This window comes from Dipodomys merriami, unplaced genomic scaffold, assembly GCF_024711535.1.
Source record: "Dipodomys merriami isolate MVZ:Mamm:240054 unplaced genomic scaffold, mDipMer1.0.p SCAF_2, whole genome shotgun sequence".
In the NCBI taxonomy this organism is placed as follows: domain Eukaryota; kingdom Metazoa; phylum Chordata; class Mammalia; order Rodentia; family Heteromyidae; genus Dipodomys; species Dipodomys merriami.
In genome coordinates this window covers 82,866,267-82,988,162 of record NW_027203381.1, presented here as the reverse complement: position 1 = coordinate 82,988,162, position 121,896 = coordinate 82,866,267, and the positions used below count along the sequence as shown (strand labels likewise).

Sequence of the window (121,896 nt, the reverse complement as noted above, 5' to 3'; positions counted from 1 at the left end):
CTCTCTTCTTACTAATAGCAATTACAATTTATTAATCTTTAGGATTACTGTATTGTGGGGGAGGGAAGGGGAAATCAAAGGAGGAGACAAAAATGCTTGATAAGAAATGTCCTCATTACCTTGCTCATGTGATTGTAACCCCTCTGTACAGTATTTTTACAATAAAAAAAAGCTTATTAAAAAAAGATTTTAAAAGATCTAAGTAACACAATTAAAAATAATTGAACTATAGTTATGTGCCTGATGTAATGTTTTGGCCAATGATACTCCACATTTACAATGATGCCTGCATAAGATAATACTGACTGGTAAACTGCAGCTGCTTAGTTTGTGTAAGGATGTTTTAAGAGGTTTAAAAAAATGACAAAATTGCTTAAGGATGCATTAATCAAAATTTAACCTTGTCATCAAGTGATGATTATAGTTACAAGTGGGAATAAATCAGACACACACGAAAGGGAATATTAGAGAGACAATAATGGTTTCTAAAGAGTAATATCCTAATGTATAAGCTAAGGAAAGCTTTAAGCAATAAAGGCCAAAGACCGAAAGTAAAACTTAAAAAGCTCTATATTCAAAAGAAAAAAATAAGACATACACCAAATTAGGATCTTTACTAAATTAGATAATAATTCCGACTATTTTGGAGCCACAAAAATCACCTCCCTTTACCATCTTCTCCACCACATAAATTATTATTATTTAAATATTACAAAAATGTTATTACATTACAAATTCCAAAGTGCCATAATGTCTATATACTCAGATTCACAGTTTCTGGACTTATTTTTCCACCACTTAAACTGTGGATCATCGCTATCATGTGAGAGTGTTTGTTCAACTCTTCTTGCTGGGCTTTCATCAAAGATTCTTTCTCTTCCAAACGACCTTCTAATTGGGCCTTCTGTACCTCTAGGGAGGAAGCCTAAGGAATTAAGAAATCAGAGATTAAAAATTTAGGAGAAAGAGAATAGTATATGTATTTTTATAGATACATAAATGTGTATAGAAAGCTAAATTAATTATATGATAAATTTAAGTAATAAATAATAGACATTGGCAATGCTTTAAAAATCAATGCTAACAGCTATGAACTTGAAGAAAACAATATATAATACTATTCAGAATTACTAAAAAGGTAACATATTAATGTAGGCTCTCTGAAACTATTTATGTGTCATTAAGTTTTATGCCTCTTCTGTTACTAATGTTCTATAAAATTTCAACTTTTAATCCTAGTCTGTTCTCATCTCTGGTTGTAAATGGGCCAGAAAGCAGATCATAGCTATGACCCAAGCAATAATAATAACAACATAGAAAGAGCATTGGACTCAAGATACCAGACACATGTTTATTACTGAAACTGTTAACCATAATCTCAGACTCAATCTCTTCATTTGTAAATTAGAGCATTCATATATAGGGATTAGTATCTGGAGGGATTAGTATCTGGTAATGTAAGGAGAATTTAAATAGTTAATATTTCAGAGAGTTCTTTGCAAATTATAAATATCTAAACAAATATGAAAAATTATTATCACCCTTATAAGCAGAAATATATCTATATATTTTCACTAAAGAAACAACATTAATCTATCCAAGTTGACCCTTTCACAGACTTTTAAATTTTAATGCAAACTGAAACTAAAGTCTTACCTTAATGCTCAACTCTTTTTTTATCTGTTCCGTTCTGCTTAATTCTTTTCTAAGAATGTCAATGGCTTCATTCTTATCGTTATTTTCTTTTTCTAAGACTTTAATATTTTCTTCTTGTACCTTTGCTTTTTGATACAAATCTTAAAACAAAAAATCGTCATTAGTCATACTGATAGTACTCTGAAAAGGTTAGATAGCTACTGCAAAATCAAAGACAATAAGAATGAAGAAATAACTATCTGGATGTAAGTTTTTCAAAATTTGCTAAACAAAAGTCACCATGAAACTCTTCTCCTATGACATCAGTGTATAGAAAACAACAAATCTTGATACCTTTCTCTACTTCCTGTTTAAAATGTAATATACCATAAAGAAAGGAAGGGCAATCTGTAGAAGTTATAAGGATTACAAGAGGAGAGCCAAAAACATAAAAAAAATTATAAATGTGCTGCAATGCAAATGAATTGTAACTAAAAGTGTTTTGTGGATCACTTCACAGACACCATATGAAGAAACTAGTAAATACACTAGGTGCTAGTGATTCACCCCTTTAATCCTAGCTATTAAGGATGAGTTTTGAGGACTGACATTTGGAGACAGTCAGGGCAAAGACTCTTATCTTCAGTTAAGCAGCAAAAATAGAACTAGAAGTGTAACTCAAGTGGCAGAGTTTAAGACCTTAAGTTCAAGGCCCAGTATTGATGTGTACATGTGTGTGCGCGTGTGCTCACGCGCGCGCGCGCGCGCGCGCACACACACACACACACACACACACAAACACGTATGCAAAACTAGTAACTAAAAGTTACTTAGCATTGCCACCTACTGTTATGTTCCTTAAGTATTTTTTATTTTATATTAACACCCAGATTTCAAAGAAAAGAGGATTTCTTTTTCAGTCAAATTTTTTCAAATTGTACTTATGAAATGTTATAGCATGAAAAAGGAAGTAATTTAAAGTTAAAAATAATAAAAACTAAAATAAATCATGTTTTGATTTTATTCTAAAATAATATATGCTAAAAATAGACAATATCAAACAAAGGCTACTTACTTGTTAATTTACATTCTCTGTCTACTAATTGATTCTGGACTTCTTTTCTCTGTTCTTCTTTCTCTCTCAACTGAGCAATAGTTCTGAAGTACAGAAGAAAAAAATATCACCAAATCATATCATTTCTGACTTTTTGTCCTTAACAATTTTTTTTTTTTAAGGTAGGTTGTGGGGCCTGAACTCTGGGCCTGGGCACTGTCCCTAAGCTCTTCAGCTCAAGGGTAGGGTTCTACCACTTGAGCCACAGCGCCACTTCCGGCTTTTTCTGCTTATGTGGTGCTGAGGAATTGATCCCAGGGCCTCATGCATGCAAGGCAAGCACTCTACACTGAGCCATCTTCCCAGACCCCTAACAAATTTTTTTTACCATAGGGGCTGGGAAGGTGGCTCAGTGGTAGAGTGCTTGCCTTGAGCTGAAGAGCTCAGGGACAGTGCCCAGGCCCAGAGTTCAGGCGCCACGACCGGACCAAAAAAACCCCCAAAAAACAAAAAAACAAATTTTTTTTTACCATAAAATAATAACAATAACTACCTGTAAAACCTATCAAATAAATATTTTTCTCTAACATAAATGATAATTTATAAATTTTATCAATAAGAACAATATTCTGTGTAGAAAACTGTTTTTAAACTCCAAATAATTAGAATAAAGAATTAAGAGATATTACTTTTCATTTTGTTGCTTGAGTGATTCATTCAACTTCTTCACTGTCTCAATTTGTTTATTCAGAGAATCACAGGTAATCTCTAAGTCTTCCTTTTTCTTCTCAGCAGTTTCATTTCTAAAAGGACAAAGAAATGAGCTGGTATTATTTAATGGACGAAAATGCAGAGAAAAGAAAATTAGTGTTCTTTAAGAAGAATAAAGTCCAAGTTTTGGCTGGCTGCTGGGATTAAAAAGTATTATCAGGTAGAAATGTTTGCTATCAGTCTCATTGACAGGCATATAGCATTATTTTACAAATTATAATGCACCACACAATGCTGCATACACAACTGTTCTTAAAGAAATGTATAATTCTAAATTTCTCTGCTTCTTTATTTTATTTTGCCTATATGGTTAAATAGTGGAACAATTACTTCAAAAGTGATCATCTCATAAGCACAATGTGTCTTTTCATGTTTCTAGAAGAATTTCAAACAAACAAAATAAAGTCATAATGATAAATTATATCTCGTAACATTGAGAGGATTTGAATACTAATACCAAATATCTGTGCTTTTAGACTTGATGTTAAGAAGTTTGACTTAAGATGACCAATTTAACGTAAGACTAATTGTGACAAATTCATTCAACAATAATTAACAGAGTTAATGCATCATATTATTTATCATTTATAAAAATTTATAAAAATAGGGATTTGTAGGCTGGGAGCTAGGGGCTCATGCCCGTAATTCTAGTCAGGAGGCTTAAATCTGAAGATGAAGGTTCGAAGCCAACCTGGCCAGGAAAGACTGTGTGAGGAGACTCTTATCTCCAATTAACCACCAAAAAAGCAGAGTGGAGCTCTGGCTCAAGTGATAGAGCACTAATCTTCAGCAAAGGAGATTCATACAGTGCCTTGACCCCGATTTCAAGCCACAGGACTAGCATAAATAAAAGGATCTGTAAGTTTCCACAACAAAGAAAAAGATCCTTCCTTGAAGAGTTTACATACCAGGTCACAGTTGATTATAAATAACTTTATTTACCTCTGAAGAAGTTCCATGTATGATTTTGTCAGTATTTCATGTTCTTCAGCCACAGACTCTAATTTTCTATTATGTTGAAAGAGATGTTCAATATCACTCTGTGCTCTTTCTGATTCAAGCTGTTGTGATTTCAGTAATACACTAAGTTCTTCATTTTTTCTCTCAACATCTCTAAGCATACCAGCAAGTGTTCGTGCCTTAAAAGAAAACAGCACGTGGGCTTTCCCAATATTACTTATATACAGCTATGCACCATATAACAGTATTTTGTAAACAACTGATTGCATACCTGATGGTGGTCTCTTAAGATTATTATTAGTTATATTAAAAGTAATTACTTTGTAGAATCTATGATGCCTGCAGAATGATAAAACTATCTAGAATATAGCATTAGAATATAGAATATTCAGAATGTTATAATATATTCCACAATTTAAAACATTTAGCAAATGTTCAACAATTCAGTATTACTGAGTTAAAGAAGTAGTTCTATACAATACTTCTAACAATGTTGTGAATAAAAATAAGTTTAATAATGTAGAGCTTTCTACTTGTGGTGTCATGTTAGAGCTCAAAAAGTTTTAGATGTTGAAGCATTTTCAATTAGGGATGTTAAACTCTACAATTGTAATTTAATAGATTGTTAACCTAAGGATGGCCAGATTAGTGGAAATGAAAAAAACTGCAAAATAAAGTAGTCCTATTTAACTAAAAGGGTACAGTCTTTGGTGGTGGTCATTAATACTAAACTAATAAGTTTGCATACCCAAGTCTTCTACTTTCAGGTAAGAATGACGAATAAGAGTCTCTCGTAAACGTTTAACACTTAAAAATCAAGCTAGCATAATCAGGAAATATAATCTAGAATTAGTGACAAGAAATGTCAGACAAAAACCTAATCTCACTCTTTTTATAGCATGGATTACACAAAAATCTATTACTGTTATTGTTGAGAAAATTTTTCTGCAACATGTAAAACCATTATATTCTCCAATTAAAATGTATATCATGTCCAATGCATAGAACAGAACATTACAGTGTATTCTGAGGAGAGAAGAAAACAAGTAATTCAAAAATCTAACTTTCTTGTAATTTATGGTGCAATAGATTAAAAAAAATGAGTCATGTTAAACAATAAAAGAAAAAAATATGGGGGGCTGGGAAGGTGGCTCAGTGGTAGAGCGCTTGCCTTGCATGCCTGAGGCCCTGGGTTCGATTCCTCAGCACCACATAAGCAAAAAGAAAAAAGCCGGAAGAGGCGCTGTGGCTTAAGTAGTAGAGCGCTAGCCTTGAGCTGAAGGGCTGAGGGACAGCGCCCAGGCCCAGAGTTCAGGCCCCACGACCGGACCCCACCCCCCAAAAAAAGAAAAAATATGGTTGTATATCTTAACATTATTTAAATATCTTTACTTTGTAAAGATTTTAAAGATATTTTATTATTGCTTTCAAAGCCTTTCAAAAGCCAGACAACTTTATTATAATAAGTTATAAATGAAATCATGTTGGGTAGATTGTATGCTGGGAATTCAAATTATTGAAGTAATATCTTACCCATAAAGTGCACATCATGTATATACAAGTTCTCAGCACAATGTGAGACTTACCGAGCACATATCATATGCCATCATATGCCAAGCACCTACCATGTATTCGTGGAGGTACACAAACATCTCTGGCATCACAACTAGGTATTAAAAATGCTATGATTTTCACACGGTTTAAGAAAGATTACTAAAGTATAGCCAAACTCATTTGTAGGTAAGAGAAGACCACAGTAGGTTTTGGGAAATGGTAGTATTGAAACTAAAATCTGAAGACTATGAGGAATTAGGAAAAGAAAGAGAAGAAAACATGTTCTGGACATGACATAGAATGTTCTAAGACAAGGAGAAAGGAGAATATGGCAAATTTCAGAAAATACAAATATGATTGAACATGGTTGAATGTGATGAATAAGCAAAAATGGTAGGTATGGACTGTGAAGTAGTTAGAATCCTTATATGTCAAAGAAAATGTACTCATTACTTGAGTACTACTGTAACCCCTCTGTACACCACCTTTACAATAACCATTTTTAAAAAAATCAATGACATCTGAGAGCAAAGGCAGCTACTACTACAGTATGATTAGTGCCTCAGAGACACCTGGGTGTTGGAGTGAGGAAGAGTAGAACTAAATTACCTTTGGCAGAAATGTGTAAAGTAGTTGAGAACACTAGACTAAAAGTAAGAAGACTAATTAAGAGATTCTATCAAGATTGATACAAAGAAGGAAAAGACTGTAACCTATTAAAAATAATGGTTGAAAGACTACGCACAGACTTCCCCTATGATCCAGCAATCCCACTTTTGGGCATATACCCAAATGAAGACAAACATGGCCATACTAATGCTACCAGCACACCCATGCTTATCACCATAGGCAAGATATGGAACCAACCCAGATGTCCCTCAGAAGATGAGTGGATCAAGGAAATGTGGTACACACACACACACACACACACACACACACACACACACACACACACACACACACACACACACACACACACACACACACACACACACACACACACACACACACACACACACACACACACACACACACACACACACGAATTCTATGCTTCCATCAGAAAGAACGACACTGCCCCATTTGTTAGGAAATGGAAAGACTTGGAAAAAATCATATTAAATGAAGTAAGCCAGGCCCAAAGAAATTTAGGCCTCATGGTTTCCCTTATTTGCAATAATTAATATACATATAGGATAATCTTATCAGATGAGCTGAAAAGCTCAAACATTATGTACATATGACCATATAAGTTGATGCTAAGTAAAATCAACCCCAAGATATGGACACAAGAGGTCTGTCTTTGTTGTTGTTGTTTTAAATGTACCAGATGATTTTGTTTGTTTGTTTCCTTTTTTTTTTTGTTTTATTTGGGTCCGATCATGGGGCCTGAACTCTGGGCCTGGGCGCTGTCCCTCAGCTCTTCAGCTCAAGGCTAGCGCTCTACCACTTGAGCCACAGCACCACTTCCGGCTTTTTTCTTATGTGGTGCTGAGGAATCGAACCCAGGGCCTCATGCGTGCAAGGCAAGCGCTCTACCACTGAGCCACCTTCCCAGCCCTGTTTGTTTCCTTTGTATGTTCTTCTCCCTATGGTTTATCCTCTGTTGTCACTGTACTTGATTTTGGTACCTTGCAGCTTGTACATTTGTCTAATCTGGGGAAGGGAAGGGGAATAACGAAACCGTGAAACAAGGACACAGGATGACCCATTACCACAATGAGACCCACAGGTCAGTATATTGGAAATGAACTTTAACAACTTGGGGTAGGGGTGAGGGTCAGTGAGGAGGAGTGTGGGAGGTGGGAGAGGGAAGGGAGAATGGGACAACAACAAGGGAAATGGTAACAATGATTGACAAGTAATGTACTCATTGCCTTAGTCATGTAACTGTAACCCTTCTGTACAGCATCTTTATAATAGCATAAAAAAGTAATAATGGTTGAAATCACCCATCCTACAAGAACACATGGACAGTCACCTATAAGAAAAGTAGTTTATAGCCAGTCAAGGCTGACAAGGCCACCTCCCCCATGGAAGAGAGAAAAATGGCACCTGTTCCTATTTAGGGGCATCCTTAAAACATCAGGGCTAGAGGCAAGAGGTATTCTGTGTGGGCAGCTAGATCTGGGTGAAGAGTGTGCAGACCTATCCAGGGAGCATTCTCTTTTCTTTGTGAAGGGCAGGATGGAGTTCAGGTCTGGGTGGAGGTCCAGCTGTGGGCTAGAAATGCATGCTACTAACAATGGTAAGGGCAAACTAGAAAGAGGAAACTTTTAGAAGGAAGAATTTATGAAAGGTGGAATTTATTTTATGAACATATATAACAGGTAATTTTTGTTCCAGGTTTCTAATTTGGAAAATCCTAAGAATAGTAAAAAATACTTAGAAAGACATTTTAAAAAGAGGAAGAATGATTAGTTCACTACTGGTTATGCTGAGGTTGAAATATTTTGCAGCTATTATGGAAAGCATTTAGTGTGAGGGAAAAAGATTTGTGCATATAGGGGCTGGGAAGGTGGCTCAGTAGTAGAGCACTTGCCTTGCATGCCAGAGGCCCTGGGTTCGATTCCTCAGCACTACATAAGCAAAAAGAAAAAAGCTGGAAGTGGCGCTGTGGCTCAAGTTGTAGAGCGCTAGCCTTGAGCCGAAGAGCTGAGGGACAGCGCCCAGGCCCCATGACCGGACCCCCCCCCCCAAAAAAAAAATTTGTGCATATAAATATGGGAACATTAGTATTTTAGTAATGGTTGAAATAACAAAATACATAAACAAATAGAATATATATAATAATATAATATATAATCCTGAAGACCATTAACATAGGGTATAAAATATCAAATAGCAAAAAAAAAAACAAAAAACAAAAAACCCAAAGACAATGACATAACAAGAATTAAAGAGGATAATTTAAAAGTAGAAGTAGTTGGGGCTGGGAAGGTGGCTTGGGGCTGGGAAGGTGGCTTAGTGGTAGAGTGCTTGCCTAGCATGCATGAAGTCCTGGGTTTGATTTTTCAGAACTACATAAATAGAAAAAGCCAGAAGGGGTGCTGTGGCTCAAGTGGTAAAGTATTAGCCTTGAGCAAAAGGAGCTCAGGGACATAGTCTAGGCCCTGAGTTCAAGCCCCAAGACTGGCAAAAAAAAAAAAAAAAAAAAAAAAGTAGAAGCAGTTGTATCAAATTGCTGATGACAATTTAGCACAATTAAGAATAATAAATAAATAATATTTTCCATACTTTTGTCATTTATTCAATTTTCTTCTAAACAGACATAAATTTATCATGTACCTACCTCTGTCTCAGCTTGAGTTCTTTGACATCGATACTGAGCAATCAGTCTATCAGCCTGTGCAAGAGCCAGAGCTTTTGCTTCCAAGAGATCTTGCAATCTGCTTTCTTTGGACTATAAGAAAACACACAATTAATTTTCATAATTTTAAGAAAATATTTATTAAAGCTTACTGAACATAATTAAAAGAAGCTTTTACTCACAGCTAATGTGGATAGCTTCATCTCATATACATCCATTATATCACATATTCTCATATCTTTAATCTGATCCCTTACCTAGGTTTTAATAAAATAATCAGAAAATTGTAACAAAACTAAATCATCAAAACATACACAACAACAAAAGGAATACTATATTTGGTAGATAACACCTATTTCCCTAATCTTCCCACTACAGAACAGTATCTGGATAAGATTTGGTATGTAAATAATACACTTAAAAATTTTTCAAAGCTGGAAGGGCAAGAGGAAAGGAAACTAAGAAAGCAATAGTAGCCACGCTAAAAACTGATAGAATGTAATGATTGGCTTATCTTACACTTGCCAAATTTTCCATTCTATTACTATCTTGTAATAGGTAACATTTCAGTTATATTTGCCTTCTAAAGGTGCTAAAATGTTATACAATCTGAGTAGATAATTAACTGTCAGGTGCCAACCATACTCCCATCTGTAACAGCTAGTTACCACTCACCATCACTCCAGACTGAAGTTTCTCTATCAGTTCCTCAATATTAACTCCAGAAACATCTTTCAAAAGGGGAGGTGTTATACACTTTAACGACCCTGCAAAACTGTGATTTACTGATTGCAAAGGCATTCTCCTGGGCATGTGCTCTGTTTCTTGTTGTCTATATGCATTGTTTGCTGCTATACTTTCTCCAAGCCTGAATAGGAAGCAAAAACAAAAAGAAATAACACAAAAACAAAGCGAAAGATAGAGCACTGAAGAATTAGGGAATCTATTATTAAAATTAGGAAATCTTTTAGAATGAGGGCTTTCTTTTTTGCGAGGGGGAGGGGAAGGGTATATAAAGCTTCAAATATTCTTGAAAATGACACATGGTTTGGGTAATATGCTAAATTTTCCAAAGTACTCCCTTTTCTACTTACAGTTCTTTAATAATGACATTTCTATCTTTGGTTTAGAGGCACTGTAGTCTACTTTTATGGATGAAGATTATTTGTACTAAGTACAAAGCTACTAGTATTGTTCAGAGCAGCCTTCTTATCATGAGGTGCCTCACTTTTTCTGTGTCTATGTCCTTCTTTACTCTTTCCATTTTTCACTCAGTAAGTTCTAACCTGACCTCCACTGACTTCCAAGACCAATCTGACTTGTGCCCCTTTAAAGACAGTCTAGCTTCTGCCTCTAGGTTTTGCCTGGGCTATTTCTTTACTACAAGCATCCTTCCAACCAAATTGCTTTTTATCATCAGATTTTCTTTTAAATTCACCTTTCCTAAAAAAGTTCATTACTAAGCCCTGTGTAATGCTAATATTAATCCCCCTTCTCCCATAACACAATATCTTCCTACCTTCCTTCCTCCCCTCTCTCCTTACTTCTCCTCCTCCCTCTTCTTTCCTTCCCTCTTTGTCTCATCTCTGACTATAGGACAAATCTTACCAGAGCAGCATTTAGTATAATTTGCTGCTATAACAAAAAATACCCAGAAGGTAGCCAGCCCAGTATAGCCATACTTATGGCCCCTAAAAATATTTGTTAAATATTCAATTAAAACAAGCAAGCAAATTTATATACATAAAACCTATATATCCACCCATCCACTCAATAAATTCACTTACTAAATTGCTTAAGACAATATCAAGTAAGGACACATAAAAATAAACATAAGTAGACCACAGAGAAAACTGTGGTCTAAAACACATAAAAGGAAGGCTAAGATACCAAGAAAACTGTGGGAAGGCCTTAGCCACAGAGATACTCATGTTCAGAGGGGCTATAGCTTTCCCTTTGAGATTTTCTCTTCCATGCTAAACTAATACAATTGAAGCAAGCAAACCATCACAAAACATAATAGCTTCATTATAAACTATTTCTATGTTGTAACCATTTGTTTTTCATTTTTGTTAACAATATAGAGAATTCTGATTATATGCTCATGAATTTATGAACATCTAAATTTTTAAATTTTAAAAAGTGCAATTTGGTTAACTGTTCATTTGGTTAACTCAACCTGGCTGTTTGAGAAGAAAAGCAGCTACAGACAATATAGATAATATGAAAATGAATGGATATGGATTTATTCTAACAAAACTCTTACAAAAATATGTGCCTGCCCAATGACCTGCTTGCTGATCTCTGGCACAGTAAATGCCTCACCTATTTACCAACTGCTTCAAATTATTCAAACCATGTTTGCAAATTCATCTAAATAAATCATTTAAAGCTTAAAAAGTTTATTAAAATAGACATCTAGTAAACATTTTGCTAACAATTTAGTGTCTTACCTTAAAAAAAGAGGTGTTTTCCAAGTATTATTGTAAGTATTCTTTTATTATCTGAAATTAATGATTATAATAAAAAATTTTGCCTAATCATCTTTTGTTTACTGATTAAAAACACAAATTTTCTTTAGGGACCTTTTTTATTCTTCAAGCACAACTTTTAGCTTATGCAGTTTTCAGAGATGATCCCTTTGGCAAATGACCCAGATCTGGTCAATAACAGTAGTAGTTGATTTTTTACTTAAAACATTCAGGAAGGAAAATGTTCTCTAATAAAGAACTAAATGTAGAAGACAAGTTTAGGTGTCCAAAATCTACTACATTAAAAAGTGGTGGTTAAGAGAAAGATAAAAATAGTGCCTGGATAACACATCTAACTACCTTGATCTATGTAACCCTCGGGTAATAAACACTTGCCTTTTCAGGTACAGGAATCAAAATTCTATTTTATTTCATTTTGCTGATAAAATGAAATCTTCACTTTACCAATTTACTAAGGTATGTTGAGGGTTACTGAAGAAACACAGCCCATTGTCTTAGTACAAGAGATACATTCCAAGTGATTGCAACTCACACTAAAGTAGGAAAATCTGGAAGTGGAGCTGCTTCCAATAATATTGCCAATCCAGACTGTACTTGTTCTCTGTTATCTGATGTCAAAGCAAAAGCCAACGGAGTAATCAAACGTGGATCCTAAGCAAATCAGAAACCAGAAAACAAGAGGCAAAAATAGTATCAAGTCTCTAGGATAAGGCAAATTCTAAAATGTTTCTTGTCTCATGTTTTAATGTATCATTACATTTTACTTTCTTATATACACTGTGATCCAATCACTATCAAGTGCAAGCTTTAGAAATAAATCCAATAAAGGTTTTAAATATTTTCAACTATGCCTATGTTGGTAATCTTAAATATTTTAAAGAACTTATAGGTCCTTCATGCCAATGAAGATTTTACATAGCACTATAAAATCTATATCATCTTCTTTGGAAAAGGTCTATAAATGAACATAAAGGGGCCTTTGGACTCAATTCTTTAACTCAGCACCACAGAACCAGAACATATTTTTGGCAGGACGTTTTCTTTACAACTCCTCTTAGAAAAGAGAATCATTATTTGCAATTTGCAGTGAAACTGAAGTCCAAAAAGAGAAATAACTAGGTAAAACTTATATTCACTGGTCACTGGTACACAAACTTGGAAACGCCATTTTAAATATTACACTATCAAATTGTACATGTGACCCCTGTCTTCTACCTTGTTTATACATTCATTAAAATCATCTGTGCCACATTATTAAATGAATGTATTTCAACAAAAATATTTAATTAAAAAACCTGTTACATCTATTAACAGACATTGCTAAATAAATCCTGAAGTAGGCCCCAGAAGAACAGTTCAAACCCAAATCAAGTTATAACCAATTTGTTTTCCAAAAATAAAAACAGTAGCAGCATAATTTGTCTCCTCTGTTTCAGCCCTATAAAGTAACAAACTGAAATGATCAATAGACTTTTGTTTCATTGCTTTGTTCTTCAGCCTCTTTTCTGTTTATAAAGTCAACCTCCCTCTGCTAATATTCAATTTCCAGATTGTAGAATAGTAAATAAGAGTTGGGGTACAGTTCAGCAGAGGAGCACTTGCCTAGCATGCTCAAGCCACAAGTTCATGCTCTAGGCTCCAGCACCTCAGAGATAATAACAATAATAATAAAAAAGGACAACAATACAAATTAATTATATCTCTAAACCTGTCAAGTTAGTCTTGATAACATCTAAACCTCTTATCCAACAATTATCAATACAATCTGTGAGTTAGCTATGTTTGCAAAGTCCCTCTAATCTTACTGTTGTTCACAATAATGTCCTTTGCCCTGATATTTTCTATATACTTAGTACACTATTTCAACAACCTCGATTAAAAAAAAAAAACACCTCTAAAGCAAACACTACCCTCTTCCCAAAGCCAACAAAAATGAACCTGGAAGTTCAACAGAAGAAAAGGAAAAGCTGAGAAAACAATATTACCATGAACATTCTATAACTTGGAATCAGAAATACTTAACATTCAGTTTTTGTAGCAGTATGTAAAATAACAGTACAATGAAGACTTGTAACTACTGAAGACAGGGTAGCAGCTGTCTTCTGATGAACAAGACTAAGAGAAACATTGTCTAAATATTTAAAATATAAAAGCATAATTTCCTAGAAACCACTTACAAAGGAATACTCATCAATGTATAAAAATTTAAATCTTACTTGAAGGATTTTGTAGAAGCTTACTTCCATACCAGGAACCAACTGTTTAAGTTTGTTCATCAAAACAAGAGTTTTCAAAATTACATCAGCAGCAAGTTTGCTTTAAGAAAAATAATATTTAAATTAAACTCAAAATATTTTTAACTACAATTCTAAAGAAAAAATTAGTTTTAAAATTCAAGAAGACAAAATTATTTCTGCTGAGAATAAAAAATACCAGAATAAAAAAACATTCTGGGAATTCAAGACTAAAGACTAAAAGGGAGGCTGGGCACCCCCACAGCTCACGCCCAGACAGGAAAGCCATTTGACTCTTATCTCCAATTAACCACCAGAAAACTGGAAGTAATGTTGTGGCTCAAGTGGTGGAGGACTCTCTTTGAACTGAAGAGCTGAGGGCAGTGCCCAGGCCCCAAGTTAAAGCCCCTTGACCACCACCACCACCACCACCAACAACAACAACAACAACAAAAACTAAAGAGAACATACTAGCATTAACAGTCTAAGGTTTTGTGTGTGTGTGTGTATGTGCTGTTTCTGAGCCTTGAACTCTCAGCTTGATTAATTTCTTCATGACTGACACTACTGCTTGAGCCACACCTCAAAGTTCTAGTTTTTGAAGTTAATTGGAGATAAGAGTCTCTAGGTTTTGCCCGCCCAGGCTAGTTTCAAACCTTAATCTTCAGATCTCAACTTCCTGAATAGTTAAGGATTACAGGACTGGGCTTCCTGCAACAGTTAACATTTATTTAGTGCTCCTTTTTTTACTCTGAAAACACACAAGTAGGTAAGCGTACTGAAGTGAGTACTAAGTATTAAAGGATCCATTAATACTTAGTTTTAACATTAAAATATTAACACAAAATATCATTAAACAATAAAGAACAAATAACAATTAAGGTATGAATTATGCTATTATACATTATGCTTTGTACCTGAAGCAGAGTATAAAAAGAACCCTTGTTCTTGAGAAACACAATTATTAACAATGACATTCTCTATGGAAATGAGAAGGAATTATGGTATCCAACACTTAGCAGGGTGTCAATGAATATTTATTAGATGAACTTAATTCAAAAAGCATAAAAAATGTCTCATTACTATCATGAAAATCCACCTTTATAATGCCTGACATGCTAAGGAAAAAAAAAAGCCATTACTGTTAAGAAAATTTTGGCAGTTTTTTTCTTTTTTGGGAGGGGGAGGGGGGTCCGGTCATGGGACCTGAACTCCGGTCATGGGCCTGGGCATTGTCCCTCAGCTCTTCAGCTCAAGGCTAGCGCTCTACCACTTGAGCCAGAGCGCCACTTCCGGCTTTCTTCTTTTTGCTTATGTGGTGCTAAGGAATTGAACCCAGGGCCTCAGGCATGCAAGGTAAGCGCTCTACCACTGAGCCACCTTCCCAGTCCCCAGTGATTTTCTTATAATAAAAATGTTCGTTTTTTTTTTCATTTAAAAGTTGAAAGTGAAAGGAACAAAATAATTAAATTACTGAGGTAATGTCAAAAACAAGTTCCAGCTGGATGTTGATGGCTCATATCTATAATCCAAGCTACAAAGGAGGCTGTGATCTTCAAAGTTCGAAGCCAGCCCAGGGAGAAAAGTCCATGAAACTCTTACTTTCAATAAACTACTGAGAAAAAGTCAGAAGTGGTGCTGTGGCTCAAATGATAGAACACTAATCTTGAACACAAAGAGGCTCAGGAACAGTACCCTGCCCCTGAGTTCAAGCCCAAAGAATGGCCAAAAAACGAAACAAAACCAACAAAAAAAGCAAATTCCAGGAAAAAAAATTTAGAGATCAAATCACGCACTCACACACACACTCACACATACACACACACACACACACAGAGTCACACATACAGAGTCACACAAAGAATTCCAAACAATAAAACAGATCAGTTAAAGCCTTTCTTCAGAAGTATACAATCTATACATTGAATAATTTTTAATTTAAAAATTCATTACATATAATGTTTAATTCTTGGCTATATCTTGAGCTGCTAGAACATAACTGAAGAATGGTATCTTAAAAGATGAGAACTACATTTAAACATTTTTACTTCATTTAATAACTTTGTAAGTTAGATTTTGAATACTCACCATAATTCAGAATCTGCTACTTTGGTTCCAAATCCCAGGTCAATCTTGCCGTATGTAAATTGTTGTTCTATCAGAGTGGTACACTTTATAGCAGTCAAAGTTTCTGCAATACGCATTTTCAGAGTATCATCTCCACATAGAGGTAAGCTTTGTTAAGATTTACACTTACAAATAAAAAGATTTTCCAAATAACTTATGTTTGGTAATAGTTTAAACATTCAGGGTAATTTCATACAAGTCAACTCAACATTGTAATTGTAATCCAGTATAATTATATTTATTGAATGGGAGGTTATAACACTGGGAATGGAGGATTATCAGCGATGAATGTCAAGAAATGGTCTCATACCACACACCCAGAAAAGACCACTGGATGTTCCATTTTTGTTAGCACTCATACTTTTCAATAAATATTTGTTGCAATCAGGGAATTCCCTAAAATTTTATTAATTATCTATCATTTGAGTATCTATCGTTAAAAACAGGCCAAGTTAGGCCAGTTACCAGTGGTCCACACCTATAATCTAGGTACTTGGGAGGTTATTTATTGGGGTCAAGGTATGAGGCCAGTCTAGGTAAAGTGGTGGCATGTACCTTTTAGCCTAGCTATTGCAAAATCCAAAACAGGACCTATCTCAAAAATAATAAGCAAAAATTAGGGCTGTAGATGTGCCTCTGTAGTAAGAACAACTGCTTATTAAGAGCAAGGATCTTAATTCAAACCCAGTAATGATGCCATCAATGATTAACGACCTGACTAAGGTCAAGCAGAAAAATCTTATGTCTGGGGGCTGGGAAGGTGGCTCAGTGGTAGAGTGCTCGCCTTGCATGCCTGAGGCCCTGGGTTCAATTCCTCAGCACCACATAAGCAAAAAGTAAAAAGCCGGAAGTGGCGTTGTGGGTCAAGTGGTAGAGTGCTAGCCTTGAGCTGAAGAGCTGAGGGACAGTGTCCAGGCCCAGAGTTCAGGCCCATGACCGGACCACCCCCACCAAAAAAAAAAAGAAAAATCCTATGTCTGTAAAACAATGGTTCTCAACTTTGGCTGCATGTTAGAATTCATCTATGTAGATTAATCATATTCACTCACTCACACACACACATGCTAGAATCATCTGTGTAGATTAATCATATTCATTCATACCCCCCCCCCCACACACACAACCACCACCACAAACACTTCAAGAATATCCTGGTTTTAAATTGCTCCAATCACTTTAGAATTTGTGGAAGATTCTGGTGTCTATCTTGTTTTATTCATTCCCCAGGTGATTCTAATATGAAGCCAGGAAAGAGTGCTGTAAAGGACAATGAGATGGAAAAGAGACACTAAGAAGAGAGTAAAAAAATAGTTTGCCCTCCCTCTTTTTGTTTCTCTGAGATATAAGGAAAGGTGACCAGGTAAATTTAAGAAATCTCAATATGGTATTGCTCCTTGCCCACAATGGGATAGGGATGAAAATTTCTAGAAATATTTAAAAATTGGAACTTAGACATCTCCACAACTTGGAATTAGTAATCTAGAAAAAGTAAATACATGAAAGAACTGAGAATCAATCAGGGTACAGAGGCTGTGAAACTGACTGCATTTGAAGTTTTTTTGTGTTGATATACTCGTCTTTCCTATAATCAACTATGACATTACTTCCTCTCTATTAGACTATTCATGGGGATTTTATTTTTAAAACATGAGGTAGAAAATAGATAAAATCATGACAAATCTAAAAATACTTTTTATTCACTGATTTACTCTACCTAAAACAGGAAGGACAAATCATACAGTGGTTAACTGGCATCAAAAGGAAAAGATTACTAAGGATAATACAAGAGGCATTTTAGATGTCTCTAACTCTCAAACTGACAAAAATGTTGAAATCAAATTTAAAAAGCTTTTCTTGTGTTGGGGGAGATTCTCAGTGGTTTAGTGATTGCTGTGTTAGCCCTGAACTTGCTTCCTGAATCATAAGGACAAAATTAAACAAAACAAAAATAAATAAATTCTTAAAATGTAGCTTAAAGTTTTACACTGAAAACTAGATAACTTTTTGAACTCTTCATTGAGATTTTCAAATTTCAGTTCAATATTTCTGGACATATATGAAATACAAAGAAGTGGCACGATTGGAAATAAAATGCAATACTAAGGAAGAAGTATAGTTTCCATTTTTATGAAAGTAAAGGATATTTAATAAAACTTCAATAGCCTTGATCATCCGTTCACATTTTTTTCTTATTAAGGCCTCATCCAGACTTTGTTCTGTGAACTGAAGCTGATCCAGGACTGCAGGTAGCAGTAGGGTCACAAAATGGTCAGCCAAAGAACAGTTAGCAGTATCTATAACATCCTAGAGAAGGAAACCGCAGAAATGCTTAAAAACTGTGATTTAAACATTATTGTAAATAATTTCAGTGAAATTTAATAATACAATAATTTTAGGGAAGATGTGGGTAGGCTAAACAAGTAAAAAATTGCCCAAATGGCAGAATCCTATAGACTGTGGTCATTTCTCATCCCAGCCTAGCACATTGTCTGTTCCTCCCCATATACTAATTCCAACTTTTCTTTTTGTCAGTCATTGGGCTTGAACTCTGGGCCTGGGTACTGTTCCTCAGCTCTTCGGCTCAAGGCTAGCACCCTACCACTTGAGCCACAGCGTCACTTCCGGCTTTTTCTGTTTATGTGGTGCTGAGGAATGGAACCTAGGGCCTCATGCATGTGAGGCAAGCACTCTACCACTGAGCCAACTTCCTAGCCCTTAATTCCAACATTTTATCGTAACCTATTTAACAGCTAATAAAAAGAAGACAACATTTATTGAGATAGAGATGGAATGTGACTACTGCAAGAATAATCATACAACAATACATATACTGTAAAGATCTTTTTTTTTTTTTTTACTATCCAGAAACCAATATATATAAGCTATACAACAAAATAAGGGAAAATACTAACATATATGATTTTAGTGGTAGCTAAATGACAGTTGAGTTCAACTGTTAATATGAGCAATTTTCCTTTGTATGAAGAATTGGAAATTTATTATGGGTGTTTTTAAAAACATAAAACAAGCTTTTTATGAAAAATGTTAACTAAAGAGTTGTAAAAGTAGAAGAATCAATTTTCTACTATCCTATTACCTCAAATAGTTCCTTGAACAACTCCAGTGTTAAGACAGAACAGTTTTCTGACCCATCCAAGGGTTGGCTTAACCAACGAAGAAGAGCCACAGTAGGTTCTAAGGACTTAGAACGGCTTCCCACAATGCTGTTGCCAGAGGAAGATTGTTCAAACATAATCTGACTTAGAACATGACGCAGCTGAGTTACTGAACAGAAGGCAAGAAGTAACTCTAAAACCTGTACAACATAAAGTTATCATTAAATCCAATTTTACTAGACATTAATATACAAATGATAAATCTAAAACTGTTGTACATTTTAACTATTAATTTTCTTTTGTAGTTAAAAAAACACATTGTTTTTAAAATGAAATAATATCTAAAAAAATTAATTTAGGACTTCAAATACATGCCATATCCTAAAGTGAAAAATTAACATAAAGCATACTATAAAATAAGAAATAAAAGTGGAGTTGGGTAGATTGAGTACAAGTGTAAAAAGTGCTTTCTCACTATGCATGAGGCCCTGCATTGAAAATCAAACAGACATATAGACAAAGACAAGCCAAACCCAACCAAAAACGAACAAAATAAAATTTGCTGAATTTTGATTGACTAAATATTGTAAATCTTCCATATATATATATGCAGATATATAATATCTGCACATACTTAAAGGATTTTCTGGTTCTCTCAATGTTTTATAGTTTCACAATGGAGTCTTTATATATGTTCTGTTGGATTTCTGCCCTAACCACTTGACTTAAAAAAAAAAAATCAGTTAAATGGCATCAATAAAAGAAAAATTCATCTATTTAGTGGTCCTAAAAATATAAATAAAATATAATTATACATACTGATCTTGGTCAGCCAGTTGTTAAATTAACAAGTTTCTACAGATTTTAGATATTCTATACTCACAATGCTCTCTGAATAGTGAGTTTTACATCTTCTTTCCTAATTCTTGTATATTTCACTTTTCTTGTCTTACTAGGTTGGCTGACACCATAAATACAAACACAAATGGCGATCATGTCTATTCTGTCTTATACTTAATCTGAAGATAAGTTCTCCTAATTTGCCAAGAAGAATAAGAATGCAGTAGATTTTTTAGTCGTTATTTGACCAGTGAAAAAAGGGTCTGGTTTTTCCTAGTCAATTTTTACCTTGAATAAATATTAAATTTTATCATGTTAACACACCTTTAAATTTTATCATGTTAAAACACCTTTGTATTCTTGGATTAAATCTATTTAGCAAATGAATGTAATTCTCTTAAATATCACTGGATTTACTAACATATTAGTTTAGGATTTTGATTTTTTATGTAATTAGTAATTACTATTAATTATGTTGATATAATATTTTTTCACACTAATCTTGTCAACCAAGGTTATACTGATATTAAAATCAAACATTTATGTCCACTATTATATAAAAAGTAAATGAGCCAACTACTGGATTATTGCTTCTACTATTCTCTACTTCTATCATAGTAAGATTTTTTTAAATTACTCTTACGTCTTCATTCTCTTTCAGGCTTTCTAACACCTCTGTAAAGTTTCTACTTTGTGTTCTAATCGACCTCCTAATTTTCTGATATAGTTTACTTTCTTTAGATTAATTAGCTTCTGCTATATTTCTTCAATTCCAAGAATCCTTACTTATCATTGAGTATAAATTTACAGTATTCTATCAAACTTAATTTAGATTAGGAATAATTCTCATTTTAATTTTAGGTCCCAGAGTTCAAAATATCCAAGACATATCATCTGAGTACTTCATCTAATGAAAATAATCCAGAAAGAACTCTTGGCAAACAATAAATGAGCAAGAGCAAAGATATAAAAACATACACACAAAAGTGAAGCACTGTCAAGTAATAAACTTTGTACTATTTTAAATCCTCTACAGCAGCCAGACTCACTGTTTCTGATAATTCACAACTATTCTAAAATTTCTAATTTTTTTCCCTTCTGTAAATATTGTCAGATGAAAGTTTAGCCTGAAACAACAGTCCAACTTCATATCAGACATAAACTGAATTCTAGATGGATTATAGTTCTACATAGAAAAGTTACCATAAAACATAGGAGCTCATTTTTTTGGCTTTGGAGTACATCTAGATTTCTTAAATCAGATATAAAAAGGATTAATTAAATCTAGGATCATTCTGACTCAAGTCCCTGAGTCTAAACCTCAATACTACCAAAAATAAAACAATAAAAAAGTATTATTAAAACAGGCATTAAGCTCTATTAAAATCAAGACAAATGAGTAACAAAGGCAACTCAGAAGATAATTGCACAAAATATAATGAACTATGTAACATATATAACTCAAATATTTATATTTAAATATCTATAAAAGTCTATCAAAAATACTCCTAAATATTTCAGATGCAAAACAGTTAATGAATGTGAAAAAGTATGAACCATTAGTTATAGTTAAGGAAATGTAAGCTTTAGCTGTAATGCAATACTAATTTTAAACATTGGAATGACTAAATAATCTGGAAATACCCAATACTGACAAGGATGCACAATAACCAAGCCTTCATATGCAAATACGACCTTTGGTAAGCTGTTTCATAATAGCTAATGAAGAGATGTAGATCGTGTAAGTCAGCAATTGCAATCCTAGCTACACAGGTAAAACAACATATTCATAAGCTTACCAATGCAAGTAGAAAAAAAAAGTATTCATAATAGCAATATTCATAAACAAAAGAACTATCTAAAAGTTATATAAACACAGGTGAATTCACATCCTAATGTTGAAAAAAGTATTTTGTTTTTAAGACACCCAAAAGATTACATATGATTTCACTTACCAAAATTTAGACTTAGAACAAAGCTACATGTTGTTAGAAGTCAGCATAGCATTTATCTTTGTAACAGAAGAGGTCAGAAAAGGGTAGGTGTTGATTAAAAGGAAGCATCAGTAGGGATGTAGAGGATTCTGATCTCAATATAGGTCATACAACTGTGTTTGGTTTGTAATATTCAGAGAGCAGTGCAGTTAAAAAACTTTTCTGCACACTAGTTTTTTAAGATTGTAAAATAAATTATCATGGTTTTACATACCTTTGAAGAAGAATCAGGATCTTTTCCATTAAGAAGACCTAATACTTGATTAAGACATGATGAAAAGTGTTCATATCTAGGTTTAAAATAAAAAAGGTATATCATAAAATGTTAATTACAAAACTGATATAACAAATGGATTTAGTTAATCTACTGATCATCACAATCCATGGCTAGCTGGAAGGTGCTAGCCACGGTCACTGCCCATCAGTGAAAGTACTGTACTATGTATTACTAGCCCAGAAGATCAAAATTCTATTTGAAGCACAGTTACTGATAAATGTGTATGGCATTTGCACCATTTTTTTGTAAAGCTGAAAGTTCATGAAGTTGGGAACTATCTGTATTTAATTCTGGAATGTATTTTACCACCATGTTATATATAAAGTAGCTTATTTACTTACAAAAGCACAATTACTCAGGTGACAATAAATTACATCTTGGAGTTTTTAGTATATCAACTGTCATATGTCTTAACAGACTGTGTTCACTTTTTTAAAAAATTCAAGGGTAACTTTTGTGCATTTACCCAAATGTTTACAAACAAGACCACACTAAAGCTAGCAGCACAACTATGTTTATTGCAGCATTATTTACCATAGCTAAGATATGGAACCAACGCAGATGCCCCTCAGTAGATGAATGGATCAAGAAAATGTGGCATATATACACAATGGAATTCTATGCCTCCATCAGAAAGAATGACATTGCCCCATTTGTTAGGAAATGGAAAAACTTGGAAAAAATTATATTAAGTGAAGTAAGCCAGGCCCAAAGAAACATAGTCCCATGCTTTCCCTTATTTGTAATATCTAGTAGATGTATGAGTCAAGCGGAAAAGGTCAGATAATGTGATGTCAGGAAAATGAACCCTTAGATATCTATGTTAATGTTTTTTTCTTTCATGCATGTGTTTCTAACACATTTATAAGATTATCTCTTTGTTGCTTTGTATGTCCCTCCCCCACAGTATAACCCCTGCTTTCAATATATTTGATGTCAGTATAACTTGTGGAGGAGATGGGGAAAAACCAGTTGTTTAAGGATACAGGTGGACCTGTTGCAACAATGAGAAGTACAAGTTGTCATGTCAAAAACGAGCTTTACAATGTAGGTGGGGGGGGGGGGAGGAGAAGGATTGGGATTGGTGGGGGAGGGGGGAGGCTGGGAAGGGATGTGAAGGGTAAACAAAGGAGGAGGCTGCAATGCTTGGTAAGAAATGTACCCATTATCCTGCCCATGTAATTGTAACTCCTCTGTACAGTATGTTCACAAATAAAATTAAATTAAATTAAAAAAAATTCAAGGGTACAGGAATACATAGTTATTTATTTATATAAAAAACTAAAATTGTCAAGTATTAAAGCAGGGTCTTTAAAAACTGTTTTTAAAATTATCTTGAAGTAGTTGTACAAAGAAAGTGCCTTATAACAAAGCAGTTTATGAATACAATGCATCATGATCTGTGTCACTCCCTCAATGTTCTCAGAAATTAGGCTCTTTAAACATAGAAGCAGCCACAACCATGCTATACAACCCTAAGAGGTGCAATTCATGTTATTTTCTATGTGACTAGTGCATCATAGAATCAGAATGATACCTTGAAACAGAGCTAAGAATTTAATGATGGAAACAGAGAGAAAGAAAGTGATAGCACAATGGAAAGAAAAATAGAAAATTATAAAATGGATTAACATATTGGATGCTATAGAACCAAAGATGATTATCCAACCTACATTTGGCAGAGAAGACCTGATTAGGTGAGGCTTACCAGACTTGAGTCTTATGGGAAGTTGGGAGTTGAGAGGTTGCCAAGATTCTGGTTTGAAATTAAAATTAGGATATTCATTTTTAAAGCAATAAAAAAATACTTTTAAAGTTCAGTTGCATATATTTATAAGTTAAAGGAGAGACAGGCAGGCACCAGTGGCTTACACCTGTAATCCTAGCTACTCAGGGGGCTTAGATCTGAGGTTCAAAGTTCAAAGTCAGCCCAGGCAGGAATAGCTGTGAGACTATTATTTCCAATTAACCACCAGAAAACTGGAAGTGGTGCTTTGCCTCAAGTGGTAGAGCGCTTGCCTTTAGCTGAAAAGCTGAGGGTCAGTGCCCAGGCCTAAAGTTCAAATCCCACAACAAGAAAAAAAAAAAAAAAAGGCTTGTTTCATGCTTTTCTGTATGTTAGAATTACCTGGGTTTGTTAAAAAAAAATTCAGTCTAATTCAAAGCTATTTAGCACTATCTTGGCAGCCAGGATAGACATTCATGGGTAGTATGAAGCTCACAGAAAGATGGAACAGATAAAAGAAGTGAAATGATAGTGTTACTCCTTGATTTTGTAAGATTTTAATTACCCATACCATAGTGATTAATTCTGCCCTTGTCCTTAGCTTTATTTTTTAAGCCTTGATGCTCTTTCTTAACTATTAAGAACTACTTTTACATTCTCATACTGCCAATACTCCATTCTTTCCCAGTAATCTCATGATAGTAGGAGTTCAGTAAATGTTTTTCATTGTGAATAATGAGTCAATTTAACTCTTTGAAACTACTTCAGTAGTTCTATAATTTAGGACTACAATGTAGGTTAGGCAATGGGAAAATTTAACTTGAGATGCAAAAAATCGTAAGTTTTTTGGAAAAAAATTATTAGTTGATCTCAAGATGTCTACATTTTATAGAATGATACAATCCTACTAATCTAAGACTTAAGTGTGCACACACACACACACACACACACACACACACACACACACACACACACACACACACACACACACACACACACTCAAGCACCCTTAAAGTTACATTTTAGTGTTTCAGTTCAGGAAAAGAAAAGAGTGGGGGGGGGGGAGGTTTGGGGAGGTAGGGGGAGGATGGGAAGGGGAAACAAAGGAGGAGGCTACAATGCTTGATAAGAAATGTACTCATTATCTTGCCCATGTAATTGAAACCCCTCTGTACAGTATTTTCACAATAAAATAATAATAATAATAATAAAAGAAAGAATGGGAATAATACCATTACAATATTCCAATTCATAGTTTAGCTTAAAAAAAAAAACAACAAAAGGAACATTTCTAAGTTTGCTGAAGTGAGTCATACCTGGTAAGATAATCGGCAATTTTAGGATTCTTAAGGAGATCCATTAATAGGTCAACTGAATACTTTCGTGTTAGGGTACCATCACCATTTATGAGAATATTAAATATTAACTGAAAAGTTTGATGAATATTTCGAGCATGGAAGAGCTTAAAAGAAAATTTGAAAAAAATGTATTATACATAAAATGTAAATGATACCATCCTATATTAAAAAAACTTCAATAATCTTTAAACTTCAAATTAACTTTATATAGAAAAAAATCATTTACCTTTTCTCCTACCTCTTCATTTAGTGTCAAACTGGACAATATTGAAAGTGCAAACACAACCACAGTTAAGCTACTATGAGCTAGAAATGTAATAAGAGTTCGATAAAAGGATTTCACATTGTTCTGAGGGAAAAAAATTAGAAAAAATTATGTTTTATATTTTGATTTTAAAAGTATGTACTGTATATAATAGATAAGATCATTAACCATCAACTCTTCTAAACAAATGATTGTAGTACCTATATGAAAATGGAAGTAAACAATGCCCAACAAGAATGTGCTCATTACTTTCCTCATGTAACTGTAACCCCTCTGTACAGTATCTTTATAATAAAATAAAATTAAAAAAAAAGAAAATGGAAGTAGGAAGCATTAAGACTGGTAAGGGTTGACTCTGATGCATGCATTATACATATAAACATACATATTAAACTGAAAGATAGTTAAAATTTTAAGGTAGTTCAAATATTGTATAACTATTTTCAATTTTCCATTGAAATAAAAAATATAAAAAGTTTAGAACAGAGGCAAATTAATTCAAAGAGCACTTATTATAGCACCTAGAAAAAGAAAATGGCTATGATAAATGTGTCCAAATAAAAGGTAACTTTTTACTAGGTTGTCTCATTTTGCAATAAATATTTCACAGTTGTCATGGTATCAACATTCAGAATAGAGAAAGAGTGCTTATTTAAACATTGCAGCAAAAGCTTTAACACTTAAGCTGGGTAAGATGGTTTATACCTGTAATTCCAGCTACTTGGGAGGTAGAGATAATAAGAAGGGGATAGCTCAGCCAAAATAAGGTGGGTATGGTGGTATATATCTGTGATCGCAGCTACAAGGATGCATAAGTAGGAGGATCATGGTAAAGGCTAGCCCTAGGAAATCTATAAATCCTACCTGAAAAATAATGAAAGCCAAAAAACAAAAAACAAAAACAAAGCTTCAAAACCCAAAAGGGCTCTAACTAAAAAATAAATAAAAATAAAAAACTGTACAGAGGAACTTTATGGTGAAAGAAGGAAGAAATGGTTAAGTCAATTAGAGTGCCTTGTTCTACACATTTTGAGGCAGAAGCTACTTTTCACAATATGGGCTTAAGACACCAATTAAGAGTGTGTAACACAGCTGCTTTCATATATTACTGACTCTAGTATAGATAGGTAATAATAAACAAATACTTATTCTTTGTTATATTTAAAGTTTTCTAAATAGGCATTTTTTTTTTCAGTAAGAAAAAATACATGTCCATACCCCTTCCCACACACAACTCTCTTCCTTTCTATTAAACCCTTTCAAACACTTCCCTGGCACAAACTAGGATCCATCTGAAAATAAGACAAGGTCAGAAAAATAAGACAAGGTCAGTACAACAAATTAAATAATATTTAGTTTAAATCCTATATACTGCACAGCTGGCTCAGTTAAGCTCATTTGGATGCCCTGACTTGTAAGTACTAGAATTTGAAACTAGATACTTGTTCATGAGTCTTTCTAGAAGAATTGCACCGCTAACTGTGAAAACACAAGGATGACAAAAATGAGACCGCCAATAGCATGCTTACCTTCTCATTAGGTATACAATAGCTTAGCAATTCTCACATGACTATTTGTGATGAATAATGGGATGTTACAGAGAGGGAAAAGTTTTAGAAAACACTGTGTAATAACTCTTACAGTCTTCAATAGGAATGCAAGTTACTTACAGGGCAGTCTCTACATTGCTTTTGATGGGTCAGCTGAAAGGTCATAAGTAAAATGATTTTTAAAGAAAATAATACAAATTTTCTTAATCATAAAATCCACTATAAACCAAAACAAAAGGAAAACCATAAAATAAGTAAACTTCTTACCAAAGTCTTTACGTATGTTTGAACAGAAAGATTATGCCGACAAAGATTTGCCAGTAATCCCAGACAAGGCATTGTTAATTCATCTTCAGAGGACTGACTTATTTTACATTGGTGGTGTATTTAAAGAAAAATAAAAGACAAAAGGTATTAAGTTTATTCTAAATCAATCAAAATGACATAGTAATTTAAATTATATACAAAAGAAGTCCAGCATTTGAAGACAAACATACCCTGAATAATACATATTTCATGTTTGAAACTAAATTATCTTATTCATTTTCATGTCTTTTCTGCCATAATCTTTTTGTTTCATCAATAGTAGTTACAAAATTAAAGTTACTTAGCAAAAGCATATCCTTGAAATCATCTAAAAGGAGTAACTTTTTAATAAATTAAAAAACATTTATGTGGGTGGGGGGAAAGAAAAAAAAAAGAAAAAGAAAAAAAGAAAAAAAAGGAAAAAAAAGGAAAAAAAGAAAAAAAAACATTTATGTATGAATTTATCTATCACATGATCTTAGTTTAGAAATCAATCACTAAATTATCTGATTATAAACTTGATTGCATACTCACATATGATCTATCAGGAATGTAATTAAGTCATCTATATTGGAACCAGAATGGAAAATTTTGACATTATATGTCAACCTCTGCAAGAGTTGAATGCACTGAGAATAAGAAAAGAATTATAAATATATGAAAAAATACTGCTATAATGTATAATATAAATAAACTACTATAAATATTTTCCACATGTTACCATTTTAGAAGGCAAAGTTTAGGGCAAGAACTATGCTACTTCTTGAGTTAGCTTTTGTAATCACATACAAAGCAGTACCAAGAACCTTAGAGTTCCTGTCTGTAGTCACATTTCCACACACTCTATCTCAAACATAGCAGTCATTGCAATGGCTTGAATGTGGCTCAATTGTGTCCAGTCAAGGGTTTACTTTGATTAAGGGCTTAACTCACAGGGTAAGGTTATGTGGAAATGATGGAACCTCTATAAGATCCAGAGACCAAGGGAAGCATGAAATACTTCCCAAGAAGCAAACCTGGTCTGATTTGTTCCTGGTTCAAAATCTGATTATTCTCCTATTAGTGGTATCTGCCATGATGTGACTACATCCAGAGGGGCATTTTCAGAACTGACACCATAGTTAAGAACCTCCAAAATTGTGAGTAAATTCCTCAGGTACTTAGATGTAGCAACACAAAGCTGATTAATACGGTCATCACCCCTGTTCACTTAATGATGTGAAACTTGAATGTTAAAATATAAAACTTAATGTTAAAATATTCTAACATCTCTAAGATTGGATGTTACTGGTAACATTTTTCTTTTTCTTTGTCGGTCATGAAGCTTGAAATCTGGGCTGGGGTGCTGTCCCTCATCTCTTCAGCTCATGGCTAGTGCTCTACCACTCACTTGAGCCACAGTGCCACTTCCAGTTTTCTTAGTGGTTTATTGGAGATTAGAGTCTTTCGGACTTTCCTGCCTAGGGTTGGCTTTGTACAGCAGTTCTCAGATCTCAGCCTCCTCAGTAGCTAGGATTACAGGCGTGAGTTACCAGCGCCCAGCTAACATTTTTCTTCAAAGTGATTACATTTTAGACTCAACTTGACATAAGAGCTTTTAATTTATACTAAACAAAATAGGAAATGGAGATAAACAAACAGGAAATAGAGATGGCTCATGTGGTAGAATGACTATCTTGAGCCAAGGGGCAGTACATAGGCCCTGGGTTCAAGCCTTAGTATTAACACTATAAACATAGCTTTAATATTTGTTCTTCAATGGATTGAGACAAGATGTTAATTATAACTTTGATATGAATAGTTTACAAAATATAGACATATGTGTTTATGAGTTAAAATGGTTAGGAATTTGATCTGTTTTAATCAACAATGGTGCAGTATGGGTGATATTTCCTTTTCCACAAAATTTTAAAGAGTACTCTGTATCCAACCCACATTTAGTGATTAAAAACAGTGCCTATCTCACATCATGGGATACCATATCATATACACTGTAAGTTAGTAGTTTGTGAGTCTGTATACCTGCAAAAATACTGAATCACTGTGGCAAGTGCTGCTCCGACAAACTACTCCTGCTAGCACAATATTCAGATTGTATGTATTCTGAAGACAGTCTCTTGTTTCATTGTCTACAGCTTTAAGAAAAATAAAATGACAGAAATGATACCATTTTTATATATGGCCTTCATAAACAAAAAGGAAATAATTTTAATTCATTTATACTTATTAAGGAAAATAAAGTATTATGAAAATACAAGCATTTTATTACTGCTCTCTATTCATACATTTAAGTGATTTTTCTATGTAGACTAAAAAAGAAAAAAAAAACTTGCTTTAGTTTATTTGTAGAAATTTTGTTTTTAAAAGACTACAGTTGAGCACTGCTGTGCATACTTATAATCCTAGCCCTCAGGAACCTGAGGCAGGACGTAAGCCGAGACGTATAGTAAGATCCTGGCTAAACAAACCAATATTACTACTTTGACTTTTTTATTTTTTAATAAACCTTGATGCTTTTACAACATACAGTCTATTACCTAAATAAAAAAACAAATTAATTTAAAAATAATCTAATTTTTAAACATATTTAAGGCTGGAAGTGACTAATATCCACTCTTGGAAGTTTATTGAAAGAAAAAGTTTGTGGAAAGCAATTTTTAGAAAGAAATATCTATAATGGCTACCAAATTTTAAAATGATCTGCAAGTTTTATGGGGAATTTATCAAACAGAAACATAAAAATGTTCATGGAAAAAAAGGTTCATGGAAAGAACAGTAGGAGAATGGTTGAATAAGTGACATTCCCTACTAGTAAAGATAGTGATATGAGAATAAATCTCTAGTTCTTGGTATCACTTAATTATCTGTACTAAAATCAACCAACCAAAGATAAAAAACTAGTAGTTTTTGAAAAAAGTGTCTGGAAGAATGTGTACCAAACCATTAAATGACATTTTATCTTCCAAATAAAAATGATGAGGAAGGTTGATGGCAATGTAAATAATGGCTCATAATGGCACTTCTGGCATAGGCTTGTAACCCACCTACATGGGAGTCAGATTATGAGTCCAGCTCAGGGTAAAAGTTAGGAAAAGCTCAAATCTAACAATAAGCAAGGGGTAGCCAGTGCCTCTATTCCACTGAAGGCCATAAGGAAGAAGACTGTACTGGTGCTGGTTAAATATCATACTCTTCCTGAAAAATAACAAAAAGCACCACCAACTTGGCTCAAGAAACAGTAAGCCTGTTTAACAACTACCAGCCCAAAGCTAAAACTCCAGTACAGGAAAAAAAAATTAACAGAAAATCCAGGGTCATGTTATTTTGTCCTCTGTATCTGTGCTAGCTAATTTAGTAGCTATGAGTGGCTATTTAAATTTAGATTATTTAATACTAAAGCTTTAGTTTTTTGGTATCTAATACTTGATATGCTTTTTAGCTATATATGACTCTTCTATTGGACAAAACACAGATTTACAAAGTTCCTCTCTCTATTACTGAATTGAGAAATGCTACTCTAGATTAATCCTTCTGGATTATTTTTTTACATTAATTATATTTTAATATTGTAACTACACACATATTTCACTCCTCTTTGCACAGAAATCAAAAGGGAAAATCATAAAGGGGACTAGTGGACATATAAAAACTAATCATGATAAAAACAAAAAACAATCTTTATGTATAACTTCAATGTAGTTTATAACAGAAAGGTAACCTCTTAATTAGTAGTTATGATTTGCTGACTGGAACATGTAATACTGATATTCCATGTACATAGTTTTGTTTTAAAATTCAAAAGTAGCACAGTATTTTCTACAGTACATTCTGTTCTATAGAACATGGAATCTTTGGTATACAATGAATTTGTTGAATAATTTTAATTAACAACGTATATAATACTACCATATCTTAAGAGACTCATGATATGTAGATTTTGAAAATTGAGTAATTCTTAAAAGTTCAGCACTTTAGAAATCTCCTAAAGATGAATAACCAACAGATTCTATAACTAAATCAGAATTTTTAAAAATATTAAATTTAGAATCTTCCAAAATCTGATAAAAAAAAACCTCCAAGAGCCACCAATTACCTTACCTAGTTGAGACAGCAAACTGATAATACTTAAGATGAGTGAAGCACTTATATTTGGATCTTCAAGTAGCTCTACAAGGCAACTCAAGCATTCACTTGGTAAAATCTGATTTGATGTAAACAGTCGTGTGAGCTTTTGTCCAGAAATTACCTGTAAAATGATCATTAAAATGTGTTAAAGTTGGAAATTTACTTCTGTATTGCAAATAAAAAATTCAGTTTTTTCTAAAGTGGTACTGTCAGTTTTAGAAAATTCACCCAATCTTTTTCTAGATTACTTAATTACTCCCTTTCTAATTAAACACTTGGATTTCAGTTTACATTCCTTTCCTCCAGCCAATTAGCCATCAAAAAAAAAAAAAAAAAGCGCCAAAAGTGGAGTTGTGGCTCAAAGTGGTAAAGCACTAAGTCCTGAATTCAAGCCCTACTACTAGTGTAAAAAAGAAAAATTCACTAGAGCCAATGTTTATTTTAAAAATGAATTCTAATGTACTCATTCATTTCACCTTCTTTGAGGAAAAGAACAAGAATCTTAAAAGATAACTATATGACAGCTTCTTCTGAAGGAATGAGTTCAACAACTATGAGATTATGGAGAAAAAATATAAAAGTCATCTAGTTTTTAAAATGTAGCTAGGATAAGCTATAAGTAATATTTTTAAAATTCCAGGTGAGGGGAGAGATGAGAGACAGAAAGAAGAGTAAAGTTAAAAAAGAAAAAACAACAACAACAAAAAAACCAAAGTAAAAACCAGAGCCAGGTATATTGATGCTTGCCTGCAATCCCAGTCTGAAGAAGTAGGAAGATCTCAGTCTGTGGCTGACCCCAGGCAAAAAGTGAGACCCTATATGAAAAATAAATAAAGGCAAAAAGGGTTTGGAGGAATGCCTCACGTGGCAAGTGCAGCCTCTGAGTTCAAACCCCCGTGTCATAAAAAAATTTTTAAAAGGGCAAAAACAGTTGACAATTACTATGAATTTTACAAATGTTTTATACTGAATTATCTTTTTCTACAAAAATGGTAAAGAGTTTATTTTAGAATTACAATAAATCTGCTGTAAATGCATATTTTAAAAGGTCAGGACAAAGCAAACTGTTTTAGCATTCTTCTGCTCTTTCCTTTTCTAGTTCTCTTCTGTTCTCTCATTCTTAATTTTTCTTCTATGAATCTGAAGCATTAGTGTTAAGTACTACGTGTTTTAGTAATATTGTTAAGTGAGAGAGTTTAAGACTAAACATTAACTCAGCAGATGAAATTACAGACACTAATAGATATTTGGGGTAGTAAACCAAAGTGAGCCTCCTGAACATTGCTCTTTTGCCTATTGTACATGTAGCTCACCACATGATTTAAACATTTTCTGTTTTATATATGATTTCTCTACAGGACTATACCTAATAAGGTACATAGTAAACATAATAATTAGTGTTTCATATGTGTTATTATATAATGTGTAGTAATTATAAAAATAGAATATAAAGTTTTAAACTGCTTTACAATTTTTCCTTTTACTTACAATATCTTAATGCAAATATAATTTATCACAATAATTATTTTAATGCAACTTACTGTAGCCTTGAATGAAATACTTTACGTTACTTCCTTTCACCTTCATAGCTCTGTAAAATGAGTACTACTATTTTGTTTATACATGAGTTAATTGAGGCCACAACACAGGAGCACAACTGGGATTGCTATGCAGGCAGTCTTTTTTTCTCAATCTATGTTTTTAATCACTAAATTTTCAATCACTAGTCTCAAGTTTAGTGCAGTCAAACACCATTATCAAGAAACAAATTAGCTCAGCCTAGCTCTACCAAACATAAGGCAGCCAAGGCTACAGACGGAGTTTAGAAGCACAAGTTCAGAAGAATGAAAATATTTCTTTTCACACAATAACCATTTTTGTATCCTCAGAAGTTGTTCTCACCATGAGCAATACAAATAAAACTGTTTTCAAAGAAAGGGAATGTTTCAAAGTGTTAAAGGGTTTAATTCCTAAAACTGAAGGTTCTGCTTATCTCTTGCTTTCTGGAGTTCACATGGTGTATCTATCCTAATAGAGATGCAAAGCCTTAAAAATGCAGCAGCTAACACCTTACGGCTTGAGGGCCTTTAACAAGGTAATAAGTGAAAAGAGGGGGAAAAAATGTTCTTAGGAGATGGGTCCCTAGAGTAGTAAAAGCACCAAAAAGCTTAAGAGAATAAATATAAAAATTTATATTCCTTTCCCTGAAGACTGATGTACAATAAACCAAGTAATCTTTGTAGAACTCTTTTGACTGTTTTTGATATACTAGCTTTTGTCATAGGGTCGATGTAACAAGTAGAATATATTTCAACATCCTGTTTAATACTGAGAGAGGGAAATGAGGGAGAGAATAGATGTAATTTTTCCTGGGCTTTTTTTTTTTTAATGACACCAAAGTTTATGATAGTTTGAATCCCAGAAACACCTGAGAAATGACAGCAAATGATTAACAGCCTAACAGTCTAAATCAAGGGGAAAAAACCACAAGGAATAATTTTTCTCCCTATTTAATTATTTAATTAAAAACTGTCAAGGAAATATTTTGGCAAATCGAAAAGATTACGGTTACTAGCAAGGATGGTTGCTTTTTTTTATTGTAAAGGTGATGCACAGAGGGGTTACAGTTACATAACTCGGGTAATGAGTACATTTTTAAAAAAATAGTATCACCCCTTCCTTTTCTCCCAGTTTTCTTTTCCTACATAGTGACTAATATCGCTGTTGAATTAGTTCGCCTTTTGTCCCACCATTTCTGTGCCTCCTCTTCCGTTCCCCAAATTAGATAAACTTACTTATAAGACAAAGGGTACAGAAATCAAAAACAGCTACAAAAGAGAAAAAAAAAAAAAAAAGAACCGCAAATCGGACATTAAAAAAAAAAACACCTCTTGTTCCCACTTCTTGGAGCTCACTTAGATAAACATCACGTTATAGGTCAGGTGCACAGAGAGCTATTGAGGGTGGTGGCTTCCCTATTCAAAGAAAGCTGGAATGACAACTTCACGTTCGAATTCAACACAGGGAACCCAGTTCACAGGCAACCAGCGCTGAGATTGTTTCTTTAGGGCAAAACCGAGCTCAACTGTACACTGTCAATAAGCAAAACAAGGAGAGGAGGAAGGCGAGTGCGTGCAGCCCACACTTCCCCGTCCTCAGTGTCCCCACCCTCGTCCCGGCCTGGGTGGGCCCTCGGCCACTCGCGACTCCCCGGTCTTCGACAGTTCAAGACAGCTGGGAGCGACCGGCACACGGCCCCGCCTCTCCCGGGCGTGGGGCGTCCAGGGCGGCCCTGGATCTCCGCGGCTTAGGGAGTCCAGGGCGGCCACGTCCCTCCCGGGCCGGGGGCGAGCAGCGCGGCCGCGGCCCTCCCCGGCTTGGGGCGGCCCGGACGGCCCCGGCCCTCCCCCGGCTCTCCCGGGCTGCACCTTCACTCCCCGGCCCTCCCGAGAATCGACGTCGACGAGCCGATGAAGCTAGTCTGGCCGGAACCCGAAATCCCTCACCTCCAAATGTCGCAGAAGCTGCGTGGCATTCGCCTCTGACTTAACGGCTTTGTACTGACTGATGGTCAGAAGCAAAGACTTGAGGCAGGCGGTGGAGTCCATCGGAAAGGGCCGCGGCCGCGGCTGGGGAGTCACCCACCACCTCAGGTCCGCTCAGAGCCCCGGCTTTCACCGCGCTTTTTTGACTTTTAGGCCCCGCCTCCTGCTCCTCCTCCACCCCCCCTAGTTCAAGTGCTTCCGGTTCCGGCCAGGCACCGGAAGTTTTAGGCATCCTAGCGGAGTGGTCTCTAAAACGGGCGGGGGTGGGCCCAGGGTGGGTCGAGGTCTGCAGGTTGGAAGCGGCCCGCTCCTGAACCACCCCCCCAGACCCCCGCGAAGCCGCGAGATTTCAGCCTGAGATCCGTGAGGAGAAATCTCGCGAGATCGGGGCTAGGGCTCAACCTGTGGAGGGGCGGTTAGGCAGGCGCCCGGGGTCCTTGTTCGTCTGTGGGCTCCAGTAGGGTCGTCGGCTTTTATGCCAGAGGCCCGGGCTTTCGTTGGTGCCTCGTTGCTCCACCTGAGAAATGGTCGGTTCCCCTAGTCTAAGAACGGTGAGGATTTCTGGAGAGAATCTTTGGGCTCTGGATGTTGAAGCGGCCTGGGCGGGGCCTCTTTAAACCTCTAGGACACCCGCCCCCTGGTGCCTAGAAACGAGCGTCTCAGCGTAAAGCCCGGGCTCTCTGGGGGTTCGGTAGCTCCTTAAAGTGCCGTGGGTCAGACCTGGTTCGTGAGCGCTTCCTGGGGGTGCGGTGGCCGCAGGCGGGCCGGGCCCCGCAGGGTGTGTGCCCACCCGAGGTGCGGGGTCCGGCCTGGCCTGGTGGATGGATGGTGGACATGGCACATGTTGGCGGGTTTGGATCAGAGATAAAATTCCGCCTGTGTCCTTAACGGAGTGAGTCAGTAACTGATTGGTTGGGGGAGTTTTGTGTCTAAAATAATAATGCAACCAGGAATAAAGCTTTAAAGTCAGGTGGGAGAAGAGACTAAGAAATCGGGTAGCTGGCCTAATAGTTTAATGGGAAGTCGTGGTCGGTAATCGGATGCAAATGTTTGCATCAGTACGTTTTGTAAAACGTTCGGTCAGTTTGAGACGGTCAGGTGAAAATGGGGGATTAGCCTAGATGCATGTCCATGAATTATTCCATGCTGCAGTTAGTGAACGTAGTTGGCATGTGGCTAGGGGTTTGCCAGTCAGGGAAGGAAGATGGGAACTATCCTCCCTAGTGAAGGAACTGTGGGGAAAGGGAAGTAGTCTCAATAGAAACTATTTTATAACCCACATAAATGAGCAGCACCATTTGTGATAGCAGAGTGTATAGCTTGCCTTTCCTAGCTGTGTATCTTTGACCGTTTGCTAGTGCTTCAGTCTTTTCATAAAGGATGACTAGAATCTGTTAACACAGGATTGTTCACTCATTTAGATTCTACAATCTACTAGGTACTAGTGAGGATGACAGTAATTGAACTGTACAGGTGAGATCATGTGATGGTCTTGAAGACCATTGTCGAATTAATCAGAGTAAAGAATCGACTTGACTGACATAATTGGGTTCTCTGTGTTATAGGTGATAGTAAATGGAATGTGAAGAAAGGTAGTGTCACCTACCTATAAATCATCAGCCTCATGTTGAGGATGATGTAAGGGTCATTTAACTTAAACAGTCACTTAATTTTTGCACTTCATTCTGTATATTTTAATTAATATAAAAATGTATGTTTATAGTTGTGAGAAGCACTGGCATCTTTAGTCAATGATACTTCCATATTCTAATCACAGAGCCATACTTTTAGTTCCTCAAAAACTGAAAAGGAAATTGATCCTTGGTCCAAATAACTTAGGTAGCTAAAATCTTGAGCTTGAACTCTTGAGTGCAGTGGTAGATGATCTCTGTTTTTGAACTGGTCTAGTCACTTTGTATTATAGAATATTCTGGTAACTAGATAGGCTGTGATTTTGTGAGGAATAGGGCTTTAAGTAGAAAGAATTATTTAGTAGAGTCTTTACAAAGAATAACTAGGATAATTGAAGTAGAATGACAGTTAAACATTTCAGAACTACTTGTAAGGGTAAGTAGGCAGGACTTCATAACTGGATATGAAGAGGGTAAGAGTGTAGAATGGATTCCAAGTTTCTAGGTTTCTGAGAAGATACAGATACTGCCGAGCTAGTTAATAGTATTCAGGGTACAATTGCTGGTGGATGAAATTATATATACTCTTGTACCATTATCATTAAGTTTATTTCTAAGTACTATAAAACTTTTGTTATTGTGACAAGACTTGGTTTAATTTTTTTTGTTGTTGTTCTTAGCTGGGTACTGGTGGCTGAGGCCTGTAATTCTAGCTACTTAAGAGGCTGAGATCTGAGGATTGAGGTTCAAAGCCAGCCTGGGCAGTAAAGGCCGTGAGACTCTTATCTTCAATAAACCACCAGAAAACCAGAAGTGGCACTGTGGCTCAAGTGGTAGAGCGCCAGCCTTGAGCTGAAGAGCTCAGGAAGAGCGCCCAGACCCAAAGTTCAAGACCCACGACCAAAAACAAAAACAAAGAAAAAAATTGTTCTTATTTCTAACATAAATGTACCAATTATTGGTACATCTTTAAGACAACTATTAAAATCTTTCATTCTATATGATTTTGTTCTCAGTCTTACCTATATATTATTTTTAATAATTTCATCTCCCAATATTTTACAGGTTATGGTATTGTAGTCTGTATAGCATGAGAACTAGTGATAATATTGAGTATCTTTAATAATATAATAAGATTAACCCAGTATTTTAAAACAGTATAATTTGTATTGTTGAATTGTGTTAGATATTTTTATCATGTTTAAGAAAACACTTGCTAACTATTAACAGATGTTCACATTCATGCATTTTGTTTTCCTTCTTAAAAATAATTCAGGACTCATGTTGCTTTTCTGTTCTTAGATAATAATAATAACTATTAATTACAAGCACCGTTATAAGGACTTTCTATAACAGCCCCATACTAAATTAGGATGATCATCATTTTACAGATAAGACAAAGACATAGAATGGTGAAGTAATTTGTCAGGGTCATATAGCCAGTAATAATAAACTATAGATTTGCTATGCTACAGGTTTTAATTTTCTGATGTTTTATATTTATGCTCTTAATGGAGTTTTTAGTGACTTTTTTCCCTAATTTTTCCATTTGTAATATAGGTTATGTGTAACTTTAGAAAAATGACTTCCATAATTTTTAATGATGGAATAATGAGAATTATAATAGTAATTATCTGATCTAGCTTATAAAATTAAGCCTGATAGCAGTTTAGTAGTATGCATTATGATATATTTGAATTTCTATTGTGACTATAGTTCAGATAATGCTTCTACCTTTTAAAAATTTAATTAGAAAATATTTAGCATACTATTTTTGTGGCTAATCTTGTTGCTGTAACATTATATGAAGTATTCCATTAATATTCTTAATATTTTTGTAGGTTTAAATTTTCCTTTTCATTGCAATGTTACCTGTTTTTTCTTTTGTTGGACTTTTAAGAGAATTTTACTCAACTCTCAAAAACCAACTTGCCTTTTGTTATATTCTTATTTTCCTTTTATTTTAGAATTAGTAATTTTACTTTGTCTTTATTCTATCCTATGAAGTCTTAATATATTTACATTTTGCATTTTTTTCCTAGAAAGTACTTGCTTTATGCTGAAGAATCTATTTATTTGTTTAAAAGTACATCAGTTGTACCAATTAGGCCTTCATAGACATGCATACATACACACATTTGTATATATACATATATGTGTGTGTGTGTGTATATATATATATATATATATATATATACATACACACACGTATTCCAACCAACTTCACTCCTACTACTCTCTCTTAACCCCCCCCCACATTTCTTAAAAGAATTTCAACAGTTTTTTTTGTTCTATTTTTCATAAATGAAATGAATCACTTCAGCCATATTCATCCTCCTTCCTTGTTAGCTCAGCCTCTACTTACCAGAGGCAGGTTTACTTTCCTGTTATTCTTTGTGTTTCCTTTTTAGTTTTTTTTTTTTTTATCATGATATGCCAAGGAGTTTTAATAATGGCTCACGGAAGTATATACATTTTTACCCTAAAAAACTTTAGGTGTGTGTACATGTAGTGTATGCATAAAGTATATATAATCATTTTAACCAGACAGGTAAATATATTCATGTATCAATATTTACTGAGCGCCAGTTCTTTGTCAAAGAGGCTAGAGTTTATTAGGAAACCAAAGTAAGTGCTATTAGAAAAAAAAAGTTTTAGGAGCATGTTTATTTTAAGATGAAATATGAAAGACTCGAGTGCCTGCTATAATAGTTCAGTAGCAGTCTTGAAGGAAGGAAGTGGCACTTGGGATCATGCACCACAATCTTATGCACCACAATTTTATGGCTGTTTAATTCCTTTATCTCTTCTAGAAATTCCTAATTCTAGAAATTCTTCAGTACTGAATAATCAAATAAAAAGTATCAATCTGTTGTACCAATGATTTGAGTCATGTTGAATGAGTGAAGACAAGAAATACGATCTTTAAAGAGCTGCAGTTTGTAGAATATTGAATGCTATAATAAGGGATTTATACCAGGGTTGCTAACAGAGAGCTAATTGTTCATTCAGCTACCCTGTACTTAAATAAACATTTGAGTATATGTATTTTTTTTTAATTCTGAGGACACAGCAATGAATTAAATAGATAAAACTTTCTGTCCATGTAAATTTTTATTTTATTGACAGATATAAACAGTACCTAGGGCAAACAGGCAAATATATGCAAGTTAATATGTGGTGGGAGGAAAGGGGAAAAGGAATAGTGACTAAAGATTGAAGTATTACAATTCTTGGTTCTAATTTTAGAGTATTAATTGGATTTTGCTTAGACTTGATGGTTAACACCAGAAGTATTTATTTCTTGCCCATAAAATTGTGGGTTGGCCGAAATAGATTGATCTAGATTTGACATGGTTGGGTACTTCTGTTCAGACATTTTGTGGGGAGGGGAAATATCTGGAGTTCTGGGGAGGGGATTGTTTGTAGCTCTGTGTGTGTATTGTGTATACATGCTTACACATGCATTGATCCTGGGAATTAAACTCAGGGCCTGAGCATTGTACCTGAGCTTTTGTGCTCAAAGTTAGTACTCTAACACTTTGATTGAATCACGGTGCCATTTCTGGCTTTTTGATAGTTAATTGGAGTCTCACAGACACTCCGGCTAGGGCTGCTTTGAACTGTGATCCTCAGATCTCAGCCTCCTAATGCCCAACTAGAGTTCTGTTTTTAATATTGAGGTGTTCATAAAACATCCAGGAGCTTCTAGAAGAGAGAACCAAATTTCTTATTGGTAATTAAAGAAGAAATTGGGGCTGAAGAAAGATATCAAACTCCCTTTATGTGATGTAGAAATAACTATCCTATCACTATCACATCCTTGCCTTGGTAGGATGGCCCTCTCCCACTTGAGCCACCCCTCCAGCCCTGTTTTTTAGTGGTTACTTTTGAGGTAGAGTCTTGCTGTGATTCTCCTCATCCAGGATTCCTGTTGTTGCTGTGATTCTAGTTACTATGCCACTGTATCCAGCTTTAATCCACTGAGATGGAGTCTGGAGGATTTTTCTACCTAGGGTGGCCTGGAACCATAATTCTCCCAATTTTTTCCACATGACATAGGATTATAGAGTTCTGCTACTGTGCCGCTATGAGTTGAAGAGTGTGTGTGTGTGTGTGTGTGTGTGTGTGTGTGTGTGTGCTGGGTGGGGGGGTCTTAAGGACTTTTCTTCATGGGCTAGCCTTAAACCATTATCCTCTTGTGTCATTCTGCCAAATAGGATTGTAAACATGATCCACCATTGCCCAGCCTACTATCTTGGAAGGAACCCAAGAAGGACTCTGTGTTAAGGTCAATCTTAATCAACCCTTGGGCTTCCTCTGTTTCTGCCTTCTGAGGTTTTTGGTATGCAATAGATAGATAGCATTCTTTAAGCCAATAATTCATACTTAAACTATATCAAGTGCTGTTCTAGGCACTGAGGACACAAAAATATTACAAAAATGAGATTTCCTGTCTATGTGTGACTTATGATCTAGTAAGGGCATAAGGCCAAGTATAAAATTAAGAGACTTTTCAGAAAGCATTAATACCAAATACAACAAGTCTTAGTGGCTAGGTTCCAAAAACTCAAGGCAGAGAAATTCAGTGGTAAAAATGGGCAAAGGTCTAAGCATGGAGTCATTTAAATAACTTGGGCCACTATAGAAAACAAACAAAATCAACATTCAGATATTAATATTATACAGAACCAGGAAACAAAATTTGTATAACTTAACAACTCAAAACAAAACAACAACCTGAAAAGCAAACAGACTTTTCTGTTACAATTATAGTTCTGTGCCATTAGCAACCTTTTGGTCAATGATAGATCACAAATGTGAAAGTCTCATAAGATCATAATAGAGTTGCAAAATTCCTATGACTAGTGACATCTGTGTGTAAAGCAATACATTAATACTGTGTTTGTGGTTATGCTTGTATAATAAAACTAACAACATCCTATAAAAATATAGCTATAAAATTATGCATGGTACCTACTTAGTAATGATGAGAATTATATTACTGCATATGTATTTATAAAATATATGTATAGCTGGGCACTGGTGGCTCACACCTGTAATTCTAGCTACTCAGGAAGTGGAGATCTGAGGATCACAGTTCAAAGCCAGCCCGGGCAGTCCATGAGACTTATCTCTAGTTAACAACCAGGAAACCAGAAGTGGCTTTGTGGCTCAAGTGGTAGAGTGCTAGCCTTGAGCTGAAGAGCTGAGGGATAGCACCCAGGCCCAGAGTTCAAGCCCCATGACCTATTTAAAAAAATAAGAAAAAAATGTTTATAATTTTATAGTGTGCTAATACTCATAAAAAGTTTACTTTAAAACAGTATGGCATGCCATACATACAGTCTCATAAACATGTATGTGTCAATCTCTTCTATTGTATCAAGAATCCATGTCTATTGAATGACTTAAGCCATCTAGATTTATGTAAGTATACTCTATTATATTTTTAGAATAAAATTGCTTAAGGAAACATTTTTCAGGTATTCCTGTCGATACATGGTTTCTGCCTATTTTCTTATACCTTTCCCAACTATCAAATATTAAAATTTACTTCTGCTCTAAATGATTTGTTAAAATGTAGCATTTCTTTCTCCAAATAATTTCTAATAATTCTTTGCATATATGTCACAGGATTTATCTCTAGGTTAAAAGTGTAAGTCATGGATAGTTTGGGTAGATGTTTTCTTCTCTTATATATCCCAGAGTCAAAAATCTCATTTTTAAAAAATTTTTTACACAACTTATACACATTTTATGAGTTGTTTTCTAGATAAAGTGACATTTTAAGTTAGAGGACAGTTATTTTTAATTATGAGTACTATTTCTTGAAGACCCACCTACTTTGTACAAAGTAAAGTCCTGTGTATATGTTAAAGCTCATGTTAAAGCTTCTGGTTATTTAAAATATAGATTCTATTTTTTTTTTCCTGTCCTGGGGCATGAACTCAGTGCTTGGACTCTGTCCCTGAGTCTCTATGTGCTCAAGGCTAGTGCTCTACCACTTAAGCTATAGCACTTCTAGCTTTTTCTGTTTATGTGGTACCAAGGAATTGAACCCAGAGCTTCACGCATGCTAGGCAAGCACTCTACCACTAGGTCACATACTACCAGCCCTTCTACTAAATTTTTATATTAGTATCAATTAGTTGTACAAAGATTTTCATTTTGACATGTCCATGTCTGTCACATTCCCTCATCTCCGTCCAGTACCAACAAATTTAATTGTTCTACTTTCATATGTACATAAAGTATTTTGACCATGTTGTTTGAATTTCAGTGTAGAACCATTTTCTAGGACAATCGTTGCCTGGAAAAGCACACATCAGTGATCTTATGAAAGTATATACTGGTTATGGGAACAAATATTAGGACATTTTTTTCTCTCATTCTTTATATTAATACCATCATAAAGTTAATAAGTGAACTGATTTTCATGTTTCAGTGTATTTTCAGTCTTTTGCTCTTTTAGGGTTATGTGACCAAAAAATTTGGACTTCTTAATTAATCATTAGCATGATTAATTATATTTACTGTATTATTTGTTGGCTAATAAATCATGTAAATGGTTTTGTTTGTGATTGTGTTTGTGTATTTACCAACTCCAAAATCACGAAACTAGAAGTAATGGAACATATGGAAAAGAACAATTTGCGTGAGTACCTGCTCTTACTGATTTGTTAACAATGACAGCCCTTAAGTTTTATTATTTTTAAATGGGTTGCAGTTAATGTTGATTATTCAGAGTTGTGTGAAGATTAGATGTTTATCTGGTGGATATGGTAATGTAGCTAAGAGAGCCCAGCAAATAGGAGCTGATAAAATCCTAAGAAATTAGTTGATGCATATAATTGTAGAAAAGAAATTATAACCAAAAGCATAAACTATCTTTTCAACATATTACAAATGTGTGCCTACAGTGAGCAGCTAGTTTTCTTATCTGAGTATAATGAGAAGGAGAAAGATAAGGAGACTATCATTGGTAGTAGGAGGACCAAGTACATACAAGAGTCCATTCCCTGCCTGTCTCATCTTTTCCTTTTGTCATCTTATCTAACTGCAGTGACAATCATTTCTATGTTGCTTCAGGTATTTCTCTTAGAGATGGCTTAGGTGTAGCATATTAGTTATCTCCTTGTGCCTACCCACATTTCTAGAGAGTGGTTTTAACAGACTTTTAAATACTTGAGAACAATGGCTAATTTATTATCTGGAATTTTAAAGTAAATTCTAGGTTAGAATGTTGTAGCATAAGCCAGTAAATCCAACACAAGAAGTCTGAAGAAGAGGGAACATGAGTTTGGGGACAGCCTGAACTACATATTGAGACTATCTCAAAAACCAGAACTCTCACCCTTATGACAAGATGCTAATTTTATTTTAGGCGGACACATGTCCTATATTGATTTGTAAAAAGAGGCAATGGGTATATATTTCAAGCCTCTTCTTACCTTGAGTTGCAAGATAGAGCTAACATTGATGCTTGTAAAGTGACAAAGTTGAGATAGCAGTTGGGTTGGGGAGGGGAGGCAGAAAAATGAAATCAATTTTTCTGATAACTTTTGCAAGATTTTCTACCCATCACTCATTAGTCCTAAAGTTTGCCTGAGCAATCTTTTTATAGGGCAGGTAAGTTTGTTTTGTTACCATGCCATGAAGATAAATACAACTTAATTTGTTCAACTTCTTAGCCCTTGAATTTGACCTGATTACCTTAGCCATTTTGATCTTCCTGAATCTCACAAACATGAACAATAAAGACATTGAATACTGGAGCCAGAGAACACATATGCAATGAGCTAGCCTTATCCTTACCCTTTAAATTCTTATGTTAAACTCCTAACCTCCAATATAGTGGTTTAGGGGATGGGGGTCTTTGAGAGGTAAACTGGGTTATGAGAACAGAGCACTCAAGACTCTGATTGTAAAAGGGACCTTAGAAATCTGTCATTTTCAGAACATGCGATATAACCAGAAATCAGTAATAAGCAACCAGAAAAAGATCCTCCATCAGTACTTGTTAGATACCCAATCTATAGTACTTTGTTATTGTAGCCTCAAACTACTAAAACAACCTTCCACATTTAAAAAAAATGGCCGTTATTATGCAGCAGACATAATCAGATTAAACAATAGTTAAAATTTTGGTTAAATGGAACTCCCATTCCAAAATGGCTTGTATATTTCTAGAAAATACTTAACTGTTTTCAGGTCTTAAAGTGAGCCTAACATCTCACATCTCCAGTTTAAGCCAAAATTTTGGTAAAATCTAGCTGGCAGATTCAGCTTGATAGATGCATAGACTTGTTAGAGTAAATACACTTCAGGAGTGTATTTAATTCAATGTTGTAGTCTTTCTAGACATAATATTTTTAGAAGTCTGGTACTATGTGCAGTTGTAAAACTTTTTTAAAATGTCAAGCCCAGAAACGTGAGCTTTTTATTAGCAGTGGTCTGGTAAGAATGATACATTCATATTATAATAGGCATATATGTGTCTAAACAATGCACACAACTTCCAAATGTATAAAACGTTTTTTATCCCATTACCTTTTTGTTGTTGTTGTTGTTGTTGTTGTTGGTCATGGGGTTTAAATGCTGGACCTGGGTGCTGTTCCTGAGCTTTTCAGCTCAAGACAAGCACTCTACCACTTGAGCCCATAGCACCACTTCTGGTTTTCTAGTGGTTAATTGGAGATGAGTCTCATAGATTTTCCTGCCTGAGCTGTCTTTGAACTTTTTGGCAAATTAGACCCCTAAATGATATAGGCCTCTGAGTACGTTTTTACAAAATGTTCATCTATACAATTTGGGGAGGTTAACAGTATCACATGTAAGTGAATCTTAATGTGAATTAGCACAATTTTATAAATGAAGACAAAACATTTATGAATTAAAACCAAAACTTGCTAGAGCTCAGAGGGAATGATAAGACTAGCATCTTACTATTTGTCAAAGATGGTAATACTTCATTTTTTGCCAATGAGAAATGTCTTGCATATAAAATCAGTTTGGCAGGGCTGGGAATGTGGCTTAATGGTAGAGTGCTTGCCTAGCATGCATGAAGCCCTGGGTTTGGTTCCTCAGTACCACGTAAGTAGAAAAAGCCAGAAGTGGTGGTGTGCCTTAAGCAAAAGAAGCTCAAGGATAAAATACAACACACACACACACACACACACACACACACACACACACACACACACACACACACACACACACACACACACACACACACACACACACACACACACACACACACACACACACTAAATTCCTTGTAAATTTCACAACTTAAACTTCTCATCAGACCAACACACACACACACACACACACACACACACACACACACACACACACACACTAAATTCCTTGTAAATTTCACAACTTAAACTTCTTATCAGATCAACCAACAGGAACCTATATAAGTTTCTGTGGAGAAACAGTCTCTTAGGAAGACAGTAAACTTTGTCTCCCAATGAATGACATGGAAGGGCTAGTGAAATTAATCTATGGAAGAAAGTAGATTCACCCTTTGCTTTAGTGTCCTCTAGTGCCTTTTAAAATACTGAGCTTTTTTTAAGCACAGGAGTAACATTTGGCAAGCTACTTTCTTTTGGTTGCTGGGTACTTGGGCCTTCCTCTGAAAGTCTGTAAAGTGCTACTGCTGTCATTATTGAAGGTAATGTTTGAATATGTCCCTGCTCAATTTCTGGAAATTAGATTTATATTCCTTTCTCCTGGGAAACAGCATATCACAGAGATTCATCCTCAGAGCTGGGCAATTTGGTTCATGCCTACAATCCTGGTAACTCTTGGCTGAGATCTGAGGATTGCAGTTGGAAACCAGCCTGGGCAGAAAATCCTTGAGACTCTTAATCACCTAAAAAGCTGAAAGTTGAGCTGTGGCTCAAGTGGTAGGGTACTAGCCTTGACCAAAAATAAGCTCAGGGATAGTCCTAGGCTTTTGAGTTCAAGTCCAGGACTAGGACCAAACAAACAAAAGTCACCTTTAGGTTATATTAACTGTTAATTCAGGTTCTAAATATCTTCTGATTTATTTATTTTGCACTTAAAAAAAGTTGAACACTGAATAGCTTAGCAGAGGCCTCTATCATTTACCTTGTAATCAGAAGATTATACTCCTTTCTTTTCATCTTAGCTGTGATCTGTACAGTTACTGGCAAAAGATGGATGATCAGAGAGGGAGGTCTCTGTCCTGAGATTTTCTGCATTCTGGAAATTAGGGAATTGTCTAGAAAAGGAATTGTGTAGAAAATGGTGAAAATGCCATTGAGAAGCTGCTTGTACAGCTTTATTAATGAAATAGTGATGATCTGACCTAATGTGAAAGGCACAGTTTATCCAATCAATCTCTTCTCCTTCATTATTTCAGCAATAATTAAACAGCATGTAAATTTCAATATGACGTTGTTTACTGAGTTTTTAAAATAAGACTAAACTGTAAAATAAAGTAATATACAAAAGAAAACTGGGTTCTACATAGGTGAATCATAACACAGCAAAGAAGTGTTCTTATTGAAGACAAGAAATGGTTAGAGAGCTTTTCTAAATGAGAAAATTTAGAAAATATGTGTATATGTATATATCTTTGTACTTTTGTATCTAAAGTATCAATATCAAATTGTTGGAGAATTATTTTATCTGGACTTTGTATTGTTTAGAGAGCTAGTCAAGTATAGAAATTGGAAACATTATATGTGTTGTGAAGACTATTCCACAGGATTACTTCCAGAACTAAGTTATCTCTTTCCCTGTTCTAAGCTCACTAATAAGAAAATACTAAGACCTCAAGCTTGAAAGATTCAGATCCTTCAGATATTTCTTTCATCCTAAAAATGGGGGGGGGGGACTTTTGGTGATAGGAGGGTCTTAACAATAGCTTTACATATGCTAGTTGTAACCCTTCCTGGATTTACAAAGAGATCAGAAAAGAAAGCAAGCCTAGCAAAGGGTACTAAGTGAGAAGCCTAAACACTGACCAGATAAAGAAGATCAAATGGAACTAATTTCAGAATAGTTTTTCTTGGCATACCTCAGTATATTTTTATTTCAGGAATCATCTTTTTAAAAGTCCATAAAGAATTAAACTGAAGAATGTGAAGCAGCTTTTTTTCCCTTTACAAACCATTTCTCTTAAGAAGCTGTATAATAACCATCATTTTAGGGAGAAATTACTTTTATATTAAAAGGAAATAATACAAAGTAATTAGTAATGAAATTGAAGCAGGAACAAATATACCTCTATAAGAAATAAATTAGTATAAACTTTTTTCAGAAACCATTAAGCTCCAGAAAGCTTAAAAAATCTTTTCTTTTTGTTGGTCTTGGGACTTGAACTCAAGGCCTGGGCACTGTGTCTGAGCTTTCTGCACTCACCTAGCACTCTTATCACTTTGAGCCACAATGCCACTACAGTTTTCTGGTGGTTAATTGGATTTCCTTCCTGCACTGATTTCAAACCACAATCCTCAGATCTCAGCCTTCTGAGTAGCTAGGGTTACAGGTGTGAGCCACTCGTGCCTGGCCAAAAAAATAAAAAATAAATCTTTTGACCTAAGAATTCTGAGAATTTATTGTAAGGAAAGAGCATAGATATAGAAAAGTGTTATAGACAAGCTTTTTTTTTTTTCCAGGCTTAGAAAATATTTATTAGTTGAAATACTGAGATTACGTAATAGATATGTGATAATATACACACACATATATATGTCTATATATGCATTTATATATGTATATAGACTTGTATGTATGAAGATACATAGTAGAGAGAAGTAGAGAACAGAGACATGAATAGATGGTTTATAGATGATAGATATGCAATGATAGACAACAGATGGATAGATATGGATTCACAGAGCAATGCAAAATCTGAGTCATTAAAATGCATGCACATGATTGCATTACACAAGTGTGCAGTGATGTCATTTCTGATGTTCTGTGGTAAAATCAGATACATTGGAAGTAACTTTATAAAGTAGGTTCTTTTAGAATTAGCTAGAATAAAAAGGGCAAAAACTGGGCGCCGGTTGCTCATGCCTACACAGGAGGCTAAGATCTGAGGATCATGGTTCAAAGCCAGCCTGGCCAGGAAAGCCCATGAGACTTTTTTTTTTAATTGTGAAAATACCGTACAGAGGGTTTACAATTACATGGGCAAGGTAATGCGTACATTTCTTACCAAGCATTACCTCTTTTGTTTCCCCTTCCCATCCCTTCCCATCTCACTCCTTCCCCCATCCTCCCCCCTCCCCCTCCTCCACGCCAAAGTTGTAAAGTTCGTTTTTTTTCTTTTTTTTCTTTTCTTTTTTTACATTTCTTATCAACCCTTCCTTTGTTTCCACTTCCCATCCCTTCCCATCCTCCCCCCCACCCTCTCACCCAATCCTCCTCCTCCCTTTCCCCCCTCACCCAATCCTCCTTCCCCCTCCCCCCATCAAAGTTGTAAAGTTTTCGACATAAGGACTTGTACATCTCATTGTTGCAATTAGAATTTTTTATATTGAAAGGATAGCTACTCTGTTTAACCATAAGAAAATATTCATGGGTGCTCCAGTCAACTAACCATGTGTAGCAATTGAGAATATTTACTAGGTAAATAAAGTAATAAGAACAATGCTTTTGTTAGAACTTTCATTGGTGAAAAAGGTGGGGCAGAGCATTTTATTCCAGGCATACATGTAAAATACATGTATGCCTGGAAAAAAATGGGTAGAGGCAGTAATTATATTTGGATGATAAAACTAACATTTTTTTTCCTTTATACAAGCTTCAAAATTTTTAATGATCATGTACAGTTTTATAGAACAAAAGAAACTCTTACTTTCTTACTAAAAGTATCTTTTTTTTTTTCTTACAGCTTTAAACATCAGTAGTAGTAAAATTTGTAAGCACTTATCTAAGACTTAGAAAGGAATATTGTCCAACATGGATTCTCTGCAAGAAGAATGTTTGGGGAGGTAAGGAATAGGTTGATAAAAATCAACTGAATTTTCATAGTACAAGGACACATTTGATTTTTCCACATAACCTGGAATGCTGTTATGATTGTAATACCCCTCTGCTTCAAAACAGTTTAGCATCATCGATAGTGGAGACTGTGAAGTAGATGAAAAGTCCTCTAGGGACTATATACTGGCTAAAGAGCTAAGAATTCAACAGTATACTACATATGGTATTTTCATCAAAATAGTATTTTAAAAAGAACTTATATAGAATTACTATGTAAAAGATGATACTTTGAATGTTTTAATGCTAACTTATATAAACCTCAATGCTGTAAAGTAGATGTTCTTTATCACAATTTTACAGAGCTTAACTTAAGCATACACATAATTAGGATTTTTTTGGAGCTAGGCCAATTTAATTTTTGTTTTTCTTCCACACATATAAAACAGCACATCAACTTTTACTTTATTATTATTATTTTTTATTTTTTTTATTCGGTCCTGGGGCTTGAACTCTGGGTCTGAGTGCTGTCCCTCAGCTCTTCAGCTCAAGGCAAGCGCTCTAACACTTGAGCCACAGCGCCTCTTCGGGTTTTCTAGTGGTTTATTTGAGATAAGAGTCTCACTGACTTTCCTGCCCAGTCTGGCTTTGAACCTCGATCCTCAGATCTCCACCTCCTGAGTAGCTAGGATTACAGGCATGAGTCACTGGCACCCAGCTTAGTTTTTTATTGGCATATATTAAGGATTTAGCCTAACTTCTCATTAACTGGAGTCCCTATAGATATGTGAAAACTACTATCATTATTATTATTAGAAATGCATTACTATCATTCTGAGACTTTCAGACAAAAATCCTAATTATATTTTTCATTGCTTGTTACCTTTATGAGAAGATTTTTTTTTAATACACCTCTGTCTTCCATTTAAAGTAGGGATACTGTTGAGGAGGAGCAGATTAAGGAAGAAATGGAAAATAAAGTAGAAAAATCAGCCAGTGAAATGGTGAGATTAATCTTAATTATTATTAACTTTTAACTTTCAGTAAATTTACAATTACATAGTAAAAGTATAATTATATAAGAGGATGTAATGTTAAATCTAATTAACATTAAAAATTCTAAAAAGTTACATTCTACTTTATTATATAAATTGATCATAATCAAATCCTCCATAGACCAAGATTTTCATTCAAAACACCAGTTTTTACTCGAAATTAGAATTATTAAAATTTTAATTGATTCACCCACAAACATGTCTCAAACTATTGCTAATAAACAATCCATCAGGGCTTTACAATATAGTTGTCATTAACTATTATATATATGACTGTACTCACCATATAAATAACAATTTTTGAAGTACCTAGATTACTGATAATTTATCTCTTTCTGAATCATGATATCATTTTATTTTTGTTTACAAATTACATTCTTAACTTTATTCTTGTTCAAATTGCTATGGGTTTCATCGCTGAAATATCAATCATGCCCAGTTAGTCCCTTTCAATTAGACCTAGAAGTTCTCATAGCGAAGATAATAAAATGGATAAAAATATTAACTTCAGAAACTACCCAGTGAAACTTTTTAATAAATAATATTCTATATGTGTGTGTGTTTTGCATATATGTATGTTTGTGATATGCCAAAAGACAAATAAGGAAGTTTGGTGGGGTTGCTGAGTTGTAGTGTTCACTAGTATAGATTCCTTCTAGGAAAGGAAAGGAAGGGAAAGGGGAAAGAGGAAAGGAGAAAGGGGAAAAGAGAAAAGAGCAGAGGAGAGTAGAGGAAAGGGAAAGTAAAGGAAGAGGAGGAAAAGGGAGGGGAGGTGAAAGGGAGGGAGGGAGGAAAGATAGAAGACAACTGAGATTTTTTTTTTGTTTTTGGTCAGTCATGGGCCTGAATTCTGGGCCTGGGCACTTCTCTCAGCTCTTCATCTCAAGGCTAGCGCTCTACTATTGGAGCCACAGCACCACTTCCAGCTTTTTCTGCTTTTGTGGTGCTGAGGAATCAAACCCAGGGCCTCATGCATGCAAGACAAGCACTCTACCACTGAGCCACCTTCCCAGCCCACAAATGAGATTCTTGTTTTATGTTAGTATGTAATCTCTATAATAGCAGTTACTTGATACTTTATTATTTGTATTTTATAAGTCTATATAATAAGAACTTCTTTATAAAACACCTTTGCTGGTTTTCTTCATAGAATATATTGTGAATATAATTGTGTAAAATTTTAATTTTTCTGTTTGTCTTTTAGGACAAACAGAAACAGGACATATCTACTGATCTTATCCCTATTAATCTGCTATTTGAAATGAAGAAGTTATTAAGTTCAGTTAGTACTCTACCAAAGGGTGTGGTTCCCCACATTAAGAAGTTTCTACAAGAAGATTTTTCATTCCAGTCTATGCAGGTAACATTATAATTTGTTTATGGGACAGAAGTGTAGTCCTCTACATATAATATTTAAAAACCATATAGTGTAGCTAAGGTCCTAAAATATCTATCTTACTTTTTGTCAAGGGCTTCAATGTCAACTTTGAGTAGATTTTTTTTAATGAACTAAATAGAATAAATTGTACTAACTTCTTAAGAATAATAATAGGAATGCACTTCATAGCTTTGGACTATAAAGTCTAAGATTCGTTTCAGTTCCACAAACACCTGTAAATGTTCTAATATGGGAAAAGGAATGCTTTTGTTTTTCTCATTCATAAAATGTTGACAACATTTTTCAAAAAAGTAAGATTAAAAATAATATCCAAAACTTTTGGATTTATGAGTAAATTAAATATTCTAGAGTATATATTGTAAGTTTCATGTAACAAATAGTTTTTCAGATGATAATTTGTGCTGACTTCCAATATAGTAAGAGAACTATTTCTTAAAATTGAAAGAAGTATTCCACTCTTTTTTATAACACTTAATGGTTGGTCAGGACAAGACAATATATTTGTTTGAAAAGACTTTGTTTGCCTTTTTTGTGGAAAAAATACATCATTAATATTTTTCATGAAACCAAATAAGAATTCAAACAAAATGAAAAATTCAAACTCTATAGTAAACTACCGTATGGTCCTACTACCTTTGGTCCTTCTTGAGGTTGAATATAGCCTAAAGTTTTTAGTTCTACAAGGGTTAAAAGGCCATTGCTAAAAAGATTGCTTGTTATATATAATTATAACCTTGACTGAGATAATTTGCAATAGTAGAGATGAATTCTAGCTTGAATTGAATAATGCCTCCATTTTCCTTCATATATTTCCTTTATATATTAGAATTCACCTAGATACAGCCAAAAACAGAAATTGGTAGCCTGGAACTCAGGGCCTGGGCATTGTCCCTGATCTCTTTTGCTGAAGTCTAGCACTCTAGCACCTTTAGCTATGGCTCTACTTGTGGTTTTCTGGTGGTTAATTGGATATAAGATTCTCACGGACTTTTCTGCTTAGGCTGGCTTTGAACTGTGATCCTCAGATCTCAGCCTCCTGAGTAGCTAGGATTACAGGCGTGAGTCACCAGCACCTAGCAGTGATAAGAATTTTTTAAACCATGTATCCAAATTTTCTACAAAGGGCATGCATTTTGTTTAATATAAATAGGGGTATGTAACTGTTCTTAGAGAAAATTTTAACTAAAATTATTTTCAACAGAGAGAAGTTACAGACAACAACCAGAATGGAGAAGAAATTGTTCCTGCTTTAACTTTACGTTTTTTGATAATACAACTAGAAATAGCACTTAAGAACATCCAAGCCACGAATTATACTGTAAGTGTTTTTGCTTTGAAAGTTTGAAGAAATAGACTTAGGCAATACTTTTCAATGAGAAAACACCATTGATCATCTATTTAAATTTTCTGCTTTTCCTCTAGAGAAGGTTAAAAATAAATTTAGAGTCTTTCTGCTTTCTAGTATGGCTGAGTCTCTGTAATAAATTTATTCTAGTTTCCTTCCCTACCAAAATTATTCATCTTAAGTTCAGAGAAACTTGAATTAGGAAAATTGGGCTTTCTGAATTAAAAAATGGGAGTATTCAATTTCAAACTACATGTCAGACATAGAGAAATGCTGCATATTAGTTATATGTGAAATCAAAAATATTGGACTCATTAAGTAGAGAGCAGAATATTGGTAATTCAAGGCTAACTGGGCTGTTGGCCAAAGGATACATTTCATGTAAAGAGAAAGGATAACTTCAGTACATGAAGAGTTCAAGTCCAATGACCAACAACAACAAAAAAAGCATAAAAAGTAGCTAGAGACACCAAATTCCACATTATAATGGTATATGAGGAACTTTAAAAAACAATCATATTCTCAGGTCTAGAATTTTAAAGAGCATTATACCGTACTCTTAAGGAGGAGGGTTCTATGTAGATATAAAAGCACAATGAAAGGAAGTTTGTAATTATCCCAGAACTTCTGGGGTGCCTGCATGCCTAGTTTTTTCCTCATGAGATTTTATAATATAGATTTCATTATAAAATCTACATTAATAGTTGCCTAAAGCTTAACTTTTTCTAGTTAGTTGTTATTTTACAGATGAATCTGTAGACAAAAATGGAAGATCTCTCTCTGTCTGTAGCATTTGTAAGCATCGTTGGGATTGTCATAAGCAAAATAGCCTACTTCTATATCCAAATGTATCTCTTTGTCCCAGAGACTATCAATAAGGGCGAGACCACCTTTTAGGAGGCAGTTGTGGGTTGGAGGGTAGGTGAGATGTATGCACCAGCATCTCTATATGCATTTCTAATGCTTGAAATCATCTTTGCTAAGTAGGTTACGATGGTGAGAAAAGGCTTGTATCATTAAATTTCCAGAGGATTATTTTTGTTGTTGTTGTTTGCTCTTTTTTTTATATTCTAATTATAACATTACCACAACTCTGCATTTTCTCTTGTTTTCAAGAATGTTTCTCTTAAATTTTTCTAAGCCACGGACTTGGAATGAAGCTGGGGTTTTTTGTTTGTTTTTTAAGAAAAAATACAAAATAATATCTCACTTGGTGTTTGTTTAGCATGAAAACACTTTTCTCCATAATTGCAAAAAATTCATTTTGATATAGATTCACAAAATTACCACTGTAAAATGCAAAAGTACATAGAGAGATCTAGGTGCCCTTTTCTCAGTTCCTTCAATAACTACATCTGTACTACAGTACATTATCAAAATCAGATATTGAAAGTGGCACAACTCTCATGTTAAAAGATTTAATAGAAGGACTACAATCAACAGAGTGTATTGATGGCCAAAATTTATTTACTTTGGAATGACATAGTAAAGCTACAAAACAGATCATAAGGGAAAAGACATGTGGAATCTGAAAGGATTTATTTATAGGTTTTTTTTCATGTTTTCTCTTCTGATAAGGATTCACATAGGGTAAACTGCCTCTCCTCCCATCCTTTGCAACCAAAATGTAGCACACGTGTATAGTTTCAGTTCTGGGTAAGCCATTAGAGACTCAGTGTTCCACATTTTTCTTGGTGTTTGTTTATTAGCTAGAATAACCTTCTGCCTGCTATATACTAAAATTACAGACCATGAGAAGAATCTCTCAGGTATTCAGCATAAATTGTATTGTTTGAGCAGATAATCTAAGCACAGTGAGCCAGTTAGACATAGACACAGTTAGAGAAGATTGGAATTTCTACCAAAATGTGGACACCTTCCAAATTTTAACTTTGTGGGCAGGGAGGGATAGCAGTCTCAGGTGAACTTCATTAATTTTTTTATGAACAGGTATGTATAGTTTCTTTGCCATTTTATCATAATGTAACAACTAATAAAATAAAATAAATGTCTCTCTCACGCTTCCCTTGTCATATTCACCACTTCTCTCTTCCTCTCCCCTTCTCTTATCCTTAAGCAATGATCATCTCCATAGCTTTATCTGGATTTTACTTAAATGAATGAAATATATACACTTTAATTTTTCATTGATATACTTCATCCTTATACTGTAATAATAAAGCCCTCCTTTGGATAGTAAAGTACTTTTATTTGTGATCATATTTTTAATGTGCTTTGTATATACTTGGATACTCATATTATCTAAAGTGTTCTCAGTGCCTAAAATATTACAAAATAATGGGGAGAAGTTTTTGAAAAGATTGACAAATTTTGATTGTATGTGTTTTTGTTTTCTTAAGTCAAATTACTCTTCTGGATCAAGTTGTCAAATGTATCTAAAATGCTTCTCTAGTTATTGAATAATAGGTGGCAAAAGAATTTTTACTATTTTCAGTTATTAAGTGGAACAGGGTATTTAACTATTACTGAAAAGTAGCTTGGTCTAAGTTATTATGGGGCTGGGAAGGTGGCTCAGTGGTAGAGCGCTTGCCTTGCATGCATGAGGCCCTGGGTTCGATTCCTCAGCACCCCACAAAGCAAAAAGAAAACAAAAGCCGGAAGTGGCGCTGTGGCCCAAGTGGTAGAGTGCTAGCCTTGAGCTGAAGAGCTGAGGGACAGCACTCAGGCCCCACGACTGGACCCAAAAAATAAAAAATAAAATAAAAAAATAAATTATTAATATCTTTTTCATTATAGGCACATCAAATTAATATTGGTTATTATTTGACATTATTGTTTTTGTATGGGGTAGCACTCACCGAAAGAGGAAAGAAAGAGGTATGTTGTTGCTTTTTTAAACCTTTAAAAATTGAAAGCATCCAATTAATTTTCTGTCCTATATTTATAATACTGAGTAAGCTAAAGATTATATTATAAAACTGAAGACAAAGAAGAAGGTATTAATATTAGCTTATAACTTAGATGATTTAACTTCATATTCTTAAAATGTCCTTAATTTAACTTTGAAATGTTTATTATTTGTGTTAAACAAAAAGTTGTTTAACTTCTTTTACTTATGTAATACACTTCAATATGTTTTTTAGTGTAGCTTACTTTCTCTGGTCTTAATCTTACAGTTTGGTAAAATATGAGTTTTACTTCAGAAATTTTTTTTAATGCTGGTTTTAGGGTTTGAATTCATGACCTGGGCATTCTCCCTGAGCTCTTTTGTTCAAATCAGAGTGCTCTATTACTTGAGCTATAACTCCACTTTTGGTTTTGTGGTGGGTAATTTGGAGATAGGCTGGCTTCAAACCATGATTCTCAGATCTCAGCCTCCTGAATAGCAAGGAGGTGTGAATCATCTGCACCCTGCCTTACCTCAATTGTTTGAAAACTAAGGTGAAGTACAAAAAATTAAAATACTGAAGTTAACTGTTTGTTTGACTTTAATATTGTCTTGTTCTTTTTATACTTTCTTCTTCCCAATCTATACTCTACTTGGTTTCATAAACTAAGTTTACAAATATGATTTGTTCAGTGAAGTAACATATTATTTTTCATTTTAACAATTTCATGTAATAATAGTTTGTTTTTAGTGAGATGTGATAGACAATATTTTAAAACAAGGCCATGCAGCATTTTTTCAACTTTTTTTAGAGAGATTAATGTCATATGCCTGTTTTATTACTTATTACTAAACAGCTGTTAGAACTGATCCAGATTTTTACTTCTAAATCTATATTGTTTGTGATCAAGATGCTACTTCCACAAAAGGAATTATATGCATGGTCAAGACATCTTACTATTATTTCTTGGAAAAATAGCAAAAATTTTGCTGTGATTATGAAGAAAAATAAGACCAGGTGTGGTGGCTCACATCATTTAATTCCAGCTATTCAAAAGCTGGATATTATGAGGATTGCAGTTTGAAGCCAGCCCAGAGAAAAAGTTAGTGTGATGTCACCTTAACAAATAAACCTGGTATATTGACATAAGTCTATAATTCCAGATGTGTAGTAGGCATGATGAGAGGATTCTAGTCTGAGGCTTGTTAGAATAAATCAGAGCCCTTATTTGGAAAAATAACGTAAAACAAAAAGTACTGGGGTCATGGTTCAAGTAATAGAGCACTTGCCTAAAAACCACAAGCTCTTATCCCCCAAATTCAAACACCAGCACTACCAACAAGAAAAGACAAAGAAAGAAAATGAAAAATAATAAAAAAATTGTGCCTCTATAGTCATCAGAAAACTTTTATTTCAGCATTCTGTTGTCAGATTTATATATATAAATTGTTGTTTTTATACTTTCACTTTGAGACGTTTGTAGAACTTATGGTTGAAGATCCTGAGTTTTTTGGAAACAAATATTTTAAAATCAAGTACATTATCTTTGTGATCACACACAAGGATGCTGAGATTTAGAGATATAACCAGTGGACTAGATCATCATTAAAGCTGCCTTAGTTTCCTCAGCTTGGGAAAGAATTGTTTATTGTAAATCTCAGAATGTTTTTCGTACCAACCAAACCTAATTGTGTGTTATTGCAGGATTTTACAGAAGCTGAGAATAAATTTCTGGTAATGAAGATGGTGATCCAAGAAAATGAAATTTGTGAAAATTTTATGTCTTTAGTTTATTTTGGGCGCGGATTGCTTCGGTGTTCTCAGAAGAGGTAAGGATTTTATTTATGGACACATCTTCATTCCCAACTGGTAATAGGTAAAGTAAGAATCAAGCTTAAATACTGCTCTAGGGTTCATTAAATTGTACTCTTGGACTGTGCCTGTCTTCATCTTCTCTAGATGATAATTCACTAAAATACATTAGTTTTTAAAGTGTTTAAACATTTATAAATATATAAAATTTACATAAAACATATATACATAACATTTTTTATGTATAAAAATGGCACTAACACGCATCTAATATTGACAATGTAGCTTTTGGAGTCTGACAGACCTGAATTCAGACACATTTTCTATCACTCATTCTAAGGAAATATCATTAAGCTCTATTTTGTTTTCTTATCACTAAAATGTAACTAATAATGGCACTCATCTCAAAAGGATGTCATAGGTAAATAACAACAATTATGATAGAAAAAATGAAATATTTAATAAATAAAAGGTGCTGTGCACTGGTGGCTCACACCTATAATCTTAACTCAGCTAGATCTTATGGTCATGGTTCCAAGCCAGCCCAGGAAGAAAATGAACTCCCAATGAACTCTTACCTCCAGTTAACCACTCAAAAACCAGAAGCAGCATTGTGGTTCAAATCTTAGAGCACTAGCCTTGAGGACAAAGAGACTCAGGGACAATGCCCAAGCCCTGAATTCAAGTCTTACAACCAACCAAACATACATACACATACATACATACATACATACATACATACATACATACATACATACATACATACATAAAATAAATGGGGTTAGGCATGCCTATAATCTCAGCTAATCAGGAAGCAGAGGGATCCTGAGTTTAAGCCCCCAGTATCTTAAACACACACACACACATCTTATACACACACACATGCAGAGGGATCCTGAGTTTAAGCCCCCAGTATCACACACACACACACACACACACACACACACACACACACACACACACACACACACACACACACACACACACACACACACACACACACACACACACACACACACACACACACACACACTTCCCAGGTTCTTGGGAGATAGTTACAAGGATCAGGGCTTGAAGTTAGCCAAACTTTAGTTCAAAAGAAAGTGGAGACCAATGGTCCATCTGTAATCTCAGCTAAATCATCCACCATACCACCAAGGCTTCAGTGGTAGCAAGATCAGTTTGAGAACAGCCAGGTAGAAAACACAAGAACTTCTCTGCAAAATAAACTAAAAGCAAAAGGTTATGGGGCATGGTTCAAATGGTAGAATACTTGCCTAGCAAAAGTGAGACCCTGTAATTCCAATCCCAGTTCCACCAAAAAAAATTTTTTGAAACCTAAACAAATTAATGATGATTGTAGTTATTAACATTACTGCCACTGGTTTCTATGTTCTTTTTTTTTTTAAATAGGAACTGACCTTATAAAAAGTTGAAAGGGAGCTTGATATGGTAGCTTCATACAGCAATGTGGTAGGGACAGAAGGATTACAAATTTGTGGCCATCCTCGATGACATAGTGAATTTGAGGATAGTATAGATTATAAACTGTCTCAAAATGAGCAAATAAAGAAAATATTTGAAAAGTCTAGTACTAGATATTACCTATTTTCAGACCAAAAAATTGTAGAGAAACCTATATAATGTGTTTACTTCCTATAAAGACACCTTAGCATTTTTAGCATCATTCATTCATTTCTTTACTATTTATCATATTTCAGAGATTATGCTGGATATTGGGAATACAATGGTTTGTAAAATTGACTGTTTTTATCCTAATGTTACAGACAGTGTGGTAAAAGATATAGCGCTTAACCAAATAGTTAAAATACTCAGTTATGAAATGTGATAAGTAATAAAAGACCACAAATAAAATATGGATAATCTAGATTTTCACTGAAGCAATCTAGTAATCCTCATTTCAGATGCCTGAGCCTATTCATTCCTTAGTAAAGCCAAGATTTTAGAATAATAATCCTGTTGAGTTGTACATGTGATCTCTTTTGTGACTAAATCCTGGGCCTCAGTTTTAGTATATCTAGAGAAGTTGAAAATTCTTTAAATATTATAGGGGAGGCCTTCTAGCTTTTACAGAGTATCCTAGGTTGATAGTTGTAGGTCATTAAGGCTCTACATTTGCTCATATTTGTGGTTTGTTCCACTTTAAGAATAAACCTGGTCCTTAACTTTCACCACAGATGGATATAGGAGATCAACGTTTCTGTCATTAAAGCCTCTGGCTTTCACAGTGTATACTAAATTAATAGTTGCTGACTTGTATCTGACATTCTTTTTTTTTTTCAAGATTTACACCACAGTTAACAAAAGCCAACCAAGGTTACAACCTGCCTAATTATAATTAACCCCCATACTGTTCACACTTGAGCTACTTCATAATCTATTACTACCCCTTCCACCATCCCAGTCTGAAAGTCATGATGCTCATATGTTCACACTTGAGCTACTTCATAATCTATTACTACCCTTCCACCATCCCAGTCTGAAAGTCATGATGCTCATATTTCATATTTTGTTGGGAAGTTAACACCACCCACCACACCACTAAAAATTAGGTTATTCCCTTATTGATAAATAAATTATGTAGTACCAGAGTCTCAACTCAGATAACCTTATATTAATATATCTTGCAGATATAATGGAGGGTTGCTAGAATTTCACAAAAGCTTACAAGAAATAGGAGATCCAAATGATCAGTGGTTTGACATAGATCCTACAGAAGATGAAGATTTACCTACATCTTTCAAAGTAAGAATTTTTAAGAATAATATTTCATCTGTAACTAATGAGACCCATCTTTGGTAAAGTATTGTTTAAACCACCTCTATTGTATTCCACAGCAAGCACATTCCTTTACTGACAATTAGTTTTTTTATATAAAAAACAGCCCAGATTTTATTACCTACTGTACAATATGAATAAAATTCAACAAAAAAGAAGTGAGGGACCAGTGTCATCGGTTTCAAATAACAAGTCTATAGCCTTTCTAGCCCAGTAGTTCTCATATTAGTGTCAAATGTACTAAAGTAAAAAACAAGTTAGTTTTGTATTTTGTAATTATATTTACTAATATTTTGTTATTAATTACAGTGAACTAAACACTGTGCTCAGATTTCAACCCTTGATGCCAGCCTCCCACCAAAAGATAGACAAAACTAAAAGGAGAAATTTAAATATTCTCAAATATAAGAACCATTGTGTTAATACCCTTCTCAGTTATCAATAGACTATCCTAATATCTTTTGGCATCATCAAAATAGTCATGACTCTTAACTTGAGTTACTAAAGTAATAATTTTGCATATTTTTAAAACTTTTGGATTTCTACACCTATCTAAAGCAGTCCCTACTTTTCAATTTTGTGCTCTTTTTTCTTCCTCCTTTTAAAATATTTTTATCATCCAAACTTTTTATTGAATTTTTATTCAGTGTGAAGTGTAATGTATATATGTTGTTTTTCATAAAGCATTAAAAGACATCATTAAATGTTCTTGCTCTATAATTGCTAATTTAAATTCCTGACTATCATTTAAAAAGTCTTAGGCGTTGTCCATTCTAGTATGGACCATGACAGTTTAGCTCTTACACTAAATCATCTCTCACATGTACACACACACACACACACACACAAACACACAAACACACACATAACTTCCCCCATCTTACCTGTAATTTTAAATTTTTATTAAATTGTTCTGGTGCTGAGAATTTCCTGTACCTCTCTACTGTTTAAATCTTTTCTGTTTAAAGTTTTCCTCTTTCTAGATTTGCTCCAGTTTTTTTGGCAGTACAACTTCTCTAGCTGTTTCTCTTGAGTGCTTACTTGGGAAGTAAATTTTTTTAGTTCTTTCAAGTCTCAAAGTTACGTGTTTTATTTATATCTTGTCTTGGTGTAGAATACTGAAATTAAGTTTCCTTTCTCTCAAAAAATGTTTCTGGAGGGCTGGGATGTGGCTTAGTGGTAGAGTGCTTTCCTTGCATGCATGTAGCACTGTGTTCGATTCCTCAGTACTTACACATAAACAGAAAAAGCCAGAAGTGATGCTGTGGCTCAAGTGGTAGAGTTCAAGCCACAGGATTGGGAAGAAAAATGTTTCTGGGGATGAATGAAGGGGAGTTAATGTAGTGTATATCCTACAGAATTAAGAAAATTGAACTGAAGGATAAGGTTAGGAGGGATGGGGGAGAATGATGAAAGGAGACGACTTTGATGAAAATACATTGTAACCCTTAACTGTTTTCTTGAATGATTTAAAAAAGTTTATAGATTATTTTCAACTTTTAATCTTTTAAGAAATTTCAAACCATTCTGAGCTCAGTCTTTTATATGTGATTTGTTTTTATCTTTTGCTTTCCATTTTCTTTTTTTTTTTTTTTTTTTTGCCAGTCCTAAGGCTTGAATTCAGGGCCTGGGCACTGTCCCTGAGTTTCTTTGTGCTCAAGGCTGACATTCTACAACTTGAGCCACAGCATCACATCTATTTTTTTTCTGAGTAATTTAGTGAAAATAAGAGTTTCATGGACTTTCCTGCCCAGGCTGGCCTCAAACTGCAGTCCTCACATCCTGAGCTCCTGAGCAGCTGGAATTACAGACACGAGCCACTGGTGCTTGGCTCCATGTTCTTCCTGGGAATTTTTAAGGATATTTTCTCTGTCCCTAGTATCCTGAACTTATGATTCTGGTTCTTGGACAATTTTTTGTTAGATACATGTATTTAACTTTTTTATTTTTTTCTTTACGGAGTGCTTATTATTTAGATGCTTTGAACACTGGACTGATTCTCAATATATTATTGCTTTTGTATTTTTAGTTATTTGTATTTTGTATACCTTCTGATAGATTTTCTCAGTTTTGTCTTTTTGCATTTCTCTAATATTCATAAAATAACCAAGGGTGTTATTTTTCATTTTAGAATATTTTTCATATTAGAATATTAGTGATACCATTTGAAATTATATGATCCTCTTATAAAGGTGAAATATTAAAACCATTGTCTAATTGCCAAAGTTAGACATGTTTTTTTCATTTACATTTAATGAGCATGTTAAAATAAAAAATTGTATTCTAATTTGTACCTTTTTTCTTTTCATGTATTTTTATTGTTACTGTAAATGTGATGTACAGAGGAGTTACAGATACCTAAGTCAAATAAAGAGTGCATTTCTTTTTGAACAATGTCACCCCTTCCTTGTCTCAGTTTTTCCCTCTCATTTCCATCCACAAATTGTATTGCTCATTTTCAACATAGTGTCTAGCAAGTACTACTGAAATTGTTTGTTCCACCACTGGAAACATACTTACATATTTTCATACTGTACTTTTGTCTGTTGTGGCAGACATATTTTGCCACTGTAGTGTATGTGTTACCTGTTATTACTGTGTCCAGCAGCCAATTGTGATATAGACTTCTCTCCTTTCTCCATGTTTGTATCATTCAGTAAGGAACCTATTGTTTCTAGTTTAGAGTATTCTTTATATTTTAACTTTGCATGAGGGAAATATGTTCCTTCTAAAATATGTGATATATCGGGGCTGGGAAGGTGGCTCAATGGTAGAGCGCTTGCCTTGCATGCATGAGGCCCTGGGTTCTATTCCTCAGCACCACATAAGCAAAAAGAAAAAAGCCGGAAGTGGTGCTGTGGCTCAAGTGGTAGAGCGCTAGCCTTGAGCTGAAGAGCTGAAGGACAGCGCCCAGGCCCAGAGTTCAGGCCCCACGACCGGACCCCAAAAAATAAATAAATAAAAATAAAATAAAATATGTGATATATAAATATGTATGTATATATAACAATAGATATATATAAGTCCTTCAAAAAGTGAAATGATATCAACGCATTTTTACGTATGTAAACATTGGAAGCATTACTGTCCCGATTTATTAATTCATGAGAATTCTTTTATTTTTCAAATCTAGGATCTTCTCAATGATTTTATCAAGACTACTGAAAATAATATAATGAAACAGACAATATGTAGTTATTTAGATTGTGAGAGATCTTGTGAAGCTGACATTTTAAAGAACACCAATTATAAGGTAATATGATTATCTTACTATTTTTAAATGTAATTAAAAGAATTAAACTTAGATAAAATTATTAGATTATTATAGATCAAAGTATTATATTGGGGATAGGGTTGTGGCTTAGTAGAGCACCAAGAAATTACATGTTTAGTATGTTTAGATTCCATCTCCTAAACCTACCAAAACAAATAAAGTGAGTCTTCAATTTCAGTGGCAATGCAATTGAAAAGTTGTTTGTCTGAAAACTTAGTTGCAGATTAATTATGTATATTCTATGAAACAATAAAATTTACTTTAATAATGTTTTTATAACATTTACATGGTTCTTAAGTTATGACTCCTGTCCCTTCTATTATGTAATGAAAATAGTCTAATTGTTTTCCTTATACTTAGAAATATATAGTTGAATTTCATAAGAACAAAGGTCATCACTTCAGGATTTACGTTACTAAATAAATTATTACTTCCTCTTGAATAGAGGGAAATTAAACTATGAGAATGCTGATTATTTTGATCTCTGCAGATCAAACTAGATCTCTCTGGCTCAATCAGAATATGACTGTGAAATCACAAGATTAAGAAGATGTGACTATCAAGCCTGGTTTGCTTACACCTATAATCCTAACAGTTACTCAGGAAGCTGAAATCACAATGGCTAGCGTAGGCAAAAACTTCTTGATCCCCCATCTTAGTCAACAAAAACTGGGCATACTGGTATGGGCCTCTCATCCCAGCTAAGTAGGAAATGTAAATAGGAGATCATTGTCCAGGGGAAAGTCAAGAGCTATTCACTATGATAATACAGGGATTGGTAACTGTGCCTAGTAAGGTTCAGTGCTCAGGCTCAGGTATGGTCAGTATTGATTTTGGTGACATGGTAATGTAGGTCTCAGTTATTTAGAAATGCTGCAGAGTTCCAATCAATTGCACATTCTACAACAATAGGAAGTTCTGTGTGCAGAGTTTTTTTTGTACTTGTTTAAAGGAAACCAGCCTATGATTTGCAGAAAACGCCAATAGTAGAACAAAGAAATCAACTTCCTGGTATAGCACAGAAGCTTAAGAAGCATCTGTAATCTATGGACCAAACCTGAGATTTTTGTGATAGGTAACAGAGGAAATTCAAACAATATGAGTAGGGAACTAGAGATGGAAGAAAAGCAAAATAAGGTAGATGGAGAGATAATAAATGGCATGTTTTATAAAAATCACTGGATTTCTGCTGATATTTTTCCAACATGCAGAAAATAATTCATTGACTATTAAAGTCATTGGCTTTTTTTTGACTGCCCTTATGTTCTGTCTTTCATGATTAAAAGTGGCACCAAAATGTCTTTGATGGTTTATAATCTCAAGTGGTAAATTGTGCATGCTTTGTAAAGCCCATCAGCTATAGAATAATTACAAAACTGATTTGAGCTAGTATTTTTTATGTCTATATGTTACCTTTTCTATATCAATAGCTTGTTTTTATTTTTTTTCAAGGGATTTTTTCAGTTAATGTGCAGTAAAAGTTGCTGTGTTTATTTCCATAAAATTTGTTGGAAAAAGTTCAAGAGTTTAAAATATCCAGGTGAAAATGATCAGGTATTCCCTCTATTTCCTTTTCTTAAAACTGCTACAGCATGCTTTCCTCTTTTCCCCGTTTCTTCCAGTTTATTTCTTCCTATTCACATATTCTTTCCTCCCCTCTTCTTTCTCAACTCTACCTGCTTATCTTCCCACCACTCATCATTTATTATCATTATTTATTAAATATCTTTTTAGGGAATACTATGGTAGTTTGTATAGTATAGTGATTTTTATCGGTTTATTCATATGCCTTTAAAAGCTTATACTCAGGAATAGAATAATGCTTCATATTCACATAAAGGAAATAGAACCAAATAATAGAATTGCATGATAAACAGATGGGAAGGGTAATTATACAAATTTAGGAGTAATTTTTATTTTAGGGGAGGAGAATAAGAACAAATCTTTATTTTTGGCTTTAATTATTCATATTTAGTATATTAGTCATGATAAAATGAGGGTTTTTTTCCCAACTAATATTGAAATGGAAAGCCAAATTATTCTTTAGTGAGCTAAGTTGGTCCATAATATTCAGTTCATAGCACTTACATTGTATAAACAACAGTGTGAGCCTATAAAGAATTGTGATTTAGTATAAAGTGCATTGGATATGGAGTTGGGAGTTCAATTCAAATTGAGGCCCCTACTAATTTTATTATATTAGACTGGTTATGTATTCTGATACTAATTTTTCTAGTCTCTAAAATAAAAATAAGATTGACCTACCTTAAAGGGTTGTTGTGAAAATTAACAAATAAGTTAACTGTCATAGTGAGCTGTATAGATACTCATGTAAGACATTGTTTCTTATTGTTAATTGGTCTGTAAATCCTTTTCAGTTTCTTTGTGCAATATTGTTCAGTTTGAATGAAAAGTAAAAGAAAGTAATTCAATCAGAGAAAACAAAATCAGAATCAGAGGACTCAATATTTTCATTCTTCCTTTTGCTCTGCAATCCTTAAGTAACTATAGAATTTCACTATTTTAAAAATACTTCATTACTATATACTACTTAAAATCACTCTCTCTGAAGCAGCAAATGTATTTTAGCCTGTAATATAACTTGATAAAGAATTTGAAATAGAAATTATTAGAGGAAGCCGGGTGCTGGCGTCTCACTCCTATAATCCTAGCTACTCAGGAGGCTGAGATCTGAGGATCACGGTTCAAAGCCAGCCTGGGCAGGAAAGTGCGTGAGACTCTTATCTCCAATAACCACTAGACAACCGGAAGTGGCACTGTGGCTCAAGCAGTAGAGCGCTTGCCTTGAGCTGAAGAGCTGAGGGACAGTGCCCAAGCCCAGAGTTTAAGCCCCACGACTGTCCAAAAAAAAAAAATTATTAGAGGATAAGTAAAGTTACACATTTTAAGTAATATATCAATTGATACATGAAATTGATGGAACTGCTGACCCTCAAATATTTACACATCTATAAGTTAACCAGGTAGCAACCCTTACTTCTAAATTCTTTTATGTAAATGTGCTCAGATTGACACAATACTTGCTTTCATTTTATTATTTTTTATTAATAACTTTAGAGTTTCAGTGGGAAAAAATGCTTGAAAGAGGGATGTCCAGGTGACATGGCAAGGATGCTGCAGTGTGATGTACCTGGAATTGTTAAAATTTTGGTGAGTTTTTAAATTTTTTCTTGCTTTTCTTCAGGGGAATACTATTTTTCACTTGAAACAGATTGAAAAATTATAATAATGGGATCATAGCCATATTCTCTTTATTGGTGACTAAGCGCCTTGCTCATTCTATTCCTGTGATTTATCCAATGTAGTATTTAGGTGATATTTAAGAACAAAAAAATTGAAAAACTAGAGATAATAGGCCATGTATATACGAATGAGGAAAATATCATGAGCTAAGTATGATAATTGATCTAGTTTTGTGTCATCTAAGGTTAAAAAATTTCAAACTTTATGAATCTGTTTAAATCCATAAATCTTATGAAATACTTGTACAGTACTTATACTTCTGAAAAATATCTACAGAACATCAAGTAAAACATACAAAAGTATCCAATTTACTTTTTTTTTTTTTTTTGGGTCCGGTCGTGGGGCCTGTACTCTGGGCCTGGGTGCTGTCCCTCAGCTCTTCAGCTCAAGGCCACAGTGCCACTTCCGGCTTTTTTTCTTTTTGCTTATGTGGTGCTGAAGAATCGAACCCAGGGCTTCATGCATGCAAGGCAAGCGCTCTACTACTGAGCCACCTTCCCAGCCCCTCCAATTTACTTTTAATTAATAGCTTGGTGAACTTTCAGTTTACAAGTAAGCATGCCAAAATTACAGATGAATAAATTTTTATTTCTTATATGAAATATAGTATATTTTTGTACTTCAATTTTGGCATTTAAATCCTACAGTGATGCTAAGTAAAATTACTTTTTAAGGGTAAATGTGGTTATTTGAACAGTATTGTATATTATTCACCTTTTAATTCTGTTTTATTTGTTTACATTCACGTCTTCATTTTTATTTTCCATTTTCAAATGTTAAAACTACATGCTAACATTAACATGACACTACATTGAAAACGAACTTTACAACTTTGGTGGAGAGAGGGAGGAATTGGGAAGGTAGAGAGGGAAGGGATGATTGGAGGGAAGGGAGGGTAGGGGAAAAACAGAGGGGGTAACAATGTTCCATAGGAAATGTACTCATTACCTTACTCATGTAACTGTAACCCCTCTGTACAGTATCTTTACAATAAAAAATACATATTTAAAAAAACACATTTTGAAGCTGATTGCTGGTGACTCACTCCTGTAATCCTAGATACTCAGGAGGCTAAGATCTGAAGATCACAATTCAAAGCCAGCCTAGGCAGAAAAGTCCACAAGACTCTTATCTCCAAGTAACTACCAAAAAACCAGAAGTGGCCCTGTGGTTCAAAGTGGTAGAGTGCTAGCCCTGAGTATAAAAGCTCAGAGACAGTGCTCAGGTCCTGAGTTGAAGCCCCATGACTGACAAAAAAATGAACTACTGTAAGGCTATTTATTTATTTTTTATCACTTCCAGTTTGAAGTTGTGAGACAGGATGAATATATAACCATTGAAAATTTAGGAGCAAGGTAAGCTTGAAATAAAATATATTATTTTTTTTCTGAGTATATGTTTTTAGTTGCTTCATTCTATATTCTGTCACCTATTAAACCACCATTAAACTTATTTTATGTTAATGAAGTTTAAGTTTTAGATGTGTTAAGATGTATTGCTTTGTATAGATTTATTATTTTTATTCAACTTGGAATGTTTCATAATTGTGCATGGTGGGGATGTTAACTTGTTAAACATAGGTTATTTGCAAATATTGTTGATTGCCAAATAATTGGGTATATTTAAATATCTTCCCAGATATGGATTTCTAGTTTAATTTCCTGAATTAGCAAATATTATTTTCTATTAATATATTAGTTTTAAACTTGTTAAAGTCTGTCACATAATTCATATTATGTTTTATTTAGTTGTTTTGTTTTGGTAGTGGGGCCTGAACTTTGGGCCTGGGAACTGTCTCTCAGTTCTCAGCTCAAGGCTAGCACTCTACTACTTGAGCCACAGTGCCAGTTCTGGCATTTTTTGATCGAACCCAGGCCCTCATGCATGCAAAGCAAGCACTCTACCACTGAGCCACCTTCCCAGCCCTATGTTTTAGTTTTAAATAAAACATGGTTTATTCCTGTAATCCCAGCTACTTAGAAGCCTAGGGTCTTGAGACTGAATTCAAATCAGCCTGGGCAAGAAAGTTTGTGAGAAATTGATTTATGGCTTATTTGGTAGAGTGCTAGCTTTGAGCACAAAAGCCCAGGAACCCTAGACCCTTGAACTCAGGTTCAAGCTGCAGGACCAGCACAAAATTAATTAATTAAATGTAGTTTAATAATCTATATTCTACTCTTGTAGGAGCATTGTACATATAAGTCAAAGTAAATTACAGTTTGTTTCAATGTTTTTTTTTTACCAGTTATTTTCTTTTTCTAAATTTATTGTGAGGGAAATATTGAAATTGGTATATTTTTGTCTTTGTTATCTGTCATTTTGAAGTTGTTTTATTGGATATTCATACTTTACATAACTTGCTCATTGTTCCGCAAGTCCTACTTTGTGTCCTTGTCTATTATGAATATTTCCATTCCACTTTACCCTTTAGTTTATTTTTACTTTTTTGTCAGCATCTGCTGTACTTTTGTTTGTTTGCTTGTTTTATGCCAGTCCTCACGACCTGGGTACTGTTGATTTTGTGCTCAATGTTCGTTCTCTATCACTTGAGCCCCAGCTCCACTTTCAGCTTTTTGGTGGTTTATTGAAGATAAGAGTCTCATGGACTTTTCTACCTGAGCTGGCTGTGAATTACGATCCTTAGATCTCAGACTCCTGAGTAGCTAGGATTTCAGGTGCAAGCCACCAACTCCTAGCCCACCCTACCTTTGATTACCATATCCATGCTATTTCCCTTTATATTCCATATAAGTTTTTGATAATTACTTATATCATTGGATTTAAATCTACTGCCTTCCTTGATACTTAAAATTTGTTCCATATTCTCTTTTTTTGCTTTACTAGTTGTTCATTTTTTCCCAGTAGTCACTCTGCAGTGTAGATTGATTATGAAATATATAATTTTAGCTTATCAAAATTTATTTTCAAAGAATTTTTACCACTTTATGTATATTATGAAAATCTTACAATAATATATTCAATTTATGATATATTTCTGTTTTGTCTCATTTGTTTCAGAGTGTTTTTGTTTTGTGTTTTGTGATGGTCTCGGGTCTTGAACTCAGTGCCTAGGCCCTGTCCCTGAGCTTTTTCTCTCAAGACGAGTGTGCTGCCACTTGAGCCACAACTCCATTTTCAGCTTTTTTGGTACTTAATTAGACATAAGAGTCTCACAGATTTTCCTATCCAAGCTGGCTGAAAACCCTGGATCCTGAGAGTTCAGCCTGCTGAGTAACTCAGATTACAGTTGTGAGCCATTGGCCCCCAGCTTTGTCTCTGGCTTTTATGTCTTTTACTTATACAGATTTCCTAAATTCTGTAATCCATTGTCACTTATGAGATAGTTTATTTTTCCCTTTTGAATTTTATATACACAGAAACATTTGTGTCTTATGCATTTGTAACTATTGTGGTTATGTGCTTCATTCTTCATTTTATTTCATTGCTGTAATTTTATTGTATACCTATCCTGTTGACAGATATTTGAGTTATTTCTAATTTCACACTATAACCATAGCAAACAGTGGATATGAATACACGTAGGAAATTTATTCATAATAAATTTTTGAATTTGAATTCTTAGTACATTTATGTATATTGTGGAATGTACTAGATTTTGCTGAACTCCTACCAGAAGTCTAGGAGAATTTTTTTTTAACCCACTGTCTTTGCCAATATTTCATATTATTAGAGTTTTAAATTTCTCCCAAGTTGTGAGGGGCTGGCATATTCCAGTAATTCTGAAGATAAGATCAGTTAACAAGAAACAACAATCAGCACCAAAATTCCTGTTTCTTTATACTTTTATTCAATTGTTATTGTCCATTATTTTTACTTCCTTTGGAAAGGTTCTTTTCAACCAAAGTCAGAAGTGTGTCCTTGTAGTGGTAATATTTTAATACATTTTGTTACTTCTCTTTTTTAATTATTTGTTTTGATTACCACTTTAATTTTTTATTATTAAAACAATTTAATACCTGGAAATAAATCTTAAAAAGTTATGAAATTTTATACTTTTTAAAAAAATTTTTAATTTTTAACATTATTAGGTGTTGACTATTTTGGGTTTTCTTAAAAGTTTTGTCAAAGTAATTCTGAATAAGGAGAAGGCCAAGAGGGAACTTGAGGTTTGCTGTTTCTTTGGTTATATTTGTTTACTTATAATACAAGTCTTTTTTTTCTTTTTTCCTGCTATCTCTCATGGAAAATAAATTTGATAGGTGTGTCCTATAAAAATTTAGCAATATTTTTATGTAAGATCTAATAATACTGCTTACCTCCTAATTCCAAATATTGACATTATGAGATTATAATTGTTGGTAGTTCATTCCTTTTTCTCCCTTACCTTTAAATAATTTTCTAGAGAAGAAGAAAAAAGTTATTCATGCTAAAAAATGATTTTGACATTATTTCTCTATTAATTTTTTCCACTTGACAGTTATAAGAAGATGTCTCTGAAAATAAGTGACACCGATATAACACCGAAGATCAGTTTAAAATTTAATACAAAAGGTATTTTATTTTTATATGATTCCAGTTGAAAAATAACACATTTTAGTTGTGTTGTAAAGTGCCAAATAATTAACAAACATGCTATCACTTACATTTGTCATTCACTAGGGTGAATGCCAAACATGTAGTATGCTAACATGTAGTACTTGGTATAGGCTAGAACTCAAATAGAAATATCATCAGGTATATGTTTCTTCTATTCCTTTGTCATCTTATCAAGGGATATGATAGGTCTTCAGCCTAGCTATGGTTACATAGTAGAATTTCCTCCAGAAAAGATTAACTTCATCATTCCTCACTTGATTTATTCTCTTTCAACAGAGCAAGCATAAGAGTTGCCAAAGATGAAAGGAATGATGCTTAGAATCAAGTAGTATAAATTTTGGTGCCAGCAGTTTAGGAATAGACTATGAAATGCTCTGTCTAGCACTTGGCAGCCTTTATAGGCTCCTGATCTATGGAAGAATAGTTGGAAGTAGACCTTGCTAGGGAAAAAGGATACCCCTAACACTAGTCAGCAGTTTGCATGGCAACCTAGAAAGCTCCTTGAGTCATTTGCTTTTTAACTTTGTTCACCCTCACAGTGAATGTCAAGTATATTAAACAAAAATAATAAAAATCTTTTAACATTCCAAATCATAAGCATAAAAGAATAAAGCTGCATTTTATGATACTGATACCTTAGATTCATATAAAAATCAAAAGTCCTCCTATATGCAATTCTTACTGTTTTTAAATTCTTCTCTGTTTTCATCCTTGTGTTATTAAATAGGATTACCAATTACTCTAGTCACATTCCTTATTATTGCATTTCATTTATAAAAATGCTCAATCATTACATTTCATGAACATGAAACTTATGAGATCAGTACTTCTCAAAACTTTGTATATGTTTGAATCATCTGATGATTTTGTTAAAATACAGGTGTCAGTTCAGTAAATAGGTTTGTAGTAGAGCCTGAGGTTCTGCGTGTCTAACAGGCTTTCAGGTAGATGATGCTGATACTGCTGGACTGTGGACCAGGTAAGTACCAAGGCATTAGGTCATTAGGTCTGAGCTAATATAATATCCATTATCCATATGCATTTGTTCAGTTTATATTAATGTAAAGTAAATTTTAACACTGTTTCTCAGTCAGACAGACAACCTTTCCAGTACTTAGTAAATAGTGGAAAGAGAAAATTATAAAACGTTCTGGCACAGAAAGTTCAGACAGTGCTGAAAGTGCTGCTTTAGTATGAAAGAATAAATGTAATTGTCTAAGTAAAGGATACTTACACGTTGGCAGCTAATATTCTTGACAAATTTCAGGATTTTCAAAGACTTAATACTTTTTAGTTTTAGGCTAGTGCTCTTATCACTTGAGCATAATTCTACTTCCAGGCATAATACATAATGCCACTTGATGGCCAAAGCTCATTTATTTGAACATACTGTAGTTGGCCAGTCAGTGGTGGCTCATGCCTATCATCCTACTTATGCAGAGGCTGAGATCTGAGGACTGTGGTTCAAAGCAATCCAGACAGACAAATCTACAAGGCTAGTGGCTTCACAATCAGGAAAAAGCCAGAAGTGAAAATATGGCTCAAGTGGTAGAGTGCCAGTTATGAGTGAAAAAGCCAAAGGAGAGCTTGAAGCCCTTAATTCAAGCCCCAAGTAACAAAACAAGCAAAAAGCCCTTGTGGATTCTTGAAAAGCTTCTGATAGAGAATAGTTTTTGTGATTACTTGCTTGTGAACATACTATTTTTGTCTAGAGTTTTTCACAGCTGGACACAAAGAAGCATGGTACTGGCTGTGGTAAACTATTATAATGTACTTCATTTTTTTGGAATGATTCCTGCCCTACAGGAGATTTGAGTATACTATAAGAAATCACATAGAAAAATAATATTAATATGAAATGTCTTCACTTTTCAAAATTCGTTTTCAGAGGAGATGCCTATCTTCAAACTCAATTATAATTATTTCTATCATCTGCTCCATATAATTATTATCTCTGGTACTGACATTGTCCGGCAAATATTTGATGAGGCTATGCCACCCCTTCTATTGAAAAAAGAACTGCTTATACACAAGAATGTACTGGAATCCTACTACAACCATCTTTGGACCAATCACCCTTTGGGTGGATCATGGCATCTGCTTTATCCCCCAAACAAGGAGCTACCACAATCCAAACAGTTTGATTTATGCCTCCTATTAGCTCTCATAAAACATTTGAATGTATTCCCTGCACCCAGAAAAGGCTGGAATATGGAACCACCATCTTCTGATCTCTCTAAGTCTGCAGACATCCTGAGGCTATGCAAATACAGGGATTTTCTTCTTAGTGAGATTTTGATGAATGGTCTCACAGAGTCACAGTTCAATTCAATTTGGAAAAAAGTTTCTGATATTCTTCTGCGCCTTGGGATGAAACAAGAGGATATAGACAAAGTGAAGGAGAATCCCATTGAGAATATATCTCTAGATTACCATCAGCTATCTATCTACCTAGGCATACCAGTACCAGAAATCATCCAGAGGATGTTATCCTGCTATCAACAAGGTACTAAATAATTATTTACTTCAGCCAGTAAACCTTCCTTGAGTTGCTGCTCTATGCTTGGGGAATATTTTTTTTCTTTTCTTTTTTCTACGTAGATTTGAAAATCCTTTGAGTATAAGAAAATGCTGGGCTTGATGATAGGAGAAAATTAGGCAAGAACTTTCACATGTGAATTAGAGGCTTTAAGAAATACATTTACTCTTTTAAGATTTTAAGTAACAAAAACCTAAGTGAATAAGGTAATATTTGGGAAAAATGCTGTGAGTACTAATTCAATTCAAAGCATTTCAAGCAGTTTTTCTCTCGACCATCTGAAGAGCTTATTGGTTGAATTCCTTTAATAGAGGCTGTTTTAGTATCATTAATCTTTCAGTTATTAAAGTTGCCATTTTCACTTCTATATCTAATTATTTGATTAACATCCATTGTCATCAGTAAGTCTCCATGTAGGTTATCTTTTTTCTTCATCACTGAATCTCTAGAACCAAACACAATTTGATTTACGTTATGAGTAGTCAATAAATATTAATGGGTAAGGAGAGGGATGATGATCAAGATAATTCAGATTGCTTTAAAAAAAAAAAAAAAGACTCAGAGCCAGGCACCAGTGGCTCATGCCTATAATCCTAGCTACTCAGGAGGCTGAGATCTGATGATCATGGTTTAAAGCCAGCTGGGGCAGGAAAGTCCGTGAGACTCTTATCTCCAATGAACCCACTAGAAAACCAGAAGTGGTGCTGTGGCTCAGGTGGTAGAGCGCTTGCTTTGAACTGAAGAGCCGAGGGACAGCGCCCAGGCCCAGAGTTCAAGCCCCACAACCCACCAAAAAAAAAAAAAAAAAAGTCAGCCGGTACCATTGGCTTTCACCTATAATCCTAGCTACACAAGAGGCTGAGATCTGAGGATCCCTATTCAAAGCCAGCCCAGGCAGGAAAGTCAGTGAGACTCTTATCCCCAGAAAACCAGAAGTGGTACTGTGGCTCAAGTGGTAGAACACTAGCCTTGAGCTGAAGAGCGCAGGGACAGGGTCCTGATCTGGAGTTCTAGCCCCATGACCAACTAAAAAAAAAAAAACAAAAAAGACTCAAATATTCATTGGACATTTCCTTCCTAGTTGATAATTATTTGGTTCTTTGTGGCTTTCAATTAATAAGAATTGTCTGCTTGGTTTAATGTGTATATGTCTGTTTCTGGTTTTTACCTGTTAAGAACTATTAATTTTTTTCATTGATTTTTCCTTACTAAATCATTTACATCCTTTACATTGATAATCTAAAGATTGACCTTTATCTGAACTGCATTGATAAGCACATCTGGTTATTTTTATAGTTATAAAGTAGATAAATGCAGTATGAAAGTCTACTGTCTATCTAATTTTTTTCTTTACATACCGTAGGTATTGCTCTACAGTCAATAACAGGCAGTCAACGTAAGTATACTTATAAACTAAATGCTTAAGTTATCATTTAACTTACGATACCTAAGGGATCTATCTTGTAGATAAATCTATAAGATTTATACTTGATCAGAAAAATTATACAATAAAATGTAATGATTCGTAAAAGCTTACAAAATCATGTGATGAAATTACTACTGGTTAACTGAATGTACTATGAGCCTTACTCTGCTTTGGTCTTTGTGCTGTGCCACAGGACTTATCCAAGGATGGAAATTTAGTTTTTATTCTCATGTAGAAATTCCTACTTCCTGTTTACTGACTGATCTGTGCTGTTTAATATGGCTTTATCTGATTAACAATCTGTTGTATATACTTTCTAGCTTTTTTGACAGATGATGGGATGCTACCATTTACTTAGTTCGTTAATTAGGCAGTTAATTTACATAGAATTTTCTTACATTGTATATCATTTTGACTAAAACTCCTGGGCTCATGTCATCCTCCCATCTCAGTCTGTTAACAGTTACCTGGGAGTGCAATCACATGCCACTATACCCAGCTTTTTATTTTCCATTCTTGAGCTTTTAAAAAATGTAAATTCACATTCTAAAATTAAATTAGATATAAGAAAACAACACCATGAGTTTGTTTGGCATTGAATATTGAACCTCCTTATGATGAAGTTTTGAGCCTGAATCTTTAGGGCAATATCAAGCAAGGGTCATACTCAAAAAAGAGGTCATGTATAAAGGATCTGATACCCTTCTTAGGGGTAAAAAAAAAAGAAAAAAAATCTTCTAGTTTTTCTTTTATATCTTAATACTAATTGTATAATAAAACTAATTAATAGGGCTAGTGCTAAACTTTACTGAAGTTCTATAGTAACTAATATCTAGAGTTTACTTAAGATCCCAGTAATGTATTTCATTACATATTAGTTCCAGGCTATTGTGTGTACCTATTATTTGATTGTGGATATATTGATACTACATCTTCATCTAGTGATTTGAAAGAATAAGATTTCTATTTTTTCCGATATTTTATTTGTTTGGTGAATATTTATAATCACAATAAGAGATTGAAATTCCCTAAACCTTGCATCCAGATTTTGAGTTTTTGTCTTTTATAATTAGGTATTGAAATAGAAGAGTTACAAAATGAGGACGAAGAACTGAGTCCACCTCTTATGGAGTACAATATAAATGTGAAATCAAACACTGAAATACATTTAGCAGAGATGAATAAAGATGGAGGCTCGATACCCAGTGAATCTTCAACAGAATCTACTAAAGATCCTCAAGAAGTATGAACTTTTCTTAATATTTGAATTACTATTGCTTACTCTGGTCCTTTACTTGTTGCATGTGCTATATTTAAATTATCCCAGACAATCATGTTTACACAAAATTTGAAGAGAAATGATTTTCCCTCAGTATTTTCTAATGTAGTCTTTCTAAATAACCATTTATTTTGCCATACTTTATTGAACATATATTTGGCACCAGGCACTGTGATATATTTCTGAGTACATTTCTTCTTATTGACTAGTAGAAGTAGGTATGCAAGGATAGTAAAATGGAGAGAAAAGTATAGGGGAAGTTAGAGGCATAACTTAAGATGGTAGAGTGCCAGATATGAACAAGCTGAGTGACAGTATGAAGTCCCAGGTTGAAGCCTTGGTACTAGCACAAAACAAAACAAAGAATAGTGAAGACTAAAGAAGATATAAAAATAAGAGAAAGCTAAAATAATTTAATACCTCTTAATACAGAGGTAGAATTTAAATAATCTAATATGGAATGTCCATATTTCTTAGCAGACATCAAATAATAGCTACTTTATAATCACAACTTTTTTCATTTTTTTCTTAGGCTTAATCTTATATCCATAGACCTGGATATGTTATTTTTTGTTTGTTTAGGAGTTCCAGAATTTAAACTCATTAAACATTACACTTGCTAGGCAGGCTCTACCACATGAGTCATGTCCCTATCTTTTCAGTTTATGTATTTTTCAAATAGGGTCTTAAAATTATAAATACCCTAGAGCACCATCTTCCTATTTATGCCTTCCCTGCAGCTGGAAAGAGCAGTCCTAAGGTGGGATCTCATGAAGCTTTTGCCCTTGACCATAATCTTTCTGATGTTCACTTCCCTTACAAGTAACTAGGGTTATAAGTGTGAGCCACCATGTACAACATGTTGCTCTTTTCAAAGTGTCTTCATCGTTTATCACATGCATATGTGCACGTGAGCAAATATAAATTTACATTCTTGCCTACTTATTGATTGTGTATAGGTAATTTTTCAAGAGTGAAATATTTAAGATATCAATAAAAGGAAATATATTTTGCAAACTAATCGATTGTACAATTTAAATTGCATGTTAAGTAAATGATTTATCTCTTACCTACTAGGTTATGGATAAACCAAAGAAAAAGAAAAAAACTAAGAATAAAAAGGTAAGAAACTATATTAGTATTAAAATTTAGGAATATCGGTTTAAACCTTCCTGAATTTAATACATGAATTTTTGTTAGAAGTTAAATTTGTCCAGATAGCCATATATATTCTATAGTTGATTTAATACATTATTGAGAAATTTACATATTTTATATTTTAAATTAAACAGAATACACATCTAAATCATAATTTATAGGTTTAAATATACAAATAATAAAATGATTTAGCCTCTTGAAAATTGTATTGATTTCTGCAAATACCACTCATTTTAATGCCTACTGTTGGCTATGTGCCAGTGGCACACATCTGTAATCTTAGCTACTCAGGAAGCTCAGATCTGAGGATTCTGGTTGCAAGCCAGCCCAGGCAGGAAAGTCCAAAAGACTCTTGTCTCTAATTAACCACCAAAAAACCAGAAGTGGAGCTGTGGATTAAGTGGTAGAGCATTGACCTTGAGTGAAAAACCTAAGTTACAGCACCCAGGTCCTGAGTTAAAGCCCCAGTACTAGCACCAAAAAAAAAAAAAAAAAAATTTTTTTAAGAAAGACCTACTTCTTGTTTTAGTAAAACTTTTTTTTGTCCTATCTCTACTATATTTAGGAACAGTTTTCAAAACTTTTAGGAAATCTGGGGCTAAGGCATGGCTCAAGTGATAGAGTTCCAGTTTAACAAGTATGAGATACTGAGTTCAAATTCCAGTTATGCCTAATGAAAAAATAAGAAAAAAGAGAACAACAACTATAAATATCAATATACATACTTTTCAGAAATACACACTTAGTGATGTTATTTAAATGTTTTGATTATATATCAGGAAGCACATAGGAACTTTTTGTTTCTTCTCCATCTATTTTCCCATTGTAGTTTATTTTTAAAAATGAGATAGTTAATACTCTTATTAAGATGAAATTTAGACATTAGGAAGAACTTTCACACTGTACTTTTGTATCTTCTAAGTTTTAAATTATTGAACAGGTTTTAGGATTTATGCATATGATTATTTTACATATGGTAGTCTGACATAACCAATTAATGTTAATGTAGATACAAATAATTATCTAGTTGTGAACACTTAGCAATAAGTAATAAAGTCAATCAAATTCTTCAATCAGTTTTCTTGAAAATTTTTTTTTGAATTGTTTGGCTTTGGTTTATTGGCATTATTTTTTTTTATTGTGAAAATATCATACAGAGGGGTTACAATTACATGGCAAGGTAATGAGTACATTTCTTATCAAGCATTGTTGCCTCCTCCTTTGTTTCTCCTTACCATCCTTTTCCATCTCCGCCATCCCCCACCCCACGCCAAAGTTGTAAAGTTTGTTTTTCGACATAACGTCTTTTACATCTCATTGTTGCAATGGGTCCACCTTCCCCTCCACAAATTATACCTACATCAAATACAGTGAAAACAAGGGTTATACCGTGGGGGAGGGACATACAAAGCAACAAAGAAATATCTTATAAATACGTTAGAAACAATAGCAAGCAAGAAAAAGCATTTGAGTCCTTATTTTGGGGTTCATTTTGCCTAACATCAACTTATCTGACTGTGTTTGTCATAGAGATATACTAGTTATGTTATATATAGTTACAACAAAGTCAGTGTGAAATTGTATCCTCTGTTAATTATTTGTTCTGTGTCTTGTCTACCGGACAATAGTCCTGAAAATACCAATTAGGTATTCTCTGAGAGAATAGGAAGAAGTGGGCTGGGAAGGTGGCTCAGTGGTAGAGTACTTGCCTTGCATGCATGAGGCTCTGAGTTCAATTCCTCAGCACCACATAAACAGAAAAAGCTGGAAGTAGTGCTGTGGCTCAAATGGTAGAGTGCTAGCTTTGAGCTGAAGAGCTGAGGAGAGTTCCCAGGCCCAGAGTTCAGGCCCCACTACCAGCCAAAAAAAAAAAAAAAAGAAAAGAAAGAATAGGAAGAAGTATAATTTTTCTAGCAAAAAAAATACTAATAGCAAATATTAATTCCTTTAGATTAGGATTGTGACTACTCTGTATGTTCCTTCACTTTGTTAATTAGGTATTTAGTATTTAAGTAGTAATATACCTAAATGGTAACTAAGTTTTGGGAATTAGTTAGTTCCTTTTATCACTCACCCAGGATTAGAGTGAGCAAAACTCAAGAAGACTTTTGTGATGAAGCCTTGGGGAAACAAAAAGAGAGAAACATGACAGGAAGTAAAGACAGCCCTTTAAATCAGTGGCTTCTATATAAGAGAGAAGTTGTACAGATGCATAAAATAGAGGCTAATATGAATTGCATTGAAGTTGTAAAGGGAAGAACTAAAAGGCATTTTGAAAAATGATCAAGAATAGTAGATATGTTTTTTATGAACAATCAAAAGTCATTTTAAATCATAATTGAGTACACTAGAACCAAGATAGGAATTAGTAATTCTAAATTATAGAAACAAATTAATGCTGAACTTTGAACATAAATCAGACAGTGACATAAAGTTTGGTATACTGATAAGGAAAGAGAGGAAGTTTTTGCATACAGCATTATAGAGGAGACTTATAAATAAAAGTTTCTTATAAAGGAGATAGTAAGTATTAATGCTGTAATTTTTTGTCTTCATATATGTTAAATGTTATATGTTAAAATGTCATGTTGTAGTTTTAATGAAAGAATTTAGAGTTTTGTTTTTTTGTGTTCTTTTTTTTGGTCAGTCATGGGGCTTGAACTCTAGGCTTGGTTGCTGCGCTCTTCAGCTCAAGGATAAGGGAGCACTCTACCACTTCAGCCACAGAGCCATTTCCGGTTTTCTAGTGGTTTATTGGAGATAAGAGTCTCACAGATTTTCCTGCCCAGACTGGCTTTGAACCATGATCCTCAGATCTCAGCCTCCTGAGGAGCTGGATTGAGAAAATTTTAATTTCCTCCCATTTTTGATCTTCTAGCACTTCGTTTTTCTATAAGATCTTTTTCTCAACATTTTTATTAGCATCAGTTTGTTTTATAATGAATTTTCATTTTACTATCTTATATTCATACAATGTACCTTGATTAAACTCACCCCCCTCTATCACCCTTATTTACATACTTTCTTCCTGGACCAATCTCAACTTACTGTAAGATTCTTCATGTTTCAGTCTGATTTATCCTTTCATTTATGTTTCCAAAAGTCCTGTACCTATCTATGAATATGAATTATACTAACTTATCCCCAAGTTTTCTAGTAGGTATGAATTCAATTCTTAATATTCACCTTCTCTAGTAGTCAGCTCCATTATCTGTATCAGTGATGTTTCAAGTTACATGTCTTAACTCAGTAATAGATAATATCAGTTTAGTGAACAATAAAAGGAAATAAAGTAAGTATAAATTTAAAAACATAGTTCACAGGTAAAATGGATAAAATTTAATTCATAAGATTTATAGTTTATGAGTGAAGACTATAACTCAGTACTTTCAATATTATGAAAAAAATTTTTTTGTTTTTAGTTTTTTTGTTTTTTTGGGTCCGGTTGTGGGGCCTGAACTCTGGGCCTGGGCGCTGTCCCTCAGCTCTTCAGCTCAAGGCTAGCGCTCTACCACTTGAGCCACAGCACCACTTCTGGCTTTCTTTTTCTTTTTGCTTATGTGATGCTGAGGAATCAAACCCAGGGCCCCAGGCATGCAAGGCAAGTGCTATACCACTGAGCCACCTTCCCAGCCCATGAAAAAAATTTTTTATTTGGTGGTTCTCAAAAAGTTTACACTGACCTGATGACCTAAATATCATATCACTATACTATGCTGGCATAGTTGATATAGATTACTAAATCCTTGTGATTGTATTTTTCAGAGTAAAGACTCAAAGGAAGAGCAAATGTAAGTGTTAATTTATTTAATTTTAAAGTTTTTCTTAGTATTTTTCAAAGTGAATTTTTTGAACACCTTCTCTTGGGAAATGTTCTCATTGAAAAAAGGATAGAACTTTGTCTTAATATATTGTTTCAATTTCACAGAAGATGATGAAAAATTTAGTTACCATTTTTCTTTTGTTCATTACTTCAATTGGACATATTCATAGGGTACAATGTAATATTTCAATACACATATGCAATATGTACTGATCAAAGAACAATGAACATTTCCATCTCTTAATCAGTAGTACAAGATTGGAGCTGCTAAGTTAATCTAGTTGTTCATAAAATTAAGTTATCATCTTTAAAGAACAGACTCACCCCTTTGTCTGTGAGGCTGCTTAAGAGTCATCTAATTCCTAATGCTTCGTTCACAATGTGAATACTGCAAAAAATACTTTAAAATATGTATCAATAATTAGGTAAATCTAAGACTTAAAGGATATATCATTTATATCTCACTGGCTCCTTTTACAAATTTAGTTTAACTTGAGGCACTTTTTTATTTTAGTTTTTGAAAGTAAAATTTGAAACTTTAACAAACATTTTAATGTCAGAAGATCTGTATAAGATATATTTTGCAGCCATATGATTTACAACACATAAAAGAAGTTTAAAGAAGAGGTGGAAATGTCTAATGAAGGGATCATTATCCCAACCAAAATATTTGGTCATCTGAGTATTGGTAATGTTGAAGAATTCTAATCCTATAAATTGGATATCTGTAAAATGACACAAGAAGATATTTTCTTAACCTAAAAGCTATGGTTTGTGGAATACAATTTATTAATGTTCATAGATATAATCCATTAATTTAAAATAGTTTATTATCAAAGATACTTTCACCTGCTTTGGGAGAAAATCAGAACCACTGGGTCAATATGTTTCCTTAATTTTTTTAGGCTGTGTCAATGTGGTATAAAATTAACTTAATAGTGATGAAACAATTTCATCAATCATTTTCACTCATTTTCCATGTATTGCATCCCAATCTGGATGATTAAATCACCAAAGAAGAGATTTTTTTCATATATACACAAAAAGAGAATATTATATATAAATGCACAAAAGAGTATAAATATATATATGTATATATAAGTATATATATATAAATGTAGATTGTCTAAGTATATATGTGTATACATACATATATTCATATATGTGCGTGTGTATGTATGTGTGTGTGATCCCAGTTCAATAACTAGTACTGTTTTCACATTTATTTCATACTATCTTTGACATTCTTCTTTTACGTGTTTAGGTGTTTTAAACCTTAATATCATTATAACTTTACCCTTACTTACTTCACTTAGTCTATATTAGAAATATGAACATTTTCCTATATTATCTAATGCTTGTATTTTGCTTAAAATTTAGAAATTGTTTTGGGGATCCTTTAAAAATATATAAATTCATCATGCTTCATCTTGCAGAATTCAGTTACAAGGATACCTAAGAATACGTAATTTCTTTTTTTATTCTTTGGTTAATTTAGAACATTGAGTTTGTGAATGAATAGTTTATATAATCAGTTGATTTAATGGAATTTTCCAAAATGTTAGATCACTCTCAAATACCTAAGTGACACCTAGTAACAATTTATATAGTGCTTTATGAGTTATTCTGCAAACATTAGATGTCATTGTTTTTTAAGATGTCAATGTGCTAAAACAGTAAAACATATCCTAATTCACACTATAAGTAAAAGTACTTCTTTGTCCAAAGCCTATTTGACTATAATTACTTCTAATGATGAGTGTCTCATGAGACCAGTATAGCACTAATTTGGAAAACAATAGCTTAGATATAAAATCACCAAACAAATTTAAAATATCACATTGATCATATCACTACTATAGCTCATACATAGTTGAAGATCAGTTGAACAAACAAGCAAATCTCCATTCAATTGGTAGGTACATGAAAGATGATGCAAGTGATATTCAAGAGGATTCTGCAACTGAAGACAAGTTCTATAGCCTGGATGAATTACATATTCTGGACATGATAGAGCAGGTAACCATGATTGGAGAAGGTATAGTCCTGCCTTCCTTGTTACTTTATTTTCCTTTTGAACAGTATGACTTTTTCTTATTTTAAGCCAGTGGTCTGAAAGAAAGAAAAAACAAGAAGAGACATATAAAGGGATTTTTTTTTATTATAAAGATGCTGTATAGAGGGCTCACAGTTACATGAGTAAGGTATGAGTACATTTCTTGTCGAGCATTGTTACCCCCTCCTGGGATTTTTTAAAAATTGTTGCGCTTATTTATTTTTTCTAAGACCCTTTGTTCCTGGCCACTTTTCATTAGCCCTTAGATCATTTCCTGGCTTTAATCATTAGGCATTATAAATCCATTATAAATGGATTCCATGTAAAAGGTTTGGAGCATCACAAAAAGAAATACATAAAATAATCCCACTGAATTAAATGTCATGAGAAAAGTATTTTTGTAAAAAATTGAGTTTTTTTTAACTAAATCTCATTTTAACCATGAAATGTCCATGAAAAAAAATTTTTCTGGCTCCGGTCGTGGGGCCTGAACTCTGGGCCTGGGCGCTGTCCCTCAGCTCTTCAGCTCAAGGCTAGCGCTCTACCACTTGAGCCACAGTGCCACTTCCGGCTTTTTTTCTTTTTGCTTATGTGGTACTGGGGAATTGAACCCAGGGCTTCATGCATGCAAGGCAAGCGCTCTACCACTGAGACACCTTCCCAGCCCCCATGAAAATTTTTTAGAAAGTATTTGCCCACAAATATGAATTCAGTGATAACTGCTGTGATTTAAATATAAGGCATATATTATATAGAGATATTCATTGCCTAAGAGTTAATACAAATGATTCCCTAGCTGGTATAATAACCACATAATTTGTATGCCCTATTTGTCTTTTCCAAATAAAGTGTTAGAATATGTCCATTTAAACTGAATTGGGATACTTTTATCTTTAAATATCACATTGAAGTTTAAATATGAGTACATAGGTTTTTCTGTAGTCAGAACTATAAGACTCAAAATTAGAATAAAAGTGTTATACATTTTTGAAAGATGTTTATTTTGTGGTGCTCTAGCAACTTAGGCAACTGAGATCAAAGGATCATGGTTCAAAGCCATTCCAGGCAAGAAAGTCCCTGAGACTCTTGCCTCCAATTAACCATCAAAAAGCTCATGTAATAGAATGGTAGCGTTGAGCAAAAAAAACTCAGGGATAGTCCCCAGGCCCTGAGTTCAAGCCTCAGGCCTGGCACTTAATAAATAAATAAACAAACCTATGAAATATCTACATTGTGTCAAGAACTATGTTAAGATGTTAAGACATAATCCCTTCTATAGTGTTTATAATCTCATGGAGAAGTTAAAACATTAAAATGAGATGATATAGTGAAATAACTAAGTATTTGCCAATTGAGCCTGCCTGAGTTAGAATTCAGATTCTTTTGTTCGCTGTGTGACCTTGAACAAGTTACTTAAAATGATAAAAATTGTGCCTATTTCATATAATTCCTTTCATAATAAATTACACAAAATTCCTAAAAAATGTTAAGCATTCAGATAATTGTTACCCAATAGCAGCAGACAAGTGACTAGTATAGTTTAAATGAATATTGTAGTTAGTGAGGGGCTGAGTTGGACCATAAAGCATGAGTTTGGAGTTAGCAACTTTATACCTATAAGTAACTAAAGTATTACTGTTTCTATAGGAAAATGAAACTTTCCTGTTTCATTTGCTTTCACAGGGTTCAACTGGCAAGGCAAACACAGAGTATGGAGAAACTGAAAAAGAAAGGCTTGCGCGTCAGCAACAGTTGTTTAAACTGCACTATCAATGTGAAGTAAGTACTTTTGCCATTACGTTAAAGGAGGTAAGAAGTATTTCAAATGTTAATGTGATAAATTTTTATTTTTTTAAGAATGTTTTCTTTCCATTTTTAATAACCTAAATATAATTAACCATAAAATAATATTTTTCATTGGTCAGGACTTCAAAAGACAGTTGAAAACAGTGACATTCCGGTGGCAAGAAAATCAAATGCAAGTTAAAAAGAAAGACAAAATTATTGCATCTCTTAACCAACAAGTGGCTTTTGGAATCAATAAAGCTTCCAAGTAAGTATAAATGTCACAAAAGAGAAATGCTGTGTTAACTTCATCTGTGAAAGATAATTTCTATGTAGCCACTAGAGGGCATTGTTACTGCACAAGTAGATATTCCAAAGGCTATACTTGCTTAAAAATCACCATATTTTCACTTCACCAACTGAATTAAGGAGTGACTGCATATTCTATATATCAAGCTCTTCAATTGACTGTACAAGTGTGAAGATAATAGAATTACATGGCAAAGATAATTAACTTTTAGGTCATGACTCATTTGTAAAAGTGTGATCAATGCTTGGCTGCTTCTTTTTAGCATTTGATAAGTCTATTTCTCAAATATAATAGAAGCAGTTGAGTGCTTATTTCTCAGAGTTTTTGTGTTTTGAGAGATTGAAAACAAGCCAAATTCATGGAAACTTCCTGTCTTGACCAAACTCTCTTACATCTATAGTAAAATGATTAATTAAACAGGAAAAAAATAAATATTCTTTTATTAATCACTGCATCTGATGTGCATTAGTTTAAATGACATAGTTTGTGACAAATTATATTAATAAATTGTAATACAATAACACTCCAGCCATCCCTAAAACCTAATTTAAAATCTTTTACTATTCCTAGAATTCTATAGAGAGAATAGACCATAGAAATGTCTTCGAACAAAGAGTCTAAACCAATCCAGCAGTGATGCTCACTAGACACTATGTTGGAAATGAACAATACAACTTGGGGGAGGGGAAAAGAAACATTTGATAGACATTTAGGTCTTAAATTTTCTCTAATATTTATACCTTAAAAACAAAGTACTTGATACTGGAATTAGAAAGATTTTCTAAGTTTAAGAAGAGGGAAAGCTTGTACAAACTATGTGGCTGCAGTTACTGAATAAGAAACTCAGACTTCAGTATTCAAAACTTTTTGTCCTCGTCTGAAAAGTGATGACCAATATAGAAAAATATTATCAGAAACGTGATTATTATATCGGCGCAGATGAGCTGCTTCTCTCCTTTGCTGAGTAGATCCCTTTTACTTTTTTGAGACAGTCTTACTGTGTAGTTCATACTGGTTTACTCCCTTTTCATGCTTGTGTACTTGAAGCTACAAATGAACCACTTTAGAGGAAGTATATGTATCACAAGCATTCACTATGAAACATTCATCAAACATCAGATGCCCAATACATCAGAAACATATATAACACATATGTAGAAGATACTATAATGTGGTAAAATATTAATTTTTGAGCTAATGAGTGATAGATTAACATGTGAGAATTGAAATTATATAACAAAGAGATCTCCAGGCCCATCAAGATAGTGTAACACATTCTTCACAACTTCAACACTCTGAATAATCCAAAAGTATGGAAGAAGAAAATATACTGTCTAGAAACATTGGAAGTTGAGGAGTGAAGTGACAGTAAGTATCCTTTTTCCCTCATATACATCTCAGACAGGGTGGTTCAAAAACTTCTTAATTTGGAACTGTCAGTAAACCCTTGGAAAAGTCATTCCAAGAAAAGCCTGTTCTCTCTTTAACAAAATGATGAGAGAGGGTAACTATAATAAACTAGAAAACTAGTCACACTGCTCTTAGGAACAAATCTTTTTTAGTGGGTGAGGTAAAGTATAAGGAACTAAAGATGCTTTTCCATATCATGGAGCTAGAATGCAAGATAGGGTAACAGTTGTCTCTGGCTTTCTAATGTTTTGGATTACTTTTTAGTTGCCTTTTCATTGAGAAGGCAGTAATTCAGAAGTAAGTCAATTGGAGATTAGAATCAGTAAATCAGAAGTCAGTAAATTGTGAATTAGATAAGTTTCCATTAGACCAAATATAGGAGTACAGTTACCGTTTCAAGTATTAAGATTTTTTTATTTGAATTAGGCCCACTTGGTCCTTACTCAGCCACAAGAAGAACTGTTTTGACCGCTAATGGGAAATAATTTCTAATACATTATGTTTTTCTTATTGTTTTTAGATTACAGCGACAAGTTCATTCTAAAGACAATGAAATCAAGAACCTTAAGGAACAACTTTCCATGAAAAGGTAATTTTCCTTTGGCTAGATGCACCCTCTCTGAAGTTGTGTATTTCTCTACATTTTCTGGCTAGAGTAGCCATATCCTTTGCCACTCAAACTGGTTAAGCATGATATTGAACAGTATCAGTAATTACAGACAGACGGTGGATATAAACTGAAGTGTCCTTGGCACTTTGGAAGATATTCACCTTTAATTTGGTCTTAGAAACAACAAATTACTAACCTAAATTAGAACATGTTCTTATTCCTTTAATCAGTAATAATAGGTATACTTGTTTTATGATACTGGAGAGGTATCATTCAACCATCTATTGTTTTTCTTGGATAATTTCTAAAAGTTTATTTCCTATGTAATTTATATAGCACAAAATTCATTCTGTTACAGCATGGAGTTCTTTGGTGTTTTAGTTTATTCACAGAACCATATTACTGTCACCACTATCTTTATTTCCAGAGTGCTTTTTTTTTTCAAGTACAAAAATGAACATTTATTGTACTCATTATCTTGCCCATGTAATTGTAACCCCTCTGTACAGTATGTTCACAAAAAATAAAAATTAAAATAAAAAATGAACATTTATTTTATACATGAAAAGGAATAATAAAAACCTTTATACCAAAGAAACCTTGTAGCCATTAAAAATGATGTCATTTCTCCTCCAGCTTTTGGTAAGCCTATTCTACTGTCTTTATGGATCTGCCTATTTCAGATATTTTATGCAAATGGAATCACAACATGTGGTTCCTTATGATAAATTCCTTTTACTTAACATAATGGTTTTAAAACCCCTCTGTCCTTTAACATAAGAACTCATTTCTTTTATGGATACATAATAATTCATGTTTAGACGTAACTCTCTATCTTTTTATCAATATGGAGAATAGTTTTTCTAATTTTTTCCACTATTGTGAGCAAAGTTGTATTGAACATCAAAGAATATTTATCTAGAGATGCTTTTGTGCATATATATCAAGGATTAGAATTTGCTGGGTCACCGGTAAATTTTACATTTAACTTTTTGAGAATTACCAATTTTCCAAGTAGCAATATCACTTTACAGTTTCAAGAATGTATAAGGATTCTAATATCTCTACATTCGTATTTAGACTTATTAAATTATCTGTATTTTACCTTTTATGTATGAAATGGTATGGCATTATGCCTCTACTTTTCATTTTTCCAGTGATTAAATATGTTGAATGTATTTTTATCTAATTAGTCCTCTTTTTATCTTCTTATACTTAATTTTTTTGCCCATTTTGAAAATTGGAATGGCATTTTTTTCTTGAGTTTTAATGATCCTATGTATGTAGGTATCATGGGAGCTTCTTTGTTTTTCTGTGCTGAGGCTTGAACTCAGGGCCTTATGTGGTCTAGAGAAGTACTCTAACACCAAGCTGTATTACTAATCCTGGACACAAATTTCTTTTCAGCTATGTTTTGTTAGTACTTCTCCCATCCTGTGGGTTATCTTTGCTTTTCTTGTTAGTATTTAAAGCACAAATGTAGCCCGGTGCCAGTGGCTCATGCCTGTAATCCTAGCTACTCAGGAGGCTGAGATCTGAGGATCATGGTTCAAAGCCAACCAGGGCAGGAAAGTCCCGGAGACTCTTAGCTCCAATAAACCACTCAGAAAACCAGAAGTGGCACTTTGGTTCAAGTGGTACAGCACTAGCCTTGAGCTGAAGAGCTGAGGGACCCACCCAAGCCCAGAGTTCAAGCCCCATGACTGACCAAAAAAAAAAAAAAAGCACAAATGTTTCTTAATTTTGGTGGTCTGTATTTTTTCTTTTCAGCAAATTTTGTACAAATACTTACTGGCATAATAATGAACTCTTTTTGTGTGGAGTTAGAATATCTACTTGAGTTTTTCACAATTTTATTTCTTCCCAAAACCTCTTGAGTTAATAACACAGCATTGAGAATAATTTTTGTGGGAGGCCCCTGTCATAATATAGTTTCAGATAATTGTTCTAATTAAAAACAGAATTTAGCTAGTAAGTGATGGATTTCAGGGGCTTGAGTGTAAGAAGCTGAGAAGGAATGACAAAAAAAAAAAAACACAAAAAGCAAGAAACCTTACACTTAGCCATTTTTATAATATGCACAAATAGTGTCCTTATCTTTCTCTTTTCCCCTCAAGCTGTAAGATTTGACTCAACCAGTAAAGTATCTTCCCTTTATGATGGAATAATAAAAACGTAGGTAGTTGCTATTATTGATGTACAAAAGACTTGTAGATACTTTTATATAAAATGTACTAATAGTAATAGTTTTCATTTAGTATTTATGTAACAGATAAAAAGTGTTCTATGGATACTATCCAAATGAACTTTATAACAGCCACTTTTTAAGCAAATACAGCTTTCTCCATTTTACATCTGAACAAACTGTGGAATACAGAAACTAATTCACTTGCTCTGATTGTTTTAGCTACTATAACAAAATACCACTGACACTAGCCTATTTTTTTTAAAGCAATGTATTTCTCACAGTTCTGGGGTCTGAAAATTCAAGACACCAGCCACTTCGTTATGTGGTAATAATCTACTTCCTGAGAGATATCCATCTTCTCACTGTAACCTTTATATAGAGGTAGGGGCAAAGAAGTGCTTTCATGTGAGAGCCTGAAAATCCAAGCTGTGAGATCCGAAAGGACTGGAAGTTTGGAATGTCTTGTAATGCTGAGAGTTTTCCTGAAAAGGTATATCAGTCCTAGCATAAGGGAACTGAATAGGGAATTTTACCCTAAACTGTGTTAATAAAACCTTTGGATCTCTTGCTGGTGGAAGGCTACAGGTCCCCAAACCTCAATTCTGCTATCCTGGCTCTGTTATTGCCAAGGCCGGTTCAGGAGCACACAGCAACACTTTCAAGCCTCTTTTACATGGGCTCTAGCCCTATTCATGAATACTTAATCTTTTTAACCTTATCACCTCTAAAAAGGCATTACCTGAATTGTGATGGGTGAGGATAGTGAAAGGACAAACATTAAGTATATCATTTTTGCCCAAGTCTTATACTTATTAAGATGTGTAACTAAGATTCATCCTAAGATACTTGATGTCTGAGCCAGTTACAGATCATAACCACTACAGGTCATAAGCACTGTGTTGACAACCTTAAAACTTCATCAAAGTAAAGGATGGCAGTAAGGCCTTCTCTTGTTTTTATGTGCCATACACTTTTCTAAGAAATCCTTTCTTTTTGATTATATAGCTTGACTCTTCTTTCTCCTGAATAAAATGAAAAAGTTTATCGTTGCTGATTCTTTAATGATCATATATTGCAGATCCCAGTGGGAAATGGAAAAGCATAATTTGGAAAGCACAGTTAAGACATACTTAAACAAGTTGAATGCAGAAACTAGCAGAGCCTTAACAGCCGAGGTAAGACAATAAAAAGAGAACAGTGGGTCGACTAAGAGAGAGGCCAGTTTTACTTGTATACTATTCATATAACTGAAAGAATTGAAGAAGAAAGCAAAATAAAACAAAAAGACTGATTTGTGTGGCTCACACCTGTAATCCTAGCTACTCAGGAGGCTGAGATCTGAGGATAGAGGCTCAAAGCCAGCCCGGGCAGGAAAGTCTATGAGACTCTTATCTCCAATAAACCACCAGAAAACCAGAAGTGGGGCTGTGGCTCAAGCAGTAGAATGGTCGCCTTGAGCTGAAGAGCCGGGACAGCACCCAAGCCCAGAGTTCAAGCCCCACGACCGACCAAAAAAAAAAAAAAGAAATCCTAAATAAGATACCTTACTACCATCCAGGAAAATACAGCTTAAACATTTATACTTTTTTGAGTTAGCAGCATATTGTGCATGAGAACATTAATGTTTATGATTTTTGTGTCATTTTGCTTCAGTGACTCCAAGAAATTGATCTATTGTAGATGTATAGAAACTATTGACAACTTGGAGAAGTTTTTATGAAGATAGACTTGTGATTTTTTTAAATGGGCTACGGGGCATTTTGATTATAAAATCTTTAAGTAGTTGTACCAAGGAGTTGCCATCCAATGAAGCACTTTATGAAGTGCTCCTTGATCAGTGTCACTCCTTTCAACATTATTACCCACCCTTTCTAAATGGTAGCAGAAAGGAACTTTTGACTGAAAGTGTGAAAAATGAAGGACACAAAGTTAACCTTTTAATGTAAGATGAGCTTTTTCTTCTGTAAAACTAGTACTCCAACACTATATTCCACAGATATTTGAGTTGTTGAGCTCTTAGATCCTAAATAAAAGTTACTAGTGACAGAGATAAAAAGATTTTTAACACTCTTTAATAACAGTAAGCACTTTCTCTCCAAAAAAAAAAGCAAGGTTCAATCCCTTGCCAGAATAAAGTCTGGATTAGCGAGAATGTTGCAAGAGGGGAGGGTAAAGGGAAAGGGTAGAGTAATGAAGTGAGAATGGGAGAGAGTGGGGAGAAGGCAATCAAGAATTTATTGTATGTATCATAGAACTGAGAAAAATAGGAAGGGGTGAAAATGTTGAAAGGATGACACAAATCAAGATGTACTATATACGCAAACTGCTTTGTCAAATGACAGAATATTTTTCTGCATATTCTAAAAATTAAGAAAAGTGAGGGAAGGAGTTCAAGCCCCATGATAGACAAAAAAAATAATAATAATAATAAGTAAATAATATTTTCAAACTTCAACTGAGAGCTTTCAAAAATCCTAATGCCCAGGCTATACCCATTCATCAGTTACATTAGACACTCTGGGCCAGGGCATCATTCTTAAAGTTTCCAAAATAATTCTAATATGTATGCACGTTTGAAAAGTAATATCCTTGAGTGCTTATAAAGCCAATAACCACTGAGCAAGAAAATTTCAGAATAACACTGACAAAGAAGCGGTATTGTAATGGTCAAGAAACTGAGGTACTAAAGGTTCTAGAGCTACTAGAAGTACTAGGAGTATTAGGCTGAAAAATAGCTTAAAATTTACTTGAGATAATTGAGAAATTTTACTTTTAACAAGATTCCTCAACTTCTTTTTCTCTCCAAAATCTATAGGTATATTTTTTACAATGTCGTAGAGATTTTGGTTTACTTCATCTAGAACAGACTGAAAAGGAGTGTCTTAATCAGCTTGCCAGGGTGACTCACATGGCAGCAAGGTAACCTTTTCTTCTTCCTGAATTCATCATAATCTCAGAGATAGGTCAGTGTTTCCATATTGAACGTAAGGTTTATTATGTACAGTACAGCCGACAAAATGAAATTAAGGAAACCCTGGTTCTATTAAACTTTAAAACTAATCCAGTCACTTTGATTCCTGCATTGTGTTGCTTATGTGTAAGTATTAAGGAGCTTTAAATATAATAATAGCTGCTGGAAAAATAACCACAGAAGTATTTTGTGTTGCATTGTGAAATACAGCAAAAGTATCAGAAAAATGCATAAACACCAGACATAAAATCAGGTGAATTCTAATTGGAAACTTTTTCTAATCCTTTTTCCTTTTAATGGTTTATTATTATGAAGCTTATTTCTATGAGACTATCTTAGAAATAATTTCTGCTCTCTTTAGATTGTTAGGCTGAATAGTACAGGTGTGGGAATGTTAGAATAGGTAGACCTTTTGGAAGTTCACATGAAATCTCTTTCAGAGATGATAAACCCTAAAAGTCTCAAAATTGTTCCTTCTTTATTTGTTGACATGAATTGGTGGACCTTTTATGTTTGTCCACTTTAGACACTTTACAAAAAACTGTAATCTTATTCTTCTCATAGAGGAGATCCTTTTCTCATTTGCCCTCTCAGAGGCTGGAGAGAGAAAGAAAGAGAGGGAGAGAGATAGTTTCATAATTCACAAAGGAGACAGTTAGACCAACTATAGCTCTGTGATGTCATGGTTAATGAGAAGCTAGTTGAAAACCTGCTTTCAAGATGGATCAGCATTTTTGAGATAACTAAGGTAATTATTCTATTTGGTTTTTCTCTGCTTTCTGACATCATTAGAGATATTCCAGTAAAATAATGGTTTATTTCTATAATATATCCTAAAAATACTGCCAAGATTAAAAACCTGGGTGTACTCGAATCCTAAATTATATTTAGGATAAAATAATTCTTGTATTACTAAAAAAATAATTCTTGTATTACTGATTTCTGTTTGTTTATGTGTGAATGTGCTAGTCCTGGAACTTGAACACAGTGCCTGAACATTGTCTCTGAGCTTTCACAAGGCCACCACTAAGCCATAGCTCTACTTGCAGTTTTTTCAGTAATAAATTGGAAATAAGAATCACACATTTTTTTTTAAGGCCAACTTCAAATTGTGGTCCTCAGGTCTCGGCCTCCTGAACAGCTAGAATTATAGGTGTGAGCCACCAGCACCCTACTCTTCTGCTTTCATTTTCAATAACAAGCATTACTATATATCTTTGACCTTATTTGAAATAATTGGTTGGGGAGGAATTATTTTCTTTTATATTGTTTACATATATGCTAGAAACATAATGGAAATACCACATTAAAAACAAAGCTTTTTCTGTGTGTCCATGTCTGTATCAGCAATCTAGAATCACTTCAATTAAAGGCTGCAGTAGATAGTTGGAATGCCATTGTGGCGGATGTTAGAAACAAGATTGCATACCTCCGGGTAAGTTCTGAAAAGCAAACTGACCCAATGTTACCTGTGGTACACACTTAAGGACATCTGACATCTGACATTAAAAGCAATTAGGCTGGGCGCTGGTGGCTCATGCCTGTAATCCTAGCTACTCAGGAGGCTGAGATCAGAGGATTGCAGTTTAAAGCCAGCCTGTGCAGGAAAGTCTGTGAGACTCTTTATCTCCAATTTACCAACAGAAAACCACAGTGGTGCTCTGGCTTAAGTTGTAGAGCCCTAGCCTTGAGCTGAAGACCTGAGGGACAGGTCCCAGGCCCAGAGTTCAAGCCCCATGACTGACGAAAAAAAAAAGGCAATTAGAGAAATTTTTGAGGCTTTTAAAAAAAATTTTGAGTATCAAAGTTTATCATTTGGTCTGAGACTGCTGGTCCTGAGGCTTGAAGTTGGCCTGAATGCTGTCCCTGAGTTTCTTTTGCTCAAAGCTAATACTCTGCCACTTGAGCCATAGCACCACTTCTGACTTTTTCTATTGGAAATAAGTGTCTCACTGACTTTCCAGTTCAGGCTGGCTTTGAACTGTGATCCTCAGATCTCAGCCTCTTGAGCAGGTATGAGACACACACACACACACACACACACACACACACACACACACAGCCTTTTACATCCTTAGTTGAAGAAATGATTAAACACCACACACACACACACACACACACACACACACACACACACATACACAGCCTTTTACATCCTTAGTTGAAGAAATGATTAAACACAAAAATTGTACATCAAAGTTTTCCTAAAATTCCAAAACTAACTTCATCCCATTCATACTTAAATGTATTGACCAGCTCTTTCTAATAATGTATTTACAGAATTAAAAGGAATATTAAATAGCCCTATATTCTTTTTTAAGTCTTTTTATGAGATTACTTCAGAATGCAAAATAATTCCTAATGATTGGTTTAATTATAGTGAGTCTCTATGCTAGAGGTAATCTAGAGACATAATTGTCCCCCCGAATATCTGTTAATTTGCTTTTATAACCTTTTTATGTACAGTGGTAATTTATTTCTGCTTTCAAAACACTACAGCAATGATAATTAATTGTGAAGAGATACTTCAGAGTACTATAGACTAACAGTTATTGTGTGAGAGTTTTGATTATTTCTCCTCAGGATTTTTTTAGCTCACAGTTTAGTGACGTTCAGCATATGCACTGGGTTTATTCCAAGTTTAGACCTCAAAAGAGATGCCCCTTTCCTTCTCCTTGTTTTCCTCTAAGTATGTTCTCTGCATGGCTATTTCTAAATGTTTTGTACGACTTTGATTACAAACTTGCAGTTTGTTTACTAAAATAATGAAGTGAGCCAGGGATAATCCCTAAACATGTTTAAATCATTGTGTTAAGCTTTCTTATTTTTGGCGGAATCCAGGAAGGGGAAAAAATGTATAGAAGTAAATCGAGCTATATGTATAGCATTTGAGGTTTTTTTTAATGTGGTTAGTAAATGCCACTAAAATTTTCCCTTACACTTTTTTTTAAAGAAACGTTTATGAGTAGTTCAATTCTGTTATTAAAATCTTTGGTTTTCTCTAGCCAGTGCATTATGTATAGCTTCTGAACTATTTACACTCTTCATTTGTTTCTTTTTTTTTTTTTGGGAGAGGGGGGGTCCGGTCATGGGGCCTGAACTCTGGGCCTGGGCGCTGTCCCTCAGCTCAAGGCTAGCACTCTACCACTTGAGCCACAGCACCACTTCCGGCTTTTTTCTTTTTGCTTATGTGGTGCTGAGGAATCGAACCCAGGGCCTCATGCATGCAAGGCAAGCACTCTACCACTGAGCCACCTTCCCAGCCCCTTCATTTGTTTCTTATGGATGGTTTCTAGTTGGAAACAGAAAAGTATAGAAACACAGGAGTTCTCATAAGGAACTGAATCATGTGTCACTATTTCTTATCAACCATCTTCTAGAAATACTGTTATTTATGTGAGGGAATAGTGGTTCATAGAATTGTTTGTAGAATTGTATTTAAGTAGAGAAACTTTATAGCATTTCTATCAGTGGATAAAGAACTATTCTGCTATTCAAAACTGTTTAAGCAATTCCTATATACTGTTTATTTAATTAAGATCCAAAATAATTTCTCTTCTACCAGACACAGTATAATGAGCAAATCAACAAGGTGAAACAGGGTTTTGCCTTGAGTACCTTGCCTCCAGTCCAGCTTCCTCCACCACCACCCAGTCCGGAGATACTAGTAAGAAACCTGATATTTTCAAAATTGCCATCTTCATTTTGATTAACTTGTAAAGCTCTTTAACAATGAATATGCTGTTTTTAATGTGTGCTCAAAATAGAACATGCCCATGTTATGAGAACCAGTTGTAATTATGTTCATACCTGCTGATACAATTAGCAGATAAATATTTTTATCAGATGATACAATTAGCTTGCTGTTTCAGCTGAGTTCAGTTCAGTAGTTTATATAAATGGGTCTTTGAGATACATTTGATCAAAGAGTAATTTTCATTCAACCTCCCCTATACAGTAATTGTGGGGAGATAACTGATGAAAACAGAATTGACAATGCCCTTGTATTAGCAACATCTCAGCACAATACCCTAGAAAGCATTTACAAAAGATTTAGTGCCTTCCACTTAGATTTTCTTTTTCTTTACTTGTATATTCTAGCCTATTTTCAACACAAAAGATAGCTTCCACCCACATATGCTCCTTCTCTTTTTATTGCTAGGGACCAATTAGATATACTAGACTCTGTTTTATACTGTTTTAATATGTTTACAGGAAAAATAGTAACTTATCTGAGGAAATTCACACCAGTTTTCAAAAGAACATTTAGGAAGGTGATAAATTTTATTATCATAACTCATCTAAGTAAAGAAATTTAAGATGGCTGTAAGATATTTGGGTGCATATAGCATTTGCTATTAGCACTCTACTTGATGTAGAACTTTTAAGATGTCATTCTGCTCATAGTTGAATATAACCAATAATTCTAAAACTATATGACTTCTATGACTTATTAAAAATATAATCATGACCTAAACACATTATATATTAAACACCATGTACTTTAGAATATTTTTAATTTTTTAATTTTTAATTTTGTAGTGCTGGGTGTCAAACTCAGCACTGAACATGCCAGTCAAGTTTACTAATCTACATCCTTAGCCCTTTAGTTTAAATGATATTGTTACCTGTCACAGTTTGGATTGTTTAGTTTCTGTAGGAGCACTGTGTTTAAGAACATTTTTGACCAAGCACTCATGGCTCATGCCTGTAATCCTAGCTGCTTAGGAGGCAGAGATAGAGAAAATTGTGATTTGAGAACAGCCAAGCAAAAGTTGACAAGAGACCCATCTCCGCCAGTAGCTGTGTATGATGATAAGCACCTGTCATATCAGTTACAATGGAGAATATAATTAGGAAAGTCAAGATTCAGCCTGGCCCAGGCAAAAGGATAAGTCCGTATCTCAAAAATAACGAGACCATAAAAAGGATGTAGGTGTAGCTGAAGAGACAAAGTGCCTGGCTAGAAAACAGGAAGCCCCAAGTTCAAACACCCAGCATAGCCAAATAAAGATTAAAAAGAACATTGTTCTAGTTTAAAATGTATCATTTGCAACTATTTTAAGAATTGGTATGTTCAAGGCATAACAATATAGGCCATATTGTCTATGTGTAGCTTTGAGTTCTTTTCTGTGAAATTTCCTATTATCAATATTGTCTGCTAACATGGGAAGCATTCCACTGAATATCACTTTTACAAGGTCTATAATGTTTATTCTACTTGAGAGAAACACAAAGATCACCTAATCTGACCCTATTTCATAAACTATGAACTTGGCATCCTGAGTTACCCAGGTAGGTGAGTGAATGTGAAAGTTAAAATCTAATTGTGTTTTCTCATACCACTATCTCACTTCCTTTGCTTTTTTATGTATTCACATATCAAGGTCCCTGTTTTGACATACATTGCTTCTAATATGCTTTGTATCTATATTTCCCATATGAGTCTTATACATTGATCTATGAACTTAAATAATCACCTATATAAATTTATAAAATGTGAATTTTACACCTTTTTTTTTTCTTTTTCTGTTTTAGATGCAGCAGTTCTTAGGAAGACCTCTTATGAAGGAACCTTTCTTTAGACCCATACTTACTGTTCCTCAAATGCCTGCAGTTTGCCCTGGAGTTATCACTGCAGCTGGCCAACCTAGACCCCCCTTGGTAAGAACTCTTTTGGTAAAAAAGATATTAACTAGCTTTTTATCACTACAGTAGGCTTCCTGAATTAATATTTCCTCTTTGTTCATTTGTTTGATGTGATAATGATGGTGATTGAGGGGATGGTGATAATTAAATGATAATTGAATGACTACTTCCTGTAAAGCTTTGCTAAAGGCATTACATATTATTTACTATTTCTTTAACTGATATTAGCTAAGTATTTGGAAACAAAGATAAATATATCTTTACAATTATAGCAGGAAACAGTGTAGGGTATTTTTAATAAATGGCTTATTTTTAGCACAGCTGTTGGTTAGATTGAAAAGCAAAATGAAGCCAAGTCAAACAAATTTAGTCAAAGCTAAACAAAATATAATTTATACACAATAGAATACACAGGAAGTGGAGCTGTGGTCCATGCACTAGAGAACTAGTCTTGAGCACAAAAGCTCAGGGACAGTGCTCAGGCCCTAAGTTCAAGCTCCAGGACTAACACAAAAGTAAAACAGAGTAGAATACACAGAGTGTATGCTCTATAAAGGATAATGGAAATTAGCTTCACCTTGGAACATACATGTAATGTTATAAATTTTCCTAGTTATAGGCAGCTAGATAGGTCTTATCCAGGCCTGAAAAGGAGTAAAGAAATTTAAAGTGATTAGAATTGTTTGAGGTCTTCAGGAAAAACTTCATACTAAGGTAAATCAGAGTTCTAAGGAAAATCAGATTTTTGATCAAAATTCTGCTTCTTACTCATTAGACTTTATGCAAGCTATTTCGGTAGTTGCTTATTTTTCATGATAATGCATGGACTCTTAGAAGATATGTATATAATTACCTTAGTAATCAGATTCACTCTCAAAACGTTCACTTACTCACAGTATAATAATGGTTCTAAGGAAGAATAACCATAAAATATGAGGAAAACATTAATGGTTTCATAGCTTAGGTATGTCACTATCACTTCCACAATATCCTTCTTTGCAATAGTAGTAGCCTTTTTTGTTTAGTTGTTTGAAAACTTTGTTATTTTTCTAATTATAAAAGTTTATGGGTAATTATAAAAATGCAAATAATATAGAAATGCAGAGGTGAAAAATCAAAATTACTCTGATGGAATCCTAGACTGTAAAAAGAAAAAACTCCTATGATCATCTCTCATGCCTATATATAAAGATGTATTTTTAAGAATTTGATTGGCTCTTTCATAATTTATTTTTTCATTTATTTATTGATTTCAGGTTGTTTTCAATTTTCTGTTATTAAAAAAAAATATGCAGTAATCAAGCATCAATGACTTATAATCCTAGCTCCTGGGGAGGCAGAGATGGAGTAGATCTTGTTTCAAGGCTAGCCTGAACAAGAAGTTTCTGAGACCCCATTTCAAGCAACAGTTGGGCATAAGGGTATCATCCGAAAGGCAATGGAATGCATAGCTAGGAATGTTATGGTTCGGCTGACCTAAGCAGAAAATAAGACCCTATGTCAAAATAACTAAAACAAAAATGATTAGAGATATAGCTCAAGGGCAGAACACAGGCCTAGCAAACATGAAGCACCAGTTTCATATCACACATACACACACACACACACACACTCTCTCTCTCTCTCTCTCTCTCTCTCTCTCTCTCTCTCTCTCTCTCTCTCACTCACTCAAGAAACAGCCATTTGGGAGTTTAAGGGGAGGCACAGAAGTGGAGGCACAAAGGGTAAACAAATGGAGCAGTGATACTCACTAGACACTATATTGAAAATGAACTATACAACTTGTGGGTGGGAAAAACTGGGAGAGAACACCAGAAGGGGTGTCATTGCGCAAAAAGAAATGTATTCTTTATTTGACTTACATAATTGTCTGTAACCCCTCCGTACCCCTTTATAATAACAATTTAAAATTTTAATAGCCATCAATAAATACCCTGCATGTATTTTTATACATGTTTATAAAGGCAAGCATAGCTTGTTTTCAAATTATGCTAAGGTCATTACATTAACTTAGAAATATTAAGAAAATACTCTAAAAAGAGAATGTGGGTATCAGTATTATTAGTAATGCTTTTTTCTGTTATATTGAAATAGCATGTTGGCATGGAATAGTACTTAATAATTGAAGCTCATCAGTTGTAACTCTGCTCCTTACAGATGACTGGCATAGCCTGGACTATGCCAACACCTGTAGCAGAAGCCGTCCCTGCTGCAGCAGGTCTGGGAAATGATCCTTCCATGATGAATTTGGAAAGAATTACAGACAAGCTGAAAACTGCTTTTCCACAACATACCAGGTATCTCAGCTTTTATTAAGTAGATACAGATTGTATTATACAGTTTCCTATAGCTATAATTGTGTCAATAAAATCTTTCAGAGAAACAATACACATACACAAAAACTACAGTTATTATGTTAATATTGTGTTACTATGGTTTGGTAAAATGTAATTTACTAAGAAGAGATAATGTTCTAACATATATGGGAAATATCTTCTTTATTATTACCCTTAAATAATGGGAAAATAACTAAATTTGTTACTGGAAGTATAAGTAGTTGTAAGTTTAACAATTTTAATGCCACTAGCTATAATAACTACCTTAATAACCAAATACCAAAGTAAACATTTATTGTACGCTATAAGTTATGTTCAAACAGCGTAACTTTTAGTTTCCTAACCTTAATTTTACTTACAGTCCTTATAATTTTTTGTCAAAGAATATAGTTAGATATAAAAATTCATAATTTTACTATGCTTTTCATACCCTGACTTTAGCAGAAAGATACTTAATTCTATACAAATGAAATTTCTTTCATCTCTACTCTTGCATCAAGAGTAAAATTCAAGTTTTCTCTGTAATTTTCATTTGAAGACAATGCTTTTTATACCTTTTAAATTATGTTTTTAAGTTTCCTAATAAGAAATAAGAAAATAGAACTGCCATAAGAAATAAGAAAATAGAACTGCCATAAGGATATTACAAATAGATAAACAGAAAATGACTTGTGAAAGAAAATTATTTTATCCTGATCTTCCCCATCAAAAATGTAGATGGAGCCAGGCACTAGTGGTTCATACTTTGTAATCCTAGCAACTCAAGGCTGAGATCTGAAGATCATGATTTCAAGCCAGCCCTGTCAATACGCCAGAAGTGAATGTGTGACTCAAGTGTAGAATACTCGTCTTGAGTGAACAAGCTAAGGGACAGTATACATGCCCTGAGTTCAAGCCCCAGTACTGGCACTCATACATACAAATAAAAATGTAAATGGAGACTCTGGAGCAGTGGACTTTGAAAAGTGGTAAGGCACAAGTTGACTAAAGTAATTACATACTAATTCTTGTCTAAGGAATACATCTTTTAATCTTTTCTTTTCATCTTTATTTTTTGAATCCAAGTTTTATAAAAGCAAAACTATTAGCAATGAATAAGGAAGAATCCAGTAATAACTTAGGAATATTTTAGCCCTGAGGGAAATTTGAGAGATGTAATATTAAAACCTCAGTATATTAAAAACTAAACTTGATTTGCACATTTGAAAGTGAGTTCTCAAAAACAAAGTTTAAAAAATAAAAATAAAATTACAATCTGGAAAGAAAATATATTACTCGTGTTACACATTGAGCACAGTAGGAGTTACATTTGGTTTAAGATAAGTCAAGATGGAACTATAATCTTTTCTTTCCATTTTAGACTTTTATCTATAATGCTACATACCTATTTTGTATCTCATTTGGAGGACATATTTTCAAGGCAATGGGGAAAAATCACCATTCTTTTATAATCTCTTCCAGAAAAGAGCTTACAGATTCCTTACGAAAGTTGAAAGATACCCATGGAAAATCCTTATCTGGAATGACATTTGATGAAATTGTTTACAAGATTTCCCAGTTAATTGATCCCAAGAAATCTCAGGTAAAAATGAAAGAAAAAAAAACATATAAACAGCAACAATGAAGAAAACTGTATTTCTCAACTCTTACCTAATACATGGTCATTTTAATTATCTCCATGATGTTATAAAAATTAATAAGCTCTAATCATATTAGAATATTGGTTAACAGTAAATAATTCAACAACTTCCACTTCAAAATGATAGAGAAAGTCTTTTTTGATCATTCTAAAATAAAAGTAATCCTTATGAAATTTTCTTTAGGTTACTTTGAATCATTGTAAATTAGAGCTTTTTTCCTAATAATCTAAAAAAATTAATTTTAATCAAAAGAACATGGAGATCATTGTTATCTTTAGCTCTGACAAATATTATCAACATCTTGTTTCAAGACTTAGCATAAATCCAATTTTTACCCTTTTGCTAATTTTCACTATATCCCACTGTGCATTTCATCAGTTTATCCTGTTTTAGAATAGTTCTTAAAAACAAATACAATATTTTCATTCCAGAGTGAAGGAAAATCAGTGCCAAATGGTAATTGTGTTTCTCCCAGCCATTCTCCATCACAGCCTAGTGCTCCCCAAACCCCCAAACCAGCCTGGAGGCCACACAATTCACAAGATGCTTCCACATGGGAAGAAGCCAATAATTTGGTGAGATAAAAATTGTTGATTGTTTTGGGGAAAGCAAAGGAAAGGGTGACATTGTCTAGAAGGAAATGTTTTCATTACCTGACTTATGAAATGATAACTCCTCTGTACGACACCTTAATAATTACAATATTTTTAAATTGTTGATTGTTAATATTTATATTTGAGAAGAAAAAGTAAAACTAAATTTATTCCTCTCCCCACTTAGGATGAGGAGGAGGAAGAAGAGGAGCCTTGTGTGATCTGCCATGAGAACCTATCTCCAGAAAACCTTTCAGTTTTGCCTTGTGCTCACAAATTCCACTCTCAGGTAAACCTTTTAAACTTGCCCTACTAGTATTTTCTATATAATATCATATACATGTTTAATCATGCTATGATTTGTACTATGTCACAAATTCCAGTGGGTATAACTATACTTCACCTTCTGGATACCACCCAGAAACACACATTTTTCATTTATACACAGATACAATTGTACTCGCAGATCTCTGTACATCACACAGGAGAAGAGACTAATTTGAGATTTTGGTTCTCTTGAATATAGGTATAAGAAAAATATTCATTAGTATTATAGTTTAGTTACAGAACTGGCAACAGAACTGCTATGATTCCTTGACTTGTCATGATTTTTACAGTCTCCTTGGTCTAATGATGACCTCTTATCATTATAAAACATAAGACTTAGCTAGCAATCTGATCCATATTCCTGTACTTGCCTTTGAAGATTTGTAGGATTGATTTTTTTTTATTTCTGTTTTATGTTTGGTTTTTCTGAGAATTAATTTTTTTAATGTTAGAAAAAATACAAAGCTGGCATATCATTTGTTTATTCTGGGCATTTTTGTCGATTAATTCTAATGTGCCTTCTGTGTAAGTGTTATTGATATACTATTATAATTCATGTCCTCTGTGGAGAGATGTAATTTAATACAGGAAAGATAATCTTAAACAAGAAAAGATTCTCAAGAAACTGAAGAACTGCCAGATCTTTTAAAGCAAATTCATTAAACAATATTTCAAAGATACCTATGGTACCTCAAACAAAAGTTTATTGTATCTCTTTGGCTCTGAAAAGTTATACACAAAATATCTAATCCCAAAAGATCTTCAAGAAAGATTTGTAGTCATCCAATCTTTCCATTGTAAATCTTTTAAGGTCTGATATAAATTTTAAAAATACCTTATTCTTAATTATTAATCAGCAAGTCACTTAACAGATAACGCATAGTTTAAAATAAATACTATTGTTACCATTGAAAATAATCTAGTTTGTCTTTTTTGAGATGTTTAACCTTAGAACACCACAAACCTTCTTACAAAATATTAGTAATTTTTTTATGATCAGCTTTAACATTTTCCCATTATAAATAAGGGTGATGTATAATAAAATAAAGAGAATATAGCAAGTTTCCACAATACTTTTTTTTGTCTGTCCTGGGACTTGAACTCAGGATCTGGGTGCTGTCTGTCAGCTTTTTTTGGCTCAAGGCTAGTACTTGCCACTTGAGCCACAACTCCAGTTCTGAGCTGAGTCTCATGGGCTTTCCTACTTGGGCTGGTTTTGAACCACGGCCCTCAGATCTCAGCCTCCTGAGTAGCCCTGAGTAGCTTGGATTACAGGTGTGAGCCACCAGTACCCATTTCCTCAATCTGCTTTTTAAGAAGAATTGCATCATTTTAAAAACAGAAATCACGGGAAGACTCTGAGTAGAATAAATTAGTTGAAAGGTTGCAGTTACTAGGTATATTGCTCAGCAAACCAGGAGCAGGTGCCAAGGTTGTTGCAGGTGGTTTGGCAATCCACTGGGTAAGGCTTTTAGATCCATCAGAAAACATGTAAGTTAATAACTCTGATATATAGAGTGACAGCTGCCTCTGCTAAGCTAAGTCTGAAACTCTGACATGAATCATTTTGCTCCTTAGTGCATTAGACCATGGCTGATGCAACAGGGGACATGCCCTACCTGTAGACTCCATGTCTTGCTACCAGAAGAATTCCCTGGTCAACCCAGCCGACAGTTGCCCAAGATCTGATACAACACAGCTGGCTATGTAAAGGAAGCTCAGTTTTCAGAATGGAATTTAGTTGAGCTTTTCATTTTTATGAGCTGATTGTATAACTGGTGGAAAGCACTGTGTTCTCCAATATTACGCTAATAAGGCTAGCCAAATAAGACAGTAGCCAAAGATATTATGACAAGTCTTCAGGGCTTATAAACTGGATTGAAGGGGCTTAAAGAAATGGAATTTTAATAGTTACATTATATTTGTTTAGTGGGTTTTATTTTTCTTCTGTGAACATGATTCCTATTAGCATATTCTTAGAATATCTTTTCTGGCAATTTTCCCCTTCTACTTGCCCCTTACTTTCTGTCAGTATACTACATTTTATTATCTGGAAAAAAATTTAGGAAAAACAGACTAATAGAGAAAAGTAGGAAAGTTCCACAGATTTCAGTGTTTCTGTAATTTTTAAAACTAGCTATTAAATATAAATGAATTATTTAAATTGTATTTTTGTCTTCCCTATTCTTTTTTTTGCTTTCTTAAATATGTGCCCATGAAGAGATTATGAGCTACTTGATGGTGGAGACCATGCAGTGGTATGCTGAAGCTGGCTTGTAATGGCTTGTGAGAGGTGATTGTTTAAGTTGCAGGTATTTTGCAAACCAGTTGTCCAATTATTGGTGGCTTGAGATCTGCCACAGTCGGGAGTGTTTATACCTTAGACATTGGTAAATACTGTAAGCAAATGTTTCTTTCACTAGCTGGTTCTTAAACATTTACCAGCACACCACCAGACATTCTGTGTAGAATTAATATTCTCAGAATCAGAAATCAGGAACTAGTTTTTTTAAGTGTATGGGATATTAGTATGTAAATTAAGTCTCTTGCAGAGTTGAATAATTGAAATTTTTATGTTTATCTGTAGATAATTCTCTTTGAACCTTAATAATTTGCATTTTGGATGGATATCTTTTCTGGCTTTAAAAGTTTCCAATTTCACCTAATTTTTTTGTGGGGAAGGAGGAAACTTATATGTACTTCATGCTTGTGACAAAATGGATTATCCAATGGGCTAAGCTTTATACCATAGCTTGTCACTCAGAACTTTAATACTTAGAGGCAAAAAAACCTACTTAAAAATAGCATTGTATAAATGTTGTTGTATATATGTATTGTATATGTCTATTAACTTGAAAATTAAAATAATTCAGTTATAAGACAAATATTCCTCATTTCATATTCAAAATGTTAATTTCATTAACTTTTGGAAAAGAATAAAATGTTTTCTGATTCAGCAGCTATTTATCTGTATATTTTAGTGTAAATGTGTTTTGAAGTTACTTTGATCCTTATTTAAATTTTCTACTTCTATAATTGCATATTAAACTTTTTTCTGAATTGAAAATAGACTGAAAATGTAAAGGGCAATAATGGAAAGAAAAAGTAGCATTCATGTACATACATAATATGCCAAGAATATACCAGAATTCAAACGTACAGGGCAAAACCTTTGATCATCAGCTTGCCTAGCAACCTAAAGTCGTGGTCATATAGCACATCACCTTGTAAAATTTGCTCATGTTCACAACTTGTTTCTTAGTTCATGTTTACAACTGTAATTTCATGTTTATGTGGAATAGAATAAATGTTTCTTAATTGAACAACTATTTGTGTCTTTCATCTTAAGTGTACCAGAAACTTCAAATCTCTGTTTCATATATCTATTTCTATTTCTTTAGGCTAGATTAAAGCTTTTCTTATGAAGTTTCCTTCTCTCAGTCTTCCAAGGATTTAAGAGAGTTAAAGCCTTTTTCTGGATTGGGCTTTAGTTTAAAGGAATGTTTTGTCTAGTTTAAGTTTCTATTCAGACTACTAAAACTTTCAGCAGTAAGACTATTTCTGTTTCTGTTCGTTTGCTTATTAACTAATGTAGTACTTTTAATTTCTTTCAGATTATTTTATTTGTTTTCACAGGCTAGCTAACTCTTTAGTGAAAGACATCCTAGATCATATACTTTAAATATGTTCAGCTTGCTGTATGTCGGTTATATTTCAATTAAGGGGCTTTAAAAGGTGAACACTAAATTCTCATAACATGATTATTGTATCCTGAGGATATATTCACTAATGGAACAGAGACAAAGACAAATCTCACCACCATATTATTGGTTAGATATAGGCTTCTCTACTTTTCTACTGATCTAAACAATGTAATAGAATGCCTTATATGTGACTCAGCTTCCATTAGGACAAGATTCCCAAGGTACTGACAAAAAGAGAAGTGTTATTTAGGTTGCATTTTGAGAGGTTCAAAGGCATGGCACCTGAATTTATTCAATTCTGGTAAAGTGAGGGACAGGGGTGGAAGCGGTACATTTGAGGAACAAAATGGTCAATCTATCTAGTCAGAAAGCAGAAACGGAAGCCCCTGTATCCACTTTATCTCCCATGAAACCCCTGCTCATAGGATTAATACCAGGGGCTGGGAAGGTGGCTCAGAGGTAGATGTTCTTGCATGAGGCCCTGGGTTCAATTCCTCAGCACCACATAAATAGAAAAAGCCAGAAGTGGCACTGTGACTCAAGTAGTAGAGCCTAATTAGCCCTGAGCTGAAGAGCTTAGGGACAGCTCCCAGGCCCAGAGTTCAGGCCCCATGACTGACCAAAACAAAACAAAACCAAAAAAAAATTGTATACCAATATCATAACCTAGTATGATAACGTAAATATATAAACTGTTATATATAAAGACCTTTACATATAAGCCTTTTGGAGAACACTCAACATCTAAGCAATAGCATCTAACATGAAAGAGTAATGAGCAATAAATAGGTATGCCTTTCTTATTTATGCCACTGTTTTTTCACTGACTACATATTCACATCATGCTGTGAGGACTCTCTGAAACCTTGGGTCTAAGGGTAAAGGAGGTTTTTAGCTAGTGAGTCTCAAGGTTGACTATACATTTGCTTATGGTGTGAATATGAGCTATCATATTCATAGGTTCATGTATTGAATGAATGCTTGCTTCATAGCTGGTGATGTCATTTGGAGAGATGGAACTTTTTTCTTTCTATTTTTTATTTGTTGGGGGATTTTATTTGGTTGGTTTTGTTATTTTTGTTGTTTTGTATTGGCATTTGAGCTCAGGGCTTTTTGCTTGCTAGGAAAATACTCTACCATTGAGTCATATCCCCTATCCCAGCTTCCCCAGGTTCTGGAAATTTTATGTTCTGGAAGAAGTAGATTACTAGGGACAGGTCCTTGGGGCTGTATTTACCCCAGGCCCCTGCTGCCCCTCTCCTACTTTCTGTCATCCTTGAGATCAGTAACCTGTGCACATGCTTCAGGGCGTTCAGCCCAGAAGAAACAAGAACAAGAACTGTGGGCTGAAAAACCACTGCCCCCTTTAAGTTGTTTGTCAGGCATTGTGTTACAGTGATGAAAGTCTGACAAGCAATATTAGAATCACAAGAGGAGTCTGGGGAAAAAAATCCTCTGAAATGATACTTGGTTTCCTTTTTTTTCTTTTGGTCAGTAGTGGGGTTTGAACTCAGTCTGGGCACCATCCCTCAGCAATTCAGCTCAAGGCTAGCATTCTACCACTTGAGCCACAGTGCCACTTCTGGTTTTCTGAGTGATTTATTGGAGTCTCTGGACTTTCCTGCCGGGTCCGTCTTTGAACCATGATCCTCAGATCTCAGCCTCCTGAGTACCTAGGGTTACAGGCGTGAGTCACTGGCACCCTGCGGATTCTTTAATTTTTTAATTTATTTATTAATTTTTTATTTTATTATATATTTATTGTAAAAATGTTGTACAGAGGGGTTACAGTTACATGAGTAGGGTACTGAGTACATTTTGTAGCGAGCATTGTTGCCTCTTCCTTTGTTTTCCCCCCACCATCACTTCCCTCCCCAACCCCTTCCCCCCCGCCACACACACACATTGTAAAGTTCATTTTCAATATAGTGTCCTGTATATCTCGTTGTCGTCACAATGGGTCAGCCTGCATCCTCATTTAAGTGTTCTACAATATCCCTTCCCCTCCCCAAATTACAAAAATATATATACAAGATGCAGAGCACCAGCATCAAATCCAGTGAAAACAGGGGTTATACCATGGAGGAAGAACTTACAAAGGAAACAAAAGAATCACACAGTGCATTGTAAGTACATTAAAAACACTAGCAAGAAAGAAAAAACCACTTGTATCCCTGTCTGGGGTACATTTGCTTAACATTATCTAATGTGGTCATATGTACATAGCCTTTGACCTTCTTTGCTTGTCCTAGACATGTACTAGTCATTGCAAATAAGGGAAACCATGGAACCTATGTTTCTTTGGGCCTTTACTTCACTAATATAATTTTTTCCAAGTCTTCCCATTTCCTAACATGTCATTCTTTCTACTGAGGCATAGAATTCCATTGTGTGTGTGTGTGTGTGTGTGTGTGTGTGTGTGTGTGTGTGTGTGTGTGTGTGTACATATCACATTTTCTTGATCCATTCATCTACTGAGGGGCATTGGGGTTGGTTCCATATCTTATCTATGGTAAATAATTTAGTGTTGGTCCTGGGGCTTGAACTCAACTTCTGGGTGCTAGCTGTCCTTGAGCTTATTCTCAAGGTTATTGCTCTACCACTTGAGCCACAGCTTTACTTCCCACTTTTTGGTATTTATTACACATGAGAGTCTGATGGTCTTTCCTGCTTAGGCAGGATCTGAACCAGACATGAGCCCCTGCACCTGTCTGACACTTGGATTCTTGCCTAGAGATGACATAAATAGGTAATGTAATTATTTAAAACTAAGTGATGTCAACATGGGATACAGAATATGAGACACCGCTCTCATGTTGATCAAATTTTAACATCCATTGAATCACTGGTATTCTTGTTAAAATTCTAATTATAATTCAACAAGTCTGAGGTAAGTTCTGATATTCTTAAATTTCTATCTCCCATCTGATGCTACTGTTAGTTTTGGGATGATAGTTTGCATAGAAAGTCTAAGCCACAGAGAACATCAAAATCACCTCAGTATCTGTTTAAAGCCAAGAGTTCCTAGGTCCTGCCCCTGAGATGGGTCCCAGCTTCTGCCCTTTCTTATGCACATATATAAGGTGTACTTTGAAACCCAAAGATCTAGCCTGACTCTTTCCTCAAGAGGTAGTGGGCTCTGTCCTGATGTAGCTTTCCCCCAGGAAAGCTCATTAGTGAGTGAATCATTTTCAACAGGAACATTTTCTGGTATGTAGGTTTGCTGTGCTGACTGGGGACTATAATCTGCAGTGTGAGTGGAGCATGACGATTTCATTAGCACATACCTCAGAACCTAGTATGGAGCAGCCTATGTGATGAATAGGGTCTCAGGTTCTACTTGAAGCATTATCACATAATATATCAGTTTTATGTCAAATGAACTGATGGTTTTATGGCCTATCCATTCAATTTGATAGGCCTCTTGTCATGATTTTTTTTAATATGGCCAGAGGGACTTTGTGGTGGTGATGACATAGTGATTTATAAGACTGACTTCATGCATCAGCCACACATATGTAGATCAGAAATATTTCTTTCTGGGAAACAGTTGTCATTGCTATTCTGTGATAAAGAGGTGCATATTTAATGAGCAGACATTTGTCAAACAACCAATTTGAATTCACATTTTCTGAATATCTATGACCAAGTAATTTGCATCATGCCAAGATTCTCTCAAATAGAAGGTTTACAGCAATCAAATTCACTACTTTAGACCTTCTGAACCTGGTCATACAGCCAGTAATGGGAAGACAAGCTCTATACTCTTCAGCCCTATTTCTCATATATTTTTAAAGAAAATACATTCTTTAAAACTACTTTTTATTTGCTTTCCTAAATTTTCTTCTTGTCAAAGAAATTACCTCTAATTTCAGTTGAAGGTACAGTCATGGTTAAAGTGGTAGAGTTCTCTCCTAACCATCAAGCATGATTCAACCATAGAACCACTAAATGAATAAAATAGAATAAAAGTAATTTCAGTTACAAAATTTATTTCTTTCCAACGAGAAATGATTTGTTGATTTAAATATTTGATTGCAGACTTCCTATATTTGGAATCCTGAATATTTTTCCAAGTATTATAGAAAACAATAGGTTAGGAAACTTTTTTTTAAAAATACAAGCACTGGTGGCTACTCAGGAGGCTGAGATCCGAGGATTATGGTTCAAAGCCAGCCTGGGCAGAAAGGTCCCTGTGAGACGCTTATCTCTAACCATTCAAAAACCAGAAGTGGCTCAAAGTGGTAGAACTTTAGTCTTGAGTAAAAGATCTCAGTGACAGCACCAAGGCCTGAGTTCAAGCCCTATGGCCAACAACAAAAGGAAAAAGAAAGAAGAAAACTGCATTTCATTATAGACCCAACTTTTGTTGATACATAGCAGTGAACAGGAAAGCTATATTCTAAAATGTCGTAATGGTTTACTTGATGATATGCTTTTCATTTTCTTTTCTTTAAATTGTACCTCTTTATAAAAATATTAAAACATTTTAATAGAAAGAAAAATATCAATAATAGGCAATGCTTAGAATCTGTAAAAGACAGACTATTTCAATTGTGAAAAATGACTGACACTTAACTCATAATGCAGAGCTCATCTGATCTCTATGAGAATCTTGAAGAAAGAAGTTTAAAGGGTAGGACCAGTTAGAAGGCAGTGATAAAGAAGTTAGCAGAAATAAAGGATGACTGGATGAAGGGAAAGAAAGAGAATTGTCTGGTAGTGGAAACTGAATTCTTTGAGAATGTTATCAACTGAGTCAAGCATAAGGATGCAGCTCAGTGGTGAAGCATTTGTCTAGCATTCAAAGGACCCTTATGTTCCACATCAGCACCAGGAAGGCAAGAAGGAAGTAACCTTAAAATTAAGTTATCACTAAATTTTTCTAGATTATTGGATGAGATTAGACCAAGGCCATGTGGTAGTGCCCTATGACTTACTGGCTTTCTAAAGATCACTGATTCAACTTTTTCTCAAATGATTACTCCTTTTTTGGATATGGATTACAAATTGCGTACTATTGTTTCTTGGCTTTCTTTTTTTCTTTCTTTCTTTTTTTTTGGGGGGGGGGGTCTGGTCGTGGGGCCTGAACTCTGGGCCTGAGCGCTGTCCCTCAGCTCTTCAGCTCAAGGCTAGCGCTCTACCACTTGAGCCACAGCGCAACTTCCGGCTTTTTTCTTTTTTGCTTATGTGGTGCTGAGAAATCGAACCCAGGGCCTCGAGCATGCAAGGCAAGCGCTCTACCACTGAGCCACCTTCCCAGCCCGTTTCTTGGCTTTCTTAATTAAAATACCATGCTTTTTCTAACATTTTAGATGTTTTATTTTCAATGCTCACATTGGCTAAAAAAGATATTTTGGTGGTGATCTGAATAGAGAAGCAGGATAAAAGTGCAAAGGAAAGCAATTGTAGGTCACTAAACCAACTTCATTTCTTCATTTGTTGCCTCTAACTTCATTGCAAAGAAAGCAAAATAATGTCCAAGGAGAGCTAAGGGCCGCAGGGACTTTTCATCAATAAACAGGAAATTCTTTACGTATATTTTGAATTTTTGGTGCTACTTGAGTTTGAACTTATGACCTTGCATTTCTGCTTCCAGTAGTGCAGTCAATTTCACAATATTAATTCTGCCAATACATGCACATGGGAGGTCTTTACATATCTTAGTGTCTTCAATCTCTTCAGTGTTTTATAGTTTTTTTGTTAGGACTATCTTACCCTTAAAATCACCCTAAGCCACCAAAACAATGACCTGAGTTTTCTGTCAGTAGTCCTCACTTCTTGTTTGAATTCTTCTGCAGAGATTGTCAGCTGCAGATATAATGCTTGGAAATAATTTACAGTGGTCAGTACTTCTTAGTAGCCTTGATTACCAATGCTAATTTTGGCATCTTTGCCATACACAGTGCCTTAGCAGATAAATAATAATGCCATTATTCTTTAGCTTTCATGTTCAGGTAGAAGTCTCACTCAAGAGGAGCTGAGATTTATAGGCTATATAATTTAAAATTCTAGACTCATAAGTTAATACTTCACAAATGTCTTCTTTATCTCTTTGGGGATGACAAATGGTCAGATTCCTGGCACAGCTCCCCGTTGTCTTATTGGGTCTTTTTGCTTTTGATAAAGGCCTTACTCTGACAGATTCACTGCTGTAAAAAAAAAAAAAAAAAAAAAAATCAGTGATTTGGTATAGACAAAGAAAAAGGGTAGATTAATGTCAGTGATGAAGCAATGTTTTTGAACTGTCATTCTTTTAATAAATATGATTTATGTAATGCTATAGACTACTTATGACATAGTAAGTTTGGTCCTTTAGAAAATCATACTTAAAATGTATTTTAATTACCTAGTAATTAAACATAATAAAATATGTCCATGAATCCATTTAATTCTCTCAGTGGCCCATCCCATGAACCCACAAATAGGAAATCAAATTGGGAGATGTCTGGATTTTTATAATTAAGTCTACTCTTGACCTATTCAAATCAGAAAGGGCTTATAAAAGACCCAAAAGATTCACAGCAGTAAAGCCATAGAAACTTCAAAACATTCGCTTTAAAGTTCAGCTTTTTTGAAGAAACTTAACTTTAAGAATCAGACTTTTAGAACTGAGATGTTCGATGATCGAGGTGTCCTGTTAGATTTTTGTTAACATAAAAAGGCTCCAAGGTCCCAACATATGAGAAGCTATAAGGAAGGAAGAGGAAAGCTACACAGGTAGATTTGAGCCCAAAGGAGCTTTCCTGCTGTTGAGTTCAGTCAGCACCAAGGATTAAATGGCACCAGGTAAAATTAGTGATTGAACTTGGAATGCTCTTTTGTGTTGGGCATGATTTGGGAGCAAATATAAACTGAGAGCTTTAGACTATAGGTGCATCATTGACTTTCCTGGCCAGATAGCATTATAGATGAACAATGTCATATGAGGCCAGCAGGGGAAATTTTCCATCAATACAGAATTATGAGAACGAATACATCACTATGGCATTAAGTCACTGTTTTGGAATGGGGTTGTTACACAGAAACAGATCGTTTAAACAGCAACATAATGTTATTTTTAAAAATGAAAAGCAGAGACTGACTAAAGTTGTCAATCTGTCTTTCAAGATTGCAATTTCAAACTTGGTACTAGGAAGCTTTGATCTGAGGATCACTACTCAAAGTCAGCCCAGGCAGGAAAGTCTGTGAGACTCAGAAAAAAACTGGAAGTGGCGCTGTAGCTCAAATGGTAGAGTATCAGCCTTAAGCAAAAAGATGCTCAGGTACAGTGCCTCGTCCTTGACTTCAAGCCCCAGAAGTAGCGCGTGCACAAGCATGCACGCGCCCACGCGCATGCACACACACACACACACACACACACACACACACACACACACACACACACACACACATTGATGCTAGTTCTTGTCTGAAAACATATGGGGGGGCTGGGAATGTGGCTTATGGTAGAGTGATTTCCTAGCATGCATGAAGCCCTGGGTTCAAGTCCTCAATACCACATAAACAGAAAAGGCTGGAAGTGGCACTGTGGCTCAAGTAGTAGAGTCCTAGCCTGGATCACAGAGAGGCTCAGGGACAGAGCTCAGATCCTGAGTTCAAGCCCCAGGACCCACCAAAAAAAAAATTAAATGGGACCTTTATGGATATCCAGTTTGTTTTGGAATCAAGTATGTCAAGAAGGGATTGCTAAGGTAAACAGTGTGTCAGCACATAGGTAGCTAGTGTGTTTCTATATGTGTGTGTCTATTCTTGGAAAGCAAACTTAGCTCAAAAGAACCCCTTCTGACTCTCAGTAACCTTGTTGGAGCCTCCATCCTGTTTGTCCTGTAGGATGAGGTCCTTGGCAACATTCCCAGGGCTTTTCAATGTTTTCTTATTCAGTGGTACTTTTAGAGGAAGAGGAGAAACACTGCTCACTGCCCTTATTCTCAAAATATAGTATCAATAATATTAGGCACAGATGGTACAAAGGTTTATACTAACTCCCAAATCAAAGGCTCAATATTATTTGCATATGATCATATAAAATGATGTTTGCTGAAATGAACTCCCAAGAAATGGAAACAAGGTTTTTGTTTTACTTTTTATGGGTTTTTGTTTTGTTTTTCCCCTCTTGTCACTGTTTTTGATTTCGGGACTTTTTGTCTGTATGTAAGTTTATCTGATTTGGGGAGGATGAAGGGTGACACAGAAATGATGGGACAAATGGTGAACAACTGCAGCTGTGATACTCATTAAACACTGATGAAAATGAACTATATAACTTGTGGGAGAGGAGAATCAGGAAGGAAAAACCTGGGAGAAAATGGGGAAAGAGGTGACACTTTTCAAAAAGAAATGCACTCATGACCTGACCTATGTAACTAACCTCTCTGTATATCACCTTTACAATAAAAAATACTTTTTAAAAACTGTGTATGAGGACATTCCAGGACATTTTTCTGATGCTTTTGTCCTAGTGATCAGCATATAATCATAAGAATGCAAAGAGGAAGATGAAGTCCACAATCTGTGTGTGTCAGGTATCAGTTTCAATTCAGCGTAACAGTATTAGAGCACAATCACTAAAAATCAACCAAACTAAGACTAAGACCACTGCAGCTTACCTAAAGTCACAATAGACATACAGCTTGGAGCATAGCATAGGCCTCTCTGTATTATGCTTTACATAAGATTGTCTTACTTCTCTAAATGTAAATACAATGTAAGGGGTGATAAGGACACATTTATTCACTAGTTTTAGGAACATTTTATTGTAAGCCACTAGCTATAAAACAAGTAATAAAAATTATGCAACAAACAGAAAGTGTTATGCAATAGCAAAAAATGCAGACATAAAACAGTAAAGTGATTCCTTTTCCTTTCTGGGTACAAGGCTAGTTGTGTCCACAGGAAAATGGAGTCTGCACAGATTCAGTTTCACAGGTTATATTCTAAACAAAGCTGTTTCCAAAACCAGATGTTTTGTGATAGATGTTGACTCTCCTCTCTCCTACTGAGTAATTGATATTTATTATAAAACTAAACAATCACATGCAGGGTTTGGAGAAAAGAATTTTGACAACAGCTAATTTCAATATTCACTTTTTTGCATTTCATCTCTTCCAAGCACACTCCTCTTGGGTTTTACACTCACTGATATTTTCCTCTGCAATCAGTCTCCATTATTATTTTGTCTCTTCCGTACCAAGCTCTGGCACAGCCTCTGAGCTGAGCATGAGGCTTTAAAGCATTATTATCAAATAGAATGGTTATAATCTACTGTAACATGCAGAAACTTGGGAGTTGTGCTGATTAGAATGTAGGAGTTCTATGCTGAGGACCTCTCCTCTCTGTTGCATTTCCTCTCTGAGTAATGAACATCCAGAATAAAGCTATAATTTAAACTTCTGGCATTTATTGAAGCTGACTGATGCCAACCAAGATATCTGGGATATGACCTCAGCATTCCCTGTTGACATCAAGTTTGGCACAACATTCCATAATGTCTTAAGCTTTCCTTAGTTCTGTTTTTTCTTTTCTTTTCCCTTTTTTTGTTGTTGTTCTGAGTTCTCATTCACTTCACTCTTCTGTCAGCAGAATTAAGAGGTTATGGTTATACAATCTGGCAAGGGCTCAGAATGTTGTGGAGGCTATCAATCTGTTGGTATGCAACCCAGGACAACTGCTTTTTGTGAATTTTGACCTTTAAACCTAGAGCTAGGATTGGAGGTCTGGGCAAACATATGGCTCAAGCAATGGGAACACTATAATATGACTATAATACTTGCAGATTTTGAAGTGGATTTTTTTTTTCATTGAGGTCAAGTTCCAAGCTGGGCATTTGGACCAGGAGTTGGGATCCAAAAAGTCAGGAATTTAGCAGACACTGAGGCAATAAGAGTATAAAAAGCACAGCTGAGAACAAAGGAAGAAATCTAATAATTAATAGTTGCAAATTCTGAGAGACCAAAGGAGGGTACTTTCAGGAGAGGAATATAATGGCACAATACCTATGTGCATCTGATCATAAAAAATAATTATCAAAATGAACTCCAGGAAATAGAAACAAAAGGTATTTTCAGTTGGGTGCCCATGGCTCTCGCCTATGATCCTAGTTACTCAGGAAGCTGAGATCTGAGGATCACAGTACAAAGCCAGCCTGGGCAGGAAAGTCCATGAGACTCTTATCTCCAATTAACCACCAGAAAACCAGAAGTGGCCCTGTGGCTTATAATGGTAGATCACTGGCCTTGAACTAAATAGCTCAGGGACAGTGCCCAGACCAGATTTCAAGCCCCATGACTGACCAAAAAAAAGAAAAAAGATACTTTCTTTTTTGTTATGTTTTCTTATTATCTTGTTTGTTCATTTATCTTTCTTTGGGAGAGTAAGGGGAGGCACAGAAATGAAGGGACAAAGGGTGAACAAATGTAGCAGTAGTACACACTAGACACTGTTGGGAATGAACTATACAACTTATAGATTGAAGGGAAAACCTGGGAAAGAAAGAGGGAAAGAGTGACCCATTACCTGACTTACGTAATGGTAACCCCTCTGAATATCACCTTTATAATAACAATAAAAAATTTAAAGAATTTAACCTGTACAGTATGTTGAAAAATAAGTTAAATTGGCTGAACACACTTAGTCATAATGTATTTTTATTTAAACCCATATTTCCATCTCTTCTCAAATTTTCTGGAGGAAAATATTCTATATTTTTATTTCTTAACACTCAATTTCCAATTTCATTTCCATTTTTCTAGAAGGTGTACAAGAAACACATTATCCCTTCCTCTATATTTCTTCCAGAGAGATCAATCATCATTTAAATCAAGAACTGGTTCTGAGAAACAGGAAATCCACTGGACATTGTGATGCTGCCTTATCCTTGTTGTGGTTTTCCCTTCTTTTCTCTTCTCTTTCTGTTCCTTGTATCTCTGTCTCTCTATCTCTCCTCCCAAATCCTTCCTCTAAATCGCTATTTTTAGAGGAGAAAAAACGTGTGAAAACTTATGCTTGGCTTTAGTATCACAGTTCAAGGAAACTAAAACAGGTGATCCAGTTTTGTTTTTTTAAAGGAACTCCATTTTAACCATTTATTACATTTACATATATGTCCCATAATTCCCTCACAATTTTTTTTTCCATCTCACTCATTGTTTTCTTTCTGACTGGGTGATTTCAAATGACTTCAAATTCACTGATTGTTTCTTACATTTGATCAAATCTACTGATGAGTTTTTCCAGTGACTTACTTAGCTTAGTTAATGCATTCTTCAGAATTTCTGGTTAATTTTTCTCTACAACTTCATTAGTACTCTGATTTTGTTTGTGTATGATTTTTCTTTGTATTGTTTATTCATCTATGTCCTCACAAGTCACTGAGCTTCTTTAAGACGATTTTTCAATCATTCATCAGGTAATTCATAGCTCTCTGGGTACTTAGAAAATTATTTGTTCTTTTGGTCATGTGAGTTTTCCTGGGAGTTTTGTTTTTTTTTTCCTTACACCTTTACTTTACATTGTGCAATTAAAAAACAAAACAACAACAACAACAAAAACCCACTTGTCTTTGTACATAGGAAGTCCTTCCTCAGTTATAACAGAGATTTGGGGCTCTGGTTTCTCCATTATTTTGGGGGGTTAAGGGGAATTTTGTTTTGTTTTTCAGAAGATGTTACTATCTTTTGCTTTGTCTCATGTCTTATTATGTCAATTCTTTTAGTGCTTTGGATGATATAGCCCCTCAAGTGGTATAATGAAATGCTAGAGACACTGCTGACCAGCTACAATTTCCTCTTACCTCCCATAGGAGAAGCCTCAACTTTATACCTTCTCCAAGTTTCACAGAGCCATTCTGACTGTACCTGTCTCAGGTATCTATAAATATTTGAGGTTCTTCACCATTATATGAAGATGGGCAGAAACAAGTCCATCAGGGATAATGCTGCAAGGCTGGTAATATTGGAGTAACTTTCTATCACTTCTTCTGGAGCATAGAAGTGAGCTCTTCTCTTTCTCAAAGTTTCCCAGAACTCTTTCAGCCACAAGAATATGTCTATTCCTCCAGCTGCCTCAGGATCTAGATTTTTATGTCAGTTCTTTCTGTGCCTCATGTGAAATGAGACAGAAAGTGGCTCCTTAGGAAGCTTTCTGAAAGGCCAGGGACATTGCACATTCTCCTCTTATCTTAGAGAGTACTGAGTACTCTGCTAATTTGGTAGAGGAACTGGTCTTACCCAGATTAATATATCCCCTTTTAACTTCCTAAATGGATTCAAGCATTCTTACAAAGTGTTTCATTTCTTACATTTGTTAAATCTGTGCTCTTGGTTGACACTAAGTATTCTACCCTTCTGTTGACAGTCTGATTCTTAAAGCAAAGCAAACATCTTTTAATAACTTATTTTGTCATCATTCTTTCCTCTCTGCTCTTCACTCTCAAAATGTCTGCTCCCTCCAATTTTCTCTTTCCCTTGTCCAACTCTGTCAACATTCCTCATCTCTTGAGTCTTCCCCCGAATTTAAACTATTGTAGTTCCACTGAAGTTGCTTTCTGGATAAGCCAGTCATAAAAAAACTTAATTTTCTAAAAGTCCTTTTACCCAGTAAAGGAGGTAACTAAAACTACAAAAAGTATTTGGAATCTTGGGAAATGATAGAAATTTAGATGCTTGGTAGTTAATAGTTTATTAGTAACATTACTATTGTTTAAACTAAATGTTATAGTTTATTAGTATCATTACTATTGTTTAAACTAAATGAAGAGACATGAAATATTCAACAAAGTAAGAAAATAAAATTGATGTTTAAGCTCAGTTTGGGGATCACTTTGAAAGACAAATCTAATTTAAAAGGAGAACATCTGATGAATAGCATATTAATAAGGCTAAATTGGACAAGTAGCTGTGAGGTAGAATCTAATTTATTCTTTACAACTGGAAGGAACACAGAAACAACAATTTGGTCACTACATAATTTTGTTTACTTCATTTATACTAGAAATACCTAAAGTCAGGTTAATTTAATATATTTGATGATAGGCTAAGTGAAGAAAATTTCAACTTATATGGTTTTATTGAGCCTGTTATTGAATAAAACATATGCACATATGTAAAGAAAGATAGGAAAAAATCTACAAAGAACAGAAATGTTTAATTTGGAGAAGCCTGGAGCTACTAAGGCTCCTGAACACAGCAAGAGTTTATTATTATTTGGGGCAAGGGCCTCAAATTCTTTATTTTTGTCAACACAAGTGGAACTTATCAATTTAAAAGACTTACCTATCACTTCTTTTTTTTAATGTTATTTTCCATAGTAATGTACATTTTGCTAGCCAGAAAAAGTTTCTAGTGAGAATTTTTTTTCAAGGTGAGTATTAGCGTATTTATTATCTTTTCTTTCATCAATAAAAGAAAAGGCCTGTAATAAAAAGTAAGATGAAAATAGATGATAAGCATACAGACAGACAGACATTTATCTTTCATTTTCAGGATAATTATTGACTTACAAATTTGACAGTTAATTTTTCCAGGCTAATCATTCAATTAATGACTACAGGAATTAACAATGACATTTAAAATCATAAAACAGACAAATAAGATGAAAACATTGAAGAGTTGGATAACTTTAAATAATATAGAAAAAGGATAACTTGGAACTTCTAGTTTATTCTACAAAGTTGTTATAAAATACTATCACCAGCCTTTTTTTGAAAATGTGGGGGTTTATAAAGACCTATTGAAATAAAGACTTATTGAAAATTAATTCTTTGAATTATTTAAAAAGAATAATCATTAGATAAGATGATGTTAGGTGAAATGAACCCCAAGATAAGGATACAAGTGTTTTTTTTCTTTCTTGCTATTGTTTCTAACATATAGATAAGGTGATTGTTTTGTTGCTTTGTAT

General features: G+C 34.4%; 2 protein-coding genes across 13 annotated transcripts; one reads left to right on the top strand and one right to left on the bottom strand.

Annotated features, from left to right (window-relative positions):
- Positions 1-552: 552 nt before the first annotated feature.
- Positions 553-35,513, bottom strand: Cip2a (cellular inhibitor of PP2A). Of its 4 annotated transcripts, XM_070030293.1 has the most exons (22): positions 35,201-35,277; positions 32,442-32,509; positions 31,668-31,815; positions 29,592-29,704; positions 28,104-28,198; positions 27,531-27,627; positions 25,675-25,797; positions 25,407-25,552; positions 22,302-22,377; positions 19,235-19,453; positions 18,282-18,441; positions 16,099-16,240; positions 13,993-14,092; positions 12,309-12,427; positions 9,960-10,152; positions 9,467-9,541; positions 9,267-9,377; positions 4,403-4,599; positions 3,379-3,492; positions 2,711-2,793; positions 1,657-1,796; positions 553-925 (listed from the first exon to the last, which is right to left on the bottom strand). In XM_070030293.1, the coding sequence occupies exons 6-22, from the start codon at positions 27,600-27,602 to the stop codon at positions 755-757; spliced, it is 2,241 nt and encodes a 746-aa protein (XP_069886394.1). In that variant the 5' UTR covers positions 27,603-27,627; positions 28,104-28,198; positions 29,592-29,704; positions 31,668-31,815; positions 32,442-32,509; positions 35,201-35,277; the 3' UTR covers positions 553-754. The 4 variants fall into 4 exon arrangements, with proteins under 4 accessions (XP_069886394.1, XP_069886392.1, XP_069886393.1 ...); XM_070030291.1 differs by lacking the exon at positions 32,442-32,509 and having other exon boundaries at positions 35,201-35,513; XM_070030292.1 differs by lacking the exon at positions 32,442-32,509 and having other exon boundaries at positions 25,687-25,797; positions 35,201-35,513.
- A 149-nt stretch (positions 35,514-35,662) lies between these two features.
- Dzip3 (DAZ interacting zinc finger protein 3) lies at positions 35,663-107,589 on the top strand. 9 transcript variants are annotated; one of them, XM_070030285.1, is made up of 32 exons: positions 35,663-35,790; positions 49,751-49,850; positions 50,774-50,843; positions 52,099-52,254; positions 53,495-53,611; positions 56,396-56,476; positions 58,192-58,316; positions 60,951-61,065; positions 64,232-64,351; positions 65,825-65,926; positions 67,451-67,543; positions 68,939-68,991; positions 72,075-72,148; positions 74,082-74,699; positions 76,096-76,128; positions 77,232-77,401; positions 78,515-78,559; positions 82,361-82,386; positions 84,338-84,437; positions 86,158-86,253; positions 86,400-86,527; positions 88,500-88,568; positions 91,856-91,952; positions 93,593-93,696; positions 95,096-95,183; positions 97,314-97,415; positions 99,287-99,412; positions 101,555-101,694; positions 103,195-103,315; positions 103,805-103,948; positions 104,154-104,255; positions 105,872-107,589. In XM_070030285.1, exons 2-32 carry the CDS (start codon positions 49,819-49,821, stop codon positions 105,980-105,982), a joined length of 3,558 nt encoding a protein of 1,185 aa, XP_069886386.1. In that variant the 5' UTR covers positions 35,663-35,790; positions 49,751-49,818; the 3' UTR covers positions 105,983-107,589. The 9 variants fall into 9 exon arrangements, with proteins under 9 accessions (XP_069886386.1, XP_069886388.1, XP_069886382.1 ...); XM_070030287.1 differs by having other exon boundaries at positions 50,771-50,843; positions 106,515-107,589; XM_070030281.1 differs by having other exon boundaries at positions 35,664-35,790; positions 50,771-50,843.
- The last annotated feature ends 14,307 nt before the right edge of the window (positions 107,590-121,896 follow it).

Coding starts and splice junctions, on each gene's coding strand:
- Dzip3 (XM_070030281.1), top strand. CDS start 49,819: ATGGATTCTCTGCAAGAAGAATGTTTGGGGAG. Junction 67,544..68,938: donor CTGGAATTGTTAAAATTTTG/GTGAGTTTTTAA, acceptor TATCACTTCCAG/TTTGAAGTTGTGAGACAGGA. Junction 99,413..101,554: donor GCCAACCTAGACCCCCCTTG/GTAAGAACTCTT, acceptor TGCTCCTTACAG/ATGACTGGCATAGCCTGGAC.
- Cip2a (XM_070030291.1), bottom strand. CDS start 35,302: ATGGACTCCACCGCCTGCCTCAAGTCTTTGCTTCTGACCATCAGTCAG. Junction 28,199..29,591: donor GTGATTCAGTATTTTTGCAG/GTATACAGACTC, acceptor TCTTATTCTCAG/TGCATTCAACTCTTGCAGAG. Junction 4,600..9,266: donor GAACTCAAGCTGAGACAGAG/GTAGGTACATGA, acceptor TTTTCTTTTAAG/GCACGAACACTTGCTGGTAT.